Source organism: Polypterus senegalus, chromosome 16, assembly GCF_016835505.1.
Source record: "Polypterus senegalus isolate Bchr_013 chromosome 16, ASM1683550v1, whole genome shotgun sequence".
Classification (NCBI taxonomy): Eukaryota; Metazoa; Chordata; class Cladistia; order Polypteriformes; family Polypteridae; genus Polypterus; species Polypterus senegalus.
Window position 1 is genome coordinate 32,461,980 of NC_053169.1, and position 121,896 is coordinate 32,583,875.

A 121,896-nucleotide genomic window follows, 5' to 3' on the forward strand; every position below is an offset into this window, starting at 1 on the left:
GGACTATTCAAAGGAGAAATTTCTACTTTTTTATGTAACAGTACAGATCTAAAGTATAAATGAATTATGAAAATGTATTAGTTAAGTTTAAGGTATTAGGATACAACATAACACTCAAACTTCACTTTTTGGATCTGCATGTGGAATTTTTCTCTGGAAAACTTGGAACAGTGAGTGAAGAGCATGGTGAAAGATTCCATGAGGATATCAAGGACAAGTGAAAACGTTACCAGGGATATTGGAATATCAGTATGATGTTGGGCTACTGCTGGAAGATTAAGAGGGACACACCAGAAAAAAGAGTATGCACAATGATTCCACCACGTGTAGTTTTGGATCAAAAAAATGAAGAAGTGACAGAAGAACTAGACAAATGAAATGTAACCGAATGGATGTGTATTATTGGTCACTTTACATATATGTTTAAAAGTTGTGGCAGACGACCGGGGACCTTGCCCCACCGGGACGCCTAGAGAAAAGAAGGACCGGGAGAGGGCCAATATCTTCCCGGGGGCACTAGAGGGCAGCCCCCCTGGAATACATCAGGGCCATGGATTAGGAGCTTGGAAGCTCAACCCTGTTGGGGTCTGTGGCCACCGTCAGGGGACGCCTGGACGATCCCGGAGCCCTGGATGGCAGCACTTCCGCCACACCAAGAAGTGCTGCAGGAAGTTCATCATGGTGCACTTGGAGCACATTCGGGTGCATCATAAAAGGGGCCGCCTCACTCCATTCAGAGAGCCGGAGTCGGGTGGAAGAGGACGCAGCTTGTGAGAAAGGAGTGGAGGCGGCAAAGGAACATAAAGGACTGAGTAATTGTGAGTTTATTGTGGTTGTGTTGTGCTGTGTAAAAGAATAAAAGTGTGCTTTTTGGACATCTGGCTGTCTTAGTGTCTGTCTGTGTCCAGGCTTCTTTTACAAAGTATTACATTGATGAAATATTTTCATTTTAAATTGATTGAGAACAATATTGTATACATGAATAAATTGTGTAATTTCATCCATCCATCCATTTTCCAACCCACTATATTCTAACTACATGGTCATGGGGGTCTGCTGGAGCCAATCCCAGCCAACACAGGGTGCAAGGCAGGAAACAAACCTCGGGCAGGGTGCCAGCCCACCGCAGAACTTGTGTAATTTGCTAAATTTTCATTAAATTTCACTTCAGTTTTGTACTTAAATGTGACGTGATGGAAATATTGCGTTCATAAATGCAAATAAACATAACTTCATAATTAAAACTAGTTTATGATCTTTGCAGACATGTGTAATGGTGTTTATCAATGGGTATCAGCGTTGGTTTTCCCCCACATTATCAAAGATGGGTAGATTAGGATAATTGGTGATTCCAGATAGTCCATGGTGTGTGTGCAAGTGTGGGTGGACCCTATGATGGACCAGCATTCTTTTAAGGGTTGGTTTCAGTCTTTTGCAAAGTGTTGCTGGCTCCTCATGACCCTGAATTAGATCACGGTGGTATAAGAATGTAGTATTTATTAATGAGTTAGGCTAAAGCACAAAGTGGAATGAGCAGAATGTGACCATTGTGGCAGACGGCTGGGGGTGGTACCCAGCCGGGACGCCCAGGAGGAGCGGAGGAGAGCTTATGCCTCCTCCAGACCACGAGGGGGTGACCGCCCTGGTTGCACTGTGGGCCACGGGTGCAGAGTTTGGAAGCTCAACCCTGTAGAGGCCCGTGGTCACCGCCAAGGGGCACCCGGTGCCTGAAGAGCCCTGGACCTCAGCACTTCCGCCACACCAGGAAGTGCTGGGGGAAAGAAGACTGGGGACACCCGGAAGGCTTCCGGGAGCGCAGCCGGCACTTCCACCACACAGGGGAGTGTCCGCGGAGGACTGCCGGGAAGCAGCTGGAGCTCATCCGGGCTGGTATATAAGGGGCCGCCTCCCTTCATTCGAAGTCAAGGGTCGGGCGGAAGAGGACGAGAGACGAGAGATGAGACGAGACGAGACGAGAGGAGTGGAGTGGAGTGGAGTGGAGGCGGCCAGAAAGAAGCCACTGGGAAGAGAGGCCTGGGGCCTCATGTATAACGTTGTGAGTAGAATTCGTACTATAACATGGCGTAAGCACAAAAGCCGAAATGTGCTTATGCACAGAAAAATCCAGATGCAGAAATCTGTGCGTACTCCAACTTCCATGTTTTTCCGCTACATAAATCCCGATCAGCATGAAAACTAACGCTCGTGCACGCGCATTATGTAACGCCCCAAATCCTCCCAGAATTACGCCTCTTTGAATAGGCAAATCAATATAAATCGCCCTTAAGCTCAGCCTTCTGTGAAAAGACAATAGGAAAAGCATGGGGGAAAATATAAGAATTTCAGAGAATACCAAGTGGAGGCAACGGAAATACATACTATTTGCTCAAATAAACTGTGGTATAATCAACAAAAGGAAGTTGATCGAGTGACATAGCGTGTTGGAGAAACTTGAAAGCTCACGTTCACAAAATCGCACAGTGCCGGAAATAAAAAAGAAGTCACATATCAAAGTCGTTGTGAAAAGGCAAGTTGTAGCCCACTGTCTGAATGTCATATGAAAGCTTATTAGGGTACAGAGAAAAAAAAGGCACACAGTGAGGAAAAAGCATGAAATGTCAACTTCAATCTCGACATTTCCACTTTAATCATGTAGTTTATCTTGTCATTAAAGTAGAACATCATAAACTTCATCTTAAAATCGTTTAATTAACGAGTTTCTCAAATCACATCGTAGTTAAAGTAGCACGTTAAATGCTTTGTTTTGTATGTGATCCTCTATGCGCTCTTTGTGTGTGAATCACTACTTGCTTCTTAAACCGGCTCTCTTCCTCCAACTGGACACAGAATCCATTACATTCGTAATATTACAGTTCTCTGAATAACTAAAATACTGAGATGTATACGTGATATCATTTTCACGATGATAGGAGTTTAAAGCACGTTATTAAACATGGGTTTCACGGCGCAGTGATTGTGTGCGACCTTCGATGAAATTAATTATTGCAGCAGTACTCAGGGGCAGCTCTAGGCTTGTAGCGGCCCTGGGCAGAGAAAGAATCTGTGGCCCCTTCGCCCGCCAATGTCAGTATGGTATCTTATGCACGGTGGATGGCCATGTTCGTTGCGGACCCTGCATAGCCGCCTCATGCTCACAAGCGTTTAACTTTTGTCGAAATTTGCCGCTGCGTCGTTATTTTCCCTTTCTGTTTTATATTCAATATATATTGGCGTGGCCGCCCCTGCAGTTCTTGCTTTTCTTTCTCCAAGTAACCGATCGCCACACAATGTGCTCTGTAATAGACGTTAAGCCACCTGTAAGCTTAGATCGCCGATTCTTCAAAACGTTTAAGGAACATTGAACTATCTTCGTAGTACATGTTTAGTTATTCTATCCTTCACGCCAGTACCAGTGAAGAATATGGATTATTTAAATGAAGTTAAAGTTTTACCTGTATAATATAATAAACATATTTTGCTGCATTTCACCTTAAAAATGATATTGTCATCATATGTAAATACGCGCTTTATAAAGTGGCTCAGGTTGTGCGATATTATAACTGTAGTGCAAGTTTACAGTGAGGTGATTGTACTTATAAGTACAATCTGTTCTACAAGGAGCAACTTGATTGAGTGCGTTTATAGTTCTTGGGATGAAACTGTTTCTGAACCGTGAGGTCTGTACAGGAAAGGCTTTGAAACGTTTTGCCGTGGCTGAGGTAGCGTGTGCTTGATTCTGTATCCTGATAATTCTCTTTCCGATCAGCTGCTTCTGTGATTCACACTCAGGTACAGTGATATAAATACTCCGAGTGGTGCAGTGAGAGTAATATGGAAAAAGATGATCCGTTGAGGAACCCTTAAAGGGAGCAGCTGAAAGAAGAAGAAGGTGCAGTGAGAGTAACAACGCTAAAGCAGTTATGGTATTTGGAATACTATGGCTATTCCCTGGATCATTATATTATTACAAGTTAATTACAATCAGATGCATTACACTAATAAACAATATGCTGTTAGTTTCAGTGTATTTATAAAGCCACGTCAGGAAAATAAGGAGTAACCACACAGGAACAGTAGCATTGCTTTGACGCTGGGTGCCGCCAGTCTGCAAAACCGAGTGGAGAACTTGCGTACGACAAGGTATGAGGTACCGTGGAAAAGTGCGTGGCTTTACGCCAAGTGTAGGTTTTATACATCGCGATCTGAACGTGGAAAAGTTCTTACGCAACATTTCTGTGTGTACGCACCGTTCATACATGAGGCCCCTGGACTTTGGGGAATCGGTGCTGGAGGCACTGGGTTGTGCACTTGACTGAACTGTAAATATTTTATATAATAAATGGGTGTGTTGGGTGAAATAACGATGTCCGTCTGTCTGTGTCCGGGCCACGTTCCACACCATCAATAAGATAATGTGTTGTTTATTAATGATTGTGAAACACAGACTCTGACATGAAAGACAATTGTCGTTTTGTGATGCAGTGCTTTGAGTGACTGATAGTGGAACACATTAAAAGTAATATTCTGGATAGTTTAGAGCACCTCCAGCTTACCTGTAATAACAACAACAACAATATTTATTAATATAGCACATTTTCATACAAATAATGCAGCTCAAAGTGCTTTACATGATGAAGAAAGAGAAAAAAAGACAAAGTAAGAATTAAAATAAGAGAACACTAATTAACATAGAATAAAAGTAAGGCCAGGGAGGACAGAAAAAACAAAAAAACTAAAATCTGCAGGGGTTCCAGGCCACGAGACCACCCAGCCCCCTCTAGGCATTCTACCTAACATAAATAAACAGTCTTTATTGTATTCAGGGTTCTTAGGGAAGGACTGCTGTGGACAACCAGTCCACAGAAGATGCCATATACCTTTGATTCATCCTGCCATTCTAGCATACCAGGATGATAAAACCCACAATGCCAGACTACTGTGTATAGACTAAACCTGGGCTTTTAGTACTGTCATGGCATCAAAGCTGATCACTATGTGCCTAGACCATACACTTAGTAACACCTTCTGCCACTGGAGTTTGGACTTTCTAATGGGCAGACCCTATTATGTTTACTGGCAGCATCACTTCCTCACAGATTCTTAATAAAAGTGACCCTAACAGTGTAGCCCAACTCTGTACTCCTTGTCCACCTCTGAATGTGATCTGATCTAAACACAGCTCCGGCTCCATCATTAAATTTGCCAATGCCACTACTATCACAAGTCTGATTACCTACAGTGATGAGGTATTCCTTATTGTGATACCACAACAACAGTTTCCCTTTCCCGTGTGAGCAGAGCCAAGGCGCTTCTCAGGAAACAGGAGGCCGTAACACTGTCAGTTTCACAGATATGAATGCTGAGAAGAGGGTCATCAGCTTTAAATGTCTTGGAGTAACCATCACCAATAGCCTCAAGTGGGCACAGCACATCTCCACTACCATCAACAAGGCTCACCAAAAACTTTACTTCCTCGGGCTTCTGAGAAAAGCCCTGATGTGCCTCAATCTTCTATAAGTGCATAATAGACTCCATCCTCACTAGCTGCATAACTTCCTGTTATATCACCTATTCAGCTAGGGACACAAAGCCGTGCAGATAGAGGAGTAGGTGCAGAATGTTACTGCCACACGGTTCCCTTTCATTCAGGATGCAGAGTCCATTCAGAATGTATTCAGACTCCTTCACTTTTTTCACATTTTTTATGCTGCAGCATATGTTAAAAATATTTAGGCTATTTTCCCTCATCAAGCAACACTCAATGATCCAGAATAACAAAACAAAAACACGATTTTAGATTTAGATTTTACAAATAAAAAAAAAAAAAAATATCCCACTGACACAAGTATTCAGACCCTTTACTCAGTACTTAATTTTGACAGCACGGAGTCTTCCTGGCTTCACGTACCTGGAGTCAGGAATTTTCTATCATTCTTCTCAGCAGATTATCACAAGCTCTGTCAGGCTGGACGGAGACTTTTCAGTGGATAACTAATTTTCAGTCTGTTCAGACATGTCTAACTGGGTTCAAGTAGGGGTCCTGGCAATAACGCTCACAGTTATCCTAAGCCTCTCCCCTGTTGTCTATGCTTTGTGCTTAGGGCCGTCGTCCTGTTGTAAGGTGAACTTTTGACCCAGTCAGAGGTACAAAGTGCTCAAAAGCAATTTTTCATAAAGGATCTATCTGTTCTTTGCTCCATTGAACTTTCCCACAACCCTGTCTAGTCTCCAGGTCTCTGTTACTGTAAAACTAGCCAACAGCGTGATGCTGCCACCACTATGCTTCACTGCTGGAATGGTTCTGTGCAGGTGATGAGTGGTGCCTGGTTTCCACAAGACATGCCACTTAGAGTTTAGGTCAAACAGTTCATAAGACACAACATAACAAAGTATGAAAAACTGAAAGGGTCTGGCACTATATATCACACACACTACCTTATTCTTAAAGATCTCAGTCATTCTGTACAGATCCTTTTCTCTCTCCTCTGTTCATAACTATTAGCACACAGTACAGTAGATTCAGGGACAGTTTTTATCCTTAGGTCACAAGGTTACTCAACAGCCAGCCATACTGCCTACTTCATTAGTGAACTTGATGTTTGTTGTTATTTATCTCATTTGTGGTTTGTTCATTGTCTTTTCTTGGTACTGTTCTACTGCCACTAATCTCTGGGAGACATCCATCCATCCATCCATCCATTATCCAACCCTCTATATCCTAACTACAGGGTCACAGGGGTCTGCTGGAGCCAATCTCAGCCAATACAGGGCCCAAGGCAGGAAACAAACCCCGGACAGGGCGCCAGCCCATCCCAGTCTGGGAGACATGTGGTAAGAATTTCACTGTACACATGACAATAAATTTCAATTGTCAGTATCTTCTCTACTCTGAGGAGACTGCAAGATTTCCTTGCATTCCCTTAAGATTTTCTCCAGGTACTCTGGTTTTCCTCCTACATCCCACAGTCTTAAAGATGGGACTAACTGGGATGATACAGTTAGGTCCATAAATATTTGGACAGAGACAACTTTTTTCTAATTTTGGTTCTGTACATTACCACAATGAATTTTAAATGAAACAACTCAGATGCAGTTGAAGTGCAGACTTTCAGCTTTAATTCAGTGGGGTGAACAAAACGATTGCATAAAAATGTGAGGCAACTAAAGCATTTTGTTAACACAATCTCTTCATTTCAGGGGCTCAAAAGTAATTGGACAAATTAAATAACTGGAAAAAAAATGTTAATTTCTAATACTTGGTTGAAAACCCTTTGCTGGCAATGACAGCCTGAAGTCTTGAACTCATGGACATCACCAGATGCTGGGTTACCTTCTTTTTAATGCTCTGCCAGGCCTTTACTGCAGCGGCTTTCAGTTGCTGTTTGTTTGTGGGCCTTTCTGTCCGAAGTTTAGTCTTCAACAAGTGAAATGCCTGCTCAATTGGGTTAAGATCTGGTGACTGACTTGGCCATTCAAGAATTTTCCACTTCTTTGCTTTAATAAACTCCTGGGTTGCTTTGGCTGTATGTTTTGGGTCATTGTCCATCTGTATCATGAAACGCCGCCCAATCAATCTGACTGCATTTAGCTGGATTTGAGCAGACAGTATGTCTCTGAACACCTCAGAATTCATCATCAATAAACACTAGTGTCCCAGTTCCACTGGCAGCCATGCACGCCCAAGCCATCACACTGCCTGACTCCACCATGTTTTACAGATGATGTGGTATGCTTTGGATAATGAGCTGTTCCACGCCTTCTCCATATTTTTTTCTTGCCATCATTCTGGTAGAGGTTGATCTTGGTTTCATCGGTCCAAAGAATGTTTTTCCAGAACTGTGCTGGCTTTTTTAGATGTTCCTTAGCAAAGTCCAATCTAGCCTTTCTATTCTTGAGGCTTATGAGTGGCTTGCACCTTGCAGTGCACCCTCTGTAGTTACTTTCATGCAGTCTTCTCTTTATGGTAGACTTGGATATCGATACGCCGACCCCCTGGAGAGTGTTGTTCACTTGGTTGGCTGTTGTGAAGGGGTTTCTCTTCACCATGGAAATGATTCTGTGATCATCCATCACTGTTGTCTTCCTTGGACTTCCAGGTCTTTTTGCGTTGCTGAGTTCACCAGTGCGTGCTTTCTTTCTCAGGATGTACCAAACTGTAGATTTTGCCACTCGTAATATTGTAGCAATTTCTCGGATGGTTTTTTTCTGTTTTCGCAGCTTAAGGATGGCTTCTTTCACCTGCATGGAGAGCTGCTTTGACCACATGTTGTCTGTTCACAGCAAAATCTTCCACATGCAAGCACCACACCTCAGATCAACTCCAGGCCTTTTATCTGCTTAATTGATAAAGACATAACAACGGACTTGAACACACCTGCCCATGAAATAGCCTTTGAGTCAATTGACCAATTACTTTTGAGCCCCTGAAATAAAGGGATTGTGTTAAAAAAACGCATTAGTTGCCTCACATTTTTATGCAATCGTTTTGTTCACCCCACTGAATTAAAGCTGAAAGTCTGCACTTCAACTGCATCTGAGTTGTTTCATTTAAAATTCATTGTGGTAATGTACAGAACCAAAATTAGAAAAAAGTTGTCTCTGTCCAAATATGTCTGGACCTAACTGTATAAGTTAGTGTAGACAAGTGCATGAGTATGTCTTAAAATGGCCTGGCACCCCATTCAGGGCTGGGATCCTTGTGACAAGCAGATCATTGTAGCATGTTGGATATTTGTTGTTTTAGTGTCATTTTATATTGTACTGGGTATCTTGACACACCATGAAGAATGTAGTGCTGATTAAAGGAGACAGATAAATGCTCATTAGTCAGAAGGTTAAAAAGAACCAAACTGTCAAGGCCCATTCTGTAGCCATTAACTGGATTTCTAAGCACTCACCTAATAATCCGTCAGGACAAGTGGTGATTGTTTGAAAGTTGGCTGCAGTGCATATGCACCTACTGTACAGCATTGTGTGCACCAGCAGGAGGTTGCAGATATGCGTCATTGCACCACAAAGAAAATTCTTTTCTCAAAGCTTCCTCCTGTTCGCTAAGCTCTAGCAAACAAATTAAAAAATTCCAAATGCATTCAGTTCACAGAAAAATGGTGCTTCAGCATAGTGTCTGGAAAACTAAATCTGGAAACACAGTTAAGAAACTGACTGGGAGCCCACACAACTTTAAGAACTATTACAATCGTGAATTGGGATTAAGAGAAACCATAACTGGAGGTCACAAATCAGGCCATACGAGGCACTGGTGGTAAGAACACTAGAACTAATGTGCCACAGCATAATGAATGAGGCCCCCGAAATAACTACTACTGGGGCAAAAATAAAAACCAGGCTATTAGGTGGCATCAGAGTATATACAGTACCAGTAACGGAGTACTGCATGATGACGTGCAGTGAATACACTTGACTTGAGCATTCCTAGTCTTCCTCCTCTTTCTCTGTACGTTCAGCGTTCATTTGCTCAGAGGTTGATGCGCTTGCTGCTTCCTGAGCAGCTCTTCTTTTCTTCACCATAGCGGCCCGCTGCTTCTCTTCTTTCGTCGCCATCTTTTCACATTAAAACTGATTAACTTAGTTTTTGTGTTGCAATTGCTTAGTACGTTTTTCTTAATTTTCACTTAAGTCTTCAGTCTGCCTCAAGAATGATATGAAGTGGTAGGGGAAGAGACGGCGAAGGTGGTAGGGAATGAGAACGATGCACATACGCATGTGCCACACGGCCACCCTGCTGAATGCTGCCGAGAGTTGATTCTACAATAAAATAAACTAAAAATAAAAAGAGTAATAAAAATCATCACAACAAAAGTGGATAGTAGATGTCACGTAGTATATGTGTACCAAATGTCAGGTCAATAGGTGAAATGGTTTGTGAGTTACAGGTGATTTAAAATCCTGGACAGACACACGAACAGCCACGATACCGTATTATATAAGCAGATATGGGTCCCTTCTGCTCTTCAGTATAGACAGCTGAATTTGGTTAGATGAGGTATGGTGGGCCAGAACTGCACATAAACACCAAGGGGTGACGGGGAGTTCTAGGAGGCCAGAGCTGGGAATCCCAACATCATTTTAAAAATGTTCTCGACTTGCCCAGGAAGAGATACATAGAATTGGGAGGATTAGGATATGACTGACATGAGTTATAATTAGAGTTTTTTGTTAATTTTTTGTGGGTTCGCCTGGACATATATTAAAGACTTTAATGTCGTTTGGGTGGGTTTTGGAATTCAGGGATTCGAAAAATAGCATTTGTTTTTGTTTTATAATGATATGAGGAAAATATATACTGTATATCTAACGTTGTGCCACAATGCCCTTTTTGTTTTGCTCTGGGTGCTGTCTTTTTAAAGCTTGGAATCAGATGTTTCCAAAGCAACAATCATTGCCAGAATTCCCCAGAATATGTGACAGGATGGATATCAACAACAACAACAACATTTATTTATATAGCACATTTTCATACAAACAGTAGCTCAAAGTGCTTTACATATTAAAGAATAGAAAAATGAAAGACACAATTATAAAACAAAATAAATCAACATTAACATTGAATAAGAGTAAGGTTCAGTGGCCAGGGGGGACAGAAAAAACAAAAAAACTCCAGACGGCTGGAGAAAAAATAAAATCTGTAGGGATTCCAGACCATGAGACCGCCCAGTCCCCTCTGGGCATTCTACGTAACATAAATGAAACAGTCCTCTTTGGATTTAGGGTTCTCACGGAAGGATTGATGATGATGATGGTCACGTAGACTTCTGCCTTTTAATCCGTCCATCATTGTTGGTGCATCATGAAGCTTTGAGTAGGTGGAAGAAACCGGAAAAAGAAACAGAAAAGAGAGTAGGGGTCAGTACGGATTTTAGAGCCACCATGAGTAGTTATTATAAGGAAATTGAACATACAGAGTATCAGGATTAAGTTAAATTAAGTTAAATTGAAGTTATAGAAAGGCCATGTTAAAGTAATGTGTTTTCAGCAGTGTTTTAAAGTGCTCTACTGTATCAGCCTGGCGAATTCCTATTGACAGGCTAGTCCAGATTTTAGGTGCATAACAGCAGAAGGCCGCCTCACCACTTCTTTTAAGTTTTGTTCTTGGAATTCTAAGGAGACACTCATTTGAGGATCTGAGGTTACGATTTGGAATATAAGGTGTCAGACATTCCGATATATAAGATGGGGCGAGATTATTTAAGGCTTTATAAACCATAAGCAGAATTTTAAAGTCAATTCTGAATGACACAGGTAACCAGTGTAGTGACATTAAAACTGGAGAAATGTGTTTGGATTTTCTTTTCCTAGTTAGGATTCTAGCAACAAAGTGACGAGATAAAAGGTGGTCCCTGCCATCCTGTTGCTATCCGAGAACTTAACTTAAATACTGTAGTTTATAATTGTCTTCCAGGTTAAAGGATTCTGACTATTTGTTTCAGGGTTTTGAGTGTTGGTTAACAATTTAAAGCAATATTCCACCCAAATGTTATATAATTTTATATGTTACTTACCCCATGTACTTTGTGATGATGGCAGAGAATTTTTTTTTTAATCTCATGTTTTCATACAGAAAGGAGAGAACTTATTGCCATAATAGAAACCAACAGTGACCAATGTACAATGGCAAACGAAATGGAAAAAATAATAAAAAAGGAAAAAAGCTCACATTAGTCTCACATTCCCTAACACGGCAGTTAGAAGACAATGCTACCACCTAGTGACGCCACCTGATGCTGTACATTGAAATAGGGGAGAGCCTGATCTGCTCTGCCACATTTAAATATTTCAGGACAATTGGATTGGGCCAGTCACAGTCTCAGGCTGCTCTCCTACTTGCTTTAGTCCTGTGTTTTAGTAATGTGTGTGCTCCTTACCAACATCCCATTAAAAAGGCATAAATCAAAGCAACCCTGTAAGTGACCTTTTAAAAAACAGGACAGCACCTGAAGCTGATTTTGAGAAAGCAAAACCTGCCCAGGTGACATATTCAAGGGTACTACTTTACTGTAATAAACAAAGCCAGACCCCAATATGACTCCCAGTGTACTAAGCCTGTCATGATTTCCCATCAGACATCTTTTTACATATAGAAGGAATACTTCCACCTAGTGCTTCCACATGTCTCTGCCTATATTTCAGTGTTTTAAATGTATAAACCCTGGGTTTTGCATTCACTAACTACTGGTCTGTGTCACTAATTATACTGATCCTAAGCACTTTGCCACACTCCATTTAGCCTGCAGAATCTATGTATTACGATGTCAATAATTTAACGTAGCAAAAATAACCAAGATCTGGTAAGAGAAAAAAAGTTATGTATGAAGTACCCAACAACTGTATGTGAGCAAAAGTAGAGATATCTTTCTGGAATGTGACTCATAAAATAGTAAGAGTTGCAATTTGTGAGCCCCTAATTACCCTCCTTGGCTTGTACTCCCATAATCAACACAGCTTTTCTGAATTGGATTTTGTTAGATTTTTTTAATGGACAGACAGATAGTTAGTCTAAAACACATTGCTTTGGGATGAGGGAGTAAACCAGTAGTACTCCGCTAAGAAAAATTCATGCAGGCAATGGGGAGAGTGCATAGGCATTACCGGTGCTTGAAGTGCTCACCAGCAGTGCTCGACTTGTCTCTTTGGACTACTGGGAGTATTTGTTTCATGCTGGCAGTGTTTGTAGTCAGCCAATACTCACAATATACAGTGCCAACAATTGTTAATTGCATCATAATGTAGTGAGAGGGCCACCCCATACCACCACAATTTCCCTTTCCCAGTGTTCAAACATAAAACTAATGAACCACGGAGCATATATGTCTATCAGGGGAACCCCTGCAATCCCCTCAAGTTCTGAAAGCATAATATGTATCCATTTACATTTACAGTGCATCCAGAAACTATTCACAGTACATCACTTTTTCGACATTTTGTTATGTTACAGCCTTATTCCAAAATGGATTAAATGCATTTTTTTCCTCAGAATTCTACACAAAACACCCCATATTGACAACGTGAAAAAAGTTTACTTGAGGTTTTTGCAAATTTATTAAAAATAAAAAAACGGAGAAATCCCATGTACATTAGTATTCACAGCCTTTGCTCAATACTTTGGCGATGCACCTTTGGCAGCAATTACAGCCTCAAGTCTTTTTGAATATGATGCCACAAGCTTGGCACACCTATCCTTGGCCAGTTTCGCCCATTCCTCTTTGCAGCGCCTCTCAAGCTCCATCAGGTTTGGATGGGAAGCGTCGGTGCACAGCCATTTTAAGATCTCTCCAGAGATGTTCAATCGGATTCAAGTCTGGGCTCTGGCTGGGCCACTCAAGGACATTCACGGAGTTGTCCTGAAGCCACTCCTTTGATATCTTGGCTGTGTGCTTAGGGTTCTTGTCCTGCTGAAAGATGAACCGTCGCCCCAGTCTGAGGTCAAGAGCGCTCTGGAGCAGGTTTTCATCCAGGATGTCTCTGTACATTGCTGCAGTCATCTTTCCCTTTATCCTGACTAGTCTCCCAGCTCCTGCCGCTGAAAAACATCCCAACAGCATGATGCTGCCACCACCATGCTTCACTTTAGGGATGGTATTGGCCTGGTGATGAGCGGTGCCTGGTTTCCTCCAAACGTGACGCCTGGCATTCACACCGAAGAGTTCAATCTTTGTCTCATCAGACCAGAGAGTTTTGTTTCTCATGGTCTGAGAATCCTTTAGGTGCCTTTTGGCAAACTCCAGGTGGGCTGCCATGTGCCTTTTACTAAGGAGTGGTTTCCGTCTGGCCACTCTACCATACAGGCCTGATTGGTGGATTGCTGCAAAGATGGTTGTTCTTCTGGAATGTTGTCCTCTCTCCAAAGAGGACCTCTGGAGCTCTGACAGAGTGACCATCGGGTTCTTGGTCACCTCCCTGACTAAGGCCCTTCTCCCCCGATCGCTCAGTTTAGATGGCCGGCCAGCTCTAGGAAGAGTCCTGGTGGTTTTGAACTTCTTCCACTTACGGATGATGGAGGCCACTGTGCTCATTGGGACCTTCAAAGCAACAGAAATTTTTCTGTAACCTTCCCCAGATTTGTGCCTCGAGACAATCCTGTCTCGGAGGTCTACAGACAATTCCTTTGACTTCATGCTTGGTTTGTGCTCTGACATGAACTGTCAACTGTGGGACCTTCTATAGACAGATGTGTGCCTTTCCAAATCATGTCCAATCAACTGAATTGACCACAGGCGGACTCCAATGAAGCAGCAGAAACATCTCAAGGATGATCATGGGAAACAGGATGAACCTGAGCTCAATTTGGAGCTTCATGGCAAAGGCTGTGAATACTTATGTACATGTGCTTTCTCAGTTTTTTTATTTTTAATAAATTTGCAAAAATCTCAAGTAAACTTTTTTCACGTTGTCATTATGGGGTGTTGTGTGTAGAATTCTGAGGAAAAAAATGAATTTAATCCATTTTGGAATAAGGCTGTAACATAACAAAATGTGGAAAAAGTGATGCACTGTGAATACTTTCCGGATGCACTGTATCTTATAATGTAGAAAGTTGCCTGTTTGAATTCTGTAAATGCCAGAAGTGACTCTACTCCATTGGGCCCTTGAGCAAGGCCCATAACCGGCAATTTCTTTATCCTGGGTATGACGTCTAACTGCATCCAGTCCTGCAAACAGATCCTCCAACCTACAGGGAAAACTTGGGGGCTGGTGGAAAGATTGGCACTCCAGCCACTGCTCCAGTGTGGTGCTGAGGTGTCACCTGCAGAACTCGGGTCCCAATCCAGGTGGTTCATCTTGTAGTGGGTGTGCCAACGTGCTATCGGTGCATACTCCCAACTTCTCTCTCTCTCTCATAATGCAGAAGCAACTTCAAATAAAATCAATGAACCATGGAGCATATATGTCTATCAGGGGAACCCCCACAATCCCCCCAAGGTGTGTAAGCATAACATGTGTCCATCCATTTCCATTTATCTTATAATACAGAAACAACTTGAGTAATGCCTTTTTTCACCACTTTAAGTACCGGGTGTCACACAGATGGCAAATGAAACCAGGATACAAACCCAGACTCCATAAGTTTAAAAAGCAGTAAATTGTTGCAAAAGTTTATACCAAAACTATGAAAGATCACACTGTAGAGATCATATGTGTCCCCTATAGGCTCCAGCTGCCCCGTAATCCTGCCTTGAATAAGCTGATTAAGAAAACGGAGGAACAGATTACTTATGTATCTGTTCTCATTGATTACATTGCTTATCTAATGTTTGGTTATATTGTTTTTCCTGCAATGTAACTGTTCTTTTACCTACCTGGGATGATGTTTATAGTTCAGCATTTTAACTTGTGAAAATCCCATTTGTATTTGTGCTTCATTATATTCCGTGCTGAGAAATCTTCATCTGTTTAAACAAATATTGAAATGACCTGCCGATCCTTACCTTTATTTTATTTTGTATTTTAGGTACATTCGCAAATAAGTCCAAAAGCTCCTAATGCACCTGACATGTCTGTCTGTCCACAAAGAATTACTCTGCCTCCCAGAGGAATGATTTTGTTGAAATATGGCACACTTATCCTTCTAGGAAATTTGTCAGGATAAGTTCAATTTTCATTGAGATATCAGGAATACATTCAACTCTGGAAAATACGCCACTTCATAGCAGGGCAAATGAACACACTCACCAACATTCAATTAAATCCAATGACATTAACAGCTGTGAGTAACTGTAACCAGAATGATGTAAAACGTTCAATCCAAAATAAAAACCTATACCCAATATGCATACGCATCTAAACCCAATCTAAAAATATTTAGCTGTCATAAAGAGAAGACATTTGGTTGTTTCCATTTGACAGTTTATCTACCACCTTTATTAGGCGCAACAGTAAAATCCAGCAATCGTCTCACACTTTTAAATACTGAACAGGCACTTCATCCACAATTGCTTTTTGCCTTGCTGAAGAGATAGGCACTATCTGCACCCCTTGAAAAAAATGTAATACGTTTCGAATCTTACTCTGTCTTACTGAAAAGGCCCATTGCCTTCACGGGGCTCTGGGCGCGGACCCAGAACCTTCTGATTATAGGATCGATGCAATTTTGAAATGGAATCCGCTGTCCATAGAAGCTATTACAGCCACCACAAACGTATTAGGCCCCGTTTTTAAGTAAATGATATTAGAAAATGGTATTTAAATCAACTTTATTTACTATGCTTATACGTGTAATTAAATTATACCATCAGTTATTTTTAAATGTCGCTGTTGCGAAAATAATAATAATCTGCGACACCAAATTCTTTCATAAAGTGGCTAGATAAATTAAACACCCTCCAACTTTCAAAACAATTAAGTTTCCGAACGCACCTGAACTATATACATTTTACTTGTTTTTGAAAATAATGCTTCCACCAAGAATTTATATTTGGATTAAAGAGGTTCGCCAATACATGGACGGGAGGATGAAATCTAGGTTATTGGAGGATACCTTGATTTCTTTGTGGTTATAATAATCTTTGAAAACTCATCTTGTATGATATCGAGTTAAAGTATTATAAGTGTCACTTTTAAGATCGCTTCTTAAATGAACCGGAAGCACCGTGAACTACAACTCCCATCACTCCCTGCGTTAGCGGCTGCCGCATATGAAGTTCGGAAGCACCATGAGTCTCGGCGACAGCGTTAATACTGCAAATAAAGTCGTGATTGTCCCAGGAAATGGAGCAGGAAATGTAGAATACTGCAATTGGTATGGCTGGACTAAAAAGAAACTCAATAAGGTAAAGGAGATAACTTAAATGCACACATCCATTGATTGACGCGTGACACATTACTGTGTGGCTCGAGTCTCGGCGCTGTAAACGCTGAGAGATATAAATTTAGCTGGCCGGCCCAGTTTCGTGAAGTTTTAAGTTAATTGATTATTTTGTGTTTATTATTTTATGCTCTCTCCATGTTTTCTTTACTAATTTGTTTGTTGACGGCTTTAATAGCGAGAAACATACAATTTCTGAGAGCTTGACAGAGATGGCCGTGCCATTGACAGTCAGGAATCCCGTCACGGTGTTTTGCTTGGTTTTTGCAATACAAGTTAGTTTGTAGTTATTAATTTTGTGCGTATGCGCTCCCAAGTGATGCTAGCCCTACTACTGCGTTTTATACTACGAGTGCATACAGAACGTTGCAATATTTATTCACACACACACACACACACCAAAGTCGTTGACGTTTATTCAATTTGAGACTCTTAATTGACTCTGAGTGCGTGAGGAAGCAGTGAGTGATGAGCTGCGGTTGGTTCTTTCTTGCTCTTGAAGCTGTTGGGATAAGATGCTGCCAAAAATAGACGCGTCACTTGTAACACCATATAATATGTGCTGTTGCGGAAAGTGCCACCTGGTATTTTTTTAGATAAATTTGTATCCACATTTGTATCCATTCATTTTCTCAAGTTACGTTTTTACAAACCATCTCACTTAACTAGAGCCTTGTCCTATAGGCACAACTAGTCAAAAACTATTTGCAGGGTCCAGTTCTTGATGTATTAGTGAATATCTGTGATGATGTAGAGAGACATGCAAAATAAACACCAAAGATTGTCAGAAAAAGCCCTTTGCTTTTGCATGAGATGTTGCTGTGCATTGCACAATGTAGAACCAAGTTCAGGGTGTAGTTGTTAGCACTCATGCCTTACGGCGCCACAGGTTGGAGTTGAACTCTTAATTGGTATGGAATCAGTGATGACAGAATGGAACAGTGCTCTACTTGTTTTGTGCCTTGTGTCCAATGAGGCAGCTTTACGTTTATGATTAAGGAAATGGATGAATGGAAGTATAGCTACATTTTTTGTATCATTTGCACTCTTTCAGCAATATGCATAATATGGAGTTAGTACAAGGGCAGCATTGGCATGCATCTGCAAAGGGGAAGAAGGTAAAAGATTATTTTCACACTGAAAAGGAAAGAAGGTATGAGTTGCAAAGTTTTGGTTGTATAGCTATAATGAGGTGTGTGATGAATGCTGCACCTCTGAAATGTAATGTCTCTTACCGTCTACTCTTTTTAGTTTGGAAATACGCATAATATTTCACATTGCTGTGAACTATGTTGCATATTGTTACAGGCCCTTTGATTGTGCTGTTTATGCTGTATAGATTGCAATAATAATGTGATTTTTAGGTTGTCTGTAGCCAGAATCTATTGGGATGGATTGGTAAAAAGACACTTGTAAGTGCTAGAAACTGCACACAATATGTTCTTACCTGTGCTTCCTTTTTTAATAGATGAAGGGCTTGGAGTGTTTACTCGAGAACATGCCAGATCCTCGTAAGTAAGAATATTCATTCTTGCTGTTCTGTCTGTTGACCTTAGGTTGTTACTGGGTTAACTTTAACTGACATTTCCCTTTTCAGTGACTGCTCGAGAGACTGTGTGGCTTCCATTTATGGAGAACAAGCTAAAATGTGATGAAGAAACAATTATCATTGGGCATAGTTCTGGTGCCGCAGCTGCCATGAGGTAAGGCATTTATTCAGTAACTTCAGTAAGCTGTAATGATTACACGGATTTTTTATAACCCAATCTCCATTACTGCAATTCAAGATGTACTTATTGTGATAGACAGCTGGCAGCTCAACCCAGCTGGGACATCCAAAAATTTGAAGAATGGGGGAAGGCAGCTACTTTAGGACACTGCCTCCCCCAAAACGCTAGATGGCAGCTCCCCTGGAGTGTAGTAGTGCCCCGGATTCCCACAGGGCATCCTGGGACATGGAGTTCGGCATCACAGCCCTGATGGATGCCACCAGGGGACGCTATGAGAAGACTTTGCAACTCTTATTTTCTACATAGCCCGGAAGTACTAGAAGGTCATGGGAACAGAACCCCAAAGTACTTACGTTCTCTATCCGACCTGGAAGTGCTGACAAGTCACGTCATCGGAAGTACTTCTGGGTTGGACACTATTTAAAGGACTGCTGAGAACCCAGCAGGCGAGCCAGAGTTGGGTGGAGGTGGACAAAGCTTGCTGGGAGGTGTGGAGGAGAAAGAGAAAGGAAAAGAAAAGAATAGTATACATGCTGTGTAATTATTACTTGTGGCTGTGGAGAGCACTGTGAAGAAAAGAAAAGGAATAAAACGTGTTCTTGGTGCTTTTAACTCGTGTTGTCAATATCTGTCTGTTGGGTGAAAGGAGCGACAGTTCCCTCTAGTGTTACATTACATACAATATATTGAAATATAAGTGGGATATGGCTACTGCCTCACAACTCCAGTAATCCCAGTTTGAATCCCAGTCTGGTTATCATTTGTGTAGAATTTGCATGTTTTCCTTGTATGTGTGGATTAAGGGTCTCCAGAGAACATCGTAAATAGGTGCATGTTACATTCATTTATTACTCTAAATTGGCCTGGCAACACATTTGCATCTAAAATGTTAAAATAGGCCCCAGCTGACTATCCCGTGTTGTATGGTGTGATTTCAAAATGGACAAATAAAAAACAGCTAGTAAATATATCTACACCAACCCATGACCCTGAACTGAAGTATGCATATTTCATCAAGGGTGGGAGTATCAGGCTTCAGGCAGGTGCCATTACTGGTGTCAGTCCACCATAAATATTTTTTTATTTTTCAATTTTCTTAATGACTGGCCTTAATTTAGTCTTTTTAATTTTTCTGCTTGCAGGTATGTAGAGTCACACAAGGTGCATGCTATCATTCTGGTGTCAGCCTACACATCGGACCTTGGTGATGAAAATGAGAGGGAAAGTGGTAGGTAATTGAATTCTTTCTATTTAGTGACACATTTGAGTATTCAACTTGTTTAGTTATGAGTTTGGTTGCAGTTATTTCAATAAAAGTCAAAAGCCTTGAATTGTTTTTAAGTTATGTTTACTCTGTAAGTGTCTTTGTCTGTGTTTGCCCTATGCAATTGAAAATCCATTTCTCTTTATAATATTTTTAGCAAGCCAGATATAGCAGGTTAATTGGTCTCGTGGAGTAGAACACACATGCTGTTCAGTATTTACTTATTATTTCAGCATGTAGTTTTTACAAATATTCGGTGCACATTACCAATCTATTATAACCACCAACAAACTTGTATTGTCTTCTTCCTGCTATCACTACAACCCCTGATGAAGTATAATGCCAGCAAAATGTTTCATCTTTCATAGCATGACTTAGCATGATGTGTTTTGCAGATATTTTGACTGTTTCCTTAGTGACGTTTTTCCTGCCTCGAATATGCATACTAATATTAAAACTCTGCCAATGGTCAAATTCCTTTGCTTTTTTATGATCCCTGTTTACTGAGCTTTCAAATCAGCAGCTCTCATCCTGATCATGATTGTTAAGCAGAAAACAATTTAGCATGAAAGTTAATATGCAAGAAAAAAAAAAGAGTACACTTTCTCAACCTAAGTCCTGCTGAATTTGAATCGTTGTGGTTTGAAATTTTATTAGTTAATACTATTATGCTCATGTTCTGTAATAATCCCTTCTAACAGTTATTGAAATTCTTTTAGTGCTTATATCCTGATGTCCACTCAGAATATCTATACTGTATAGGTATTTACCTTTTTGTTACTACTTCTGGTAGATGGTAAGAGTTTTCAAAAGTACAGAACAAAGTGTAGCATTATCAAAACAAATTAGTTTTCCCAAAACTTTCAAAATCAGTGTAAACATTATTGCTAATTCACAACTTTTTTTTTGTTTAATTTGATAAACATTTAACATAGCTTCATCAATTATGATGATTAATTGCAAGTGTGTGTGTGTGTGTATGCCATGCAGGAGTACATATTCAGTCCACTTGAACATCATAACTCTTCTCTGGATTTGAAGACACGTACACATATTCCTCCAGTAAGTATTTTTATTGACAAACTGAATATTCTAAAGGTTTAGTTTTAAAGCCAAGGTAAATAATTTCTCAAGTATATTTCCGAAAAATAACAGAGAAAGCGCATAATCTCCAATGCTTCAAGTGCCAAAGTGTTTCCAAAACAAGACACATTTGCCTCTCATCTGGACAAAATGGAATAATTAGTTTCTACCAGTGAGCAATTAAAAGTCATATTTTCTGAATATAAAAATCACTCTGTGGAGGGCACCTTTGCCAGGCTGTGAACCCACTGCAAAAATGAAGACTAAAGAGCAGACCACAGAAATTGGAGACAAAATGACAAATATAGACCAGGGAAAGGGTACAAAAAAGTCAAAGTGCTTGGATGGGCCAGTGAGCACTATTGGATCCATCATCAGGACGTGTAAGGTGTATCACACCACCCAGCTGCCACATACAGAAGGATTTCCCTCAAACCTTTGTGTCCAAGCACGATGTTTAACACCACCCAGTTAATGAGTAAAGGATGAACTTGCCCCAAAAGACTTAAAGCTGTCCCTACTAAATACTGATGTGTGGCGCTTTGAAAAATGTGACCTGTATGAGTAAATATATTTTTTTTCCTCCCCTGAAAAAAAAATAAACTGTTAGAATGCTGAGGTTGTCAATAACATTGGAGGAATATGTGTAGGTTTCTTTTGTATGGCGATGGGGGATTGAACATTTTTGCAAGGCACTGTACATGTACAATATAAATGCAAGCTTCCTTATAGAGTACCTGCTTACTTGTGAATGCATGTCTTCTAAAATCTCTCATGATTAAAATTCACCAGAAAAGAATGAAAAAGCACCTTTTTCATTGAGGGCAGAGTTGATAAGGTTAGGCACAAAACTAAAATTTCATTTCTGGTTATTTTAATCAATTTTAGCAGAGCCCATACAGACTATTTTTTTTCCCCCCCCAATTATTTTTTTTTTTTACTCCTACCTGAACCTAAAGCATATTAAGAAAAATGACATTTATAATCTACAGCTTCTAAATATTTCAAATTCCAAGCATTATTATAAAAAATTAGATGTGTAAGGTCATATAATGAAAACAATTCTGAATACTCCTAATACAAGTTAGTTACAGGACACAAAAGTACTTGTACACTAAACAGATGCCTCATATCACCATAACACTTAATTTCCATGTCTTTCTTTTACCCAAGTTATTTCGATTTTGTTCCAAAGCCCCCCCAACTGCACCATGGTTTAATTTTTTTTTTTTTGTGACATAAATTTTTATTTTTTCCTTCCTGTTTTTTCAGGCTACTTTAACCGTCCTTGGCAGTGGGAAAAGATGAAGGAAAATTGCAGGCATATTGTTCAATTTGGCTCAACAGATGACCCTTTTCTTCCATGGGCTGAACAACAAGAAGTAGCCGACATGCTGGGTGCAGAATTACACAAATATACGGACAAGGGCCATTTCCAGAACACCGAATTTCATGAACTGATTAATGTAGTTTGTAAAATTATAAACCATTCAACCTAAACCTAAATCTCCACTGTATTGTGTTATTGAAGTTTGGAAAACATAAGCTACTTTTCATTTAGAATCAAGCAATAAAAAATGAGTGTTTTCAGTCTGTGATGGGTTGGTGGCACCCTGTGCAGGGGATTATTTCTGCCTAGTGCCTGCTGGGATATCCACCTGCCCCAAGCTCAGGATTAAGCAGGTTTAGAAGATGGTATGGAATGAACAGTTATGTGAAAACCTCAAGCAAGCTTGATTTAGGTCAGACATTGAGGGCTTCACAATGAAACATGCCCTTTACTTCTTCGGCATCTCTTTTGATATTAGGCAGCAGGTGTATGGCTGGTGAGCCTCTCTAGCAGGTTATTAAAAGAGAAGCATTAGGGTTGGATGTCCGCTAATAAGGTGGTCAGGCTGCAATTCTGCCATTCTCGTCTCGCTACAGTTCCAGGATTAGGGAAGGGAAACAAGCCTTCCTCGAAATGTAGTCATATTGAGATGTGCTTTTTCCTGATCACTTCACCAGTGGCTGTAAACAGGAAGGTGACTGGAATGTTACCAATTTTGCATACTACTTTTTATTACTGTGACAAATTAATTTATGTCCACAAGCCTGTAAATCCCACTTCAAGCACCTGCTTATATTAGAGTTACAGCTGCTGCCGCCTAAGCTGCAACACATCGTATTCTCCTTGTGGCGATTTGGACTAGAATCTAGACTATTTTTATTTGTCAAACTTACAAATCCCATACAAGTAATATGCTGTTTACTTAGAATCTCTATAGATCATTAATACAGTTTACAAAAGCTAAACATTTTCTTCCTTCAGCTTCTAAAAGCTGTTTCCTCTTGCCAGCACCTGAAAAACTAAGGTATCCAAACCTTTGTCTTTTTTATTACACAGAAAGTGAAGATCAGAAAAGAGGTTTCTCATCCTATTGATGCCCCCCATGCTCTACTGTTCATATCCTCTACAACTGTGTCAAGTCTTCTCCTTTTGCTAATGAACAAGGGGGGTGACTAAGTCTAAATGCTTTTTTAAACTGGTTTCTAAGAGTTAATGTTTACTGGTGGCACATAAATAGTTGTTTTCTGAAAAGCTAACGGAAGCTAAAGGATGCAGCCCCTACATAAAGTCTCCTCCTCCATATTTGATATGGGCCAGATGCTGATTGTGAATTTCACTAACATCATTTAGTCAATATCTCTGTGTAGAAAGAAGAGGACATTTTCCAGACTTATCAGCTTCAAGATATCTGCTGCCAAAGAGAGAAATATGTTATTTGATTCCTAAAAGAGAATAATATACGGTGTGAAGAATTAGCTGCTAGTAACTGTTAGGAAATAGTTCTTTTCTTTTAGACGCTCATATGACAGTTTAATCACCAACATGACTGGGCACTACTGTTTGAAAAACACTTCTCATTTTTCTGGTTGTTCAACAGGCCATTTAACTCTTTATAATCTCCCCCAGGAAAAGAGTCCTCTAAGACTCCACTTTACCTTTTATTATTTCCAAGAGTATCAGCAGAAAAACTTAACTGTTACAGTCAATGTGTGATGTAGTAACATCTACAGACAAGCAGAAAATGAAGTGCTCAACATTAGGGATAAAAATAATTAATTTTGTATGCAACTTATACTTTTTTTGGTTAAGATATAAATAAAGAGATCCAGATGGTGAGGAGGTGTCTTGTAGTGAGTGTTTCGATTAGCCGTTACTCTGCTTAGGCTGTATGAGCCTTTCATCAAACAGACCAACTACAGGGACATTATTGGTCAGTTTTGCTATATACCAGCTGCACTTGAAAACCTAAGTTCGAGTGACACAACACAAAACAGAATAGGCAGCCACTAATCTTTGAAGCAAAACATTGCTCAGATTACGAGCATCTCAGCTTTTTGCCAGGTAGTTTGGAGTCGGGCTATTTGAAGAGTGCTAGGACCCACTCCAGGCATTGTATCCATCTTAATCACACTGGGGAAATGACAAGGGAGCACATCATTGTAATCCTTTGTCAAATGCACCTACTTTAATGGCAACGCTCCCTTTACGCTCCAAGCTGCTGCGCACTGCACTTACCTCATTTTGTTAGGCCTACATAGCTAATAAAAAGAAAAACCTTTTCAATGAACGATTACAGCTTTGACTGAGAGTTGCATTTCTATGAGACATTTTTCTTTTTGCAAAATTAATCTGCTTTGTAACAATACTAACACTTTATAAAAACAGTTAAAATGTAATGACATCTTTAATTAATGTAGCAATTATTCCAGATAAAGATCTGCCAAGAAAATGTCAGCACATTTTTATCAAACTTTCTGTGCAAAAAGAAAACATTTTTAGAGACTGAAACGTCTGCCGTAATGCCTCATTAGCAACTGGTCAAAACAAAAAGATGTTAAAATATTAAATTAAAACTTTTACAAGATTAAACCAAAAACAAATTTTATTTACACATTGTTTATATAAATATATTTACATTATTGAAAGAAAAGGTTGTACCGTCGTTGTTTAATTCAGGATTACAGATGTTCCTAAATATTTGTGGTCATCCATGGTCTAACAGTAAATCTTCACTTTCTGGACCATAAAAAGTGAATAGCACTTGTTATCACATGCATTTTGATGAAGTTCTATTTTTGTATTAGTTTTAACACTCATTGAGCCTAAATATATTTTATTAACAGAAATATAAACATCATAATATCATTTATTACATTCAACAGAAAATATATTCTTTTGGTAACAATTGTTGTTTCACTTAATACTGAAAGTGAAGGCAATTACTATGCCAGTGAAAAAGTCTCAAGTGTTAAAATAAAAAATATCAAGTCTACTTTCAGAATTCTAACCATTCTGTCATATAAGTGCAGTTGGAAGGTGAGATCTCTCCTCCTTCATGGCAGTCATCAAACACCTGAAAAACATTTTTGAACAATTGACCAGTTAATACAGTTTACAAAATGTGACACTGTAACACTGTTTGAATTTTAAATTGACAGCTTGTATACTTTAATTTAAAAAAAATTTTAAAACACTGACACAAAGATAAAAAATGAGTGGTATTCTATTAGGACACATCTTATTATGTTAGAGCTTTAACACTATGTTCTTTGATCACTCAAGTATTTTTATCTTAAGGAGCTTATGCATTTCGGAATCACGAGATCTGGAAGTTGTTATGGAAGGATATGTGGAGATCAGAGGGAGGGTTGGGGACTCCCATTGGTGTATACCGATTGTGACAAAAAATATATTTGATATTGAAGAATGGGGTTGCCCTGGTGTTTCAGCATGCAGGGTTTGGCCTTGCAAAAGAAACTCAACCTTCTCAACTCTTTTTTTCTTTTCTTTTTGGCAAACCATCAATGGCATCTTGTGATCCACCGACTGAGCAACACCGCCTTAGAGGTCAAATAACTGGGGGGCATTTTAGAGACCTCACCAAATGCATTATTTTTTATCTAAAGAAAGAAACCAGAGACATTTGAGGAGAGACAGGAATAACATGCAAATATTCTGCTAGGTTAGGATTACCAATTATATTTCCATCCATTGATCTTCCAGACCTACTTTACCCCTCTGCACTATCAAAGTATGGATAAAGATTAAAAACAACATGACAATAGTTTTTAATGTTGACATCCAATGAATAAGTTACACATAGCAATAGATTTGATGAACACTTCAAAACTTCCCTCAGGTTTTGCCTAAATGGATAGTCTTGAATTTTTCACATTATCTTTGTAAGAATAAGACATGTTGGTTTGTTGAGAATCATTTGATTAAAACAAGTCTTTCAAAACATACCGGGCAAAGGCCACACGGGGTCTTGACCAAACCAGCTGGTTGAATGATAGGGTTAACTCCTCTGTAAAGTTTCATTTGCCCATCAACACTGCCAACTGTTCCCTCTTTTGCAGCAATAATGGTCATCTCCACTTTCCCATCATATATGAGTGTATTTAAAATTGTTTCAATATCCTCCATTGAGAGCTCAACCTGAAAATAATAAAGAAAAGCAATGTGCTCAGTTCAAATAGAAAAATAAACAGTCATATACTTAAAACACTAAAATACTACAGTGTTGAATGTTAACATGCTTTAAAAATGCCTACAAATAAATATTCTTTACACTGGCATAAATAGCATTTTTAAAGAAATAATAAAAATATTCATGCAAATGTCAAAAAAGCAAATGTATTTGTCACACATAAAAGACATTGTGATACGCTTCAATTACAATAAATTCTTCATTCATTTAGTACAGAAATACACTAGTTAGCTTCTAAAACTGATGACAGTGCTGAATGATTACAATATTTGTACTGGTTTACATTTTAACAATCTTGTTTCTCTTTAAATTATTAAAAAGCCCATACATTTATTCAATTTATCCTGTTAGATTTAAATGAAACATACTCTCTGACAAGTCAAATTAGGCAGGTTGTACGCAATCGACATTACCTTACTAATCCCTAGTTCACATATGTACTTCCAGACCTCATGAGAAGACGCAAATGAGCTGTTCCTCTGCACTAATGGACTCTGCTTGCTATCCCGAGCAGCCTCAGCCTGAAAAATTTGAAAAGTTACTGCCAAAGAAAGAGTTGCGGTTGAGGGTATTTAACCATATATAAACTACCAAAATATTTTTAAATGATTAATTCAACAATAAAATATTATCAAGTATACAACCGTTTCTCCATGCCATTGCACCGGGTGAGAATCAGACCCCTATTGATTCAACTCCATACTCACACTGAACTAAGACAAACTGCTACCTTTACCTCGGTGCAAGGTTACAAGGTAGAATTTCTGTAAAGAACATGGTAGTATTCATCACGCTGAAGGAAACTAACTCTAAACAAAGGTGGTTAATAGGACAGAGAACATTAAAATTGTACTGATTGGACTTCTTTAAGGTTATATTACCACTCTAATCACCAGTGTAATCTATACAGCAACAGAATTAGTTAATAATAATAAACATTATTTACATATCATTATACTAAATTAGGTTGTCTTAAGGTGCTTCACAAAGTAAGAATATTAAGAACAGAATTAACAACAAAAATTAAAAACAATAGAGTAAAAATCATACATAATTACACAATATTTTCCAAAAATACAAACAAGTCACTGTACAACTCCATAAGCAAACTCAAAATGATATGTCATTTAAGATTAATTTAAGCTACTCTTTACCTTGCTCTGAAGAAATTTATAGCATTGCTGGTTCAATACTTCTACAAACTCAGATTCAAAATCTTGGTCACTATACCATGCTCCTCCAGTTACTGAGCGGTCTGGTTGTACATTATATAACATATAAACCTTCTTCTTTGAAGCCTAAAAAAAATAAAATGAAAAAACACCTACAGAATTATGCAGAAAATACTTCTGGTGCATTGTTTGCCCCTGTTAATAAAGCAGGTGTCTGATAAGTCTGGAAGGTACAAAGTTTAGAACAAAATACAGTGGTGTGAAAAACTATTTGCCCCCTTCCTGATTTCTTATTCTTTTGCATGTTTGTCCCACAAAATGTTTCTGATCATCAAACACATTTAACCATTAGTCAAATATAACACAAGTAAACAAAATGCAGTTTTTAAATGATGGTTTTTATTATTTAGGGAGAAAAAAAATCCAAACCTACATGGCCCTGTGTGAAAAAGTAATTGCCCCCTATTCATCTAAATCAAATTGAAACAGAAAATTTGGTCCTGAAATTAATAAATGATGTGGTAATAGCAATGCATAATGCTGAACAAACTACTTTTAACTAAATCACAAAATCAAGATTTAAACTTACAGCCACAGACTTAACTGCCTTAATGAGTTTTTTGCTCTCCAAGCTCTTTAGAATTTTGTTAATCTCAGTTAGAGGCAGATTACTCTTATACCGAATATCTCGACTCCATATACCTGTAGAAATATAAGGTAGAGAGGTAATTCATATTTCCAATATTTTTTTTTATTGAGTTCAGTTTTATTTATAATGAAAATGAATAGTCAACACTAAACCTTGACCTAGTGGATAGCATTAGGCAAAAGACCTTGAAATGAAAAGTAGGGCAACAAAGAAGCTGTTTAGTGTACAAAATACAAACAAGTAAACTTAATTTTATATAGCGACTTTCAAGACTGGATATATAAAGAAAGAAAACATAATGTATTACCTTTGTTTCCTGCATCTTCTATTATCTGATAAACCAGTTTTTCTTGATTATCTGACCCTTTCATTTTGCTAGAAAAAAAAAAAACAAAAAAGGCGCAAATCTACTTGAAAACAATCAATACAACATATTTGTTGCTGTTCAATTTTTGACCAAATATGCTACAGTAACATAAGTTTAAAATAATTCTCTTCATTCACAATCAAAAATGATGAAGCTTCAAATGTCTGTACTATTACAGTGAAGCTTTCTTGCACTGCTCTGGCATGCTAATTTTATATCATTCATAAAGTGAAGGAAAGTTTAGTAATACACAGTTTCTTCAAAATAAAAAAGCAGAATATCCTACAAATGTATGTGTGTTTTACAGGTCAAAGCAAAAAATAATGCAATTTAACCAAAAGTGCACAAACTCATGCACACTGCATGCCACTGTCACTTTTGTGCCTTGGTATGCTGCTGAAAGAAACAGCCAAAAATTACTATAGAAATAGTTTGCTGCAATATATGCGTTATGTCTTTTACATAATATTTAGTCTTCCTGACCTTAATATGTATCTTGCCATATGGCTCAATATGGTCAACCCTTTCCCAAACACACCTTAATCAAACAAACCAGTTTAGGTAAGCAACTTAACTATACCAGGTTCATATTTAAATTTTGATCAGTTTGAAATATATATTTTATATGTACATTTTAAAAGCACATGAAGACAACCATTATGAATAGTGTATATTATGGGTCACTGAAATGGTTAAATCATCACTAAAACAATTAAGGAACATTTACCTGCAGTAGTGTAAGAAGTTTTGCGCTTAAGAAAACTGGATGGATGAATGATGAATGAAAGTATTAAAAGGCACAAACAAAACTGTATATTCAACATATGATTGACCATTCAGTGTCGGGAACAGGGGAACAAAAACCCAACACATGGGTATCTCTAGCTCTACAAGACATTGGGCACATTGCAGTTGAGATGAACCTTCTGTGAGACAGCAGGCAGGGCAACCTCTCCTTCAACTATACAAACTCTGTCACTAGAGCAGAAATTTCCAGAGTGAAACTTATGGCTTCATAGAGCTCTCAAACAGGCACCATTTCTCCTTGGTGTTTTGTGTTTAGCCCATGTCACCTCAAACGGGCTCAACAGCAGAACTAGCATCCTGGAAATACCTCCTCAGCTACTCTGGTCTAGTCACTACTCAGCTCTGTTCTACCTGATTAATGGACAGAAAAACTTAAATGCAGTAATTCCTTCATTTTACAATAGCCAAGGGAGTTCTGACATAAGTCTTATGAAACACCATAGCATGGTCTTAAAGAAAGTCATTCATGCAAGCTATCCCAGAAATATCTCTCTATAAAACAGAATAAGCCAATAAACACTCTAAAGGCCGCAAAATTCTATCTGGCAGCTATAGAAAGTGTTTGAATGAGATTACTGTACTGCTTCTAAAGGAGGCTCCAACAATCACTGCAGCTAATGGCAAACAAACATTTTTCATTCCTGACCCTGAATGTTTAAACAATATGTTTAAGGAGATATGACAATCTACAATTTTGTGTGCACTATCAGTATGTAGCAATTATTTTGACTTAGGTTAAGATGAAATTACTTTTAGGAGAACTAATAAATATCACAGCCATGCAAAGCAGTAATTTGTTTATTTGTGAGACTGGAAACATACCTTGTACTTTGTGCATCTTTTAACCTGTACAGGAGACCATTACTACTTCTCAGGAGGTCTAGCTGACCCTGAAAAATATATCAAAACATGAATCAGATATATGTCTTTAATCAAGCAAAAACGTACACATTTTCCTGTATTGCATTTTAGTTATTTTTATACTAGAAAGATGTCAGGCATTTATATATTCTATGCTTTTACACTTTTACTGTCAAATATATGGTTGTGATACGGAGCCAGATTCCTAGGAAACCTGTTGCATGGTACAATTTTCAGTAAGCACATTATAATATGCTTTAACTTTAAAGGCATCTCAGTGGAACTAATTAAGAATATATATATATATATTAAAAAGGAAGCAAAGTAAAACTGTATACAACAGAGCATGCATGAAATAAAGTGTTTTAAGAAAAATGACCTGTCATTGAACATGTTACTACACGTTTTCCAGCAATATAAGATAAAAAGGCATTACCAGCGACAGAAGCTTGTTGATAACCATAGCCCTCTGCTGTGCTTCTATATGAGGCATTTCATTCTGGATCACCTGGTCTGTTATTCCATGTGGAAACTGCATGCATAGCTCTTTAATTCTGTAAAGTGATGATGATACTGAATATTTAGTAAAGTTTATGGCATCATCTTAATAAACCACATAGAAAAGGACACAATAGCTGGTTTCACTCTTATTAAACACTATTTATCTTCCAATTGTTACTTTAGAAAGATTTTACTTCCACTTCACTGTGTCAACAGGATGAAAAGTCAAAAGTTGTATTTTTCAGCAAACGATGCAAAATCCGTTGAACAGCTTGTTAGGATCTCGACACATCCTGGTAAACAGGAGCAACACAAACTTTCGTTTTTTTTATTCCGGTTTACCTGCAACCTACAGCCTGTAAAACGCATGCTAGTAACTGACATTGGCAGCCTTTATTCTACGTTAAGATTTTAGAGCATGATATTCACTAGGCACCAAAGCTTGTACGAAAGAGAGACTAAGATATAACAGACAACCCCGTAAAAAGTATTTATCAATGAAGAAAAAAAAAAAAAAGTGATGCACGTTTCACTATTATACAAGAACGACGATCATAAAATGGCCCTCAGATTTGTCATGATTTAAACAGTGAATGGCAGTAATATGAAGGAGGCGATTTAGTCACATTGCTAATGTCTTCACTTGGCAACACACAAACAAAACGTCACCTGTTTTCAATCTCTGTAGGATCTGTGCACTCTTGCTTCACCTTTACCTCTGCCATACTTTAAAAAGAGATGAAGGAAAAGCGAACGGTGACTGCAATTATTGAACTACTGAACTCTGAACAACAAGGAACACAACATGATCTGCATGCAGCGACAAAAAGCACGCGTGCGCGACTCTTTCACGTGATAATTGCGTCATTTAAGACCGACGAGGTCCTTCTTCAATGTGTCGCTTTTGCAATCCAAGCCCGGAAGGACTGCCTGGGTGTATGCGCGAATCGGGTAGTGACATACCTAAAGTGTTTATATATATAAATGCAAAGGCCTTGAGAGTGTTTTCGACGACGCTGCAAAAGAACAAATATTTATTACACAGTCTCTAACCATAACAGAAAGGGGTGCTGATTAAAATGATCTTTCTGCTTTTTTTTGTAACAAGTTCCGTACTGACAACTATATAAGATGAAAATAACATAAACAACAATTATTGAAAACAAGGCAATTGAACTTAGAGATTGGGGATACATAGATATGTATAAAATATAAGTGCACTATTTAAAAGTTCAGACAATCTGCTGTGTTTTTAAATAATATACTTTACCAGTTTTGCTGTTTATTGGCATCGTCATTCTTATAGGTATTTGAGATAGTGGGGTACTCGAAATGTGTATACTGTATATGTTTATTTTTATTATACATTGGACTACAAAATGTAAATGTTACTTGGTGTTCGTTATATTACATTTCCTTCACGTACAGACGCTGTTTAAATGAAGATCAGGTCTCGATTTCAGGCTATGCGTCCCAGGGCTTACCAGGCGTCCCGTTTTTTATGCACCGTTTCAAGCTTCGCGTACCATCCAGAATTAAACAAAATGTCTTGCTTTTAGACCGCAGTTTTACAAGGCGACTGATACTCTCCCCTCCGTGTCTTCAATTTCATTTGCATCCAGCACACTCGCAGTGGATTAATGAATTGTGTTCCGTTTTGAAACCATGTAAGTCTAGTCAGCCTATACACAAGTGTGCCGGTTTGGGACATTCAAAATCTTGTCACCCTAATACATATGTCAAAAGGGGACATACTTAACCTTTACACATGAGGAAGTGAAACAGACGTCACCTGAACTGAGGAAGATCCATCACCCTATATCGCAATGCAAGAACATCTTGTGTTTTAAGCAAGTCGGTCTTTTGTGTAGCTTCCCTTGGAACACGAGCTGCAGTCATTTCCTTTGGTACCCTGCTGTATAAACTAGAAGTTCTGCAGTACGTTCTTCTTGCTGGCTGTGCCATAACACACCTTGTGTCTTCAGCTGCTTTGTGTTCTTTTTCCATTCCACATGAGCCCGCACAGCTTCAGCTATTGTTGAGGTTGCGGCTTTGACCAAAACAGGTGTGCTCAGACCCTTGGGTGGGTAGTGCCACAAGGAATACAATAATTGAGGATGTATGTTTTAGTTTAGGGTATGTTGCCTACCCGAAAAACAGACAGAATCGTTCTGAGCAACTTCAATAACTGATTGGTTTACTGTTTCAAATTTAGCTTAAGAGAGGAAACGTCAACTTATATATTTTGTATTCAATATTCCTCTTTAGCATGTCAGCAAAGAGATCCTCAGTAGTCAGTCTGAGCTACGTGAATGGCCACAGAGTTATGACTGAAAGTGCTCGCCTGAGGACACCTCTATCATGTCATACACACCACTGTGACAAAATATTTAACAAATACAAATGTCTCTTTGATGAAGTAAAAAAAATGAAAAATGCTCCAGCTTTACATCCTTTTATCCTTTCTCAAAATGTGCCTATCCAGAGCAGGACTGAGAAGAAGCTGGAGCCTCACAGCACACATTTAGTGCAAGGCAGGGAAAATCCCTCGACAGGACTCCAGACTATTGCAGGCTTAACACATACACATCAGGAGACAATTTATCTTTGCCAATACACCTCACCTGCATGTTTCTAAAAAATAGAAGATGCTGAACATTATGCCATATGTACAGTTTCTTACTTGTTTGTATTTATTTTACCACAAATGCAATAAGTAGGCAAATAAACAAAAAAAAAAAAAAAAATCTTGTATTTTCAATATTGTAAATAGTACTTGTCTTTTATGTTTATTCATTGCACTAAAATAATATTATATATATATATATACACACAGTATACTATATATATATATATATATATATATATATATATATATATATATATATATATATATATATATATATAAACTGCTCAAAAAATTAAAGGAACACTTTGAAAACACATCAGATCTCAATGAGAAAAAGAAATCCTCCTGGATATCTATACTGATATAGACTGGGTAATGTGTTAGGAACGAAAGGATGCCACATCGTTTGATAGAAATGAAAATGATCAACCTACAGAGCCCTGAATTCAAAGACGCCCCAAAAATCAGAGTGAAAAAATTATGTGGCAGGCTAGTCCATTTTGCCAAAATTTAATTGCAGCAACTCAAAATTGTATTCAGCACTTTGTATGGCCCCTGTGTTCTTGTATACATGCCTGACAACATCAGTGCATGCTTCTAATGAGATGACAGATGGTGTTGTGGGGGTCTCCTCCCAGATCTGGACCAGGGCATCACTGAGCTCCTGGACAGTCTGAGGTGCAACCTGGTGGCATTGGATGGACCAAAACATAATGTCCCAGAGGTGTTCTATTGGATTTAGGTCAGGAAAGTGTGGTGGCCAGTCAATGGTATCAATTCCTTCATCCTCCAGGAACTGCCTGCATACTCTCACCACATGAGGCCAGGAATTGTCGTGCACCAGGAGCCACTGTACCAGCATAGGGTCTGACAATGGGTCCAAGGATTTCATCCTGATACCTAATGGCAGCCAAGGTGCCTTTGTCAAGCCTGTAGCGGTCTGTGTGACCCTCCATGGATATGCCTCCCCAGACAATCATTAACCCACCACCAAACTGCTCATGCTGAATGATGTTACAGGCAGCATAATGTTCTCCATGGCTTCTCCAGACCCTTTCACTTCTGTCACGTGCTCAGGGTGAACCTGCTCTCATCTGTAAAAAGCACAGGGCACCAGTGGTGCCAATTCTGGTATTCTATGGCGAATGCCAATCGAGCTGCATGCTGCTGAGCAGTGAGCTCAGGGCCCATTAGAGGACATGGGGCCCTTGGGTCACCCTAATGAAGTCTTTCTGGTTGTTTGGTCAGAGACATTCACACCAGTGGCCTGCTGGAGGTCATTTTGTAGGGCTCTGGCAGTGCTCATCCTGTTCCTCCTTGCCCAAAGGAGCAGATACTGGTCCTGCTGATGGGTTATGGACCTTCTATGGCCCTCTCCAGCTCTCCTAGAGTAACTGCTTGTCTCCTAGAATCTCCTCCATGCCCTTGAGACTGTGCAGGAGACACAGCAAACCTTCTGGCAATGACACGTATTGATGTGCCATCCTGGAGAAGTTGGACTACCTGTGCAACCTCTGTAGGGTCCAGGTATCGCCTCATGCTACCAGTAGTGACACTGACTGTAGCCAAATGCAAAACTAGGGAAGAAACAGTCAGAAAAGATGAGGAGGGAAAAATGTCAGTGGCCTCCACCTGTTAAACCATTCCTGTTTTGGGGGTCATCTCATTGTTGCCCCTCTAGTGCATCTGTTGTTAATTTCATTAACAGCACAACAGCTGAAACTGATTAACAACCCCCTCTGCTACTTAACTGACCAGATTAATATCCCATAAGTTTCATTGACTTTATGCTATACTCTGATTAAAAAGTGTTCCTTTAATTCTTTTGAGCAGTATATATATACTGTGTGTATATATATATATATATATATATATATATATATATATATATATATATATATATATGTAAAGGGCCTGCCTGCTCTACAATGTCAAATCGATGGAGAAGATGTTGTTGACAAGCGGACCCTGCAATCGTGTGGGACTAACGCTAGGAGGAAGAAGAAGAAGGAGGTGCAGAAGATGGAGAAAGTGACTTGGCATTTTGGTAATAGTTAACCCTTAAAAGGATCATTGGTTTCTTCAGCAGCGTGTCCCACAACTGCCTTCATTGGTTGCTCCTCCATGATGGTCAGATCTTCTGTGACTCCACATGCCCTCAAATTGTTCGGTCCTTATGTCCACAAATGCACACCACTAGCCTCACCTCACTCAGCTTTCCCAGGGTTTCAGGGTCCATCTCACTCTCCCCCAGCTCCATCAGGCTACCCCAAGGCCAGGATCCACATCATGTCATGGACTTGGGGTTCCTCAGCACAACCAGTCCCAAAACTGATTCCAAATGCCCACTAGAGGGGGGAAATGCAAGTAATGAAAAAAGCAAACATAGAATCTTTATAAATAAAAACATTTATTATCTCAAAAATGTTCTGAAAACAGTGAAGCTCAGAAAAGCACAAATGGAAAAAGAAGTTGTTTGGAATAGGCAATCCCGAAGCAATGTCCTAATACACTAATCCAAAGAAGGTCAAAAGAACAGAGCAAAAGTTTGAAATCAAGAAAATTCACAAGAAGCGGAGAAAAAAAACAAATAAACACCAAGCTCCAGTGCAGTTAATGAACCACAAGGGACTGGAGGTTTTCATCAGCCATTATAGTGCTGTTTGTGATAGCATCTGTTGAAAAGAAAAATGCAATGCATATATGTCTCTGTTATATGTCATTTGTTATGTGATTCGTAAAACCAGTGTTAATGTTCATGATGTGCAATCAGAATGACAGATGCAATGCATTTTATTATTGCAAATGTTTGCGCATTCAGTTGGAATGAAAGACACATAGTAAATGGACGGACACACAGAGGCACAGGCAGACAGACAAGATGGGTCAGCCCACAATAGGTATGACGTAGGCCATGTAACGTCCACAACATCAGTCACAAAATGCCCTCTTAGTCAGATAACCCTCTCAAACCTAATCTTAACCATAATGTAGCCAGGCATTTGATAGGCATTACGTGACTGACGTGGGCGTTATATGATGTTGGGACATTACATGACTGACTTCATAGGTATTGCAGGCTGCAATTGCACTTTGATGATACAGAAACTTATCCTAATATTATGGTAAATTATGTGATACAGTCTACATATAGATCAGTTTTTGCTACTAATACTCCATGATTGTGAACCTATAACCAGTCTCGCTAATGCAGCCGCCCTTTTAAAATGTTACAGACCACGTTATACTTTGTCAACAATGTGCTGTTCACTGATACTGCAAGCATCAAGCTAACCTTACCTGGACAGCACATATCTAAGAGTCTTCTTCCTTGATACGTTTGTCCGGTTGTCTTTGCGAGGTCGATGTACTTATTTATTGGGTATTCGTATATTTTATTCAACAGTAAAACAGAAACATTGAGTTTTATCTGAATAACTGTGAGTTAGTTCTATGGTCAATTCCTTCCGATGCAAAGTAAGTCCTCTAAAATAACGAAGTGCCGTACCTGATCTTTTTTTTTCGTATTGCTGTCAATCAGTAAGAAATGCGTCCTCATCTCCAAGGCGATCGGGGTTTCGCCTTATTATTGGTCAGGCTATCGCTAGAGGCGGGACTTTCGGCATATGGTTGTAAATTTGTGTTGCTCTGGAAAAGCGTCATTAGTTACAGAGGTTGTTTTCCGGTTGCTTTGACGAGGCATCCATCCATCGGGGGACGAAAGGATCATTTTACAGAGAGAGAAGGTAAAATGAAGAAAAACGATACAAGAGGAAAATTTAAGGAGGCTGCTGTTTTCGTTAATGTCGGCGTGATGACGCGACTAACGGGTTGTGAATATAATCGATACAGGCGTTGAGTCATAGGCAGAAACAAAATTAAAACATTTTTTTTTACCATTTTTACAATGGCCTCCTCGCATTTAGGCGGCTTGGCCACATGGATTATAGTAGCGTTTGCAGAAGAGGTGTGTAAATAACCAACTTTATTACTTCTACTTACTGTTATAAGTACAGAGAGGCTGTTGTCGAATGCGGTAGTTAATGCTGTCTGTTCAGTTGGTCGTCTTCTTGTTATTTATTCCTGCTGTCGTACATGTACTTAAGAGCTTAGTGCACTATACAACAATTACAAATATAGTATGATTAAAAGACTTTAGACTTAAATATAAAATGTCAAATATTAAATTAAACTTTGATATCAATATTATTAAATACATTTTGATACACACAGAATACAGAATATGTAAGAGTTTTGGGAGGTTTTGGAAATTATTTGAATAAGTATTTGCACAGTAGATGAAGTGGGGAAAAATATATTGGGACTAGAGTTGGTTGGTTGCTTGCTTATGGTAACAGCTATTGCTTTCCACAATCCATGTCTGTTAACTTGATGTTGTATAAAATAAAGATGATCTGTTCGGGTTGTTTGGTGTGGACAAAACGTTTAATAGTCGTTTACCCTGTAGTAAAGCACCGTTGTGCCACGCTACTTGGGCAGATCAAGTCACACCCAATACGCTTGGAAGGTAACTGGAGAGGAGTCTACTTAAACTGTCACATAGACTTCAGGGTACTGAACTCCAAAAGCTCCAACTAGAAAGCCATTAGTTAGGCTGATTTGTTACTTAATACACAACTGTAACTGTTTTAATATTGATGGATGGATGGAGAGAAAATAAATTATATTATTATATCTTGCAAGAATTCCATAAGTTATGACAGAATTGTAACAGTGAATTAGATCCACAATATAACACATTTGTAATTTGTATACTGTAATTTATTTAATTGATATTTAAGAACTCACTGAATCTCATATTCCTTATTTCAAATAAATGATATACCCTACTCATGTTTAACGGTAATTCAATGCGCATTCAAAACACAATGTGTGAGAAATACGTTTCTCTCTTTAGAAGCTGTCTGTTTTTCATCATTCTGTTACTTTTTTAACACTGTTAAACTATACTTTTTATGTTTTTGAATTGCAAAAAATGTGTTGGGTTAGTAAAATGGAAGGAGTCAACCTTAAATGCTTTGCTGTGTGTTTTGTGATTGACTTCACCAGTATTATTCTTTGTTAAATTTTTTTAAGGTTAAGTCAGACAGAATCAAGGATCAAAACACTAAAGGTGGGAGATCGGCAAAGGAACAAACAGGGCAGTTCAAATTAGCAAGCAAAGCGATAAAACCTTATAATATTTAGTAAAACTAGATTTCATTGCCTGAGCCTTTCCTTTATTTGCAACAAATACTGAAAATTTTTAGAGATACGGCTTGATTTTAAATACTGTGGCCACCATAATGTCATGAGGCGTAATGCAGCTATTTAAGAAAATAGTGATGCTTGTGACATCATCAGCTATCTACTCCATGCAATAAACAGACATAAATTCTGACATACATGGCAAAGGTCTAGCCCTCACTAGTAACGGCCGAACCCCTCCAAATGCCAGTGTGGATGGATGGCCTCCAAGTGCCGTGAGGCCTTATTTATTCAAAAGTAATTGTTACCCTAAAGAATAAGACAGGTCGCCAGGCTAAATTTATGGATAGATGTATGGATCCAGGACTTCCATTGCTTTGAAAGCAATTTAACCGATACCTAAGGGAAGTCAGCCTCAGGGTTGGATGCTGTTCCCTGCTAATGACATCTTGAGCCTGTAGTTGGGAAGTGAGTTGGGGCAAAGTCTCACCCTGCAGGTAACGTGGCCAAAGTTTGGGAAGTGAAGGACATCTTTTGGAAATGTTAAGGCAGAGCCAAGCACAAGACAAAAAAAACATGAAATGAAAACAGGTCAAAGATCAAAGCGAAAGTTGTAGCAGGAAGGGTAGAGATTAAAAATAACAAAGTCAAAATCATTAACCAAACTGGTAGATGAACAGGACACTCAAGAAAATTGAAAGTAGAAAATCTGAACAAAGTTGAATGACATGTTAAAAAAGATTACGAAATATGAGTTGCGCTAATGACATCCTTCATTGTGTTGTGGAAAAACACATCCCCGGCAACATGGACTAGCATCTTGATGACTGATTCACAAAACTGCTGTGCGCATCAAAAAACAAAATTGCAATGTGATATTTTAATGGTTTTATTTTAGTTATTGAACATTTGAGTTGACCACCTCAAAGCATGGGTGCAAAAATCTGTGAAACTGAGCCAAGTCAACAGATGCATGTTAATTTATTTGTTATAGCAAGGAAATTTAAAAATAATCGAATAATACTGACTAATCATGGTGCTGGAGAGTGCCAACATGTTTCATGGCTGTTAAATACCACATGCAAGAAAGAGTTCACTATACTCTGTACGTGTAACAGTAACAACCCAATAAAGCTATGAACCTTTAATCATCCCTTCTTTGTGTCATTTATGTAAGCACATTTATACTTTTGACAGGTTTTTGATTTTTGATGTTTTTTGCTCCAGGTTAGGGTGGCAAATGTAGATACCATCAATTACAATGGGAATCTATCTATCTATCTATCTATCTATCTATCTATCTATCTATCTATCTATCTATCTATCTATCTATCTATCTATCTATCTATCTATCATATTTCTGATGTGTTTATGTAGATATTCATTTTTACTCATCAAGCTATAGTGAGTTGTGGGAAGTTTGTTTAAGTTTTGGATTTTTATTTCTAATTTATTTTTCTTCTTTACACTTCAGATATTCTGTGGTATCCTGCCAACATAAAGATGACTGCAGGTTCAATTGTGGCACCACAAATCATACCTTTAAGAGTCCCCATCCCTGGGAGGGCAAAAAGTCAGATTGACAGCAATACACCAATTGAAATAAAATCAGGTAGGAGATATAAGACCTGCTCAAAAGTGAATCATGAGGGGCTGGCATGGGATAGGTTTGGGACATATCTGGGAGGGCTGCTGCGTCATAGCACTTGGACTCAGATTCCGTTCCCGGTTGTGATACAGTCAGTCTGTGTGAAGTTTGTGCATTCTTCCCATTTTCTTGTGGGTTTCCTCAAAAGGCTCTGGCCTCTCTTAGCTCCCACAGATGTGCTGCTGGGTTAATTGGACACTATAAATTGACCAAATGCAGAATATATGTATGCCAGCAATGGACTCTGTTTACTGTGTTACTGTTTTGAAAGAATGCGATTCAGAAAATTGATGGACAAAGTATATACAGTATATGATAATAAGGTAGGATTGCTTGTGTGATCAGTTTAAAAATTAATAAACAATATTTATACTTCAACAAACATTTTTCCAATTGTTTACCTTTAAATCAGGGGTGAGCAACATCAGTCCTGGAGGGCCGCAATAGTTGCAGGTTTTCATTCCAACCCAGTTGCTTAATTACCAACCAGTCCTTGTGAATAACAGATCTTATTTAATTTAATGGCTTGTTAATGTTTTAATAGTGCAATGCCAGGTCATTTTTATATTGTAGATTTTTTTCTTTCTAATTTTACTATACAAATGATCTGAAGCCTAAGACAGATGAGTAATTCTCAATTCGTCAATTTTTTCTCTTCAGTTTCCTTGTAAATATTTCATTAAATCAGAGAGTTCATAAAGAAGACACACAGGTGAAAATGTAAACAAGTTAGATGGAGAACTGTTGGTTCCTTTGTAATCTGCATCTTATTGCTAGAAAGTGGTAATCCAAAATAAGGAAAACAGCTACTTAAGACTAAAATAAGCAGTTAAGGGTGGGATATCTTAACATGTGAGACAACTAAAATGAAGCAGAAAAAATGTTGCTTGAGTGATAAGTGTTTCAACAGCAGTAAATGACTTACCATGAAGGAAAAACCTGCAGCTTCTGTGGCCCTATAGGACCGACATCACCACCCACCCCGCTTTAAAGGAATACACCAAGCAAAAATGATATTCTTTTGATATGCTACTTACCTCATGTCATTTGTAGCGGTACCCAAGAAAAAAATTTATCTCATGTTTTTATACAGAACAAAAATAATAAAGTTTCTGATACACAGATTCAATTTTGAATTTATAAATTTGCCCATCAATTTACACTCCATTCATCCTTCCATCTATTAACCAACCCGCTATATCCTAATACAGGGACACGGGGGTTTGCTGGAGCCAATCCCAGCCAACACAGGGCACAAGGCAGGAACAAATCCCGGGCAGGGTACCAGCCCACCGCAGACTATGACAGTCCTCTGCATAAAATGAAGTTTGTTTTTTCTGCCTTTAACCATGGTTATGTACTATACCTTAAATGAACCTACTACATCATCTCCATGAGGCACCCTGCCCTGACCAGAGGACCCCTGAGTAGTCTATTACTGTGCAGTGTCTTTTCCTCTTGTTGAAGACATAGTTTTAGTAATGAATGCTGTACTTCTTTTAAACTCTCTGTACAATTATGTCATGTTTCGATCCTAAAGAGGCCCATCATTTACTCTAAAGTAGCCTTTCATGCAGCCTCTATTCTGGATAACACTGATGTTTGTCTCTGCCTCACAGATACGCCAGATGTCACTATCTACTACACTTTGGATGGCACTAAACCCGAGGCAACAAAGAGACCAGGCTATGGAGAAAACAGCACTGTGAAATACCAGAACCCAATTACACTGCCTGATGGAAAAGTAGTAGTTAAGGCCTTGGCTGTCACCAGGTATCTGACTTCTTCACTTCTTGCCGTTTTGTAACTTGCTATTTGCTTCTTACCAACAAGAGTTCCAAAAAATATATTTTTTTATGAGGAAAGATATGTAATTTTTCTATAATACTTTTCCGATATTGAGAATGTTATGTGGCGGCCCCTTTCTACACATGTTCCGGGAGAGCAATCATGGACTGCTCAATACCTCCCCCGGGACGCTTGGTGGCAGCTTCCCTGGCTGACGATGGTGCCTCAGTTCTCCTCAGGCCTGTTGAGATCTGGGGTGACCGCCAGGGGGTGCTGCTTGGGTCCCTGAGCCGGCCTGGACAACTCTACAGCCCTGGGCTATAAAAAGGGCCGGCAACCACCACTCGGGGCCAGAATCGGGACGATGAGGATGAGGTTGCCTGGGAGGAGTGGTGGTGCCAGAGGAATAATTGTGTTGTGTATATTAAGTGCTTTTGGGACTGTCTTGTGGCTGGAGGGTTCACGGGGAAGACGTGCCCTCCAGCTGAAGAAAAATAAAAATGTGCTTGGATTTTACACGTACCTCTGTGTCAGTCTGTGCCAGGCCGGGCACTTTACAGCATCCATTTTAGAGTTAGTTAGTCCTGGTGGAAGCCCCTATGTTTGCAGCTGGTTTTTGTCTAGCCTAATTTGTCACCTTATGGTGGCCTGTTTGCAGTCAGTATAGTCTTGAGCTATCAGACATGCTTAGTTGAACTGTCAAGAATTTTTTGAATATGTGTTTGCTTCTACCATAACTTCAGTATCTTTATATTTTTCTTCTATATCTTCTACTGTATAGAAAAGAGTCTGAAAGTATTCAGACTCCTTCACTTTCTGCACACTTTATTGTGTTGTAGATTTCATTTTAAATCGATACATTTGCCATTTTTACCCCTCAATCTACACTTGATAACTCATGATACACCAAATACCAGTGTCACCTGTAACAGTGAAAAGACGACTGCAGGATGCTGACCATAATCCTCCTTTTTTAGTCAACTTCCATCCAATGTTTGTGTTCTTTGGCCCGTGTATGCTTTTCATTTTATTCTTCAGTTTCAGATGTGGCATCTTCTGCCTCTATAGCTAGAATTCCAGAGCTGTCTTTCCTCTGTTGCAGTTGACACTGGTATTTGGCGTGTATGTAAAGAAGAAGCCAGCTAAGGACCTTGTAAGGTGTTTGTGTCTCAAACTACAGACTCTGATGTTCTTGTTCTCTTATGCAGCTGCCCTTCTGGGTCTTCCCCTCTTTTTCTATACTGGTTAGGTCCAGTTTTCCCTCTTTGCACAAAACAGTAATGGCCACTTTCCTGGAAATCTGACACAAGGAACAACCCCCATTCTACAAAAATGACTGACGTGTTTCTTGAGAAATCTTTTTCATTTTGGCCATTTTTGAACCCAGGACTGAACTTTAGGAAATGCCATTGCTTTTAAACCCAAGTGAACAGAATAACAGGTTTCAGTGGTGTAAATGCAATTTCAGAGGTTCTTCTAAAAACCACTTAGCATTTAAAGTGAAAAATTAACAATAAGCTAAGGGAGTCGATCATTAGGACACTGAAGGAATGGCTTCTGAAATTGAGGTTTTGCAGCCATATGTGAATAATACATTAAAACATTTCAAGCAGTAACAGCCTTTAGCAACATTACTAACATCATGGCTATATTTTTAAATCACTTTAAGGTCCAGAAGTCCACATGACCATCATCATCAAGTTCTTCCATGAGAACCCTGAATACCACGAGGACTGATTGAGATCATTTATGTTAGCTAGAATGCCTAGAGGGAGCTGGGTGGTCTCGTGGCCTTGGAACCCCTGCAGATTTTGTTTTTTTCTCCAGTCCTCTGGAGTTTTTTTGTTTTTTTTTTCTGTCCTCCCTGGCCATTGGACCTTACTTTTACTCTGTTTTAATTAGAATTGCCTACTTTTATTTTTATATTTTGTCTTTTTTCTGTTTTCTCTTTTTTCACTTTAAGCTACATCATTTGTATGAAAATGTGCTATCCATCCATCCATTATCCAGTCCGCTAGATCCTAACTACTGGATCACAAAGACATGCAGGTTACGTGCATTGGCGATCCTAAATTGTCCCTAGTGTGTGCTTGGTGTGTGGGTGTGTGTGCCCTGAGGTGGGCTGGCATGCTGCCTGGGGTTTGTTTCTGCCTTGTGCCCTGTGCTGGCTGGGATTGGCTTCAGCAGACCCCAGTGACCCTGTGTTAGGATATAGCGGGTTAGATAATGGATGGATGTTATTTAATATGTGTTTTCAGTAAAAATGCCTGCTGTAAAGTTGAAAAGTCAGCCTTCAACACTTGAGTGTAAATATCAAGAATCGCAAAAAGGCAACTATTTAAATTAATAGTTTTCATCAAGGTTAAATTGACTAAGTGGTTGGAATAAAGGGGGTGTGCTGGGGCATCAGGTGGTGTTGCCCCCTACACATGATCTGTTCCCCTCTTTAATTCCCCATTAAGGCCACTATCTCCTGGTGTTAATCTAGTTTTCCCCCTGCACCTTGAAGATCTGCCATTGACTGGATTAGCAACTCTAATCGAGCCCGGTGTGAGTGAGAGAGATTGGGTGTGTGAGAGGGTGTGCGCTGTGATGCACTGAGGTTACGTTCACACTTTTACATTTTCAGTTAAAAATGGCGTTTTTAAACCATAACAATCATTTTTACAGCATTTAAGAAAGTATCTCTGTCCACACTAAATCAACCAAGAACGCTGATGTAGATGTTCACCTACTCTGTGCATGTATGTATCGGCGGAAAAATCCTTGAAGTGTTGGTAATCCCACTGACCACAGGATTCATCACTAAACAGAGAAATGATTTGCCTATTCAACATATTCAGCATTTAAACTGTACAAAATGCAATTTATTTGCATACAGGTAAGCAACATAAACAAGCACCATTGAAAGCAACTGTGTCCACTATGTTGGACTATGGTTTTCTTACATGAAGAGTGACCAGTCAAAGAAAGAGACATTGTAATGAGCAAAATCTACTCAGAAAAGGGCCACGTAAGAAACACAAGCAAATAAGACCACAATTAAATTCTGCATTTTCCAAATTTTACGTTTTTCTCATCTATACTGCAGTGCTGAAGTCATGTTTTCAGAAGTATGAAGCTCTGAAGTCTTAATTTTTGGGAGTTAAAAACGCCACGGTAGTGCAGACTAAAGGTAAACACAGGGTCTAGTATCTGCATTTAATAAACAAAAATGTCGAAGTAGGGATGTAGCCTGAGACTCATTCCATGTTAAATTTTGCCTTATTACCTGAATTTTGCCAGGAGAGTCTTTCAGGTAATCGTGGTGCTGGAACTGCCAGCTAACAATGTCGTCCTGTATTTCTAACAAGCTTTTCCAACTTATAAGCAGATCTACAGTTGGCATTTTCTTTCTCCTTCATTCTTATGATGTTAAGTCTTATGTGGTTTTAGTGACGGCAGGGAAAGTGCAGTTGTCACCAAGTGCTTTCTTGTGGAGTATGTGGAACCTGAACCCCTTTCTCTAGAAGATGATGAAGAAAACTTCCTCAAGGATTATGCAAAACAGATTCAGGCAAGTAAAGCAGTTCTAGTATGGATTTTGAAACAGTCACACATATCTATCATAGGGTTTGTTTTGATCGCCATTTCAGTATTTCTATGCTAATAAGCAGATAGATATACCCATAGCAGATATACCCGTAGTGACATTGCAGTGGTCAGGAAGGCCAGTACCAGGTGGAAAAGAAACAGACGATGAGGAAATTATAATGCAGGAATTTGATATAATCCGTATATGTTTAAATGGGAATCCATGGCCTGGGCAAGATGGCTCCACAGCTGTCAAAGGGATATATTACTCCAAAGGGGAGATCCACAGACAAGCTTACATTGCTGGGCCTCCATTAGAGTAGGCTTTGTCCTTCAGATATTAAATTCTTGAAAGTAATGATTTTAGAAGCATAAGGTTCATGGAAAGGCCAGGAATACAAAGGGTGTCTGTTTCTTTAAATGTTCACTGGAGCTTTGGGACACAGTAAGATCAGGACCTGCCATTGGGAGCCTTGGCAGAAAAGCACTGGACCTTCTGGAAGTGTTCCTGTTCCTGGACATGGTTCTGGGGAATTGTTTCAAATTATCTGGACTTCTTTTTGATACTTGGATTTTTTGGTGTGTCTTTAGGAAGGTGTTCACTTTAAAATTTGTGTTTGTTTGCTTGTGCAGGACTACCAAGAAAACCTTGATGCCAGTGGACGGCAGAGAAAGATGAACAGGGGAATAGAAATGGCTTGGAATGAGACAGCGCGGAAATATCAAGGCACGTGAGTTCCATTTGTAAGACTCAACATGGGAATGCTATCTATCTATCTATCTATCTATCTATCTATCTATCTATCTATCTATCTATCTATCTATCTGTCTGTCTGTCTGTCTGTCTGTCTGTCTGTCTGTCTGTCTGTCTGTCTGTCTGTCTGTCTGTCTGTCTGTCTGTCTGTCAAGTAAAAATGGATGGCATAAGGATTAGTGTTGCTACTAACAAACCTAGGGGTAATTTCTGGACCTATTCCCCTCTAGGCATTTCTTTGAAGACTGATGTCACACTACATGTTTCCAGCGCTTTCAGTTGTAGCCTCCATTTACATAATCTCAGCAGGTTATGGACTTCATGGCGCATGCCCTTGTCCCCCAGTCATAGAGTGTTACATCCCCAGTGACTCAGTCATGTTATATACAATAATTACTAGTAGTGACCCACTATTAGTAAGTCTCTGATCTCATTGTCTCATTTTCCTATCTGTTTTTTCTAGTTTGGGTTGCAGTGGTAGCAGGCCAAATAGGTTAGCCCAGACTTCTCTGCTCCCAGCTAAGGATTTCAGCTCTTCCTGGAGAATTCCCTGGTGTTCTTCAGCCAGCCAAGAGATGTGATCCCTCCAGCATGTTCTGGGTCTGCCGTAGGGTCTCCACCCAGTGAGATATGGCTGGAGCAGCTCTAGGGGAGCCATCTGGGGGATATATCCCTGCGACATGCCCAAATCACGTCAACTGGTTCTTCTACATCCAGGGAAGCAGAGACTCTACTCTGAGATTCTCTCAAATTGTTGAGCTTCTCACTCTGTCACCGAGTGTCAGCCAAGCCACCTTGTGAAAAAACCTCATTTCTGCTGCTTGTACTCACAGTCTAATCCTTTTGGTCATTACCTACAGTGCATGACCACAGGTGAAGACAAGAATCTAGATCGACTGGTAACTTGAGAGCTTTGCCTTTAGATTCAGGTCTATCTTCACCACCATAGACTGGTAGAGCACCCACAAAACAGCTGCTGCCACTTCAATCTACTTCTCAATCTCATGTTCCCGTTTTCCATTACTCATGAACAAGATCCAGAGAAACTTGAACTCCTCCACTTAAGGCAGTCGTTAACCCTTGCCTTTAGAGAGCAATACCCTCTTGTCAGAGATAGAACCATGACCTCAGACTTGGAGGTGCTGATCCAAATCCCAGCTGTTTTACACTTGGCAGTGAATCGCTCAAGTGTGAGCCTAAGGTCATAGTCAGATAAGGACAACATTACCTACATAAAGAGGGTGTCCAGTTGAGGTGTGGTTTGGGTTAGCATTGTCACTTTATGCAGATGACGTTGTCCTTTGTGCTGCTCTGACTGTGACCTTTGCCACACACTCAAGCTATTTTCTGCTGAGTGTGTAGCTGCCAGGGTGAAGATCAACACCTTCAAGTCTAAGGTCATGGTTCTAATAGTAAGTGTGTACTAAAAATAATTTTTATTTGGAGCACTGACAGGTTAGATGACATCTTTGGGGTCACACATTGTGTATCATATATCTTACCCATTTCTTTTATGGGTCCCACACGTTTCTTGCATTAATTATGTTTATTCTCATTTCAGTCGCCTGGTATCTGTGATGACAGGACCATAGATAGATAGATAGATAGATATGAAAGGTACTATATGATAGATAGATAGATACATAGATAGATACATAGATAGATACATAGATAGATACTTTATTAATCCCCAAGGGGAAATTCACATAATCCAATAGCAGTATACTGATAACAAAAAAAAATATTAAATTGAAGAGTAATAAAAATGCATGTAAAAGCAGACAATAACTTTGAGTTATGTTAGCATTTACTCCCCCAGGTGGAATTGAAGAGTCGCAAAGTGTGGGGGAGGAACGATCTCCTCAGTCTGTCAGTGGAGCAGGACAGTAACAAAAGTCTGTCACTGAAGCTACTCCTCTGTCTGGAGATGATCCTGTTCAGTGGATGCAGTGGATTCTTCATGATTGACAGGAGTTTGCTTAGTGCCCGTCGATCTGCCACAGATGTTAAACTGTCCAACTTTACTCCTACAATAGAGCCTGCCTTCTTAACAAGTTTGTCCAGGCGTGAGGCGTCCTTCATCTTTATGTGTGAGGAAAACTGAACCTCATGCAGTGCTTAGTGTCTTGCTCATCAACTTTGGCTCTTCTTTTTTGGTTTTTGGTTTGGACGTCTTAGTTCAAATGTGGCTTTCCTGACTAAGCTGCTACCTGGTGTTCTGTTAAAGTTGTTTGTGTCCACTGATTTGGCTTGCTCTATCTCTAACCATTGGATCCACCTACAGTGATTGTGAAAATCATCAAGTAATACTCAGATTGTGCTGTCAGTTGCTCTAAGTCCCTAACATCTCACCTTTATGAGCGACCTTATTCTCTTACACCACTTTCAGTGAGAAATAATTAGGAGGTGAAGGGCACTTGTGGGTGGGACAGTCTGACACTGAATCAGTGGTGGGGACTAAACCCTCGCAACCATGTGGTTTACAGTAAATTAATCTCTAGCCACAAGGCCATATTACATGAAAAGATTTAATTTAAACTGACAAGCTCTTGAATGCCTTAGTAAAGCATTTTTGCATTTTTATTCTTTTACTCCTCATGGAATGCTCAGTGAAGTTAAGACATCCATATTCTTGCAAATAACTGAAGGAAAATGCTAAGATGCTCTTGTAGGTCAGTGTGCTTGTTTGGCTTCTGTCTTAGTCCTTTTTTTATGTCTTCACAGCTTTGAAGGTGACTGCAAGTAGCACCCCCAAGACCCCCAAGGGCCCCCGTTTCCTTAACAGTCGGCTTGGTACACCTTCTCAAAGCCAAGACATAACGTCAGTCCTTCACACACAGAGGTCACAGGTCAGTTTATCCATGTCATTTGTGTGCATTCATGTGAACCTGCTGATCTTTAGGATGATATGCATTAAGGGTGTTTGACCCCTTTGCTTTTGTAGTGCTTTGTCTTAAATTTCACTTTTTAATGTATTATTCGTCCATAACTTGAATGAGAATCGATGATTTTTTCAGAAAAAAATCAGATGTGTGTTAGGCGGTCAAATGCTTTGGCAGTTGATTTCATAGCCTGGAACATTCAGCCAGGGGTGCCACAGAAAATCCATCATGGATCAGCATATGGATGGGTGTGTGTGGAACTCACAACAAACACATACTGTATGTAAAATTACTCAGAAACAGGTTTGACTAGTTTGGGACTGTGAAAAACACACTAATGATCACACATCTCACTGAACACAGTAATGGTGATGGACCAAGGGGACTAGGACCTTTAAACTGTCATCTCTTTGACCCATGACCTGGACACCATTATGGAAAAACTTGCACAGCTAGTCAGTTTGTTTTACCATTTCAACATAAATAAGTGCCTGTAGCTCAGATACTTGTATTGTCTGATTGTTACTCATTCTTTCAAGGTCACTTGGAATGTTATAATAGCGTCTTTAAAACCCCATTAAACAGTCGTCACTGACAAGCAAAAGCAAAGAAAATGGTCACACATACAAAAATCAAAAAACAAAGAAGAGCTTGCTGTGCTCTTATAGCTGATGTTACCTCTAGGCAGCAGGCTAAATGTTCCCTTTATTTTTCAGACTGCAACTTCTGGAGATGCTTCTCGGAAACTGTTAACAAGCACGCAGATTCTGAGAATCCAGAGAGAAACCGATTTCCTCAGGTGAGGCGAGGAGTCAGTCATGAGTCTGTAGGACACTGAAGTCAGGCTCATTTGTTTAATGTTATTTTATGTAAAAAACAAAACTATTTATCTATGTAAAAAAAAAAAAAAAGTGTGAAGCAGAATCAAAACTGAACACCAGCACACATATTTCACTTCTGTTGTGTAAGATGTGTTTATTAGAACACTGGCATGGCTTGTGTTGATAACTCCAAACTGTTTTAATGTCATGGGTATTTTGGAGATCTAATAGTTTGTGTATGCCTTACAAAGTTAAAGTCAAAACTGGCAAAGAAATGTGCCAAAAGCCTCATCAGGTAACCATAATACTAAAAATGTATCAGAAGTCTGAATTACTTCAAAAGTATTTGTGTAAAATAAGAAAGCATCATTTCCTATCAGTTCAAGTCTCATATTTGTTCACAGTTGTGACATTTATCATTGGTCCTTCAGATAAGAAATCAGCCCACTGCTAGAGCACCGCAAGCTGGGTTTGTCATTTCCACAATATACCTACATAGGGGGTCTTTAATTTTTATTATCACTTCTCAATGATGACACTTAACAGCTGACAGAGGCAGACATAGCAGAAAATTTCATGTACTGACTTGTGGCACAGGTGGCATGCTATTACAGTGCCATGTTTAAAGACACCTTTAAAGTCAGGCCTTGCCTGACTACATCCATTAACAATCTCCTGGTTAACTTTTAATTTCTCATAATTATCCTTGGACACGTTTTAGATGCTGCAGTGTAATGCCGACTGGAGAGTTGGTACCTGCCAGGGTAGTCAAAGTATCTCTGATTTTGGATTAAGCAGCTTCAGAATATAGATAAATGGACAGAAGTAAAAAATTGTAATGCTTTGAGACATAATGCCATATTACCTGACTGTTCTGTATTTTAGTATCAACCTGTTTATTTGTTTCTTTCAGGTGTGCACATTGCCTGGCTCCTCGTCCCACAGACCCCTTTGCCCGTTTCTGCCAAGAATGTGGTTCGCCGATGCCACCTGTTCCAGGGCAGAGACTGCCACCTCCTGAAGGAGCCCAGGTTGTCATTACTATGAAGTGAATTTTACTTAAAGTAGGAGGGGTCTTTCCTTGCTGTTTACTTGGACAGCCATGTTGGGTTTCAAATCACATTCAAAAATCCCACTTCTGACTCACCACACTACCCCATGCAAGACACTTTATATGTTTAGTGAATGAGTGTTTGTTACAATAGAAGAACAAAACTCATCTTATTCAGTGTAATGCCATATACGCAAAGACCGCGGACCAGCTCAGAAAAGAAAAAAAGGGAAAATCTTTACTGCTTTAAAAAAAGTAAAGATTCCAACGACCACGAAAAGGCTCCTATACATCAGGTGCAGGTATGAGTGGGCCAGGAGCTGGACTGGCACCTCATCCAGGATTGCTTCCTGTCTCGCACCCAGTGCTGCCTTGATAGGCGTTTTCCACCTGCCCAGTTCCCCCTCCCACACACACACTCTCCCACCAACCACATTGGTCAATTGGATTAAGCATGGCAGAATAAAGTAGATAATGTATCATCAAACTTCTAAAAATGATCAAAGGTATCCCACATTGTCTGTGTGAGGTCCTGTTTTGCTTCCTGTTTATTGTATATAAATAGGTGGAGTGGTGGCTCTGAGGGTTGGGATCTGCACTGGCAATCGGAAGGTTGTTGGTTCGAATCCTGTAAATGCCAAAAAGGACTCTGCTCTGTTGGGCCCTTGAGCAAGACCCTTAACCTGCAATTGCTGAGCGCTTTGAGTAGTGAGAAAAGCGCTATATAAATGCAAAGAAGTATTATTAAATTACTCATTATTAAATGATAATGGCTTTAAAGTTAAATATCTTGGAACTTCTGCATTAATTTATTCTTTGTAACTCAAACTGATGGCAATACTAGGCAATTTGTTTGTTGTCTTATGTTTTGTTGAAAGAAGATGATGATGGCTCAAATATGTGGATGTACACTACAGACATTCTGCCTCTCCTGTACTTCAACCTTTTAATGGTGTTTATCTGTTAGTCCTTTGGTTTATAATTGATAAATATGCTATTCATCTTTCTGATTTACATAAAAGTTGTGTTTCCTCTTAGTGTTAGAATGGAAAGACATACACTAGATTCATGAAGATCCAAATCCTTTCATTGTCAGCACACGTTATTGTGTTGTCGATTTAATTTTTAAATGGGTACATTTGGCATTTTTCCTGTCAATCTACACTCAATAATTCATAATGACAAAGTGAAAACATGTTTTCAGAAATGCTTTGTGGCTAGAGATTAATTTACTCTACACCACATGGTTGCGAGGGTTTAGTCCCCATCACTGATTCAGTGTCAGACAAATTTACTGTGGCACTCCATATAGTACTCACATTCATTCTCCATCCATCCATCCATCCATCCTCTTCCGCTTATCCGAGGTCGGGTCGCGGGGGCAGCAGTTTGAGCAGAGATGTCCAGACTTCCCTCTCCCCGGCCACTTCTTCTAGCTCTTCCAGGAGAATCCCAAGGCGTTCCCAGGCCAGCCGGGAGACATAGTCCCTCCAGCGTGTCCTGGGTCTTCCCCAGGGCCTCCTCCCGGTTGGACGTGCCCGGAACACCTCACCAGGGAGGCGTCCAGGAGGCATCCTGATCAGATGCCCGAGCCACCTCATTTGACTCCTCTCGATGCGGAGGAGCAGCGGCTCTACTCTGAGCCCCTCCCGGATGACTGAGCTTCTCACCCTATCTTTAAGGGAAAGCCCAGACACCCTGCGGAGGAAACTCATTTCAGCTGCTTGTATTCGCGATCACGTTCTTTCGGTCACTACCCATAGCTCATGACCATAGGTGAGGGTAGGAACGTAGATCGACCGGTAAATTGAGAGCTTTGTCTTGCGGCTCAGCTCCTTTTTCACCACGACAGACCGATTCAGAGCCCGCATCACTGCGGACGCCGCACCGATCCACCTGTCGATCTCACGCTCCATTCTTCCCTCACTTGTGAACAAGATCCCGAGATACTTGAACTCCTCCACTTGTAGCAGGATCTCACTCCCAACCCTGAGAGGGCATTCCACCCTTTTCCGGCTGAGGACCATGGTCTCGAATTTGGAGGTGCTGATTCCCATCCCAGCCGCTTCACACTCAGCTGCGAACCGATCCAGAGAGAGCTGAAGATCACGGCCTGATGAAGCAAACAGGACAACATCATCTGCAAAAAGCGGTGACCCAATCCTGAGTTCACCAAACCGGACCAGACATGTTCATCTTGTCTGTTTTAATTCTTCATGAGATGTGTCAAGAACTTGATTGGTGAACTGGACTGATTGGACATCATTTAGAAAGGCACACACCTGTGTATATTAGGACCAACAATTCACACTGCATGTCAGGACAAAAAACAAGCCATGAAGTCCAAGGAACTCTCTGTAGACTTCAGCAATCAAATTGTAGTGAGGCATAGACCAAGGCAAGAGGTGTAAAACCATTTCTAATGCTTTGAGGGTTCCCAGGAGAACAGTTGACTCTTTCTAGAGGTGACCGTCTGGCCAAACTGCATAACCAGGCAAGAATGGCCTTGATCAGGGAGGTGACGAAGAACTCAACAGGCACTCTTACAGATCTTCAAAAGTCCTCTGCTGAGATGGGAGAACCCGTCAGAAGGATGACCTTCTCAGCAGCAGTCCATCAATAAAGCATTTATTTAAGTGACTAATTTCCTCCCACTTAGTGTGTGACATATGATATTTAAAAGTCTCTGAGAGGATGAGGAAAAGTCATTAGTCTGATGAAACAAAAATGTAACTCTTCAAGCAGACCTCCAAACACTGTGTCTGGTGAAGACCAAGGAACCACTTATCATCTGCCAGTACAATCCCTGTGGTGAAGCGTAGTGGTGGTGGCATCATGCATGGCCTTAACCCAGGAGTCTCAGAACTGCTTAATCGAATTCAAGGCCGTTCTCATGTTCTTATTTTGTTGTCCAGATTGTCTGATTTCCTTCCCCATTCCACTGTTACACATTATATTAACTGGAAGTTCTAAACTGGCCCACAGTGAGCCTTTATGGGTGTGATCTATGATAGACAAGTGAACCATCTGCAATTGATCCCACCTGCTTTGTGTCTGATTTTGATGAAAAAAAAATCCATCACCCCACAACCCTATAATAGGAAAAGCATGATCAGAAAATGTATACATAAAATAGTGTTGACCAATTCTAAGATTTGCAGAATATTAAAAATCTATTTTCTATCATTATTGACAGCTGGGTCTGTGTATTGAATGCAAGACAATGGTGCCGGTGAATACACCTACTTGTATTGTTTGTGAAGCTCCCATCCCTCCTCAGCTGCAGCCACAAGCGAGCATCCGGCTGAAGGTAAGCTGCTGGTGTTTTGGTGTGTAGAAATGGGATGCTGTGTATGTTGGCCTGACATAACAACATGAAGGCGAAAGTTGCTGGTGCATCGCCTTACCTAACGGCAGTGACTTAAAGTACACGATATGGTGAAAAGTATCTGGACACCTGATTGTCAGACCTGTATGAGCTTTTTGGATATCTAGTTCCAAAACCATGGGTAGTAATATGGAGTTGTCCCTCTTTTGCTACTATAACAGTCTCCGCTCTTCTTTCTTTAAGATTTTGAAATGTGTTGGTGAGAATTTGTGTCCACTCAGCCAAAAGACCATTTGTGAGGTCAGTTACTGATGTTGGACGAGAAAACCTGGCTCACAATTGGGGTTCCATTTCATCCCAAAAGTGTTCAGCAGGGTGCACAGTGTACAGTTTTGCTGGAACAGAAAAGGGCATTCATTAAACTGTTACCACAAAATTGGAAACTCACAATTGTCTAAAATGTCTTTGTATGGTGTATCATTAACAGTACCCTTCACAGGAACCAAGGGTCTTAGCTCAAACCCAGATAGACAGCCCCAGTCCTTTATGTCCCTTTCACCAAATTTAACAGCAAACATTGTTCAGTGCAGAAGGCAGTGCTCTCGGCATCCGCCAAAACCAGATTGGTCCATCAGACTACAATACTGAAGCATGATTCATCACTCCAGAGAACATGTTTCCAAAGCTCCAGCATCCAGTGGCAGCGTGCTTTACACCACTGCAGCTGACTCTTAACAATGCTCATAATGATCTTAGGTTTGTGAGCTGCTGCTCGGCCATGGAAGCTCATTTCATGAAGCTCCCAACGCACATTTCTTTTTTTTTTTTTTAAATTTTATTAATTTTATTGTAATCATTCCATACAAATAGATCAATTTTTACAAAAAAATAGGATTGAAAAACAAGTCCCCCCCACCCCTGAGAGAGAGAGAGAGCATGGCCAATGGAGTAAAACTTAAGGCTTGTAAACATACCTAAATTGATTAGTTTAATAGGGCAATAGAGATGAATGGAGAAGAAAAAGAAATGCAGAGATAATTGCTTCCTCTGTGCTTTAAGAGCTTATTCTAAAATATTATTGATTAGATCCTGCCAGGTTTTGAAAAAAATCTGTACAGATCCTCTAACTGAGTATTTCATTTTTCCAATTTCAAATAGTATAAAACATCGTTTACCCACTGACTGAGGAGAGTTAGGATTCTTCCAGTTTAGCAAAATAAGTCTGCGTGCCAAAGAGTGTGGTGAATGCAATCACAGTTTGTTTGTCCTTCTCCACTTTAAACCCATCTGGAAGAACACCAAACACAGCTGTTAGTGGATTAGGAGGGATTGTGACACAAAGGCTGTCTGAAAGGCACTTAAAACTTTTGGTCCAAAATGATCTTAATTTGGTGCAGGCCCAAAACATGTGACCCAGTGAGGCTGGGACTTGATTGCAGCGTTTGCAGGTTGGATCTTTCCCTGGAAACATTTTGGACAGTTTTAGGCGAGACACATGTGCTCGATATATAATTTTGAGTTGAATAATCGTATGCTTGCACATATGGACCTCGGGTGAATTCTCTGCATTGCTATTTTCCACTCCTTTTCTGATATATTGATTAAGAGATCCCAGTGTCCTCTTGGATCTTTGAAAGGGAGGGACTGTAAAATAATTTTATATATTGCAGAGATGGTGTCTGAGTCGTTGAAATTGAGACATATTTTTTCCAGCATGGACGAGGGTGCAAGATGAGGAAAATCGGGCAAGCTCTGTTTAAAAAAGTTCCTAATTTGAAGATAGCGAAAGAAATGTAGACGCACATTTCTTGTACTGATGTTGCCTAAAGGGGCAGTTTGGAACTCTGTGTGAGCGATGCCACAGAGAATAGCTGATTTTTATATATAATGCGCTTCAGCACTGTGAGTTCATGAGGTCTTCCATTTCGTGGCTGAGCTGTTCTTGCTCTTCAACGCTTTCACTTCACAATAAAAGAGCTTACAATTCACTAGGGCAAATCTCACATATTGACTGTGCTAGGTGTAAAGTCATTGAGTACTTCAGTACTACCCTTCCTGCTGCCTATGTCTGTCAATGGAGAGTGCATTGCTATATGCTTGACTTTATGTACCTGTTAAAAATAATTGCCTGAACTTAATCATTTGGAAGGGTGTCCATGTACTTTTGTCCATACAGTGTATCTTTCCAGGCACCTCCTATAAAAAGACATTGTACCACACAGCCAATAATGTGAAGATTACTAACCCATGCCATCAGATTCCTCATTTGGAAGTGTAGCATACGCAGACACATACCCAAAGTGTATAATCTTTATGTATTTATTTATTTATTTTTTAATAATTCTGCCCTTACAAATACCAGAAGATTTATGAGTTTTGACAATCAACAAAAAGTGTTACTGCTCTTAGATTTAAACATTAAAAACTGGTGGGCATTTTCAGACAAGCTCCTTTTTGTAAAGACATTCTATAAAAACTGTCTTACCCTCCACTTTAGAACAGAAACATATCCCCCCTTAACCACTCCACCCCAGGTGAGAATTGTAATCGGGCACATTTGCTTGCAGTGATCTTTGATCCAGTGCCTCACATTCCTTCAGTTGTGTGGCTGCCATTTTCTGGACCCCACTTCTAATATCCATCTAAAGTAAACCCTTGTTTATCGCGGTTAATCCGTTCCAGACTCTACCGCGATAAATGCATTTCCGCAAAGTAGGATTCTTTATTTATAAATCAAATATGTTTGCAGTTAGGGCATAGAAAACCTGTTTACGACCTTCTAAATACATTTTTTAATATTATTAGAGCCCTCTAGACATGAAATAACACCCTTTAGTCAAAAGTATAAAATGTGGTCCATGACAAGACAGAGATGACAGTTCCGTCTCACAATTAAAAGAATGCAAACATATCTTCCTCTTCAAAGAAGTGCGCGTCAGGAGCAGAGAATGTCAGAGAGAGAGAAAAGCAAACAATCAAAAATCAATAGGGTTGTTCGGGCTTTTAAGTATGCGAAGCACCGCCGGACAATGCAGCTGCAAGGAAGGGAGCAACGTGAAGGTAGTCTTTCAGCATTTTTTAGAGGAGCGTCCATATCCTCTGTGCAAACAGCCCCTCTGCTCACACCCCCTCCGTCAGGTGCGGAGCACTGTGAGGGAAGCATATCATATATCATTGAGGAGTTTTATTTAATGCATAATACGTGCTCTGATTGGGTAACTTCTCAGCCATCCACCAGAAGCGTCCCTTGTATGAAATCAACTGGGCAAACCAACTGAGGAAGCATGTACCATAAATTAAAAGACCCATTGTCCACAGAAATCCGTGAACCAGCGAAAAATCCATGATCTATATTTAGATATGCTTACATTTAAAATCCGCCATGGAGTGAAGCCGCGAAAGTCGAAGCGTGATATAGCGAGGGATCACTGTATTGGACATTCTTAACTGTTGTAAAAGGCACTATATAGCGCCTGACCCGACACAGATTGGACACTGGAGGCACGTGTAAAATAAAAGGCTCTTCATTCTTCTTCAGCTGGAGGGCACGTCTTCCCCGTACTCCCCCCAGCCACAACACAGTCCCAAACACCAGTATAGCACAAGCACTCTTCTCTGGCACCACCACTCCTCCCTCGCAACCTTGTCCTCCTCCACCCGACTCTGGCCGATGAGTGGTGGCTGCTGGCTCCCTTTTATAGGTCACCTGGAAGTGCTCCAGGTGTTTGATCACCAAGATCCGGCGGCACTTCCAGGTGTGATGAAGCTGTTGCCCACACGGGCTCAGGAGTCCCACACACAGCACCCCCTGGCGGTACCTGCGGGACCTAACAGGGCTGCCCCCAACTTCAATTCCCAGGGAGCCCTGTGGGAAACTGAGGCACTACACCAGCCCAGGGGGGCGGCCATCTAGCGTCCAGGGGGAGGTATTGCACTGTCCAGGGCTGCTCCCCATGAATACAGTGTGCAGGGGCGTACTGGCTGGGCATGGACGCCAGGCGCCTGTCACACTGTACATTTAAAATCCGCATACAATTTTGAATTTTCTAGCATAATCACATACACTCAGTGACCACTTTATTAGGTCCACCTGCTTGTTAGCACAAATGGTCTACTCCTGTAAATCACCAATCTCGTGGCTGCAGCTCTGTCTCTATACAGTAGCATGCAGACACAGTCAGGAGATTGTGTAGTTTTACTAAATATCAGAATGACAATGATTTGTGTTCTAAGTGATTTGGCCCGCAATGTAATTGTGAATGCCACACATGGCTCCATTGCTCTCCTAAGGTCTTCATGCACTGTGGCACCTAGATTTTATGGGACATGGCGCTTTTAGCAAAAAAACATCAATGAGTGGCGATTTTGTTGGCAAAAACGTCTTGCTAATAAGAGACTGGAGGAGAATGGACAGACTTATCAAGCTACCAGAAAAGTCACAAATACTCAGATAACATCGGTGATGTGTAGAAAGTTATCTCTGAACATACAACTTGCTGGACATTGAATTGGAGGGGTCAGAGTTGCTGTAAAATGAACTTGTTTGGGTACATGCATGACAAACTATCACTCCATATAGGATTGATCCCTGCATTGTGTCCAGTGTTTCTGGGATAGGTTGCATTCTATTAAGTATTTGGAAAAAATAGTTCAAAATATGAATTGGTAATTAGTATCACATTAACTAAGGTATCCATTTATTTTTCAGGACAAGATCATATGTAGTTCTTGTGGAACAGGAAATCCTAATAACCTCCAATTTTGTGTCATCTGTGAGAAGAAGTTAGATGAATCACAATCACATGTAAGTGTTGGCCCACCAGGCTCTCTTTGGGCACCGATGTTTGTGTTATAAGGGGCATTGGTGAGGAACAATTTGGGGTTAGGATTTAAGAAATTCAACCAAAGAAACAGACTAGCAGCTGAAATACACTAGGGGAGTGTCTCACTTTGTAACAGTGCTGCCGGATGCCATCTTTAGACCATCCACTTTGTTTATGGCTTTTCTCTGAAAAGTACAGTGGATTCAGAAAGTATTCAGACCCTTTCACTTTTATCACATTTTGTTATGTTGCAGCCTTGTGCTAAAATCATTTCAGTTCATTTTTTCCCTCACCAAGCAACACTCAACACCCCAAAATGCAAACTACTGTACAGTACAAAACCATTACATCCACCTATTAAATGAACTCTCACCCTACTGCCCTCCTGAATAAAATGCAGGGCAGCCATTTATACCCCGTGTTGGAGAAAGCTTCGGGGTTAGTGGAATTCCTTGTACAGTTCTTGATTCACCCTGGTAGAGTGCCCTCTAATGGCCCAAGATATCACTGCATTCTTCGATTTTAAAATCCGGAAATATGTCTGTTGCTACTAGGAGACGTCCCCAGCATCCCGTGGTCTCCATTATCAACACTGCCCTGCAGGCATTTCCCCATATCTTGGACATGTAATTCTCAAAGGGCTTTAGACAAAGACATCCTAGACCACCTGCAACAAATGGCCACTTCTTGTCATAAATTGCACATTGTAGTTAATAAATGTATTTTTCTTCATGTATTTATGTGAAAAATACTAATATTCACATCCAGCAACTTATAGCCAGTGATCCATAATAACTTTACAGCTTTGAAGATAGTATAATGGCAGGAAAATGGACAGTTTGATGTAGTAGAAGCGTTTTGTGTAACTAGCTCCTTAGGGCACACATCAATGTGAGTCCTGTGCAGTGACAGAAACTGGGAGTTTGAAGACGTGTCAAGAGAAAGAGGAAGAGAGCAACCAGTACTAGTGAACATGAGAGTGGAGGAAAGGAGTGGAGTTGAAGTAGAAGCTGATAGAATCCATAAGAAAGTCACATGGAAAGCTCAATGGTGGTGGTGGTTTCAGAGCTAACTAACATCAGGAAATTCATTTAGGAGTGCAGAATTGAATTTTAATAAATATATACAGTAAATAAGGGACTAACATATCTTAGTGATTTAAACATCATTGTGCTAAGATGCAAAAATGGTTGCCTTGTTGATCATACTTGACTCATACTTGGAGAACCACTGCCTTAGATCAGTGATCCTTGGATTATATATTCCCTTGTTCATTGACACATAGTGTTGTCCGCCGAATGGCTCTGTGCTGAGGTAAATGAGTGCATATTTCTGCCGTTTATTTTACAAGGAATTTGGCCAAGTCACCATGGCAGATTTTCAAGTAACAATGATGATCATGTTTTTTTAACATCGATGGACTTGTTCTTAAAAGGTGTTGTCCTTGTCGGCAGACGTAATCAGTGACTTTACTTTGAACTGCTAAAGCATGTGAGGGAAAGCATCAGGAAAGAAATGTCTTTGAACCCCAAGACTGGATTTTGCACCGTAACAGTGTATCTGAACACACTGTCCTGTCAGTTTTTGACCAAAAACAATGTGGTCTTTGTTTCTCAAAATATTCACCCCTGTAATTGTTTTTTTTGCTCCCAAAACTAAAATTTAAACTAATGGAAATAAGTTTTACTCGCGTAAAAACATGGGAGGCTCTACACACAGTAACAGAAGATGAGTACAGGAAATGATTCCTGGAATGGGAGAAGCGTTGGGATAAGTGCACTGCACATCAAGGTGAATATTTTGAAAATGACTAAAAGGGAATTGCTGTACATTTTATAATAAAGTTTTTTTTAACAATGTGTTAAGACATGTATATCCTAAGTGATACATTCTCTATAGCTAATTTATTGACTACTGTATAGCAGGGGTCCCCAGCTCCAGTCCTGGAGGGCCGCAGTGGCTGCAGGTTTTCATTCTAACCCTTTTCTTAATTAGTCACCTGGTTTTGCTGCTAATTAACTTCTTTTGAATTAATTGTAATTGACTTGTTTTTTAAGATTTGTTCCCCTGAATTTCTTCAACATTCCTCTGAATTTCTTCATTTCGTTCCTTCAATGGCACCCAAACAGAAAAGAAATGTGAAATGAGTGAGCCAACAGACAACCAACTAAGTCAGGCCCTCAAACTCCAACCAATTTCACTCCAACCAGTTGCCAGTTAGGCACCGATTCTTGTCATTAATTAAACTTGTTCTTTAATTCCATGACTTGTTGCTGCTCTTATTGTGCAATAGCAGACATTTCTGACATTGTTGAGTTTCTCTTTTCTAAGAGCACTGGTAAAATGCTTTGTGGACCTGAGCAGATCAACGTTCCTGACACCTTCATTTTTCTTTATTTTCAGATACTGTATGATGGACACAGTTTGCTGGTCCTGTTTTGGCTCATTTTGTATTTCACTATTGTTTGACTGATAATTAAAGAAAAAGAAACAATTAAGGCTTCTGAGTCTGGAAGTCAAATAAAATGAATTCAGATGAAGCTAATTAGCAGCAAAAACAGGTCATTAATAAAGAAAACGGTTAGAATGAAAACCTCAAGGACCGGAGTTGGGGACCCTGCTCCATAGCACCTGAGTAAGATTATGGTGTTTAGCCGACACCGGAGCACTAATGGAACGCTCTGATTACCTCAGGGTGTTTTGCTCACTGATCCTACCTGTAGTGCAATGCTAGGGGTGCTTCCACCAAAACATGGAGTTTCTTTAACTTTTCTAGAAACTAGTAATTTATTTGAAACAATAAAATAAACATTCATTGAATAAAAAACCTTTTAAGTTTAGGATAATGTTTAAATATTTTTCACTCTCCTTTCTATTTCCTCAGCCTGTATTCTGTGGAGAATCTGCTCCTCCTGTGCCCAGCTCAGACAACAAGATGGTGTCCTGCTCCAAGTGTGGCCGTATCAACTCTGGCAGTGCCCGCTTCTGTGACTGGTGTGGCTCCAGGGTAGGTGCACATGTCTGCCATGCACTCCAACGTAGGGGCTCTTACCTGGGGGAACTGACCATTGTGAGGGACACGGAGGTCTCATTTCAGGAAACATATGGTAATATAATATAAATGAGCCCCTGTTAATATCCTACAGTGCCAATGAGCTGATTTTCAAGACAGTGACGTAAAAATCTGCAAGCCTTAAATCAAAGTAGGAAAGTTTTTATAGAGGCTTTACCACACATGGACCCCCGTCCTGTACAGTATGTGCCAGTCTGGAGATAACACTCATTGAACTCCTAGGTCACATGTTGTAAAGGAGCTACACTTCCTCTGGGCTAATGCAAGCAGCCTAAAAATGTCTTTTTATTTCCCTATTATTTCAGCATTGGTCTGTGACTGACTACTCGGTTGGGTTCAAACCTAATTCTCATTGCTGCCAGGTTAACTTCTGAATCTTCACTGCCCTGCCTGGCATGTGCAAATGTGGAAAACTGGTTCCAAAACACAAGTTCAGCACTGTAATTTAGAAAAAAGTAATTCAGTTCAAACAGTTAAGGGTTTACAGAGATTTCTGTATTCACTCAAACTGAATCCTTGGTAAGTGTTGATTTATGTTAGACTGATTGCAATATAGTTATTTTCAAAATAGACTTATTTGGAGCAATAGAGAGCTAGGAAACACAAAGCAGCACAGCCACAGCATTCAATCCCATAAATACGTTTATACAATACTAGCTGTCCCACGTAGTAGTGAAACAGGACAAACTTTAAAAATCAATAAAAAAATTTTTTGAAATGTAATTCTGGCCAAGCGGAAGGTAGGTACGCTCCAACATCAAACGATAGCACTGTATCTGATCATGTTCAGCTCTGATGGGAGAGCAGGGCCGGATTAAGACGAAATTGGACCTGATGCTGCAGCGCAAAAAAGGCCTATTTTTTCTCGCCATTGGTGCATTCGACACTCACTGTATATGCGCACTCAGACTGACCAAGGTGCCTTAATTGCTTGCGATGCAACCAGCCAGCCTTTATTGAACATGAATAATAATAATGACATAGTATCGTAACAACTCGAGACTAACATCAAACTATGTAATATCAACATTCAATAGCAACTGTCTGAAAAGTGCACTTAGTGCAGAAAACCTAACAATGAAATACACAAAATTTTGCAATTCTCTTACGAAACAGAGTAAGAAAAAATGAATTTGCAGAGACATTGGGTCAAAGTGACTCAGTTCAGGCTCTTGAGGGTAAAAATTTGTCCACGATATAAATTTCCTAATAGACCAGAATCCTGTCGAGGATTTTAAAAATTCTAAACATCCATGCCGGGCCCGCAGGCCGGCTTTTAGTTTTACCTTTACAGATAACCATTTAAATAGCCATCGATTTTTACTGTACAACTAACTTTCAAGGTGAAAAATGTACTATGTGGAACTTACCGAACAATAAAGTGGCAAGAATCCCCAAGATATTGCAAAAAAAAGCAGCTAAATTACTAAGTAAACTGTTTAACGTAAAACTGATAGCATTAACTTGAAAAATTTGGTTAACAATAAACACAACAACATTATAGTTACATCACAGCACAAAGAACAATAGTAACTGTATAATCAGTAACGCTGTGTCTAGGCGTTCGAAAGTCGGACTCCAAATTTAATTCTAAGAATTATTTTGAGGTTAATATAGCAAAGGAAAACTGTTCAGCTTCTGGAAAATTCTCGTCTGTTTTCATCTGGGCCTAATGCTGCAGCATCAATAGCACCCACCTTAATCCGGCCCTGCGGGAGAGCGTCCCCCGCGTGGGGAGAAAAGCACGTGGCCATGATATATCCGGCAATCAGCAGCTACCCTCTAAAACACATGGAGCTCTGACCCCTCTCTCAAAAACATTAAACGTTACTCCTTAGCAATCTGTAGATGATAATGTCTGTTAAACAAACAAGTGTCGCTAGCTAAGCAGAGGCAAGGTACGCTTCAACACGTGGTGAGACGTACAGCGACTTGAACAGAGGCTGACGCACGAGTTAGTGTGGAGGGCCCCATCCCCCTCCCCTCGGCCTGCAGTGTCTATCTCGGATTCTCACAAATAAATCAGTAAGCAAACTATGATACTTAGCGCGATGAGAGAAGTCGCAAAATCAACCGGAATGTTCAAGCAAATTATAGATAAAAACCTGATCTACATCTGTTAAGTAATTCGTTCATTCGCTAGCCAAGTAGAGGTAAGGAATGCCCCAAGAATGGTGCGTGAGTGAGGAGGCTTTGAAAATGATAGGAAGGTCATTGTAAAGGGACCTCTGTCATGACTGCCTCACTGCATCTGCACCCTGGACCAAACCTCTGCATGTTCCCCACCAGTTTTTGTGCTTTTCCCCTGGAGAATTCCTGCCACCCATGGATATGATATTGTACATTTCAGGGCATGTGGGAGTATGGGTAACACTTTAGATTACTGCAAAAATACATTTATTCCCATACTGTTATGCAACAAGACCTTAACAAAGGCTTGTTTTGATCAAATACAAGGCATCAGTAAAGTGGTTATTCATCTCTGTGCAATGAGGCATATTAAGAGCTTTGGAAAGCTTGTAACATCAGTTGTGAATATGAAAGATTCATAGATCTTATAAGGAAGTCTGTAATGTCACTAAACCACCTCTGACCATTCCAAAGTGGTTGTTTTAGTAGGCCACATACATCCACTAAAACACTATGATGGCACCATCATCATACCGCCTGCTTTAAATTGTCCCATTATACATAAAGGTGTTTTGGGAAGGTTTGCAAACTCCGAGGCACCTCTGCAGCTTTGTATTTAGCTCTCACTCCTATGCTCTATGCCTAAATATGTCAAAGGCTGATTGTCTCCAGTGTGGGCATTTATTCATGCATACAGAATGTATCTGCTAATGGCCGAGCATCCTGTCCAGCTTTGGTTCCTCCCTTTTCCCTACTGCTGCTGGGAAAGGGTCCAGCATTCTCTAACCATTTGCCATTAAAAGTAGAGTGATTTCAGAAAATGAATGGAAGGGGAATATTCTTACAAGTGTGATTAACAAAGTTCAGTGACTTGAGGCTGGCCACAAAGGTAAGCAGTAACATGATTTAAAGAAGAAGTCCTGGGCTTTTATGTTTCTTACAGAATCTTTATTCTGTATTGGATGGCTTAGCTGGACAGTACTGGTGCTTTTCATTTTTTTAAAATATTTTCTTGTTAGCTTGCCACCTTGAAGTAAAGGTCTGCACCAATGATACACGTTTGATTACTGACCCTGAAATTTGCATAGCATCTCCATATTTGACTGTGTTTTTTCAGTCTGCTCTGATTTTCTTTGACCTCATAAGATGTGCAGGTTTAATTAATTAGCAACTCTAAATCGGCCATCTAAGACTCAACAGAAAAGGCCACTACAGCCTGGTTTTAATCAGAGTATTCTCCTTGTTCAAGTCACAGCTTCTTCACTGTTTTCCTTTTGTTATTCCAGGCTGCTCCTCCCGTGAGCTACATGACTTGCTCCAAGTGTGGGGCCAATGCTCATCCCTATGCCCACTACTGCAGCTCATGTGGAGTGTATTTGGAGGCACCCCCCAGGGTGAACACTCAGAATGGCATGACCTTCAGCTCAGCTCTCGCCCAGACAGAGGTAAGGTTTATGATCATTTAGCATGAAAAGGAAGGTAAAATTTTGTTTATAATACATAAGCTTCTATCTTGGAAATGACTCCTGTTTGCAATCCATCCTTTAATTTAGTTAACCCACTATTCAGTTCAGGATCATAGCAAGCCATCATGGCAGTACCAAGTGCATGGCAGGAACCAACACCAGATTGGATGCCAATCTAGAGCAGGACTCACCCACAGCCTTTCATACATGGCCACGTTAGAATCTTTAATCAACCCAACAAGTACATCTTTGGGCTGTGTGGACATGTGGATTATGGATGGCCGTGTCTACACATTTGTTCACTTGCAATTAGAATTAATTGGGTAGTCAATTTAATATGCAACTTGATGCCTAACATAGGTGTCCTGTGTACAATGTAAACGTAAGTAACATATGACAGAAATATGGCCAAAGTATGTTCGTCTGGACATTTAGATTTGTATTCATCCATCAAGTTTGGTACTCAATGTCCAGGTCAGGGTTTAGAGTCCAGAACCTCAGTAGCACTGAGTGCCCTTTCACAATGGGTCAGTTAGGAGTTGCCCATCAGCCTAATCTGCAGTTCTTTGGAAAGTGGGAAGAAAAAAATGGGATGATCAGGGAGACAGGTAAAGCTTGGACAAATGAAACAATAATAGTGCATAGTAGTAATTCACATAATCTGAAGCAGTTTTAATATATATACATACTATATGCATGTATACCCCAATTAGCCACAGGAGACGTTAATAACACTTATGATCTTGCTACAGTGGCAACTGTCAAGGGCTGGGATATTTTAGCCATCAAGTGAGCAGTCAGTTCTTGAAGGTGATGTATTGGAAGCTGGAAAAATGGGAAAGCATAAGGATTGGAACAAATTTGACAAGTGCCAAATTGTGATGGCTAGATGACTGGGTCAGCGCATCTCTAAAATCATAGGTCTTGTGGAGTGTTCCCAGTATGCTCTGGTTATTGCCTGCCAAAGGTGGGCCAAGGAAGGACAACTGATGAGCAGGGACATGGGCTCCCAAGGCTCATTAATGTGCAAGGGGAGTGAAGGACAGCTCATAAACTCTGATCCCACCAAAGTGCTACTGTCGTACAAATTACTGAAAAGCTTAATGCTGGCCATGAGAGAAAGGTGTCAGAACACACAGTGCATCACACCTTGCTGTGTATGTAGCTGCATAGCTATAGACCAGTCAGAATGCCTATGCTGACCCCTGCCCCCTGCCAGTAGCACCTACATTAGTCATGTGAGCATTAGAACTGGACCATGGAGTAATGGAAGAAGATAACCTGGCCTGATGAATCATGTTTTCACATAGATCATGTGGGTGCTCGTACATCATTTACCTGGGGGAGAGATGGCATCAGGATACAGTATGGAAAGAAGGCAAGCCAGAATAGGTAGTGTAATGCTCTGAGCAATGTCCTAGGCATTCATGTGGATGTTACTTTAACATGGACCACCTACATAAAGGTTGTTATAGACCACGTACACCCCTTCATGGCAACGCTATTCCTAGATGGCAGTGGAATCTTTCAGCATGATAATGTGCATTGTCACACTGCAAAAATTGTTCAGGAATGGTATAAGGTACATGACAAAGAGTTCAAGGCGATGGCTTGGCCTTGAAATTCCCCAGATCTCAAACCAATTGAGCATCTGTAGGATGTGCTGGAAAAACAAGTCCAATCCATGGAGGCCCCACCTTGCAATTTGTAGGACTGAAAAGATCTGCTGCTAACACCTTCAGGGTCATTTGGAGTCCATGCTTCATTGAGTCAGAGCTGTTTTGGTGGCATAAGGGGGACCTACACAATACCAGACAGGTGGTTTTAATGTTGTGTCTAATCAGTGTAGAGCTGTGCTTTCATTTTTTAGAAATGATTCAACTACAGTGAAATCACTTCCAGACAGGTAGGGCTTTGACAGTGCGGGATCAACTGTAGGAAGCTGCAAGCCAGCACACAATGTTGGATATGTGACACTAGCAGAAACCTTTAAATCTCAGCTACTTACTATATACAGGGCAGGGCATAAAGATCTCCCACATTTTGAAGGGGTATAAAAAATGAATAAAGCTATCTAAATTTTTTTTTAGATATTTCTGAAAAGTACATAAAAACAGTTTTGTTTTAATGGGTTTTAAAAATCCTATCAGACAAACAGCGGCCGTTGTTGGCAATACATTGCTGAAGACGTTCCCGGAGGTTCTCCATCACTCTCCGGGTCATCTCAGGTGGAATGGGGTTGATTTCCTGTCTGATCCTTACCTTCAAATCCTCAAGAGATTGAGGACGACTTTTGAAAACCTTTTCTTTTAGGTATCCCAAAAGGAAAAAGTCACATGGGCTTAAATCTGGTGACCATGCTGGCCACCCCACATCTCCCCTTAAAGAGAACAAATGCCTGGGAACATTTCCCTCAACACTCCGAGCGAATGTCATGCTATGTGAGCTGTAGTCCCCTCCTGTTGAAACCACACATGTTCTGTCCTAGGTCTGCCAGGTGATTTTCTTTTTATTGTGGACCCAGTTGCCCGAAGGTTAGAAATCTAAAGCAAAATCATTTTCCGATCTGGTACAGATGCATTTTGACCAAGCATGAAGCATGTATGGAACACTCTCTGAATTGCCATCACAGAACAGTTGCTCTCATAATACGCTTGAACAACAATGCCCTGATGTTCACTGGTCCAACTCATGATGGCTACTGAATACGGTAGAGCCTAATCTACCAAATGAGACCTACCCCATCTCTCTACCCCTACTACAGCCTGCATAGTTCTCCCTCAAAATGTGGGATATCTTAATGCCCGACCCTGTATTTAGATAGTGTTATTTGGCCAAAGTAACAGAAGACATGTTTGTCGAAAACCAGAGACTACTAGACAGTTTTAGGAATCACCAACTTGATGGGACAATACAGTACAAGCTATTAGAACTAAGGGTGGGCTTACTTTTTCCACAGATCGAAGCTATGTATCTGTTTGCTTTTCTTGAATACATTATTGCAAAGTAAAATTTTCATTTTCTTATTTTTTCAATTTCATCACCTTTATCTAAAAATACAGTACTGTTTCAATCAACATCAAACCTTGATTTGTCCGAAGTTAAACATGAAGAAACATTTCATGGCTGTGCTTTTACTTTTTCACATGAATCTATAGCTTGCAAAATACGAAGCCCACCTGTTTCAATGATTATCTTTCTTTTCCACAGACATTGGAGCAGCAGGACAGCACTGGCAACTGGCAACCTCTGACAATTCAACTGCCAGATCCCAAAGGGGGGCAGACAAAGAAAGTGAGCCAACAGACCCAAACTGTGGGACTTTTTTACCCATCATGCAAAACACTTGAAAAAAGAGAAGATGAGGTGGTTCAGCAGAAGGAAAAGTTGGAACAGATGAGCGACCGCAAGCCTCTCCTCACAGCGATCAGTCCCGGCCGAGGTAATAGTTGACATGTTTCTTGAGAAAGCCGATTTCTTTTGGCCGTTGTTGAACCCAGAACTGAATTTTAAGAATGGCAGTCCTTTACAGCCAAAGCGAACAGAATAACAGGCTTCAGTGGTGCTAATGCGATTACAATGGTTTCTCTAATAACCAATTTGCATTTAAACATAACTAATTAAGGATAAGCTAAGACAATTAACCATTAGGACAGTGAAGGAATGGCTGCTAAAAATGGGACTTTGCAGTTGTTTGTGAATAATTAACAAAAAATCAGTCATTTCAAGCAGAAATAGCCATTAGAAACGCTAGTGATGTCTTGGCTATGCTTTAAATCAATTTAATTGTATCTTGGTAAAAAAATGTATACATTTCTATTGAAAACATGGACATTTCTGAGTATCTGTGGACTTTTGTCTTGTAGTGTTTGTATGCCTTTGTAGGCCTTTTATTGTGAAGTCCATGCTGCATTCCTCAGCAATGCACGTTTGTGCCATTCGTGTCCAGACAGTTTAAATGAATTCAGTGGCATCACGCAATGAGCTGTTAATATGGTCTGGACCTGAGACCATCTGGTTTTCCACCAGACTTTAGAGGATTTTTTCTTGAAGCAGAACTGGAAACAACTAAAAAAATGTCTGTTGTTGCAGGATACTGGAGAAAACAAGTGGATCATATCTGCGCTCATTTTAGATGCTACGCTCAGAACAACACTGAGTTTCGAGCTCTGATTGGGGAGCCTCGTCTGGGTAAGGTAAGAAGAATGGCTGTGCAGTCTGTTTTACTTAGACCACTTGTGTTCTTTTGCCAAATCAGTTGCTTATTATAGTGAACACTTCATCAGTCAACCACATTATGGCATATAATGCCTTCCATTTTAGACATCATCCACAAGCAGTACTTTACCGAGGCACATTTGACTTCTGCCAGTGCATGGACACTTAGGTTAAAACAGCTGCTTGGAATCAAACATTGAATCCATAGTAGCAACATGTCATTAACTCCTACTGTTAACTGTTCAACACTGACTGAAGATCAAAGGAGATGAACCTTTTCAGTTTAAGCAAATGGAGACTAAAGGCCCATTTATACTTAACATGTCTGCATCGCTGTGAGGGTCCGCTGTAATGAGTGTGATGTAAATTTCATTATCAGTCCTGGTGATCAGACCCTCGCATCAGCAACTGCGTGCTTCCAGAATTTTGCAACCACCTGACACTGTGTGCGTCGACTGTACATGCACCAGACAAGAAAATAAGCACTCACTGGAGGAAAGGTTGTGTGAAGTAATTTGTCACTACCCGCACCTATTCAGTCAAACATGAAAAGCGCACAGTGATCTCCAAACAGCCACAAATTCATGGCAAGAAATTGCCCAGATTCTCGGCAAAGAGTAAAGTTTGTACAAGAAGAAATGAAAATATCTGTGAGATAGATGTGTAAAAGCAAAGAAAAAACTTTGCTTGAGGATTTTGCTACCTCACAGTAAACTCTCGAACCATAAACAGACCAGGGTGTGCATCCTCAGTGCGTGGCCATGTCTGCAGATGCCTGCACCCGAGTATAAAAAAGCCTTTAGAGGTGACATGATTATCCATCCCGCTATATCCTAACTACAGGGTCACGGGAGCCAATCCCAGCCAACATAGGGCGCAAGGCAGGAAACAAACCCCAGGCAGGGCACCAGCCCAATGCAGGGCACACACAATGTACCTAACCTGCAAGTCTTTGGACTGTGGGAGGAAACTGGAGCAAACCCACACAGATACGGGGAGAACATGCAAACTCCACACAGGGAGGACTCGGGAAGCGAACCCGGGTCTCCTAACTGCGAGGCAGCAGCCCTACCACTGTGTCACCGTGCCACCGTGACATGATTAAGATGTTTAAAATATATGAAAGAAATTAATATGGTGGATCCAGGTAGTCACTTTAAAATGAGTTTAACAAGAACACAGGGATACGGTTGGAAACTTGTTAAGGGCAAATTGTACGTAAATGTGAACCACACATACAGTACGTGGAATACATTACCGAGTCGTGTAGTAGAGAATAGGACTCAGACTGAACACGACTTCATTTTGGAGAAGTTAGGCCTGATCTTGTAAAATTCTTCTGATGTTCTCTTTTGTTTTGTTTTTCAGATGATATCTGCAACTGTCCATGAAGATAATTATGAACTTAGTCTACGGATAAATTTTGTCCTGGCTGGAAATAAGGTAAATCAGTAAGGTCTTGTGGTGCAGTGCTAGTGCTGCTGCTTTGCAGTAAGGAGACTGTGGAAGATTGTGGGTTCGCTTCCCGGTTCCTCCCTGTGTGGATAGCGCTTTGAGTACTGAGAAAAGGGCTATATAAATGTAATGAATTATTATTATGGTGGTGGTGGGGCAATCAGTCAGTTCAGGCATTAAGTAAGTCTAAGCCACAGGCCCTTGGGTGCTGGATTTGCATTGGAATAACACAAAAAATCAGTTTCTATTAATTTTACAGTAAACCCTTTTAATAAAATTATGATTGTGTTACTACTACGTATTATTATTGTTTAGTTCATCCAAGCGTTTCCTATTTCCCTGATCACCTCATTTTTTTCCTCCGACTTTTCAAAGAACTTTAGTTTAGGATGATGGGCAACTCCTAATAGCCACGTTGTGAAAGAGCATTAGTATGTGCACAAGAGTGGTACACGTGGGTAATAGGAATGTCATTTATAAATGCAAGACGGGAGACACTGTCCAAAAGGAAGGTCATTATACTACAAGAAAGTATGTTGTTTTTGCTTGCTGTAACATTTCTGTATTTCTTGAGCTTCTCTAAAAGCTAAATTTCCCCCTTGGGACAAATAAAATGAATTTGTTTGATCTACCAACCACATTTTAGGTTAACATAAAAGAGACAAAATGTTTCAAGTCTTGCTTAAATAAGAGTAGTGGAATTAAAAAAAAGGAGTGGCCAAGACTCGAGGTGGGTGGGCAGATGACAACACTGCCCCTTTCCCCATGAAAGAATACAGGAAAACCTTAACTGCAAGGAAATGCAAACAAGAGTTTTACAATTAGAAACTAATGAGCAAAACTGGATAATTTTGCACAAAATAGTAGCCTAGCCTCCAAATCAGTCAATAATACCCTCTGCTCTAATACCACAAATGTTGACATTTTGTAACCTCCATCCCTTCTTCCTCTTCTTCATCAAGCAGGGGATATGCCTTCTTTCGACAGAAGTGTTGTGCACAATCATCACAGCGCAGCACCACTCAGAGAAAAATCTTACGATGCCAGGCTGCTTAAAAAGGCAGCCATTTATCTAAATTGTGTTTCACCATGCAGTTAACCCACTAATGTGCTTTGGCTGGGACTTGTTACCTGTGTCAACAGACAATCATGACAATGGTATCATGTAGTCAAGCAGAAATACCGGAATTCTAAATTTCCAGACAATTGTCATGGCATGAATTTTTTTATTTTTTTTTATTTTATTAATTTTATTGCAATCCATACCAAGCAATCAAGTTTTTACAAAAAGAAAAATTGAGTTAAAGAACAGATCGATCCCCACCCTGAGAGAGAGAGCAAGCCATACGGCGTAAAATTTAAGGCTTGTATACACACCTAAATTAATAAGTTCTCTGTGCTTCATGAACTTATTTTAAAATATTACTGATTAGATCCTGCCATGTTTTGAAAAAAGTCTGTACGGATCCTCTAACTGAGTATTTGATTTTTTCCAATTTCAAATAATATAAGACATCGGTTTCCCACTGACTTACAAGAGGAGAGTTTGGGTTCTTCCAGTTTATCAGAATCAGTCTGCGTGCCAACAGTGTAGTAAATGCAATCACAATTTGTTTGTCTTTCTCCACTTTAAACCCCTCTGGAAGAACCCCAAACACAGCTGTTAATGGGTTAGGAGGGATTGTGAGTCCAAGGCTGTCTGAGAGGTAATTAAAAATGTTTGTCCAGAATAATGTTAATTTGGTGCAGGCCCAGAACATGTGACCCAGTGAGGCAACATTCGCAGGTTGGATCATGCCCTGGCATGAATTTAACATGCTCTGTCTGAGAACCTCAGTTTGTCTGGTAGATTGGCACAAGAGGTAGCCAGTTTAAAAATTAATGAGTAGATCAGGGTTCATGTGGATGCAGCGCTGGATTAACCACAAAACAAAATAAGCATGTGCTTAGGGCATCAAAGGAAAGGGGGCTACTACAGAGTTCCCCCCCTAGTCTTTCAGTACCAGACGCGACTTTAATTGAGTTTTTTTGTAACTTTCTGTACCTGCCATATTCGCCTTTACTCTGCACTATTAAAATAAAAAGGTTACTTTTGCATAGTCAGTGTCTAAAATTAAAGGTGTCATCGGATATCACATTTGTTCCCTCCCCAAGCCATAAGAGTTTCACTTTTGTCAAATGTAAAAAACATGTAACAAACCCATCACCTTTAAGCTGCTGATTTTATTACTTCTGTCACATAAGCAAGGTAAGTTTTAACCTGTTATTTCACTTTCAGCACTTATTAAGTCTTAATGAGTTGTTAGTTAAGCAATGGAAGCTCCATGGGGGGTTGTTGGGCTACGCTTTGGGCATCAGTTGGGTTTAATCCGGTACTGCATAGATTATAAAGATTTTAACATTCAGGATTAATTATAATGAGTTCTAAGAAAAATTAACAATCTTTAGGTAGAATTTACAAAGTTCTTGGTAATATGATGCTTTTTGGGAAACTCATCGCAGAGTGTGGAGTCTGATTTCTTCCACAATGAGTTACTCATGGATTAAACGGCTCACTCTTATCAGTAAAACTACTTATGCTCCGATGCAGGGCTTCTTGGGAGGAAAACCAGCCAAGCTGTCGGAGAATAACTTCTTGAGCAGTGTGACTGAGGGAAGAAACGGTCTATACAGCAGTCAAAGCAGTCTTGGTAAGTGCTTTTTTGTCTTTCTACGAATCTTTTGACACAGCAGCAGACTTCACACCTTTTACTGGCCTACAGTGTGACCGTGAGCAGGTTGTTTGTCTGATGGTGCACTCCCTGACAAGAAGGGATTCTCTGTAAAGTTCTGTACACTCCTACAGCATTTTGCTTTTTTGGTTAAGCAATCATGTTTATGAGATTTTCTTTACAGGGAGTGTTCACTAGTGTTAGATGTCCTCCAGTGGCACACAGTTGTACCATTGTAATCCAGGAGCAGCAGCAGCACACAATGAGCCATTCTAGGGATTTAGTCTGCGATCACTTAAACTCTTAAACTTGGTGTATTAATAAAGTACTCTATCTATCTATCTATCTATCTATCTATCTATCTATCTATCTATATATCTATCTATCTATCTATCTATCTATCTGTCTTGGTAGAATTCTATATTACTCTACTTTCCCCTTTTGTATTCTTTATTTTGTAGCCTTTGTCAGAATTCCTCAAACCCCATAGTCTTAGCACTTTTTAGGTGTTGTACTTTATAAATTCTCCCCACCTTCTACATCTATAACTGCAGGCAATTACAAAGAGTAAAAGACAAGCAGGAGTTAAGTTACAACTTTAAATAATGTATTATTCATAATATTAATAAAATAATAACAATAAGCAAAGTACATGTGAATACTGGCAACCATACAACCTGATAAATGTTGATGTGTAGTTTCAGGTGGAACATAGACTTATAGCTGCTTTAAATGTCTTTAGGTAAGTCATCATTTCTCACTTTCTTCAGGACAGGCCGCATGCCTGACTCAGAATGGCTGCTGACCTGTGTGCTGTCCTTTTCATGGTAATAGTGAGAGAGAAGGGAAGGGGGAGAGAGGGAGAGGGAGCGGTAAAGCAAGCAAATGTATATATTCTCTGTCCAATCCCTTACACCAACAGGGCGTTATGGTGCAAAATGTTCTCTGATTCAAAATCAATCCCAAACAGCCATACTTCAGACCAATGTGGGCACACAATACCTTTCACACCTGCCCCCAAAACCATTTGTGGAGCTAATGCTTGCCAGCTAGGTAGTTTGACCTTCATGCGGGTGTTGTTAGTTGCTCTGTTTATGGTTTTTAGGCTCTCGGTCCAAACACAGTCACTCTTGCCAAAGCTGGTCTGATGCTCTATCTAACACATTGCTTTTTCACACCTTCACTCAGGACCATTTGATAAGCTGAAGCTTTCCATCTAAGTGGCCTTCCTGCTCTGCAGACAATCCCTTGCCAAAATGGTTTTAGGCCTTTTTCCCCAACCCTGTCATAAAATTCACTTCCAGTGTCAGTCCTCTAGGATTAAAGCATTTCCATAGATTTTAGCGAAGATGTCCTTGGGCAGGAGCTTTAAATCTAATCTTTAAAACTAATTTTTAAATCAGTGCTAATTTTATTGGATTTCAGCGCTGCATCTGACACTGTTGATCAAGATATGCTGAATAACAGGCTTGAGCTGTGGGTTGGTATTCGGGGTACTGTTCTTAAGTGGTTTGCAGATTACCTCAAAGGCAGTACATTTTCTTTTCATTTGGGTAGTTTTGGTGTTATGGGTCCGCAGCTTGCTTAGTAAAGGCCATTTTTAAATCACCGCTCTCGTGGCGGCGTAGCGAGGGGGTGTTGGGCCATAACAAGCCACGGGGCGATCTGCGGTGTGGGCGTTCCTCACCAAGTGCACAGGTGATGAACTGCCCACATCCATGATTGCTCCCGTGGCTAATGTGCTACGGCTGCTATGGCCCCTCGCATTATATAAAAGAAGCGCGAGTCGGTTAAGGAAGAAAAAAAGAGTGGAAAAAGAGGAATCAGAGAAGGAAACGGAGGTTGGGAGCAGGAAGCAGTGATGAGAGAGAGGGAGAGAGCGCAAGCAAATCGGGGCAGCAGGAAGCAGGCGAGCAAACGCTCGCAGGCAGCTGAAGGCAGCCTGGGTGTTTGGCCAACACCTGGGAGAAGTGGTTGTGGTCGCTCCCACAGAGTTTGTTTTGCAGGGCGGGAGTGACCGGGAAGGCGTAGGACTCTCCGCAGAAGGTAGCGGGAGTCGGGACTTGGGACGTAGTGTTCCCTGCGTGGGAGCCTTGGTCGTAGGGAATTCCCAAGTTGCTGTCCGGAGGAGCCGACCCGAGCCAAGGATCGGTAAGGCAACTGACAGCAGAGGCAGGCACAAAGGTCAGCTGCAGAGAGAGCGTCTCCCTTGTTGCGGGGCCCAGATGGGTGAAGCAGGAGAGACGCTAGTTTAAAAAGAAGGCACCAGGCTTGTTTATAGACTGTTTCCTATTGGATGTTTTAACCTCGTTTTTAAAGGATTGATTTTGTTCTATTTATTGATTTTAAACCTCCACATGTTTTTTTATTGGATTATTTATTTAATGAAGACTTTATGGAAGCACTGCACTTTATTTGAACACTGTTCTTGTTGACTGTTTTAATAAAAGCACTGTTGCACTTTTTTACCATCTCCTTGCTTACTTGTTGCCTCCACTGACTAGCTCACTAGCTAACATTATCGACGGTGTTGGGTTCAAGGGCTCCCAAACAGAGATGGGAGCATGGAGCCCAACCTGCATTGTCACAGTAGTTCAGTGTCTCCTACTGCTTCGGTAACCCATGGGGTACCCCAGGGGTCTGTTTTAGGTCCGGGCCTCTTCTCCTTATATATGTTACCATTCTGCTCTATACTAAACAAGTATAACATCCTGTATCATCATACCCAAATCTACTTATCATTGCAATCGGGTGAACTGCTGGATGGTACTTAACTTCCTGCAGTTAAATGAGTCAAAAACTGAAGTCATTCTATTTGTTACCCGAAACATTACTAGCATGTTGGGCCCACTTATCCAGTACTAAAGGCCATGTGCTAAAAATCTTGTGGTGATCTTGGATTCAGGTTTTAAATTTGACAGACAGATAAATGCTATGGTAAAGAGTAGTGTTTTTCTACCTCAGGGTGATCAATAAAGTCAAGCCGTTTTTGTCATTTAATGACCTACAAAAGCTCATTCATGCTTTTGTCATGTCTCGTTTGGATTATTGTAATGCCCTGTATGTTGGGGTATCCTGTACAACACTGTCTGGCCTTCAAATGGTGCAGAATGTAGCTTCTAGAGTTTTGACCAGCAACAAAAAAACAGATCACACCGCTCCGGTGTTGTCTCTTCGTTGGCTCCCTGTTAGTTACAGGGTGAGTTTTAAGATTTTAGTGTTTGTTTTTAAAGCCCTACATGGGTCAGCTCCACCGTACTTAGCTGATCTTATTGTTCCATATTTGTCGGCCAGGCGGCTGAGCTCTTCAGATCAGCTATCACTTACTGTCCCACGCACACGGTTGATGCTGAGCGGCGATCGTGCCTTTGCGGTGGCTGGTCCTAAATTGTGGAACGGTTTGCCCCTCATAAAAAGGTTGCCTCCCACACTTCGAAGTTTTAAGTTTCTGCTAAAAATGCACTTTTATTCACTTGCTTTTTAGCTTATGAGTTTGAGTGGTTAAATCTATTTATATTGCTGATACTGTTTTCATCTTATGTATGTATTTTTATTTTACATAATTTTATATAGGCTATTTATGTTTGTTTATTGGTATATGTGTGTTCATCTATGTATGTTTTCTTTTTGTTTTTCTTTTTAAGAATTCTTTATCTGTCTTTTATTTCATACTTTTACTTTTTATATGTAAAGAACTTTGGTCAACTTCTAGTTGTTTTAAACGTGCTATATAAATAAATAAAACCAAATCAGTTTGAATTATACAGTACATCAAGATATGGCCAGTTTGGTAAAGCAGAAGGAGCTCCTTGAGGCTATGTCCACACTACTAAGTTTTCATTTCAAAATGCCGTTTTAAAACAAAAAATGTCTTTGTTCACACTAACGTCTACGCAACGACTTATAAAAGTTTCTCTACACACACAAAAACAACCACAAAAGCATATTATGCAGCCATTCGTCTACACTGGGCATGTGTACGTCAACTGAAACAAGAAGAGGAAGCGTCTCCCTTCACAAAACGTAGCAACGGGGTAAAATGTTTGACTTTTGTACATGTAAAGCTACAGAAGATTATTTGCACCAAAATTAAGTGCAAACATGTTAAGTAAATTGAAATGTACAGCATATTTACATTGGTGCATTTAACCTTGGCGTGGTTTTGTAGTGCCATAATTAAAAACACATCAACCAAATGATCGATTGCTTTTCACAATGACATGCAATTTTTTTGTCCATTTAAAATGCAATACTAAAGCATATTGTATTTTTATTTATGCCCATAGATTGTGTCATAACTAACAGCAAAGAAAATGTAAAGTATCTGAGACAAGGCCACGCTTTAGTCCTGACCAAGACCTAATATAAAAAAAATGACCAATCAGCATCAAAAGGGGTGGGCAAGGGGCATCAACAACTGGGGTAAGATGCGTTCCAATCACCAGTGTGTTCAATCAGTGCTAAAGAAGTCGATCTGGGAGGTGATAATCCAGGAGATCTGCTGTCTCATTGAATGGGTGCAAGCTAGTGATGTAATTAATTTAATTTCCTTCTGTGTCGAAAGAATGGGAAAAGAACATAATTTATGATTTTCTGAGAGGTAGCGATTAAAAATGCTACCAAGAAACTAAGTTGGTGACGTAAATAAATGTTTCACTCTTTTCAGTATATGCAGTTAAAATCAGAACTAAGACCACACGGCATATTTTAACATGTTTAAAAAAAAAACCAACTTTGGACAACTTAACAAAAGAGCAAACTTTTTCAGGAAGACATAAAACATACTTTTCACCATTTCACTTAATCACTCTACAGTCCACACTGATGAAAATTATGCCTGCTGCCAGAACACAGGAATGTTTACAAGTGAAACAACTCTAAGTCCAATTGTAGATGCCCCTTGCCACACCTTTTGACACTGATTAGTCATTTGGTTATATTTAGTTTTGGGGCAAGTAAAGCGTGGTCTCAAATCAATATGCAATACACTACAGTTGTTGCTAAGCGAAATGCAATATGTTTGCTTTGCTTTTAGTTATGACACACAATCTATGGACATAGTTGAAAATGTAATATGTATTTGTATATTACATGATGTAGCGAAAAACAATCATGATACGATAAAACCATGCCAAAATTAAATGCACAACATGCATATACTGCATCTTACTTTTCGATCAAGTTGGACTGCATACTTTTGGCACAAATAATCTTCCATATAAAGTAGCATCCAAACTGCACAAAACACAATTTGGAAACATGCAGGTAAGCAACACAACAAGCATCATGGAAAGCAGCTCCTCTGTGTGTGCTATGCTGGAATATGGTTTTCTGCCACGAAGCAGGACCAATCAGGGAATGAGACATTGCAATGAGCAGGATCCAATCAGGGAAGGACTATGTAATAAGCACAAACCAATTAGAGTGCAATTAAGAGTCTCTATTTTCAAAACTCATTTTGATTATTGCTTAGATTCCATATTTTCATACCCTTATGGTTTGGTCCAAAACTTTCAGGAACAGGGTTCAGAGGAAATTACTAAATATTTTTACATTTGCTGTGAAAAAGAATTTGCACTCTTCCTGATGTCTTCTATTATTGCACATTTTGGACACTCAAGTTTTTTCAGGTATGTGTCATGTTTGTTACAATGTACTTTTGAAGTTGTTTTTGGCCACACCAAGGAAGGCTCACTACTGGATTTTCCATTTGGAGATTATAGCTCTCGCTGTGCTTTGATCTACTGTAGCTCTTTCTAATTATCAACAATATTTTTCTGGTGTCTTCAGAAATTTTCCATGATTGTAACATTATGTGCTTGCTCAGTCTTTTAGTTGGCGACATGAACATGATAGTAAAATAGGCAAATCTTTAAATGTATTTCACTTAGTTAATGAACAAAATTATCCACTGTCAATGGGCACAGTGTGAAAAAGTAGTTGCCCCCCTAGTTAAATCAATCCCATTATAGTCCTCTGGTTCAACACAGCTGGGCTTCATCATAATCAGCACTGCTTATTGGGGTTGCGTGAGTTGGAGATTCCTTTAGTCAGACCATCAGCTACTAGCCCGAGTGCGACAGTCAGCGGTATCCAATGGGATTACTACTTCCTCTACAAGCCTTTTTTATTCACTATAATTTTTTTTTCAACTTAAAACGTCCTTTATTAGGTTACAGAACTGGTTATATATGCCATGTGCTGAAATAAAAAATGCAATGTATTTTATTTGTATGTGTTAAATGTCTTGGAATCAGCCTGTTGAGAATGACATCCTTGAGTGAGCATGTCGAAAATCACTTTGTAGGTATTGAGGACTGCAGTTACACTATGTTGAATTAATTTCAATTAGATGATATTCCTGTACTTATATTTAGGTTACCATGGACTGAGCTAGCTAGTATTAATAGTAATAATCCAAACAGAGTTTATAGTTTAGGGGCTGGCTTTTTTAAGATTCTGATTTTTCTACCATTGTCACTATCAGCTAATGTGTAGGCAGACAGGTCAAGTACAGATCTACATTTATAAGTAGCTTATACAGAATCAAGTGCATGTGATATGAACTTTTCTGCTCAGTTTTACAAGACCAGCTTTTCTCTGGCATTTTTAGGACTGGGGGAGCAAATGACCCAATGCACCCCCTCATAGATGCCACCAAGGCCCCTCGTCATGGACATTTTCCCAGAAAGCACCTAACCTAGAAGTACTCCTAATATGAAAAGAGGCTGCTCTGCCAGCACTACGCATTTAGAAGCCAGAGTGTGGCCCCTTGCTTTTGCACATCTGGCTTTGCAGTTGAGGCCATACGTTTACATACACATTGGCTTATCAAACTCAAAATTCCCCAACTCCACACATATCATTTTACCAAACAATTATTGTATTAGAGTATCTGATTCATTTCCTTAAGTGGTTTTCTCCACAATAATAATTAAGGGATTTATTTAATCTTTTAAACACTACAGTATGTCAGATTTTCAGTGGGTCAAAACCTTCAAATGCACCAAGTTGACTATCTCTTTAAACAGCATGGATGACACAAGGAATTGATCCAGTTACTTTTTGCAGCTTCTGAGTTGCTAACTGTGATAATTAGTAGTTAATTGGAACGCCTCTGGCTGTATGTGTGAGCCTACCTGTAGAGCCAGTGCCTTCTTGTGCTAAAAGAACAGAGTCAAGACCTTAGCACGAAAATTGTGTATCTTCACAAGCTGGGTTCCTCCTTGAGAGCCATCTCCAAAACGTTCAATGTACCATGAGCAATTGTACAATCAATAGTATGAAACTATACAAAGCTTGGGACCATACAGACGGAAGAAGGCACACATTTACTGTCAAGAATGAACAAAATTTTTTTTGAAAGGTTCAACAGAACCCCAAGATAACAACTAAGGACCAGGGGACTCGTGTATAAAAGGTGTGTACACACAAAAATGTTGTGTATGTCCATTTCCAAGCTCACATTGCGATGTATAAAAACTAAACTTGGCGTAAAACCACACACATTCTTACGCCAGCTCAATCCATTGCATACTCAAGTTTTCAGCTTGGTTTTGCAAACTGGTGGCACCCAGCGTCAAAGCAGTGCTACTGTTCCTGTGTGGTTTCCCCTTATTTACTTGATTCACATCAATGATGCGGCTTTATCAAATACACAGAAATTAACCACATATCGTTTATTAGTTTAAGGCATCTGATTGTAATCAACTTGTAAGCATATAATGGTGCAAAGAATGGCCAAACTATTCCAAATACTATAGCTGCTTTAGCGTTGTTACTCTCAGTGCACAACTCAAAGTATTTTAACCCACTGTGTCTGAGTGTGGGATTACAGCTGTACAGTAGCTGATCAGAAAGCTGTACAGCAGATTGTGTCACGAGCAGAGAAAATTATCAGGATCCAGCTTTTGCACACGTTGCCTCAGCCACGCGCACAGTCTATTTGAACTCTTCCAATTGGAAAATGCTTCAGAGCCTTTCCTGTACGGACCTCGTGGTTCAGAAACAGTTTCTTCTCAAAAGCTATAAACGCACTCAATCAGTCCATCAAGTGCTCCCAGTAGAATTGTTTGTACTTATAAGTACAATTACCTCACTGCAAACTTGCATTACAGTTGTAATACTGCACAACCTGAGCCACTTATGCTTTCATATTATATATTTTTCATTATTTTTTATCATTATTATTATTGTTGTTATTTTATCATTTTATAGGAAAATAAGTTTATGGAGGATTTACATATTGAATCTCATTGTAAAATACCATAACAATTATGGAATTCAATTCAATAGAAGAGAGCGCGTATTTACAGATGATGATGACTGGCTTGTAAGTTGATATACTATAGATTTCCAGGCGCTATGTTCTTGTAGCTCTTGCTGTCTTTTTTAAGATGAAATGCAGTAAAGTATGTATATTACTTTATACAGATACATTTTTAACTTCATTTAAATAATGTACACTGTTAATAATTAAATGTGAGGGCACGGTGGTGCAGCGGTGCAGTGGTAGTGATGAGCTGGTGTCCCATTCAGGGATTGTTCCTGCCTCGTGCTGTATGCTTGCTGGGACTGGCGCAACCCTGGATGGATAGATGGATGGAATAATTAAACATGCACTACGAAGATATTTCAATGTTCCTTAAACATTTTGAAGAATCTGCGTTCTAAGTTTACAGATGGCTTTATTTATTACAGAGCTGATTGTGTGGCAATTGGTTACATGGTGAAAGAAAAGGAAGGACAGGAATTGGGGGTTAGTATGTTTGAAAGAGACAGTGCTGCTACAATAAATTATTTCATTGAGGGTCGTGCACAGCGTACCAAGCATCTCACAGGAGGCAGGAACAGTCCCTGGACGGGGCACCACCATGCCCCCATGTTTTATACATGCTTTAATTCTTATCATCATGAAAGTGATATAAAGTATACATCTTAGTATTTAAATTGTTCACAGAGCTGTAATATCATGATTGTAATGTACACTGTGTCCTGTCAGCATACACACATACTTCACATAGAATAAAACATAGAATACGAAGCATTTAACGTGCTGATTTTAAGATGAAGGTTATGATGTTCTACTTTAATGACAAAATAAAGTACATGATTAAAGTGGAAATTTCGAGATTAAAGTTGACATTTCAACCTTTATTTCCACTGTGTCCCTATTTTTTTTCTTTTCTCTGTATCCTAATACACTTCCATATGACACTTAAGACAGTGGGCTACGACTCGCCTTTTCACAGCAACTTTGATATTTGACCACTTCTTTTTTTATTTCAGGCACTGTGCAACTTTCTGAACTTGAACTTTCGAGTTTCTCTGCCACTCTATGTCACTTGGTCAACTACCTTTTGTTGTTTATACCACTACTTAACCAACAAACACTACATTTTTCCTTGCCTCCACTTGGTATTTGTTGAAATTCTTCTATTTTCCCCATTCTTTTTCCATTGTCTTTTTACAAAGCACTGAATTTAAGGGTCTATTTATATTGATTTGCATATTCAAAGAGGTGTAATTCTGGGAGGATTTGGGGTGGGGCGGCAAGCACGTGCGTTACATTTCACGCTGACCGGGATTTACACTCACCTAAAAGGATTATTAGGAACACCTGTTCAATTTCTCATTAATGCAATTATCTAATCAACCAATCACATGGCAGTTGCTTCAATGCATTTAGGGGTGTGGTCCTGGTCAAGACAATATCCTGAACTCCAAACTGAATGTCAGAATGGGAAAGAAAGGTGATTTAAGCAATTTGGAGCGTGGCATGGTTGTTGGTGCCAGACGGGCCGGTCTGAGTATTTCACAATCTGCTCAGTTACTGGGATTTTGACGCACAACCATTTCTAGGGTTTACAAAGAATTGTGTGAAAAGGGAAAAACATCCAGTATGCGGCAGTCCTGTGGGCAAAAAATGCCTTGTTGATGCTAGAGGTCAGAGGAGAATGGGCCGACTGATTTAAGCTGATAGAAGAGCAACTTTGACTGAAATAACCACTCATTACAACCGAGGTATGCAGCAAAGCATTTGTGAAGCCACAACACCCACAACCTTGAGGTGGATGGGCTACAACAGCAGAAGACCCCACCGGGTACCACTCATTTCCACTACAAATAGGAAAAAGAGGCTACAATTTGCATGAGCTCACCAAAATTGGACAGTTGAAGACTGGAAAAATGTTGCCTGGTCTAATGAGTCTCGATTTCTGTTGAGACATTCAAATGGTAGAGTCAGAATTTGGCGTAAACAAAATGAGAACATGGATCCATCATGCCTTGTTACCACTGTGCAGGCTGCTGGTGGTGGTGTAATGGTGTGGGGGATGTTTTCTTGGCACACTTTAGGCCCCTTAGTGCCAATTGGGCATCGTTTAAATGCCACGGGCTACCTGAGCATTGTTTCTGACCATGTCCATCCCTTCATGACCACCATGTACCCATCCTCTGATGGCTACTTCCAGCAGGATAATGCACCATGTCACAAAGCTTGAATCATTTCAAATTGGTTTCTTGAACATGACAATGAGTTCACTGTACTAAAATGGCCCCCACAGTCACCAGATCTCAACCCAATAGAGTATCTTTGGGATGTGGTGGAACGGAGCTTCGTGCCCTGGATGTGCATCCCACAAATCTCCATCAACTGCAAGATGCTATCCTATCAATATGGGCCAACATTTCTAAAGAATGCTTTCAGCACCTTGTTGAATCAATGCCATGTAGAATTAAGGCAGTTCTGAAGGCGAAAGGGGGTCAAACACCGTATTAGTATGGTGTTCCTAATAATCCTGTAGGTGAGTGTATATAGCAGAAGAACATGGAAGCTGGCGTACGCAGCGATTTATGCATCTGGATTTTTTTGTGCATACACACATTTTTGTTTTTCTCCATATGCCATGTTTTAGTGTGAATTCTACACATAGTGTTATACATGAAGCCCCAGGTCTTTGTGGATTTACCTGCCAAAACCTTAACCACTAGGCCTCACTGTGCGCCTAAAGTCTCTCAATGCTGAATTTCTTTTTCCATTTCTGTACTTGCATTTAGACTTTTTTAAAGCTTGTTGGCTTTAACTTTAAAATTCCTTCCACTTAATGCCTCTTCTCAAGTCATATTTTATTTTATTGCTTAGCTGTCATTCATTATGGAGTAACTGTCAGAGGCTGCATGTCCATTATTCCACTCTCTTTCTCTCAGTTATACAGAACTAAAAATGTTTACCCTTTTTTTGACAATAGTAAGTGAGAACAGCGAGACGGCTAGCACCAGGAAGAAAAAGAAGGCAAAGAAGACAAGAAAGATACTGGAGAGAGAAGATAAATTACCAGTAAGCACTGTTGTGGTCTCACTCTTCTATAATACGTTTGATATTATGCCGTACTTGAAGTGAATGTGATGCAACGAGTGATGTGGTGGCGCAGTGGCTAGTGTTGCCTTACAGATCCAAGGACCTGGGTTTTAACCTCTAAACTAAATTAGTTTAGCCTTCATAAAGGACAGTCGTTGACATCAGCATCATGGCTGGCAGTACATATCACAGAAAAATTACACCTAACAACCTATAAAGGAGACTAATAATTATGGGATGCAATTTTGCTCCACACCATGACATTAACTGTTTTAAGAATGACTTTCAGATTTCCCTACTGCTCAGAACAATTAAGTCTGTAAGCATGATGGTCATCATCCCGAGAAGAGAAAGCAGGACTCCTCACTTAAGATGATCCCACTCCAATCCAGAATCGTTGAACCTGACTTTCTAAAGAATGCAACATTATAACGGATGTGGTAATAGAGGTCCTTCCTGTCAAGGTGCTGCATATATTCTACCCATGTCATGATGGATTTTTCTTCCAGATCAGAAAGATGTGCAGTGTAGCTTCAGAACAAAGTAAGAAAAAGAACAGACTGAGGATTGGAGCCAGGATTCAGCCCTTCTTTGACCAGAAAGATGTCAGAAAGGTCCTTAAAGAAACAAAAATCAAAAAAAGCTCGGGTCCAGATGGAATAAGTGTCTGTGTGCTTCATTACTGTGCAGAGGAGCTCTCGCCAATATTCCACTTCGTATCTGGAGTGCCCAGCCTATGGAAACAGGCAGCTGTTATTCCATTGGCAAAAACTGCACACCCCAAAGCATTAAGTGACTTTAGACCAGTGAAATTAACTTCTCATGTCATGAAATCCTTTGAGAAGTTAATTGAGAGACAACTTAAACAAAACTGAGGTTCTTCTGGACCCTCACCAATTTGAATACAGAACAAAGAGGGGCGTGGAAGACGCCACAGCAACACTTTTGAATTTATTGTATGAGCACTTGGAAGGACTTTTCGTCAGCTTTTAACATAATCTAGCCCCACATTTTAGTTGAGAAACTCTTTGATAATTTCTATTTGGACCCTAACCTGGTGGGGTGGATTCTGGACTTTTTAACAAACAGAACACAAATAGTGAGTATCAGTTGCTCTTTCTCCAATAGCCTAAGTACATCTGTGGGCACTCTGCAAGGTTTAGTGTTTATCTCCTCTTTTGTATGTCCTGTATACAAATGACTGCAGGAGTTTACACAAAGATAGACATATCCTAAAGACAGCCATGGACCAATGAGTTTGTAAAATGGTGTGCTCACTCTAATTTACGACTTAATATTTCTAAGACAAAAGATATGGTTGTAGATTTCAGGTGCTCTCCATCATCCACTGTCTCAACTTTAAAGGGGAGACAGTGGAGACGGTAGAGCAATACAAATAACTAAACTTTGATCTTAACACAGCGCAAATCTGTAAAAAAAGGGCAGTCACGACTTTTCTTTCTTAGGATACTCAACTCTTTAAAGTGGAAAAAAAATAATGACACTTTTTTATAAGTCCTTTATAGAATTTATTGTTACCTTTGCTTTTATCTGTTGGTTTGGAAACCTCAGCAACAAGAATATAAATCACCTTCACAACATTATAAAACCCTGCAGTAACATTATAGGTTCACAGCAGACGTTTATTACTGAATTGTATTGCAAACAGGCTAGAAAGTTAGAAAGTAAGCCAACTCAATTCTGTCAGACAAAAGCCATCTCTTTCTCTAAATTCTAGCTGTTACCGCCAGGCTGCAGATTTAGGTTTCCAAAGGTAAAAAGCAACATATTTAAGAACTCTTTCATTGCTAGAGCTGAAAGCATTTTAAAATTCTTTTACTTATAGGGATGCTGCTAAATGTTAAATTGTACTACATTGTGTACTATTGAAAGATCATGAGTGCGTGTTTATGCAATAACATTGGTTGTCAAATGTTGTTGTTTATGTATTGGATGTCTATAACAATAAGGTGGATAATAAGACAATGTCTTCTATTTTTGTAATTTCCTGCTGCAAACAAATTTCCTTCTAGGATAATAATGTCTACCTAAAGCTAGCTTGCCTGGGGATTCGAAGTTGGTCCAGTATGAGTGTATGGCAATGTTTGTCAAAAGAAATAAGTGCAAACTAGAAAAAATGGAGGCATCCAGGAGAAGAAACATCGGAAAAGCAGTTAAAAGTCATATTTTTCATCTAAACCAAATCACCAAACCAAAGGTCACAGTGAAAGCCAGAAAATACATCTATAACAGTCATAATGCTAACAACCACATGCAAGGATTTCATTTGATTTATCCATAATCTGGGATGACCAGGAAGTGCACAGCGTTACCTTTTTACTTTTCCGTATACGAATTATAGGGAAAGTATGGTAATCAACCAAAAATTTGATGTCGAGATTCTGATGAACCTCGACGTTTAAGACCTCCCTGACTTTATCGTATATGAAGTATAGGGAAAGTATTGTAATAGTCCAAAAATTCGATGTCGAGATTTTGATGAATCTTGACATTTTAGACCTCCCTGAGTCCAAAAATACCATTTTTGGAATTATGTCTGTGTGTCTGTCTGTGTGTGCGTGTGTGTGTGTAAACACGATAACTCGAGAACGCTTTCACTTAGGTAAACCAAATTTTGAATACAAGTATTGGGTACAAAACGTAGATTTCTATCAACTTTTGGGCTATCTCCGCTAACTGGAAGTTGCACTTTACCTTTTATTCATGCAGCTGCAAAGTCTAATTTATTCAACTCTACTTTTATAATAACTGTTCAATATCATATTAATTTGATTTGTTGTTGATGGTTCTTTAAGGTACTTAATATAAAAATATAATTATCGTCTTGCAGTTTACTCCTCAAATATCCATCCCCATATCTGAGTATATGAGAAAGTCTAGGGGAGACCACTCACGATTTTTATTCTGTTATGATGATAATGTCAACACCACACATCTCCAACTGTCATTGCATATCAATGCCATAAAAATTAATGCTCAAAACTGCTGAGCCAGGGAATGATGGAAAAAACATACAACCATTAGAAAACAATGTCTAATCTGCAAAACAGATATCAAAAATTGAGGTCTGTGACTAGATAGATACATAATGCAACAACCAGAGCTCCATGAGGTGAGTAATTTAAAATGAACACAAATCATAAATCAAAAGAGTGAGAGTGCTATACAATAAATTACCACTCCATTAATGTTGATTCCTGCATCGCACCCAATGTTTGCTGAAAAGGCCTTGGCTCCCCATAAACCTGCAATGGAATAAACATCTTCAGAAAATGGATGGGCTGTGGTTGTGGTATCTGGTTATAATATTAAAAGAATGCAGCTTAGTTATTTTCATTTGGCTTTTCTTGACACATTCTACTTAAGTGGTAAGGCCATTTGCTTTTATAAACTAAGCGTTTCTTTATGTTTTCTTCAAACAGCCCGAGGACAGGCAGCTTCTTAAAGAAGTGGGTCCTGATGGCAAGGGAAGAATCTCAGTTGTGGAGGAGCTACTAGATGAAGTAAGTTCTTGGCTGCAAAAGTGTAACCCTGTGTTCTAAGTAGTAATGGCTGAGAAAAACTATTAATCTCTTTTTTAATTCACAATGGAAACAACAAAGTTCCTGACACAGAATGTCAGAATGCTGAACAAACAGCAAGCAATAACAAAAGATCAATGAAAAAAAATCCAATTTGTTTGTGTCTTATAACTAGGAAAAAGCAAACAAGTGAAAACATTATCAGGTGAAAAATATCCCTCATACTTGTGCACATCCAAGGTGCTTGAACAAGGAGCGGGTCAGTTCAACACGATGATTTCACAAACTGCAGTTGAACTTTCAATTTTATTATTGGGCGGCAAATATACAAGCTATAAAAACCTGGACAGTGACACAAATAGATGAACATACACAGGCTTGGTCTTCAATAGAAATAAAATCCTGCAGTAGCTCTTTCTATTCCTTGCTTTGTACCTCAGTCAATACAAGGTATCGTCAATACACTAACAACCCAATTGCACTTCGTTCACTCAGAATGTGGAACCCATGTAGGAAGCGCTGCAAGTGAGAGAATATTTTATCTGTGGCACCTCTACATGATAACCACCTTTTTCCACCTTCTCAAATGTATGCAGTTTTTAATGTTTGGAAAACGTATGGGATTAAATCATTTACAGATCTCTATATAAATAATGTCTTTACATCCTTTGAACTATTATAGTCTAAATTTAGTTTCCCATTAACAGTTTTTCCACTATATGCAAATTAGAAACTTTGCTATAAAAAATCTGCACCAATTTTCCACACCTCCCACCTTTTTCTGTTCCAGAATAAATACTGATCACTCTTGGCGTATTCACACAGGCAATTTGTTCAATGCCTGACCACGTTTGTCCGCATGTAACCCCGCAAAGTCTAGTTCGCTTGACTAGTGTGATCAACCTTACCGTGCCCTGGGGCACTTGGATAAGGTGGGCCCTGGCACGGTTCAGGAGCATCGGGGAACAGTGTGATCGCTAAACTTGCCAGAGCACAGAACGCAGACATGATGTCAAAGATGTGACAAGTCAGATAGTGCAATTCTCATTTCATTCAATACCATTTCAGTTAAAAACAGGTTTTTATATTCACCTTACAGACAAACGTGAATTGTAGTAGAGGTCCACATCACCGTCATCGTCTAATTCTTCCACGTGAAGCCTGAAAACCATGAGGACTGATTGAGATCACTGATGTTAGGTAGAATGTCTAGTTGGGGCTGGACGGTCTCATGACCTCAGAACCCCTGCAGATCTATATATATAATTCAGTAAGGCAAGACAACCATGGAAAGCACGCTAGAAGGGGCGTGGATTCACTGAGCAGCCGGATACAATTGGACAAGTAAGACACCTATGGCGCATGCAGGAAGGAGCCACGCCCACCAACTCCTGGCACCTCCGAGCCACCTTGACTGTTCATAGAGGCATGTTTCTCGCGGAGGTGAATCGCCATATGCAGTGTGTAAAACGGTTTGCGAGAGGTATCTCATTGGATCCTTAAAACAATCCTTTACAACTGAGGTTAAAACACAATGAAGTAAGCAGTCTTTGAAAACCGAGTTTTCGGTTACGACGCACGACCGTGTGCAGCATAGCAAACTGTTTTACACGCTACATACAGCAATTCGCATTCGCGACAAACATGCGTCTTCTTAGATGCTCCTGCAGGAACACGGAAAGTCCAGGTGCATCTGGACTGTGCAAAGACGACGACGACTCAAGTGACAAGTTGGAGGTGGGCACATGAGCGATGGTGGTCCGCCAGTTTTCAGTGACGGACGATTGTGTGTTGGTTCGTTCCGTGCATTGTTACAATGTTGCTTTTCTTGCTGATTTATTACATTACCGATTTTTCAAATGTTAATTTTCTCCTTTGCTTAAAAATCATTAAAAAACCGACCTGATTATGCAGCGTATGGTACGCCGCGGGTTGGCTATTTGTTTTCTTTCTCCAGGCCAGCTCTGGAGTTTTTTTTTTCTTTTTCTGTCCTTTCTGGACCTTACTTTATTCTCTGTTAATTAGGACTGCCTAATTTTATTTTTATATTTTTTCAGCTTGTAAAACACTTTGAGCTACATCATTTGTATGAAAACGTGCTATATAAATAAATGTTGTGGTATATGTTGTTGTAGTTGCCAAGAAAAGCTGCAAATTCCTCCCTTAACAACATTTGTCTCCGTAAAAATCTTCTTGTGCGGCACAATTAACAGCAAAATGCTGCACTGCACACTCAATAAATCTGTAAGAGGGTACAGCGTTATCCTGTCCTACATGACTCTAAAACAATCACAAAATAAGTAAAATCATTTTGATATGTATGTTGTCATTCATGTTCAGATCGTGTTTTGATTTTACACAAAGTTGTATGGTGCTGACGAAAGTGTGCCCAGGCTCATGACATTAAGTACAGTGTGAGTGCAGGCCAGTGGGGGAGTGGGGTTTATTGGCAATCGCGCTTGGGCATGGTATGAAACAAAAGTGTTTAGTGTGAGTACACCCTCTGACAGCATTTCTATAATTTATAATATTATAATAAAAACATTTTAAAGTCCCTTCCTTTCAAAGAAATCCATAGTACAGTGGGAAAAGGATCTCTTACTCAACATTTCAGAAAAGGAGTGGAAGGCAGCCATGCACAGAATTCACTCGAGCTACATATGCACAAAGCATACAATTATTCAATTTAAAATCTTTTATCGAGCACATCGGTCTCATTTAAAGTTTTCCAAAATGTTTCCTGGGCACGGTCCAACCTACAAACGTTGCAATCGAGCTCCAGCCTCACTGGGCTACATGTTTTGGGCCTGCACCAAATTAACATCATTCTGGACCAAACTCTTTAAGTGCCTTTCAGACAGCCTTGGTGTCACAATCACTCCTAACCCATTAACAGCTGTGTCTGGTGGACTCCCAGATGGACTTAAAGTGGAGAAGGACAAACAAACTGTAATCGCCTTTACTACACTATTGGCACGTAGACTTATCTTGCTCAACTGGAAGAATCCTAACTCCCCTATTCTAAGTCAGTGGGTAACTGATGTTATATACTATTTGAAATTGGAAAAAATCTAATTCTCACTTACAGGATCTGTACAAAACTTTTTAAATTCCTGGCAGGATCTAATCAATAGCATTTTAGAATAAGCATTTATATTGGAGAAAAGGATTCTCTCCCCCTTCTTCAACAATTAAGTAATGAACATATATTTTAGGCCTTATCTATGTTAATCATTTTTTTACCACTTTGTTTTCCTGTTTAAAGAAATCTGTCTTTGTGTACTTCTGATGTAATCAGTAACTTCAATTTGCATTTTACCGGAGAACTTGTCACAGCAGTCTGCACCTGCAATCAGTGAAGAGCGATACAGAAAATAATTAACTGAGTTTTTCAGCTTGTTTGACTGCCATATTCCTTCCTTGATAGCATATGGAGAATTGAATATTCTGATGGTAGGCTTTCAGCACTTTAGTTGACCAGCAACTGGAAATCTGTTACCTTGTCAGCCTTCATAATCTCAATTCAGCAATACCATCAACAGCGGCTACATGTTACTTGAGTAGCAGCCCCACTGTCGATACACTTGTGGCGTACGTGTGTGAAACCCCCATCAATGTTGCGATTCCTGATACATTCAAGATGGAGTGCCTGGTTCCTGCTACAGCTTATAGATTTAGTTTTGGCAATTGTCCTTCTGAGCTGGGGATACACACAATTAAAACTTAGATATCTGCCTGGATTTTTTTTTGTATAATCTATACACACTATATTAATATGTGCTATTTAAAACAAAATCTTCTTTTGTAGGGTGCAGATCCCAACTGCATGAACAATGATAACCGCCCTGTTTTAACAGTAGCTGTGCTTGGTCAACATCATGAAGTCATTCCTGTTCTTATCCAGAAAGGTGCAGACATTGATCAGCAGTCTGGACTGTGAGTATTCAAATGTATCACTCAGAATTAGATAATGACCTTTTTAAATAACTGCATGAACTTGAAACCCACAATCTGAATCTTAATACTAAAGTAGGTCTTTTTAAGGTACTTAACTTTGAAGTCAATTGCTTCACTTACCAAGTATTTATAACTCCGAGCTTATTTTACTTCTTCCCCAAAGCTTCATTGATTTTCGGTATTCCATTAAAACTCTGACTAAGCAAAAAACAGCCAGAAGAAAACTACATAAAATTAGAATATATTAGATCAAAATTTAAACACTAGAAATTTTAGTCAGTAATACACATGGATATAATACATTTACAATAGCATCCTTTAATTAATTATTTTAAAGCAAAGTTTTTATCTTAATTCTTTTCTCTGTTTTAAGAGTAAGTAATACTGCTCTACATGAAGCGGCTGCTTTAGGAAACCAGGGCCTGGAATGCACTGAAACTTTACTTGGGTATGTTTGTTGTTATTTTTTTATATAAAATTCTCTTTAGTAATTACTACTGTAATGTGTAAACTACTTAAATGTGTAAGGGAGATGTGGGGTGGATCTGATATTGTCAGGTGGTTGTTGTTCCTAGAAAATCTTCACTTTCAGCCAGGCAGCTAATGGTATCTTAAAAGCAAGAACTGTATCAATAGGCAGAGAAAATCTAGTGAACAAAAATTGGAAATGTGTGATATATATATATACACACAGATAGATATAGATATATATCTATCTATTTATATAAAACTATCTATTTATATCTATCTATTATATAAAAAAATCTTGGGTCGAGACGTGATCATCTCAGAGAGACACTTTGAAGTCCCACGAGACTACTTGCACGTCACGTCCTACTGACAAACAATTTTGTGGAGACACTTTAACATCCTGCAAGACAATGAAGTGAGACAAAAGGATGGCTGCTGTACAGGCTTTTAAATGATCGTCGCGCAGCGAGACATGTAGATCACGCAGCTCAGTAGCAGTCAGCAGCAAGCCAGCAGCTGATACATCCGCATCTCCTTAGCGTGCGTTCAACAATGCGCCCCTTCACAGTGCGAGCGGCAGAGACACGAAGTAGATAGCATGAAGTACGCCCCTGGGGGTGGGGGTTGTGGGGTGGGCAAGCGAAGCAAGTAGGGGGCACAGCCTCCTAGTAGAGAAAACATTATTCAAGAATGCATAATGGTGTGCTTTCATCTGTATGATCCCTACTTTGAGATAATGGTTCCAAGTGAATAACGGTCCTGGACTGAAAACCTCTAACAATGTTTTAGAGTAACAGAATCTAAATTACATGGGATTAACTTTACTCCCTTAGAACAAAATTGAATTGAATTAAGTTTCTAGCCCGGGTCATCGTCTTTGCTGGCTTGACACATTATCCCAGAGTGCTCCTGACAATACAATACAATACAGTTTATTTATGTATAGCCCAAAATCACACAAGAAGTGCCGCAATGGGCTTTAACAGGCCCTGCCTCTTGACACCCCCCAGCCTTGGCTCTCTAAGAAGAAAAGGAAAAACACCAAAAAAAACCTTGTAGGGGAAAAAAATGGAAGGAACCTTGGGAAAGGCAGTTCAAAGAGGTAGGCTAGTCATGCAGTGGGTGTCAAAAAGAAGGGGGTCAATACAATACTTAGAACAAATCCTCAATACAGTATACAAAATACAAAATTTACAAGTATGGAGCAGAATTTAACAGTAGGTGATATCCCATAATATGATTTGGTTTTGTTTCGAGTCCTGAAGACCTCAGCCATCAAGCTGCCTCCCCCATGTGGCAATTCCACAGCTGAGTCAATGCTGGGCCTGCCAATCCGATGAACTTCCCTTTAACTCCGATACATGCATGTCTGGTTAACTGACATCCCAATGTAAGAATGAGGGTGGGAGTCTGACAGTGCTATGTAATGGACTGGAGTCCTGTCCAGAGAGTGTTCATTTCCTACTGTACCATGCCTCCCAGCAACACCACAATGAAATTTGCTATTGGAGACAATGGGTGAACAGATGATACAAAACATACAGTGGCTTGCAAAAGTATTCGCCCCCCCTTGAACTTTTCCACATTTTGTCACATTACAGCCACAAACATGAATCAATTTTATTGGAATTCCACCTGAAAGACCAATACAAAGTGGTGTACACGTGAGAAGTGGAACGAAAATCATACATGATTCCAAACAATTTTTACAAATAAATAACTGAAAAGTGGGATGTGCATAATTATTCAGCCCGCTGAGTCAATACTTTGTAGAACCACCTTTTGCTGCAATTACAGCTGCCAGTCTTTTAGGGTATGTCTCTACCAGCTTTGCACATCTAGAGACTGAAATCCTTGCCTATTCTTCTTTGCAAAACAGCTCCAGCTCAGTCAGATTAGATAGACAGCGTTTGTGAACAGCAGTTTTCAGATCTTGCCACAGATTCTCGATTGGATTTAGATCTGGACTTTGACTGGGCCATTCTAACACATGGATATGTTTTGTTTTAAACCATTCCTTTGTTGTCCTGCTGGAAGGTGAACCTCCGCCCGAGTCTCAAGTCTTTTGCAGACTCCAAGAGGTTTTCTTCCAAGATTGCCCTGTATTTGGCTCCATCCATCTTCCCATCAACTCTCCCTGCTGAAGAGAAGCACCCCCAGAGCATGATGCTGCCACCACCATATTTGACAGTGGGGATGGTGTGTTCAGAGTGATGTGCAGTGTTAGTTTTCCGCCACACATAGCGTTTTGCATTTTGGCCAAAAAGTTCCATGTTGGTCTCATCTGACCAGAGCACCTTCTTCCACATGTTTGCTGTGTCCCCCACATGGCTTGTGGCAAACTGCAAACGGGACTTCTTATGGTTTTCTGTTAACAATGGCTCTCTTCTTGCCACTCTTCCATTAAGGCCAACTTTGTGCAGTGCACGACTAATAGCTGTCCTATGGACAGATTCCCCCACCTGAGCCGTAGATCTCTGCAGCTCGTCCAGAGTCACCATGGGCCTCTTGGCTGCATTTCTGATCAGCGCTCTCCTTGTTCGGCCTGTGAGTTTAGGTGGACGGCCTTGTCTTGGTAGGTTTACAGTTGTGCCATACTCCTTCCATTTCTGAATGATCGCTTGAACAGTGCTCCGTGGGATGTTCACGGCTTTGGAAATCTTTTTGTAGCCTAAGCCTGCTTTAAAATTCTCAATAACTTTATTCCCTGACCTGTCTGGTGTGTTCTTTGGACTTCGTGGTGTTGTTGCTCCTAATATTCTCTAGGCCGTCACAGAGCAGCTGTATTTGTACTGACATTAGATTACACACAGGTGCACTCTATTTAGTCATTAGCACTCATCAGGCAATGTCTATGGGCAACTGACTGCACTCAGACCAAAGGGGGCTGAAGAATTACGCACACCCCACTTTGCAGTTATTTATTTGTAAAAAATGTTTGGAATCATGTATGATTGTCGTTCCACTTCTCACGTGTACACCACTTTGTATTGGTCTTTCACGTGGAATTCCAATAAAATTGATTCATGTTTGTGGCTGTAATGTGACAAAATGTGGAAAAGTTCACTGTATATATACTTATTTTAAACAACTGGACTAGTCAAAGAAAATGTACAGTTAACACAGAATCTCTAAAGTCAGGTACTTAAAACATCAAAATTCTTAATATCAGACAATTCTGAAATTCAAAAAACAGCAGGCATTTCAATATTATTTTCAAAAGTAAATAAATCCAACTCTTTTGAGTCATCTGAAAGTAAGATTTTTTTTTTTAATCACATGAAAATTCAAATCATGTGTGGCATGCTAAATAATTGGGAATGATTAAAGTCTTAATATGTTGAATAGGTAAAAGTTTTTAAAATTTGTAACTGCTGAATTCTTTGGGACCTAACAAATATTGATTCCTCCAGGTGCAATGCAAGTATCAAAAAGAAGAACGACAAAGGACTAACAGCATACGACTTGGCTGTGAAGACCGGCAGTGACAAGCTTATTTCTTTGTTTGCTTCACAAATGGGCCAGGGAATGCTAAACAGACTTTCCAAAAATCAAAAGTGATAATATAGGTAGCTCATGGTGATTTTTGTATTTTTGAGGTAATGAAAATTATTTTACAGGAGCTTATGTGTAAATTTTCTTCTCCAAGTGAAACAATAATGTAACAACCATGACATATCTGCTTAAACCATCAGTAATGACTCAAGAATGGCAGTTATTGATTGTCTAGAACTAAACCGTTTTACCTTGTAATTTTTCTGAGATTTGTTGTTAATGAGGTCTGGCCAATTAGCCCTTCATACTTTTCAATTTTTTCTTCTGGGGAGCACTATTATTCTCTTCCAGTTATCCAAAGTCATGCTGGAATCATGAAACAAGAACTTCTGTAGTTGTCCCCCTGTGTTCAAATTTAAAACAAAAACAACCTCACATGATTTTTCAGTTTTCCATTTTGTGAGCAAAAAAAAAAAAAGAAAATGGACCCAAGCAGAGAAAAGAGGACCAAATTTTGACTTGCACCATAGTAGCACGTATACTTTTAGAAGGCAGTTCAAATCTGACGAGTACATAAAGTTTACACACTGCTTTAAGATTGGTGCTGTGCCGAGCTTTTTTAGTTGGAATATCCTTGGTGTATTACCGACAACTGAATCAGAGTTTGAAAAGGCCAATATTCGTCTTGGAAGTAATGTGTGCGAGTCTGCACTGATGTAAAATGGCACAATGATCCCTTCTCAGTGATTAAATGTGATTGAATTACTTTTTGTCTGACTAAAAATATGGAGAATAAAACCAAATCTAATGCCGTATGTGTGTGCATTTCATGGCAGGATCTTAACTCGTAAAACACACTAAAAAAAAAAAAACCTTTTGAAACAATAAAAAGAATGGTCACTACGGAAACAGGTTTGATACAGTTAATTTATAAGATTACGGCTAATTTACTTTGCTTATTATTCTTTGCTACGATATATTGACATTGTTAAAACAAAATGAGCCAACATTAAATATAAACAACACGTTAGCTGAAACAGTTAGTATTATTGGAATAAGAAAAAATAAAATTTACCATGGTAATTATGAAGGAATTCCTCCATGTAAAATGTATAGCCATTGACCAGTTCTAATACATTTTTAAAAAAAAAAAAACACTTCATACAGTGAGGAACGCAAGTATTTGAACACCCTGCGATTTTGCAAGTTCTCCCACTTAGAAATCATGGAGGGGTCTGAAATTCACATTGTAGGTGCATTCCCACTGTGAGAGACAAAATGTAAAAAAAAAAATTCAGGAAATCACATTGTATGATTTGTACAGAATGTATTTGTATTGCACTGCTGCACATAAGTATTTGAACACCGGAAAAAATCAGCATTAATATTTGGTACAGAAGCCTTTGTTTGCAATTACAGAGGTCAAACGTTTCCACACACTGCAACAGGGATTTTGGCCCACTCCTCCACAAAGATCTCCTCTAGATCTGTCAGGTTCTGGGGCAGGCGCTGAGCAACATGGAGTTTCAGCTCCCTCCAAAGATTTTCGATTGGATTTAGGTCTGGAGACTGGCTAGGCCACTCCAGAACCTTGATATGCTTCTTACGGAGCCACTCCTTGGTTATCCTGGCTGTGTGCTTCGGGTTATTGTCATGTTGGAAGACCCAGCCACGACCCATCTTCAGTGCTCTGACTGAGGGAAGGAGGTTTTTGCTCAAAATCTCACAATACATGGCCCCATTCATCCTCTCCTTAATACAGTGCAGTCGTCCTGTACCCTTCGCAGAAAAGCACCCTCAAAGCATGATGTTTCCACCCCCATGCTTCACAGTAGGGATGGTGTTCTTGGGATACAACTCCTCCTTCTTTTTCCTCCAAACACGGCGAGTGAAGTTTAGACCAAAAAGTTCTATTTTGGTCTCATCTGACCACATGACTTTCTCCCATGCCTCCTCTGGATCATCCAGATGGTCATTGGCAAACTTCAGACGGGCCTGGACATGTGAGGACTTGAGCAGGGGAACCTTCCGTGCAATGCATGATTTGAAAGCATGACGGCATAGTGTTTTCCCGACAGTGATCTTTGAAACTGTGGTCCCAGCTCTCTTCATGTCATTGACCAGCTTCTCCAGGGTAGTTCTGGGCTGATTCCTCACCTTTCTTATCATTTGTGATACCCCATGAGGTGAGATCATGCATGGAGCCCCAGTCCGAGGGAGACTGACAGTCGTCTTTAGCCTCTTCCATTTCCTGACAATTGCTCCAACAGTTGATCTATTTTCACCAAGCTGCTTGGCAATTGCCCCGTAGCCCTTTCCAGCCTTGTGGAGGGCCACAATTTTGTCTCTGGTGTCTTTTGACAGCTCTGTGGTCTTGCCCATGGTAGTAGTTGGAGTCTGAGTGACTGTGGGGTGGACAGGCGTCTTTAAAGAGCTCAGACAGGTGCTACTAAGTGGAGTAGAGGTGGACTCCTTAAAGGCAGAGTGACAGGTCTTTGAAAGCTAGAATTCTTGCTGATTGCCAGGTGTTCAAATACTTATGTGCAGCAGTGCAATACAAATACATTCTGTACAAATCATACAATGTCATTTCCTGAATTTTTTTTTTTACATTCTGTCTCTCACAGTGGGAATGCACCTACAATGTGAATTTCAGACCCCTCCATGATTTCTAAGTGGGAGAACTTGCAAAATCGCAGGGTGTTCAAATACTTTTGTTCCTCACTGTACATCGTTAAAATACATTTTGGGAAGTGAAACGCAAGAAACCGAATAAACATCATTCATTTCACCCATCAATGCCTCACTTTTGTGAAAAGGGCTAATTTTCCAAAACCTTAACATAAGAAAAAGAAGTAAAACATTTGAACTTTGACAGATCATCTAATGCCTTGTTTTATTTACTAGTATAAGCAATCGACTTTTTACCTTTTTTTTTGCTTTCTATTCTAATTTTATGTTTCAGTCTGGAGTTCATTTTTTAATTCAATGTGGGTTCTGAAAAATTAATGTAATGAATTACACTCTGATAAGAAAAAAAAAAAAGCATCATGTAGGTATTTCTGAAAACACTAGATAAACAGAAAATGAATACATTTTTCTAATTGTGGGATACCATGACATTTAAAAGAGTAGTTTATAATTGTTTTATTTCTTTTGCTTTTCATTCAGAATGTTTTGAACAGGATTAGATTTGACAATGTAACAGGAAAATAAAGGGTGAAGTAAAAGATGATGGTATTAAAGCATCAGTAGTTCAAAGATTGTTTCTTTGTTGTTTAAAAAAAGTATTTAAAAACACTACAGAGAATACTTTTTCTATATCTGTTTTAGACATTAACTTACAGTACAGTTAAAATATTCAAATTTTTGGTGACACTTAAACATTCTATAACAAAAGATAGCTTCTTTATCGCCGCAGCCTCAGAAAAAAAGCATGCCGGCATTCCTTGCTATCAACAGGGTAATATTTATCATAAAAATCCAATATGAATTCTTCTGTTTTAAAGCCAAATTTCTGATATAACAGCATGGCAGGATTGCTTGCCGAAACATGAAGAGTCACATCTTTTCCCATGCAAGTCTGTAGAAAGAGAAATAGAAAGACATTAACTTGATTACTGAAACCCTTACACATCAGAGCACGGTTTATGACAACCATTTAACAAAAGCATTAAGAATTGACCTTATAGAAAACAAGACAATTCCTATAGTAATGACACACAAAAATATATTAGTGCTAGTTTTAATACCTGTATAAACTGGTATAGCATCAATATACAAGTACAAAGTTTAAATCCACTACAAAATATTTAAGTGCTGAAAAAACTGAACGCTGCTGAGCCATCTTTTGGACTTGTGAAGTTACTTTTAAATCAGAACTAGACAGACTTACAAACTGGCCCACACACAAGAGAATTCACTGCTGTACATGGAATGCAAGTTATCAAATATCAAAGACATACCTGTATTAGATGATAAATCATAAAGGTACCAATTCCAGCTCTTCGCCACTCTGGGTGCACAAGCAAAAACGAAATGTATGCCTCACTGTACTTGACATCTGGGACCATGAATCCAAATCCAATAACAATTTTCTTATAAAGAACTACAACGCTGAAATCTGGATACTGAAGACACTCAGACAGATCTATACCTAAACAATGAAAAATATTATTCATAAAAAGATTAGGCACTGTTGTCTACTGTAGATCTACAAATCGTGTGTGAAAATCAAACAACATCATAGGACCATTGTACAGTCCAGGTGTAACCCCGTCAGCTCCTGTTGACAAGCCCACTATTGTGTTAATGTCATAAAAAGTCCATGGAAAAATTCAATATTAATATGTGGAGAACATGCTGACACCTTACAGAATACAAATGCTTATATTGCTGGCCACTGCTCACCCAATCTGGTTAAAAAAATTAAGAAAAGTAAGATGAACAATAAAACTATAAATATACAGTTTACTGTATTTATGGAGGCTTTGGAGCAGTGTAACACTACTGAGTTGTAACCTTTTATAGCCAATATATTTTTGTTCAAGCATGAAAAATATTTATTTTAATTTTAAAAACGTCTACATTTTATTGTATAACACTCTGGAAAAAAAAATAAAATTAGGCTTGATCAATTTTTAATTACATACAACACCTATACTAGCCAAGGAGAAAAAAATTAAAACATTATGCAGATTAATCTCTCTTACAGCAGTAACTACATTCAGGTAAGTAAATGGATAGCTGAACACCTTTAAATTGCATTCGTAAATTTGCTAAGCTATAACCAATCACATTACAGATCACACAAACTAATTGGATCCCACCAGGGATCAGGTGTGATAATCTTGACATAGTTAGTTCAGAGTTAAAGCATCTGTTTCTAGAGGACTCCACTACATAGAAGTGAACTTCAAAGCAATGAATCCATTATGCGTGGCTAGAGCCTTTCCAAAGAGGGCTTAAGTCAGTAGATGGTCATAAAAAAAAAAATAATAGGCTTTAAGTTAGGAATTGGAAAGCATATGGCACAATCCAGGTGTTGTCTAAATTATGCCATCCCTTGAAACTGTATGACCATATGTAAAAGAGATTAATAAGAAAGGTTACCAAGAAGCCAAAGGCAACCTTGAAGGAGTGACAGGCCTTCATGGGGAAAGATAAATCACTGTTTACATTTGACCACACAGGCACTCCAACAATTTGGCCTAAATTGGAGGTTGGCAAGAGAAAAAACACACATCAAGTCTCAGCTATGTTTTTTGCAGAAAAAGACCTTAGAGATTATGTGACCAGGTTACAAAATGTGCTTTGATTAGGCAAGACCAGAATTTAACTTTGCGGCTAGAATGCAAAAACCAAATAAATATCATACCATACTATCTAAAGAACACAATTCCCATGGTAAAGCATGGTGGTGGCAGCATCTTATTAGGGGGGTGTTTTTTTTTCCCCCAGCTAGGACTAGGCCACTTGTCAGGATGCAAAGGAAGATGGATGGTGCAGACTATAAGCAAAATCAGCAGCCCTCAGCCAATAAAGTGAAAATCAGAAAACAGTTCACCTTTCAAAATGACAGTGACTCAAAGCAACTGCATAGTGTCTGAAGAACAGAAAGGTCAGAGCATTGACATAAAACCTAAAGGATAAGTTTGGTATTATTCAAGATGAAATTATTTCTTCACAAGAATTGTATATATGCATTTGCCTCATGAAAATGTGTTCTAAGGTTAACTGCTTACTATTAATTTTAAAAAGTATATTGTCTGCTCTGATGCATTTACCAAACACTCCCATTTTTCAAGCCAATACAGCTTGCAAGTATTGATCCGCCAATGCGGGCAACATATTTCTTTAAATTTATTGAAAGTGATTTAACTTTAGAACATAATTTTATACGGCAAATGCATATATTGCATGTTTGTGAAGAAATAAATAACTTCAATATTAAAAATGCTGAAACTTTCTCTTTCATTTAGGCTGATTGATTACAGAACCAATAGTATGTCATTTTTTTTTTTAACAACTGTCGAATTGTGTGTGTTTTTGCAGGAGTGCTCGCAATGGGATGTAATGTGTGTGTTCCCTTGTGTGTCACCTTGAAACCTGCACGTACATACAGCTGCACAACTGAAATATGCTGTTCTATGTTTCTCTTTTCTCTAGCATACACACAGATAACAGAACTGGAAATGTAAGCAATAATAGCAGGGGTTTTGCGCTCCACCTAGCAGCAGACACGCAAACTAAACTTACAAACTGCCTTGAAATTTGAAGTTGCTGTACAATTTTAATTTTTCACTTATTTAAATAATTTTTTATTTATTGGTCATGCACGGTAACATCTTTGAAAGTTCGTAACTTGAAGGTTCGTATGTTGGGGACTTACTGTACTTGCATACCAATGGTTCACAATTGTTTCAGCATACACAATGCAAAATGAATTAAGAGAATTGTACATACCAGGCCAGAACATTTCATGGCACATGGAATTTATAGAAGGTATGTGATTAGGCCGCACATAACAGTAATCAATGGGAGCGTCCGATTCAGGTGTCCAGTCTGGGATATTTCTGTTTCGGTATGCTCGAATTTCAGCCAGCAGCCGGAGTTTAAGAGGTTTACTTTCATAGTCACGCCTTTAAATGAAAAACAACAAGCAAATAGAAAGTAAGGTACATATTAAAATGAGAAAATATTTTCTTTTCAATCCTTTTTCTTCTCACATTCACACTTCCCCTTTAAAAATTGGGGACATGGCACAGCTGTGTCGATTAGCAGCTCCTAGCGCCAATTAGGGTCATGGACAATCCTACACCTGTGCAGTTGGTGTAGGGCTGCCCGCTCCTGCATCACGCCCGGGAACTACTCTTGCCACGCTACCATACCCCCTCCTACCAAGACGCAAGTGTGCCGATTATTTAAAAAGATGCTGATCAGCTGCGGACCTCACTTTACCACAAGATGCTCACAGTTTTATCATACAAAAATCGGTATTAACATATGGTAATTACAAAAAAATGTACGCATAATCTTCTGTTTTTGATAGATCCATGTCTTCCAAGTATTTCACAAACTATCTCCATTAGTCAACAGAAGTAATGCATTTTATCTTTGTACCTCCTTCATTCTAACATGCATATTTTACTGTCACTCACCTTATAAAAGGCTTTAGAGTTCGTGATGTGTAAGGACTAATTATGCATTGTTCTGAGGTTGCATCTGATCCCATGAGTCGATGCCAAAATGATGCAACTGGTAGGCGGTACCCTTTTCTTCCAGATACAGCACTCTAAGAAGACAACACACATTTAATAATACAACATAAGTAGCCAAAATTGTGATAAAAAAAAATAAAATCTTAAGAAGCTTCTCAATATAAAATAATACACACAGACCTAGAAGATATGCATGACAGGTTAATTCTTATCTTTAAACTGTTCCGATATGTGCAAGTGTGTTCATAATTGTGTTGTGTAATGGGCTGTTGCTCTATTCAGGGTTGGTAAAAATAGCTTTCAAAATAGGTAACAGTTTTGGGGGGTGGAGGGGAAGGAGGGGGTTGGGTGTGGATATTTAGCTGACTTTTCTTGTGACATTTCTAATGGACTCTATGTGGGACATGGGTAAAGAATGAACACCCTTCACAGACTGTGACAGGGCCAGTATTGAACCCTGTGTCATGTACCCGTAAGGAAGTAGCTTTAGACAAAATGTCACTCCCAACGTACTGTAAAACAATTCAGAAAATAAACTTCTTCAAATTAATAATTTTAATAAAGGGCAACATTTAAAATAACCATGAAAGAGGCGGTCTAGATGCTCTTATGTACGTTAAATTATATAGGTTAATGTAAAATTTACAAAACAGAAAAGAAATACCTGTTTCTAAAGGAAATATCTGAATATTCAAATTGTGTCTGGCAAATTCTTTCTCCTTTACCATATAGTGTATCCAAGATGTTGAATAATGCCAAGATGAGTTAAGTGCCAATCAGAATGTCTGGTGATTAATGTGTAGTTTCACCCTTTTAACTAAGATTTTATACAGTACCTTTCACTCAGCACATCAATATAATCTTATTTACATAAAGTACAAAACTAAAATTCAAATCAGCAAGGAAAACCAAAATACAAGATACTACACAGAGAGAAGAAACTGGAAAGAGCCAACAGACGTAAAAGACAGAAAAGACTGAAGGTCATCATCATAGATTTAGTGTAGAAATACATAGGTTTAGGTCAACCTCAAAGTTCTGAGGTGGCCGATATAAAACTAAATGAAGCTACAGAATATAAGCACCAGTCTCCACTAGGGTGATCAATATTTCTTGCTTTGACAAGTTTTTTGTTTATGCTGTATTAAGGTACAAACTAATACTTTTATACATACATATCTCAACTTTTCATATTTTATAAACAGAGCAACAACTGTAGTTTAGCCAAGTTTTGAAGGAAAATATATCACAATTATACCAAATGTAGAAAAAGAACCACCATCATAACACTTTGTGATTTATTTCATACAGGACTCTTGTGGTTATGTTTCTCTTTGGAGGTGATATTTTTCTGCTTACTGTGGACGGGGGCTTGGGCAATTCAAAAGTGATCCATCTTTTTTTTATTTTAATGTTTTTGAATATTTATTATGTACTGTGGAATGGGCTTATTTGAGATGTTTTATTATTATATCTTTTGAACTGCATTTATTACTATGTGCAGTGCTGTGTTTGTCTGAATTTTGTTTTTTTTACTTAAGAAAAAAGAAAAAAAATTGCACAAAAAAAAAAATTAGCTGTAAATCACCATAAATTCAATGAAACTCACTCATAGAACTCTACCTGAAATCGATCGAGGATCTGAAGGTCCTTACTAGTGGTACGGTAAGTCGCTATGCCAGTTCTTATTTGGCAGCCTCCTTCACTCTCCTTTGCACCATACATTGCACCAACAAAAGCAAGAGTAGCACTAACTGCCAGATCCAAGTCCAGCAAAGGCAGTCCCCTCTCACGTTTTGCTTGCCGTACCAAAAGTTTCCTATACAGGCGTCTAGCTTCTGGACAAACTGTCACAGCACTAGCATAAGATTCCAGCTTCCTTAGCAGCATCTTCTCTTCATACAGACCGAGGGGTGCATACCTCGTTCCAGTCAGTGTTTCATCTTTGCTTGAGCCAGGAATTTTCTTTTCATTCCTAGATTTGGAATGACAGCCCCCCTCACCTTCATCCTGATCCCCTTCAATCTTGTCAGCCCGCTCCTCCTCACTCTCCACCTCTTGTTTAATATGCTCATAACCTCGAATCTTCTTCCTTACAATAAGGGAGCCTGTGGCCAAAGGCATGCTGGGAGGAGGTACATACTCTATTCCTGGATCTATAACACCATCACCTTCCATTTCTTCATCATCTACAATGTGGGGAAAAAGAGAATTGTATTTGTGTGTCAGAAGAACAGGTTTAGGTCTCTTACTGGAAATAAATATGTGAGTCCTTATCTCATCGGTTAAAGTTACAAAATACAGTTAATATAAAGCTTGAAATAAACCAGTAATGCTGTGACATGAACCAAAATGGTAATTGCCTATTAGTCCTGAACTCTGGACTAAAACAAGTAAGTAATATCATCATTATTATACTCCACTTCCGTTTAGTAGTTGTACAGCTATAAAAACTTTACCACTTTTTTAATTTGGAAAACCTTTAAAACGTCCTGCTTCGATGTATCAGTGTTTCATTCCCTGCACTTATACAGTACAATCAATGCTGCAAATAACTGGTATTGCTTTTATTACTTTGAAATAAAAAAGCACATTCACGTATGAATTGCTTACCGTGAAATAATGCTTGGGGTGGCATTACATCAGGAATAAGATCTGCCTCTGAAAGTAGACTGGGAGTAGCGGAATGTGAAGCTGGGGTACCAGGAGCAGAAAAATCCAGCGAAGGAGATGGAGAAGGGCTGGTCAGAGGGGTCTGGTCAGACGAGCTGATTGAAGAAAAGTCTATTACTTCTCCTTTTTCCAAAATTAGATCTGGTCGCCGCCCACGGCTGCCAAACTTAACTGGTGTGGAAGAAGTACTACGGTCGAGGAAGCCAGCAGCCTCTTTCTGAGCTCGACGTATGTCCTTTGCCTCCTGTGTACGTGATCGTTTCTCTTTCAGCTGCATGGCACTCTCCACAGGGTTGCGTACAGCACGCTTTCGCAGGCCTTCGACTGTGATTATGGGGTCGAGAGAAGGTTTTGAAGTTGCTGAAAAGTTATTTTAATTTTAATAAGAAGAAAGATGAAATTATCAGGCCAAATACACACATTTTTGTCTCAGCATGCGTGTTCTCAGTTTAAGAATGTGTGCAGAAAGACACAATTTGGCAATATATGAATAAGTACTGGAACTTAAGTAAAATAAAACAGACAATAATTACCTATTGGAGATTAATGGTGTACTATGCTGTATATAATGAATGAATAATAATGTTTATTACTGTTACACATTTGGGATAAAAATATTTAAACTTATTCTACATTTACTTGCAGTTGAGAAAAAAAATCTAAACTTTTTTTTTTTTTACCCTTTGTCTTTAAAGAAGACAATGCCATTTTTTCTCCTTCTGGTTTTAATGTAGGTGGTTTGTTGTGAACCAGTTTCCACCAGCCGGGCTCCCCAAATTCTTGGGCTCCTGATCGAAAGAACAGAGGGCTACCTACAGATAAACAGCCAGCCACAGTGCTCCACCAAGTCGATGTTTTCTTTCTGTAAATACATTAAGTCATTACAGCTGGAGAATTTGTATATCAAAAAATACCACATAAAACAACTTTCATTATTTGGTAATATGTCTGCGTTTATGAATTAATATAAAGATGGTGTTCACAAAAAAAAACCAACACACACATAAATACAATAAAAGGCTAGAATATACAGTATCTTGACATTTTCCATACTGTGTACTTCACTAACACATTAAAATAATATAAAATTTAGGGAAAATACTTTATATTGTTTCCTTCTTTAACCTGTGGAAGGGGCGGGTGGTTTGCTGTGGGGTATCAAGTGCCTGTGGCATTTCAGAAGAAGCAGGTGCATAACCAAAGGGTTGAGGGCAACACAACAGGTGTGCGGCTTTTCTAAACTGCTCTGCAGGAGTGGTAGTGAGCGATGCGATCACAGCTGTGTGGCAGTTCAAACATACTGAAAGGCACCCAGGAAAAAGATGCACAGTCACAGCTTGGAGGGAGCATATTTGAATACCCATTCAATTCAAAAGAATATACTTTCCTGTAAAAATGTGTTTTGCAATGACCATCAACAAAAGTCACGTCACTAGGAAAAGGCAGGGACTGATCTATTGCAGGAGTGTTTTACTCATGAAGAATTGTGCTAAAGTAACCAGCTCCAATGACCCAATACTATTACTGCTAACTATTTGACTGATGCCTTTATCCAAGGTGACATGCAACATCTGAGATCCATTCTTTTTTCTTCCAATTGCCACACAGGCAAGTAAAATGACTTGCTCATGGACACACAGTGTCAGTAGAAGGATTTGAATTTACAAATTCAGGGTCTGTAGTCCAAGATCCGAAGCCTTAACCACTACAAAACAGGGCTTACTAATATTAGCCCTTAAACAAAACAAAAAACACACAAATATTGTATAGAGAAAAGCAGTATATTATTTGCACACAGTATGTGTACTCCAACCCTCCAATTACTAATTGTAAAACATTTGTCTCTAACAATACTATTCTTGTAAAAACAACAACTTGATTACATTATGTTGTCAGATTTTTCTGATATATGGAAATGATGCTTTTGCTGTATGAAAATAATGCTAGGAATATCTGAAATAAAAAAGAAGGGGGATGAAATGATAGACTTAGACAAAGGTTATACACTCAGATTTTTGGAATCTCCAATAAGAAGCACAACTATCACAAGAGTAGGTATAACTGTAAGCAATGAGATGGAAAAGTAGATAAGATAGGAACCTGTAAATCCAATAATAATGATGAGCTTAAATCTACAGGAGAAAAATAGGACTAATATAAATTTATGCACCAACAAAAAACAATACAGCAGATGAAAAGGATGCATTTTAAGAAGATCTACAGCAGGCTTTGGAGAAGATGGAATTTAATGACCAGAACATGATAGTAATAGGAGACTAGAACACCAATATTGGTAACCAGAAAGAATATGGACATGGAACAATAAGAGAACATAGTTTGGAAGGAGAGATGAATGAGAATGGGCGAGGAATGCTAAACTGGTGTATAATCAATCAGAAGCTAGGGGAAACACTTGGTTCAATCACAAAACAATTCAAAAAATTACTTACAAAACAGAAGAACTGGATTATAAAAGTATGACAGATGACATACTGTAATTTGGCTGTAATTGCTGCCAAAGGTGTATCGACAAAGTATTGAGCAAAGGCTGTGAATACTTATGTTCATGTGATTTCTCAGTTTTTTTTTTTATTTTTAATAAATTTGCAAAAACCTCAAGTAAACTTTGTTCATGTTGTTATTATGGGGTGTTGTATGTAGAATTCTGAGGAAAAAAATTAATTTAATCAATTTTGGAATAAGGCTGCAACATAACAAAATGTGGAAAAAGTGATGCGCTGTGAATACTTTCCGGGTGCACTGTATACAAGACACATGAGGTATGCAGTGTATGATGTCCAAGCAATCAGGGGAGCAGCGCTATATAACAAACATAGATTGATCGCAATCTATTTTCAGTTGACATAGATTTCACATATGCAACTTTAATGTTTGGACAAATGGAAAAAAGGAGGTTGAAAAATTAAATGATCAAAAGAATAACATTTGAAATTTGAGTTAATTTGACATGTCAATTAAAGCTTACTGTGAATACCAAAACTAAAGGCTTAAAAGGGAGAACAACATACTGCAGATTGCACAAGAAACATGTTCTTTGGTCATTCTTTTACCTGTTTCCTAGCAGGAAAGACCAATGTCTCCCAATAAAAGCACAAATATCCTCTTTCCACCTGAAGTAACCCTGTCGACCTGTTCCTTCTAAGGATAAATTGTACATTGCTAACATAACAACCTGAAACAAAACAAAATGGAAAAAACAAAATAGGTTAATGCAATCAGCAAGTTACTAAGTTTCCCAATAGCATAACGGTGATGTAATTTCAGTCTAATACTTGGAAATAAAAAAAAAAAAAACACACCTTTACTGATGCAAAAATAACAAACATTCTGAAGTATAAAAGTAGTATCTTCCGTAAATCCCTTTCTGAAAATGTTTAGTAATAATTCTTTACATTTATATAGCGCTTTTATCACTACTCAAAGTGCTCCCTACGCAGGCAGGACCCGGGAAGTGAACCCACAAACTCCTTATCACAAAGCAGCAGTACTACCAAACAGTAGGGAACATGTGCTGCCTCCGCCATTGAGAAAGATAACTGATCGCCCCACTGCAAAAAACACACATTCTCTTCAAAATCTAGGTAGAGCACTCTCTCGGGTGGCGAACATTCGGTCTTTCCCGGACCTCTTTCAGAAGGACACTCTCTGGAATTGTCCTAAACACCCCAAGGGACTAAAAGCTTTAAGTTTCAACTCATCCATGTACCAGTGGCTGAACCCAATCTGGGAGAGAATGTCCTGTTTCAAAAAGGAAATGTCAGTACCTTTACCTTAATTAAAAAACTAAAAGTAAATGAGTCATGCTTTTTCATTATGAAGATGGTGTGAAGCCTACTATCCAAACTGAGCTTCCTTATGTTTAATTATTAATAATGTTAAATTCTTCTCTCATCTATGGATGTAAATTTAAAAAAGAAAGCAGACTATGACGTGACACAACAGTTTCAAATGAGGAATCCCTAAACTAAAAAGCATTTACAAACCAAGAAACTCAAACCTAGAGACTAAGATTTAACTCTTTGTTGTTATGTTTGTCTATGTTCTGTCTTTAATGTGAATACATAAGCAATTATCCTATTGATATAATCCTTGCATTTATCATTAAATCGTATTATTTCCTAACAAGTATTGATCCAGTTACACTGGTATCACTCTAACTGCAGTGAATTCTAATCCAAAAAAAGGAAAGAAAAATAAAGTTTCAACCTTAACAACAAATTGAGATGGTTAAGAAATTTCAACAAAGGAAATGTTTTTTTACGTATGCAAACAGAATAAATTCCATATTAACTATTTAAACAAACTGGTAGGATCAATTGAGCCTAGCTGTAACAGATTGTGATTTCTACCTACTGAGATATATGATTTAAAGTTTAACTTCAATCAAATAGAAATGAGATTAAACAGCAATCTATAAAACAATATTATTTCAATATTTGGGTCATGATACAATTGTATCTGTGATTTCTTTTATTAACGTTTTAATATAGTAAGTATTGAAACTCAACTATGTGATGCTTGGAAAAAAGCTATAAATTCCAGTGTGTTTTATTCTTTTAAAATCTTTTTTACCCCCCAAAATACCTTAACACTCTTAAACAGGTTTAGTTGTAGCTTTAGCAATAAACTGGAAAATTATATTTTGCCTGAACTACTGAATTAGTTAAATAGCTCTCAGCTAGATGCCATTTAGGCTAAATTTCCTCTGCAGCAGAGTTTTTGGATCTGAACATTACTGAGCCTTTGATTGAGAAGGTGCAAAATTCAAAGAATAAGTTTAGATGGGAAACACACAGCTAGATCCTGGTACACGTGAAAGACAGAACAATAGTGAATTACAAACAATGCAAAAACAATCACTATTACCAATGCAGGTTTAAGCCTATTGTGTCTCCTTAAGTGCAGATTCCTGTAAATGAATGGAAGAGGCACCTGTTGTTAAACCACAAAGTACAACATGATGATCATGACTAAAAGTACAGAAAGGTGTTATCTTAAAGGTAAACCCAGTTACTACAAATGCCCTCCTTTGCACCAATAGCAATTTTTTACTGATAAATATACTATATATTAAGTATAACCAAGCATTCAGTTACCATGTGGTTCTCATACCTGTTGCCAGGTGAGCCTCATTCTTTCAAAATGCTCTTTTCCATCATCTGAACAATCACAGCAGATAAACTTAAAGAAGTTATCTCCCTTAAGATGACTGGGTTGCTCTCCTCTTAATTGACCTGAACCAAAAAATATTATGTGTTATTTTTATATACAGTACATTTTATTACCGAGTTTAAAAAAACACCTCAAATGCTTTCCTTCATTGCAGCAATCACCCTTTAAATGCCTACCTTACCTACTGTACCCCTCAGTTCTTTTCATCTCTTTACTCTGGCACAGCTATTTCTTTTCTCCTCTCTTTTTAAAGAACATTTTTACCTTGTCCAAGTTTCCCTCTTCCAAAAAGAGATACTCTGTTTTAAATATTCTGCAAAATGTTTAGCATTTACTTAAGCCTCCCTATCAGCAGATAGCTTTCATCTCCATAAAATATATAATTACACATGTGATTTTACATTTAGGGCATATAAAAATGATGTAACAACCTTGAAAACCACACCTATGTTTAGTACGACATTGTTTTACAAGGTAAACACTGTTAGAGTTCTTACTTGCAAGTATCCACTTATGACACTTGTCACAGTAAAAGGACAGCTCCTCAGTCCAACTAGAATCTCCTTCATCCCCCAAGTCACTATTAAGAGAGTCACCACTCTGATCATGAGAAAGATCTACTGAGGCCTGGTCTTCTGATTCCACAATAAGGAGTGTTTCCCCTTCCACTTCTCCCTCTTCCAGCCCTTCAGATGCAGACATCCGAGTTGCTTCATCGTCTATTCGCTGACTAGATAGCAATCGCATATCCATGCTGTCATCCATGCCTCTGAGCTCACACAAGATTCCTCAAAAACCTCTTTCTTTAGTAGAAATACTCTCTGCTGTCAGCAGTGTTGAACTATGCTCTACAAAAGTATATTATGTTCCATTAAAACAGGTCTTGCTCAAAAACACTTTGTGTTTAAATCTGCTAGCAAAATGTAATGAAACATTCAAGTAATTTTTTGTGGTTGGTCTGTGTTCCACTGAAAAATATAAGGTCAGACTAGCAGTTTTCTGATTCAGCTAATCGCTTTTGTTCACGCTTGAGCTCCTTCGTAAGAGCAATCTGTTCTTCCAGCTGTAGCAAGTTTGCCTTTTTCTGTGCTTGCCTCTCCAGATCCCGTATAACTCCTTCATGAAGTCTCTGGAAATGAATAACGGGAAACAATAAGAAATGTAAAACTGCACAAAAGAGATTTTAACAAAGAAAACATGTTCTCTTTTACAAATTATACACTCTTTATATACACATCAAGTACATTTGATTCAGGGTAACATTTATGTCAGAAGCATAACTTGAGTGCATTCTAAACATTTGCTATCATCTGTAGACAAAACCACTGTAAATCCAAATTGTTCATATATATGAAGACCTGATGTTTTCACCACTGTTGTCTAGAACTGCAAATTCAACATTAAGCATGAAATTAACTTTACTGTGCATTTCTGTAATACAATGATTCTATTTTGCTTTTAATATTTCATCTTGAAATGTTAACTCTGTCCAGAAGGTAAAGGGTTAAATTCATAAAATAAAAAGTCACTCAATTTCCCAGTTTTTTTTTTTTTAGTACAGTTTTCTTGAATAGGGTGTACAGAAAAGCCAAGCAGAATGACACCTTTGATTGGCTAACTAAAAAGATTATAATATGCAAGCTTTCGAGGCAACTCGGGCCCCTTCTTCAGGCAAAATGTAATACAGAAACTGGATAAGGTGTTTAAATAGTCCCTGCCCATCCCAGTCACACTCTGCATTTTCATAGTGCTCCGGAAAAAGCTGGTGATTTACACAAAAATATTCAGACAGTTTTATTCTTTATGCTGTATTTTAAAAGACTCCATTTCCACTGGGAAATAGCATCTAAACTTTGATGACTTGCAGTTTCCCCAGTACTGCACACAACAGCTTTCAACTCATATAAATTGATACCGTTTTTGTTTATTATAATATTTCTATGTTAGTTGAGCTTCTGTAAAACCTAAATATCCCCTTATTAAGATGAATAAACTACTATCTGTCTATCATCTCTTTTCTTTCCAGTCATCCCATAAATCAGTGTTTATAGATGGGTCGTCCACTTCAGTAAATCTGCAGAAAGTGCAGACAAATACAGAATGGCTCGTCTTGCCTTTGTGCACCAAAATTCTAGCTGACTCAACAGCCTGCAAATTAAAACATATTCCTCTCTGCACGCTCTTCCCTTACCCTGATTTCAAAAAAATTGTAAAAATGAGACAAGCCCAGGTTACCAAATAAAAAGACAAATGGACACTACATCTGATTCAGTGTTAAACATTCATGTATATTTGGATGAGTACTGTGCATGTTTCATTTATTATGTGCACTGTATTTAAATGTTATATATGTATTTTCTGTTATTTGTTGATGTGTGCCATTCAGGGGGAATGCTGACTACTTTACATTAACTAACAAAGGGTCATCCCTGAAAAAAAGAGATTAAACTGGGACCCAAAGCCAAAACTGTTGAGAACCACTGCCTTAAATCATCACCATCTGTTCGAAAAATCAAACACTCATGAAATTTCCAAAACCAATCACAATTCTGATATTTGTCAATTATGTGATATGTCCAACAGTGTACTCTGTAAAATGTATTTTTAACTTTTATTTAACTAAGGTTCTAAATTGCATTTTTGCACAGTCTGTTAATTTGAATAAAATCTAAAATTCATTTTTAAGTAATTAGTTTTGTAGGGTGGTTTCTTAACTTTCTAAAGTCCCTGGTACACAAGAGCACCAGCTAATCATGTTCTCGTGAATGCTACTAAAATAAAAAACAACACATTAAAATCAATTAAATTACAGTCATGACAGCGGGTAGACACACAAAATTAGTAAACATCTTTTAATATATATATTTTAAATATATGTACATAAACTACAAATGTTCAACTAAATAAAGGTAAAATTGGCAGAATGGCAATGCAGTGGTCAGTGCTGCTGCTGCTTTGGCGATCCTGGTTATCCTGTAAGCAGTTTGTAGATTCGACACCCATCTGTGTACTCACTCCTAGTAAATTAGCTCTATAATTGACTGTCACCCTGTGCAGAGCTGCTCAATGCTTTTTGTCCAATTCAGAAAACACATAATATCAATGCTGAACCTGATCTGGACTAAGCAGACTGGCGAATGCATGTACAAGTACTTGCCATCTGGCGTTTCCTAGTCTCCTCACTCTTTAGAATTTCATAAAGAAAAATAAGCCACATTATAAAAGGAATCACATTATAGTTAAACCCAAAAATGAAGGTGGTATGAATGTTTTACATCTTTATGGTGCAAATTTAATATTTAAAATAATCAGCTTTCAACAACATATGATGATGCATAGTAATAGTATTTAAAATCTCATTCCAAAACTGTTTCAAAAGATGGCAATTTACATTTCTGGTTAAGATACAATCTTGACATGAACTCCCAATCAGATTGTCTAAATTTCACAAGCAAGTGCTGTTATCATGGTTGTTAATCTATAAACAATTGGGGAAAAAATATACTATTAAAAAGAAAAAACGTTTATCGTGCACTCATGGTTTCATAAAGAAACTGAGTGTTCATTGTACAATTATTAAATAAGGAGAGCAGGTTATTGTTTTAAACTGAATTTTTTGATAAATTTCAAATTCACATCTCCAATGCTGAATTTGCCACCCTTTGTACCATTCCTGTCAAACTGATCCCTTTAATCAACAGACTGACTTACATATAGGAATGAGGAAGACTATGTAATCCTTGTGTAATATCTTCATGTATTTAAATTTGGAATGCAAACTTTGAGAACAATGACTTAAAAAAACCCCAAATCGATATTGTCTGACAAATAAGGTCAAAGAAGTCACTTAAGGAAATTAAAATTAATTCTGGTAAACTAACTCTGGTCAAACTTAAACCATGAACTTTGTATGTGATGTGCTAATTACAAATAAAATTTACATTTATTTCCTACCTGTACTTAAACTAAATCCTTTTGGGTGGAAATTCAAGGTTACATGCCCGGAACATAATGATAGCTTTAAAGAAGATGAGAGTTTTGCGTTATGTGAGGAATAACAAATCTAGAGAAATTATATACTGTACTTGGATCTTTTGATATTGTTGATTGGAAGATTTCTTATACACAAAGCTAAATAGGCGATCAGGCTTCCACTGTTTAATTACGTTTAAAAATGATCTTAAGTGATATTTAAATTCATTAAGTAAGCTGAAAAACAATAAGGCAAAGAAGACAATAGAAATATATAAAGAAAAAAAGAATGTGAGATAACAAGGATATCTCTAGCTACTAATGGACTGTATCGTAGATTTCTTAAGATTGTACATTTTTTGAGTAACGATAAAAATGTCTCCACAGAAAGTTAGTACTGTCAAATCTACACGTATATTTGTATTTGGTTTACAAATTTTGATACAATGTATCCTTAAATTTTTAAGCTTTTATATATTCTTATTCTATAAACAGACTTAACGGTACATGTCACAAATTACGATAATCAAGTTTCACTATCGATTCATCCAGTCTGTTTACGCTAGTAAGGCTGAAAGCAGCTTTCAAAAAAACGCATGTGCAGAACTCAAATGTATACTCACATGAATTATTCGTTTATCGTACTGTATTCGCGTTTTATTTTTATTATTATTCAGCCACGTAAACGTTACACAAGGACACGAACTCTTCGACCGACACATGGGCCTTATAAGCGTGGATGCAATACAAGGAATATATAATACCTGTCTGTCCAGTCGCTGCTTTACATGAACTCCCACTACAGTTCCTACAGAAAACAACACCGAAACTCCAAACACAATTTTTGAGGTCGTGGACATAACTGGGGCAAATATGAAAGTCGCGCATGGAGATTTCAAATCGCTGCAAACAGTTCCCCATGAAGGAAGTACCAGGGAAAGACATTACCAATCTATCGTCAAGCTGACACAAACAGGCATTTCTAGCAGTGTCAAGAGTAATCGAACGATCTAAGCGCTAACCAGCTTTTCTCTGGCGTTTACTACAGTGTCGTCTGCGGAGACGGTTTTTTTTTAAAGTGACATAGAATATTTGAACCTTAACGAGAATATCCATGGACGAAATACATACATACATACAAACATACATACATACATAAATACATAATGTAAATTTAAGTGTACAGATAGGATGAGAATGCTCTACGTAGAGGAAGGTCATCATTTGTGCTCCTCTGGAGTCTGCCCTTGGTCCAGTATTTTTTTTAAGTATCTAAATGATATAAATTCCGGTGTAGTTAGTAAACTGAAATTCACAGATGCAACTAAAATTGGAGGAAAGACAGCAAAAACACTAAGGAGGCAACAAAAACAATTAAAAAATACTTGGACAAGCTTCACAACTGGGCGAACACTTGGAAAATATGGTTTAATGTAACAGATAGTGCAAAGTGCTACTCGTGGGTAACAGGAACATCGACTAATGATATGCAACAACATTATAATCACTTGCTTAATATTGTGTAGATCCCCCTTGTGCTTCCAAAACAGCTCTAATCTGTCGAAGCACGGACTCCACAATATTTCTTAAAGTGTCCTGTGCCATCTGGCACCAAGTGGCTGGGAGCAGACTCTTTAAGTCCTTGAAGTGAGAATTCATGGATTGGACTTGTCTTTCCCACACATTCCACAGATGCTTGATCGAATTATGATCTGGGAAATTTGGAGGCCAAGTCAACACCTTGAACTCATTGTCATGTTCCTCAAATTATTCCTGGGCAATTTTTGCAGTGTGGCAAGGCACATTATCCTATGGGCCACCGTCATTAGGAAATACCGTTTCCATGTAAATGGTTTGCAACAATCTTTAGGTAGCTGGTACATGTCAAAGTAACATCCACATGAATGCCAGGACCAAAGGTTTCCCACACAGACATGGGGAGAACATGCAAACTCCACACAGGGAGGACCCGGGAAGCAAACCCAGGTCTCCACTGTGAAACCGTGTTGCCTTGCTGAGAAACACCGTCTCCTAAATTACACTGCACAAAATGTTTTTTGAAAAGTCTTGCTTCCTGAAAAGTTTTGCTCATTGTGACAGGTACCTACTGGGTATCAACGAATATAGTTTTGGTTTTAATGCATCACATAGGAACTCTGAGAAATAGACATTTACAGTATATGTTTACTGACAATAACGTATTTAGTCATGTTTATGTTTCGCATAAGCTATTAAATTCAACAGAATTAAAAGTGTTTTGCTCCTGATTTTCTTTTGTATTCAATGTCTGGTGCATCACATTACAGTGTCCAATAGTAGTCAGCAAGCATTGACAGATTCCAGTTGCCTTGGTATCATTTCTCCATCGTAGCAATGTCCTGGTGAAACCTTTCACTATGTTTGTCACTGACAGCACCAATATTTGCGGGGAAGAAGTCCAGGTGTGAGTGGAGGAAATTAATCTTGAGTGACATGTTGCACTTCACTGTCTTGTATGCTTTGAGAAGTTTGTCTACCAGCTGAATGTAGTTTGGGGCTCTGTAATTGCCCAGAAAATTGTCAACAATATCTTTGAAGGCTTTCCAGGCAATTTTTCTGGCCCAACTTACAGATCTTCAAACCACATGTCACTCATAACATGTCTGATCTGGGGGTCAACAAAAATGCCCTCTTTGATCTTGGTGTCAGTTATTCTTGGGAACATCTGTCTTAAATAACGAAAACCTTTGCCTTCCTTGTTCAGTCCTTTAACGAAATTCTTCATGAGTCCCAGATTTATGTGAAGAGGAGGCAAAAATATCTTTGCCGGGTTGACAAGCGATTCATGTGCCACATTTTTCTGTCCTGGATCTAACTTTTTACAGAGTGGCCAGTTCTGTTGAGAATAGTGCAACTCTTTGGCATGGCTGTCCCATTCACAGATAAAACAACAGTACTTTGTATAGCTGAGCCGCAGTCCTAGTAACAGAGCAACGACTTTGAGATCTCCACAGATATTCCAGTTGTACTTGCTATACTGGACGTGCTTCAGCAACAGTTCCATCTTCTCATTCATTTCTTTCATGTGTGCTGCATATCCAATAGGTACTGAAGGATAAACGTTGCCATTGTGTAGCAGAACAGCTTTCAGGCTTAACATTGACGAATCAATGAAGAGACACCACTCTTCTGGGTTGTGATATATATATATATATATATATATATATATATATATATATATATATATATATATATATATATATACTGCTCAAAAGAATTAAAGGAACACTTTTAATCAGAGTATAGCATAAAGTCAATGAAACTTATGGGATATTAATCTGGTCAGTTAAGTAGCAGAGGGGTTGTTAATCAGTTTCAGCTGCTGTGGTGTTAATGAAATTAACAACAGATGCACTAGAGGGGCAACAATGAGATGACCCCAAAACAGGAATGGTTTAACAGGTGGAGGCCACTGACATTTTTCCCTCCTCATCTTTTCTGACTGTTTCTTCACTAGTTTTGCATTTGGCTACAGTCAGTGTCACTACTGGTAGCATGAGGCGATACCTGGACCCTACAGAGGTTGCACAGGTAGTCCAACTTCTCCAGGATGGCACATCAATACGTGTCATTGCCAGAAGGTTTGCTGTGTCTCCCTGCACAGTCTCAAGGGCATGGAGGAGATTCTAGGAGACAAGCAGTTACTCTAGGAGAGCTGGAGAGGGCCATAGAAGGTCCATAACCCATCAGCAGGACCAGTATCTGCTCCTTTGGGCAAGGAGGAACAGGATGAGCACTGCCAGAGCCCTACAAAATGACCTCCAGCAGGCCACTGGTGTGAATGTCTCTGACCAAACAACCAGAAAGACTTCATGAGGGTGACCCAAGGGCCCCATGTCCTCTAATGGGCCCTGAGCTCACTGCCCAGCAGCATGCAGCTCGATTGGCATTCGCCATAGAATACCAGAATTGGCACCACTGGTGCCCTGTGCTTTTTACAGATGAGAGCAGGTTCACCCTGAGCACTTGACAGAAGTGAAAGGGTCTGGAGAAGCCATGGAGAACATTATGCTGCCTGTAACATCATTCAGCATGAGCAGTTTGGTGGTGGGTTAATGATTGTCTGGGGAGGCATATCCATGGAGGGTCACACAGACCGCTACAGGCTTGACAAAGGCACCTTGGCTGCCATTAGGTATCAGGATGAAATCCTTGGACCCATTGTCAGACCCTATGCTGGTACAGTGGCTCCTGGTGCACGACAATTCCTGGCCTCATGTGGTGAGAGTATGCAGGCAGTTCCTGGAGGATGAAGGAATTGATACCATTGACTGGCCACCACACTTTCCTGACCTAAATCCAATAGAACACCTCTGGGACATTATGTTTTGGTCCATCCAATGCCACCAGGTTGCACCTCAGACTGTCCAGGAGCTCAGTGATGCCCTGGTCCAGATCTGGGAGGAGATCCCTCACAACACCATCTGTCATCTCATTAGAAGCATGCACTGATGTTGTCAGGCATGTATACAAGAACACAGGGGCCATACAAAGTGCTGTGTACAATTTTGAGTTGCTGCAATTAAATTTTGGCAAAATGGACTAGCCTGCCACATAATTTTTTCACTCTGATTTTTGGGGCGTCTTTGAATTCAGGGCTCTGTAGGTTGATCATTTTCATTTCCATCAAACGATGTGGCATCCTTTCGTTCCTAACACATTACCCAGTCTATATCAGTATAGATATCCAGGAGGATTTCTTTTTCCCATTGAGATCTGATGTGTTTTCAAAGTGTTCCTTTAATTTTTTTTGAGCAGTTTATATATATTTTAATTGACTGTAAAAAATGCGTTTACTTAAAAAAATTAGGTGAATGAGAAAAATGACTTTCATTTTCTAATTCAATACCCAAAAACATATAAAGATCACATGAAATTATCAAAACAATTTTTTCAGCATTTCCTGTGAAATTCCAAGCAATGCTCTAATTATGAAGTCAATTGTTGGATACAGTTTTTAATCAGCACTCTGAAAGGTGTTTACCAGAAACGCACTTGTGCTGTCCAGTTAAAAAATAAAAAAAATGACACATTTTATCATTTTTAACCAAATACAAATTTTTTTCAGGCCATTCGTTGTTTTTAACTCTTATTATGTAAAAGGCATTCATAAACATACCAACTTATGTGCAATTGGTTCTTGTTTAAGATATGCTGGGGTGGAAGGTTGTGGGAATATTTTTTGGATGCCCGGTGCAGGCTAGAAACCCATTCCAACACCATGCCAACCAGCAAATTCCAGAGATCCCCAAACTCATCCCATCCGACCAGCGTTTTAACCTGTGTCGATATGTGCCATTTGAAGACATGCTTTAATTACTTCTCCTTCCTGCCAAATTTATTTTTTTTTTACCTTTAATTCTATTTCTCTTACGGAACTCTCATTGTCACATTTCATTCCCTGAAATGACTGACACTGGGGTCTTCATTTGTTAACCCCCTGAATTGGGTCATCAGTGTTTTCGCCTGTGCAGGAACCTTTATTAGCCGAAGATGCACTGAAGATATAAAGAGCAAGACTAACTGGCATTTTTTGCTAGGAAAGGTAGAGTTAAGTTCTTAGTCATCCTGTGGACACTGTACACATGTGGGCAAGCCCTGCCTAACTCGTCCTCCATCTGTGT

General features: G+C 39.2%; 5 protein-coding genes across 6 annotated transcripts; 2 read left to right on the forward strand and 3 right to left on the reverse strand.

The window, feature by feature from the left end:
- The first annotated feature begins 16,618 nt into the window (after positions 1–16,618).
- On the forward strand, positions 16,619–22,489 carry rbbp9 (retinoblastoma binding protein 9). Its single transcript, XM_039738750.1, has 5 exons — positions 16,619–16,784; positions 18,288–18,330; positions 18,417–18,522; positions 19,692–19,777; positions 22,169–22,489. The coding sequence occupies exons 1-5, from the start codon at positions 16,650–16,652 to the stop codon at positions 22,393–22,395; spliced, it is 597 nt and encodes a 198-aa protein (XP_039594684.1). The 5' UTR covers positions 16,619–16,649; the 3' UTR covers positions 22,396–22,489.
- A 2,321-nt stretch (positions 22,490–24,810) lies between these two features.
- Positions 24,811–31,657, reverse strand: polr3f (polymerase (RNA) III (DNA directed) polypeptide F). The gene is made up of 9 exons (XM_039738639.1): positions 31,463–31,657; positions 30,729–30,846; positions 30,254–30,321; positions 28,565–28,632; positions 28,198–28,310; positions 27,591–27,734; positions 26,850–26,957; positions 26,193–26,384; positions 24,811–25,299 (listed from the first exon to the last, which is right to left on the reverse strand). Exons 1-9 carry the CDS (start codon positions 31,516–31,518, stop codon positions 25,222–25,224), a joined length of 945 nt encoding a protein of 314 aa, XP_039594573.1. The 5' UTR covers positions 31,519–31,657; the 3' UTR covers positions 24,811–25,221.
- A 5,416-nt stretch (positions 31,658–37,073) lies between these two features.
- Positions 37,074–97,653, forward strand: dzank1 (double zinc ribbon and ankyrin repeat domains 1). Of its 2 annotated transcripts, none has more exons than XM_039738784.1 (21): positions 37,074–37,168; positions 40,105–40,242; positions 41,898–42,051; positions 45,502–45,622; positions 46,273–46,366; positions 49,118–49,242; positions 49,992–50,074; positions 51,010–51,127; positions 54,344–54,457; positions 59,184–59,279; positions 62,183–62,305; positions 65,788–65,946; positions 69,178–69,409; positions 70,060–70,163; positions 71,554–71,628; positions 74,231–74,330; positions 85,601–85,689; positions 89,154–89,234; positions 93,061–93,188; positions 93,583–93,657; positions 97,094–97,653. In XM_039738784.1, the coding sequence occupies exons 2-21, from the start codon at positions 40,134–40,136 to the stop codon at positions 97,239–97,241; spliced, it is 2,328 nt and encodes a 775-aa protein (XP_039594718.1). In that variant the 5' UTR covers positions 37,074–37,168; positions 40,105–40,133; the 3' UTR covers positions 97,242–97,653. The 2 variants fall into 2 exon arrangements, with proteins under 2 accessions (XP_039594718.1, XP_039594717.1); XM_039738783.1 differs by lacking the exon at positions 37,074–37,168 and adding an exon at positions 37,296–37,389.
- A 2,653-nt stretch (positions 97,654–100,306) lies between these two features.
- kat14 (lysine acetyltransferase 14) lies at positions 100,307–113,046 on the reverse strand. Its single transcript, XM_039738018.1, has 10 exons — positions 112,759–113,046; positions 112,202–112,323; positions 110,140–110,261; positions 107,749–107,930; positions 107,009–107,428; positions 106,019–106,584; positions 104,336–104,469; positions 103,641–103,816; positions 101,141–101,331; positions 100,307–100,758 (listed from the first exon to the last, which is right to left on the reverse strand). The coding sequence occupies exons 1-10, from the start codon at positions 113,024–113,026 to the stop codon at positions 100,585–100,587; spliced, it is 2,355 nt and encodes a 784-aa protein (XP_039593952.1). The 5' UTR covers positions 113,027–113,046; the 3' UTR covers positions 100,307–100,584.
- A 182-nt stretch (positions 113,047–113,228) lies between these two features.
- LOC120516386 (protein PET117 homolog, mitochondrial) lies at positions 113,229–117,213 on the reverse strand. The gene is made up of 2 exons (XM_039738019.1): positions 116,998–117,213; positions 113,229–113,390 (listed from the first exon to the last, which is right to left on the reverse strand). The coding sequence occupies exons 1-2, from the start codon at positions 117,091–117,093 to the stop codon at positions 113,250–113,252; spliced, it is 237 nt and encodes a 78-aa protein (XP_039593953.1). The 5' UTR covers positions 117,094–117,213; the 3' UTR covers positions 113,229–113,249.
- Between the last annotated feature and the right edge of the window lie 4,683 nt (positions 117,214–121,896).

Excerpts from the sequence above, each read along its gene's own strand:
- LOC120516386 (XM_039738019.1), bottom strand. The coding sequence starts at position 117,093 with ATGTCCACGACCTCAAAAATTGTGTTTGGAGTTTCGGTGTTGTTTTCT. Across the intron at positions 113,391-116,997 it reads AGCAGCGACTGGACAGACAG|AGACTTCATGAAGGAGTTAT; the intron begins GTATTATATATT and ends ATTCATTTCCAG.
- polr3f (XM_039738639.1), bottom strand. The coding sequence starts at position 31,518 with ATGGCAGAGGTAAAGGTGAAGCAAGAGTGCACAGATCCTACAGAGATT. Across the intron at positions 27,735-28,197 it reads AGGCAGTTAAGTCTGTGGCT|GCTTCAAAGAAGAAGGTTTA; the intron begins GTAAGTTTAAAT and ends TATTTTTTTTAG. Across the intron at positions 26,385-26,849 it reads GTGAACTAGGGATTAGTAAG|GTTGAGCTCTCAATGGAGGA; the intron begins GTAATGTCGATT and ends TATTATTTTCAG.
- dzank1 (XM_039738783.1), top strand. The coding sequence starts at position 37,362 with ATGGATTATAGTAGCGTTTGCAGAAGAG. Across the intron at positions 42,052-45,501 it reads AAGGCCTTGGCTGTCACCAG|TGACGGCAGGGAAAGTGCAG; the intron begins GTATCTGACTTC and ends ATGTGGTTTTAG. Across the intron at positions 93,658-97,093 it reads TGCACTGAAACTTTACTTGG|GTGCAATGCAAGTATCAAAA; the intron begins GTATGTTTGTTG and ends TGATTCCTCCAG.
- kat14 (XM_039738018.1), bottom strand. The coding sequence starts at position 113,026 with ATGGATGACAGCATGGATATGCGATTGCTATCTAGTCAGCGAATAGAC. Across the intron at positions 106,585-107,008 it reads ACCCCAAGCATTATTTCACG|ATGATGAAGAAATGGAAGGT; the intron begins GTAAGCAATTCA and ends CCCACATTGTAG. Across the intron at positions 100,759-101,140 it reads TGATTTATCATCTAATACAG|ACTTGCATGGGAAAAGATGT; the intron begins GTATGTCTTTGA and ends CTCTTTCTACAG.
- rbbp9 (XM_039738750.1), top strand. The coding sequence starts at position 16,650 with ATGAAGTTCGGAAGCACCATGAGTCTCGGCGACAGCGTTAATACTGCA. Across the intron at positions 18,331-18,416 it reads CGAGAACATGCCAGATCCTC|TGACTGCTCGAGAGACTGTG; the intron begins GTAAGTAAGAAT and ends TTCCCTTTTCAG. Across the intron at positions 18,523-19,691 it reads GGTGCCGCAGCTGCCATGAG|GTATGTAGAGTCACACAAGG; the intron begins GTAAGGCATTTA and ends TTCTGCTTGCAG.